The sequence below is a fragment of the Phocoena sinus genome, chromosome 1, assembly GCF_008692025.1.
Source record: "Phocoena sinus isolate mPhoSin1 chromosome 1, mPhoSin1.pri, whole genome shotgun sequence".
Taxonomy (NCBI): Eukaryota; Metazoa; Chordata; class Mammalia; order Artiodactyla; family Phocoenidae; genus Phocoena; species Phocoena sinus.
In genome coordinates this window covers 69,242,122-69,372,030 of record NC_045763.1, presented here as the reverse complement: position 1 = coordinate 69,372,030, position 129,909 = coordinate 69,242,122, and the positions used below count along the sequence as shown (strand labels likewise).

At 38.1% G+C, this 129,909-nt stretch overlaps 1 protein-coding gene across 1 annotated transcript; it reads right to left on the bottom strand.

Annotated features, from left to right (window-relative positions):
• Nucleotides 1–30,816: 30,816 nt before the first annotated feature.
• PTGFR (prostaglandin F receptor) lies at nucleotides 30,817–94,349 on the bottom strand. The gene is made up of 3 exons (XM_032614625.1): nucleotides 94,286–94,349; nucleotides 91,962–92,831; nucleotides 30,817–32,648 (listed from the first exon to the last, which is right to left on the bottom strand). Exons 2-3 carry the CDS (start codon nucleotides 92,757–92,759, stop codon nucleotides 32,358–32,360), a joined length of 1,089 nt encoding a protein of 362 aa, XP_032470516.1. The 5' UTR covers nucleotides 92,760–92,831; nucleotides 94,286–94,349; the 3' UTR covers nucleotides 30,817–32,357.
• Between the last annotated feature and the right edge of the window lie 35,560 nt (nucleotides 94,350–129,909).

Genomic DNA, 129,909 nt, shown 5'->3' with positions numbered 1-129,909 from the left:
TATCATGCACTGAGAAGAACATATAACTTTTATGGTATTCTTGGTAAAATGCATAACTTTCATCTACTCATAAGAAAATATCAGACAAAGTCGTATTGAAGGCCATTTTACAAAAAAAAGCTGAACAGAAATCTTCAAAAATGTCAAGGTCATAAAAGACAAGGAAAGAATTAAGAACAGACTGAAAGAGACTAAGAAGACAACAAAATACGATGTGTGATCTTAGATGGTTCCTGGGACAAAGGCATTAGTGGAAAAACTGACAAAATTTGAATGATGTCTGTAATTTAGTTAATAGTATAGTACCAATGTTAATTTCCTAGTTTTGATAATTGGATTATGGGAAATGTTAATATTAAGGGAAACTGAGTTGAGAGTATGTAGGAACTCTATAGGAACTCTCTGTACTATGTCTGCAACTTTTCTGTAAGTCTAAACTACTGCAAAATAAAAATTAAAAGAAAAATCTCACAAAGAAAACCCCAAACCCAGGTAGTTCTGTTAGTGAAATCTTTTAAATATAAGAAGAATGAATAATACAAACATTATACAAAACTTTCAAGAACACTTCCCAAATCTTGAGATCAGTTAACGTAGATACAAAACTTGAGATCAGAGTAACCTATGTACAAAACTTGACAGGGACATTATAAGACAAGAAAGGAAAACTATAAACCACTATCAACATATATACAAAAATCTTAAACAGTATTTAGGACATTGAATCTATCAGTGAATAAAAAAGATAGTACATCCCAACGACTTCGGTTCATTGCAGTAATGCAGAGTGTTTTTACATTAGAAAAGCAACTAATTTGACGTATTAATAAACAAAAAGTTTTGAAATAATATAAGATCTACACAAAGAGAAAATACTTAATAAAATTTGACACCCACTCATGATTTTAAAATAATAATAAAATCCTTAACAAAATAGGAATAGAAGGAACCTTCCTAATCTAATAGAGTATCTAATGATAAATAACTAGAGCATGCATCACCCTTAATGGTGTAATACTGAATTTTCTTTCCAAGAGAAAGAGTATCTGCTATTACCAGTTCTATTTAACCTCGTATTGAAGGTGTTAAATGTAAACATGCAATAAGTCAAGATACAGAAATAAAAGGCATAAGAATTAGAAGGAAAAAGTAAATTCAGTGATTTGCATAAGTGTTAAATGTGTATGTGGAAAAATACAGAAGACTGTGCAAGCACACTGTTAGCAATAATATGTGAATTTAGCAAGTTCAGTGAATAAAAGGCAAATTGTGAAAAATCAGTTAGATTCCTATATAACAATAACAAAATTTATACTAAATATAAAAGATACCATTTACAATAACATCAATGCATGTTAAAAAAAGTAATAAATCTATCAAATGTTGTACAAGAATAGAACTAACTAAATGGAAAAACCTACCATGTTCAGAGTGGAAGACTTTATTTTAAAGCTATTATGTCAACCTGGATAAAATCAGGAGAAAGAAACCACACTGTAATTTGATCTGGGAAAGTTTAATACAAAGAACTATTTATAGTAACAGAGGGTTGTAACAATGAGAGATTGTCTAGAACTAAAAACTTCATAAATAGTAGATATAAGGAACAGTCATACCCTTAGGACGAGTTAGAACACACAGCCAGAAGTCCCAGTAGGGCAAAGAACCCCAGATCTTAAGTATGGCAGTGGCTTTCTAAATGGCAAAGAAATGGCTGTTGCGTGCATTGGTGGAGATTGCTGGAAATTCACTCTCTGGGGTGCTGGGGAAAGTTGCTCAGACAGCGGTGTCTCACTGGAGTCATGCTGCTACAAAACTACCCGAGATGGGGTATTGGGGAACGCCGCAGGCTGCTGGGTGCTTCTGGCTGCCATGCACTGCAGGAGCCTGGTACTGGAATAGCCAGCTGTGCGTGCTGCAGGAGCTGGACCCTGGAGAAGCCATGCATGCTTCAGCATTTGCAGAACCGGGAAGCAAAACCCTTCTCTTGCAATGTCCCTCCAGTGCCCTCTACTAACAATGCTCGACTTCATACCAACTGACAAAGGGAAAACATTTAAAAGGACAATTTTCATCAGAGACTGGGCAATAAAGAGTGAATTTGGAGCCAGGAGGCAATAAATTGATAACTGGAACAGAAGAAGAACACCACCCAAACTGGAGGACTCACTATTATAAAACTATTATAAAACCATCATTAAGATAGTGTGTGATTGATGAAAGATAGAGAAACTGACCAGTTGAACAGAGTAGAGTCTATAGAGACAGACTCACACATACACAGTCGCCTGATTAATGATAAACACACACTGCAGTACAGTGAAGAAAGGATAGTTCATTCAATAAATGGTTCTGAGTCAATTAGAAGACCAAACAGAAAAAAATTAATTTTGACCCTACTCAAAAATTAATTCTAAATGAATTACAAATCTGAATGTAAAAGGTAAAACAATCACATTTTTAGAAGAAAACTATATGGAACATTTCCAGACTTTGGAGTAGGCAAAGCATTCTTAAATAGGGTGCAAAAAGCAGTAACTGTAAAATCTGATAAAGCAAAAAATATTAAAATTAAGGATTTCTTATCAAAAGACGCACCACTAGGAATGAAAATACATCTCACAAATTTGGAGAGGAGATTTCCAATTCGTATATGCAACAGAGAATTCATATCCAGAATATTTCAAGAACAGGTACAAATCAGGAGAGACAAACCCATAGAAAAATGAGTGCTTCATAAATGGTGAATAGACATAGGCAAAGTATTCAACTTCATCAATCATCAAGAAAGTAAAAATTAAAACCACAATGAGATATCACTATTCACCTATCAGACTGACCAAAATGATAAAGATCAACCAAGTGTTGGCTAGAATGTGGCACAATGGCAATTCTGGTTGTGGAAGTATAAACTGGTAAAACCATTTTAAAAACTAGTGGGCAGGGCTTCCCTGTTGGCGCAGTGGTTGAGAGTCCGCCTGCCGATGCAGGGAACGCGGGTTCGTGCCCCGGTCCGGGAAGATCCCACATGCCGCGGAGCGGCTAGGCCCGTGAACCATGGCCGCTGAGCCTGCACATCCAGAGCCTGTGCTCCGCAACGGGAGAGGCCACAGCAGTGAGAGGCCCGCGTACTGCAAAAAACAAACAAACAAACAAAAAAAAAACTAGTGGGCAATATCAATGAAAGCTGAGTATAAGGGTACCTTATGACTCAGCAATTCTACCACCTATGCATTCTCCTATCCATATTCATCACAGAACACGCACAAGAATGTTCATAGCAGCACTGTTTGTAATAGTCCCAGGCTGAAAACTCCTCAAATGCCCATTAGCAATAGAACAAATAAATATGGTATATTCACAAAATGAAATACTGTACAGCAATGAGAGCAAAAGAATGATATCTTCATATCATGAACCCCACAAACAATGTTAAGTGAAAAATGGGAAATGGATGGGAAAAGAATACATAATGTATGATTTATCAATGTTCAAGTATAGTCAAAACCTACCTATGGTGTTAAAAATCAGAATTGTGGCTGCCCTTGCAGGAGCAGTGACTAGAAGCAGGAACAATGGGAGTGTTCTTGGTGTTAGTAATATTCTTATTCTTGATCTGGGTGCTGGTTACATAGGTATGTTCAATTTATGATAATTTATTGAGCTATACACTTGTGATTTGTATACTTTTCTGTATGTGTTATACTTCTATAAGTTGCTTTTAAAAGAGAGAAAAGGAAACAAAAACAAACAATGACATCAAATTAATGAATATGGTACAATTAACTCATACTTCAAACATTGGGTATAAGATAAGAAAAATCTAACGAATTCTAGTTACAGTCTTCGTTTGGAATAATATTATCCTGCCACAAGGGGGCTCCCTTGCTACACTCCTTTACTTATGACACTACGTATTTTCTAGATTCTTTTGGTGTTCTGATGCATTTTACCTATTTATCTTTGAAGGGTTCAACAAGGCACACTCTTTACTGAAAATCTGTAAATCTACAGAATAGAATAGAGCATGAAGCCTCTCCACAGTTACTCCAAAAATGGTCATCCAATAAGTAGTGGAAGATGTTTCCTCAAACTCTTAATCTGATTACTAGAAAGTGTATCCTAATCTAATATTTAAATCTATCCCCTTGTCATTTCTAACCTTTGTTCTTGCTCTGCCTCTCAGGACTGAATTTCTCTGTTTTGGGCAGAGTGTAAGCTTTCTATTAAGGCAACTGAGGTATGTTTATCAGCTACATCCTATCTCTAACTTTTTAAACTGACAGTTGGGTAGCACCCACAGATTTTTTCTTCTGGGTGTTGTCATGTTTAAATCTTTTGTACAAACATGTTTCAGGACTCTGTTAATCCTTATGTTAATCCTTATTAATTTTCTGTTAAATTTAGACTATTATGTCAACCTATCGTGCTATTTTTAATCTAATTTGGTTTTCAAATTAGATTCCACAAGTCTTGTGTTACACACAAATGTAAATGAATGTCTCCTACCTCATAAGGTGCCTAGCATATGGTAATAACTCAGTAATATTCATTTAAGTCAATTCGGTGAAATAACGTATTCAAGAAGAGAGCAATTTGAACCCAAATAATTATAAACTTAATTTACATTTCTCTATCTTGTCTACATATATTTACATTTCTCTATCTTGTCTACATATATTTGATGTCTACAGCATTACCCAAGTCTTTAGGTTGAGCAAACCTACTTCACAAAGAGAATTAGATTATTCTGCCAAGACCTGGTTTTGACTAAGTTATGATGGTACCTAGTGATCATTACTTCCCTCTATAATTTTGTCTGCTCATGCATTCAGTCATTCATTTGTCGAGTGTATATGGAGTGCCTGCAAGGTGCTCTGCACTTTCTAGGAGCTGGGATGGGGACCTTGAATGTGACAAGTTCCTACCTTCAAGGAGCTTTATGTTCAGTGGGAGAAAAATGGAAAATAAATAATTGAACAAATAAATTAGCAAGTTAGTGTCACATAGCAAAAGTTTTGATAAGCTAATAAAAGCAAACTTACGTAGTAGAGAGTTACAGGGAGATACTTTAGATAGGATGGTCAGGGAAGACCTCTTTGAAGAAGTACCATTTGAGTTAAGACCTGAATTGTGAGGAACCAGCCACAAGAATGACCAAAAAAAAAAGTTTCAAGAACAGAAAATAGCAACCAAAGAAAGACCTGAGGCAGTAACAAGCATGATGAGGAAAAGAAAGAAGGTCAAAGTAATGTATAGGGAGCAACAGCAGAAGAAGTGTGAGATGAGGCGGGTAAGATTGGCAAGGACCAGAGCAAGAGTGGACTGATCGGCCATGTCAGGGAGTTTGTGTTTCATCCCAAGTGTAATAGGGAGCCATTGAAAGTTTCCAGTGGAAGAAAGATATGATCTAGTTGATAGATTGAAAGCATCACTATGTATGCTGAAAAGAAGAGGGATGGCAGGGGAAGGTGGCAAAAGTGGGTGACTATCTAAATGAGTTATGATGGACTGGTCTAGGATGGTGGTGATCAGGATAAAAATAAATTAAGAGGTAGGAAGAATATTTTGGAGGTAAAGCCAGAAGACCTTGCTAATGGACTGTATATGGGACTGGCAGAAAGAGAGAAACAAAGAACAGTTTCTAAATTTTTGGCTTAAGCAATTGACTATACGAAGGTGTCATTTTCTGAGCCAAAGGGAAACTGGAAACTGAGGAAAGATCAGATTTGGCACATGGATCCAAAAGTTCCACTTTGAGTATACAAAGTTAGATGTTAAACAATTATGTAGCATTTTTCAGTTGCCTGTTAGACATACGAGTGTTGAGGAACTCATTAGGTGTTCCTGTCATTTCACCATTTGTTCATCCCTTTATCTTCCCCTCTCTTCTCTCTGTGAGCTGATTTTTGGAAACTCCAGTAGAATGCGTATCCCAGTTTGTATTTAGATAATGTTCAGTGATTCATTCCTCTGCCCCACAGCCTAACATGCCCCCAAACAGCCATTACTGAAGACAGAGAGTAGTTTAACTTCTGCCTTACATATTGGAGAACACTGTTGGGGACCAGGAAACGTTTCTTGTTGTCAGGAATCAGGAACTGGTTTTTGTCCATTTTTGTATTACCTGAACCAGTGCTAGTATTTATATAAAAAAGGTTATTTAAACAAAAGTTATATTATTATTTAACCAAATGTTATAACTTTAAAAACACTTCCTAAGCAAGCTCAAAGATCAAAACTTTGACAATTTTTTAATAAGGCAGATAGCCAACATTTGCCTGACTTAAAAGTTTGTTTTCTCCACTAACCTGATAGGTCAACTCAAATCCCAACAGCCAAACCAGTTTGGCAACATAGATGATTTACTTAAAGTGGAACTGGACACTAGTTAAATATCATTCTCACCAAATGACTTCACTTCTGCTGTAAAGAAAACTGCTTCTAAAAATCCACGTTTTAATTTTAGTCAGAATGTAGCATAATGAGAAGGCTAGGAGGGAGAGGGAGGAAGGAAGAGAGAAGCAGACAGAGAGGCAGAGAGAGAAGAGGAAGAAACAGATTACAGACAAATATATTAATTTGTTTACAAGCATTTAGGACTGCTGGGAACTAGTTTTTAGATCTCAAATGTGTTGTGAATAAAATCTTCAGCTTTACAGTTTGTTCAGTGAAATATAAAAACACTATTCAGTCAAAATAATAAAAGTATATTAATAATGACATTACCACAAGCAATAAGTATACTTTCTTATCTTGGAAACCATCTACAAAATAACAGATGTTAAAAGAATTATAAGTAAATTTCTCTTTTCTTTCTATAAAATAGTTGTGAAATCATTTATTTTTTGAAATTAAATAAAAGCATTTCAGATTCCACCAGATCAGCAAACATAGCTCCCTACAACTATTCAAAAATTTAAAAAGAATGATAATAGAAAATATATGTATATAAATAAACGTTTTTCTTATTATTTGAAGTCTGATTTTCAATTCAGTGGTAAATGGTATATTGTAGAAAACACCATGGTGTACTGAAAATTATTCTTTGCAACTAATAGGACTTGCATTGGAATCTTTAGTTCCATTTGGTTCCAGTCAACAATATTTTTTTTCAGATAATAATCCTATCTCATATTTCTACTGCAGCAAATAATAAAAATTCTACTTACTAAATCTCTTGAAAAACTTCCAAAAAACTTGAATGTTGTGAGAATTATACTGATTAAGCTTAAATTTTCAATGTTCTAGAAAGCAAATTTTAAAGTACCTCTTCATTTGTATTATTCATGTCATCCCTACTATCTTGCATCAGATTCCAATAAATCTAAACCATGCCATTAAGGGTCAAGAAATAAAGAATAAACAGCTGATAAAAATGGCAGGGTTGGAGAATTGGGCAGATAAGTTTTAAAACTATTTTCCGTTATTATTAATGTACCAAATCTTTATGGACCATCTCTTATGTGCCTGATTACTAAGCTAAGCACTGAAGAGAGAGAAGTGTACAGAATAAATATGGTCCCTGCTCTCACAGAGCTTTCCACGCAGTGCAGGACACAGATCTTGAAAATACATTTGCACAAAAATATATAAATTACAGATAATAATTATGACTATTTAAATCACCAATCTTTCCCTCACTCAACAAAATTATTTTTTAAATGCATCAAGATAGCCCCAGAAGAGTAGGGTTGAATCCAGTTAGATGGAAAATTTGCAAGCTGGGATACGGTGGGATTAACTCACACATACTGATGGACAGAAAGAGAAGAGGAGCAACATTGTCAGAATCTTTGGATTGCGGTGACTTCAGACCACATACTAGCCAGTGGTTCTGAGCTATAACTCATAAATCTGTTTCCTAGTGTCCTCTCAAATCTTTGGCACTTGAAAGACATGTGCAGTGATAACATTGAATCTGAGAATCTTTTGCTTTCAATCTCTTTAAGTTTCTCAAATCCTAGTCACTGAGATTATTTCTGACTCACCTTACAATCCTATATCTATGATTGATGAAGCATAGTCTGAAATAATTTATTCTGGAAAATTCAGTTTTGTGTATAGGCCATATATTCAGTACTGAGTAAATATTGTGTTTATTCTTTTTCCCACACAATAGATAATTTATGAAAGCTCAAGATCTTTATAATTTCATTTTATAGGCAGGTATACTCTCCAGCTTCTTAATATCTTTGCTAAGATAATATTAAATGTATTTGATTTGATTTGACATGGCTTCAGATAAAATTTCAAAGTATCCAGAAATCAACTTTTGTATACTCCATAGTTCTTACTATTACAAAATATAAGTATTATATTTTTCCCATTCTATATAAAGTAATTAACCTTGGCGAGAATTCACTAACTTTCAGAATAGTTTCCACTTCATTACTTGTCTTAAATTTAGAGATATTGCTGTCATGATTTCATGAGTGTTTGATTTCACTTTATTGGCTATTTCCTTAAAATCATTGGTTAGAATCTAGCAAGAATGTTCAAAGAATAGTGAATAAAATATGTGTACGTATGTTTGTTTGTGATTCTCTTTGAAAATACAGAGTCAAGTTATTTTAATTAATGAGGATCTAACTGGTAGGATGCATAGGAAAATGAAGAAAGTAAGAATCCTAGGCACATGTTGTCAAGGAAATTCAAGAAAAGCCAAGCACCCAGCCCGAATAGGAAGAAGAGACACCACAGTGCTCTTGGCCCTCATGGCACCAAAACGTCTTTCAGGCAACAGGGCAGCTGTAAAAATCTGGTCAACTTTTAACCCTTCCCACTATGAGAGTCCCTGCATCACTCTAGTTTTTCTGCTACCAACATGGCTCAGTTACTATGTCCATTTCCTCTCGAGCTACCAATTAAGTAATTTTCTCTAAATTTCCCTATTCAAATTCCTGATAATGAGTGAATCTAGTGGGAACTGCTAACTACCATCAACACTTTCCAGGCCATCTTAAAAGTGTTCATCTTGGTACAATCATACATGGCCGATAAGTTTACAAGGCATGGAACATGGACACCCTTGCTTTCCTCAGCCACACCTTGGGGAGAGCAGTTTCCCTTAGGAAGCAAGTAAATGGCCAGAAGCAGAAGAACCATCTTGTACTTATGTAGCAGAAACAAGAAGAAAACTCACATCTAACGGTGGCAGGGCAGAAAGCTAGAATCTTAACAACATGTTGGAGCGGCTATACCAGCTAGAATACCTTCTTCCTACCTTCTCATTACCTAAAGGGGGAAAAAAATCTCGCTGTTTTTAGTTAACCACTGTTAATTAGGTTTTCGCTATGAGGCAGAATATAATTTCTGGCACTGCTGAAATGAAACATTCTCATGAAGCAATAAGATCCAACATTTCATCTGATCCGTAATGTCAGTGTACTACGTCTAATAAATTATTTTCCTCCATTATTTCATTTAAATGAATCACTCTGGTTTCTATTTTATCTTCTGCCTAACTATTAATAACAATGACCCTCAGAACACAGCCTTTGGCATCTCACTTTAAGAAATCTCATCCATTCCCATGGCTTCAATTATGACATACATGTTGAAGTCTGTCATACACCCAACTAAACCCAAGACTCTTGTATGTAGCTGGCAACTGGAAATATGAACTTTATCTGTGGTGAAGATAAGGCACTTTAAACTCACCATTTCCTTCTTAAACCTGATCTTTCTCTGTTCTCTAATTTGGAGAATAACATGAGCCTCCTCCTAGTTTATCTAAATCGGTGTCATTGAAATTAAACTTTATTCTTCCCTTTGCCCTCTAAATACCATTGTCACTGAATCCTGGTAATCTACCTCGTATGTACTAGCCCTCTGTTCTGTCCTTCTCTCTCTTTCTTCACTGTCACTGTCCCTCTTAGAATCGTCAATGGGCTCATCAAGGGCTCATAACACTGCCCTCGACTAGACAAAGGCAACAGTCCCTCCGACACATTCTGCGCACTACTGTAAGAGGACTCTTTCTAAAATGCAAATCTTATGTGATTTGCCATGTAAAACAGTTGGGTGACTCTTCATGGCTTTTAGGATGACATAAAATTCAGTAAGGCCCAGGCTCTACCATACTCTCCAGACTCATCTTTGACTATCTCACCCTAAGTACCAGGGACACAGTATTTCTAACACACCATGATTTTACACATGGTTATATCTTTGAATATACTGTTCCCTAGGCCTGGACTAAGCTTTCATTTTTGTTCATTCTGATCCTCTCCTAGACTAACTGCCAGACAACTGCAAAAATATGTTCTGATATCACCAACAGAAATGATGGACATGTTAATGATGTTCATATATTACATATCATTATTATCTATTAAAACATTAAACAATCCCAGGATATAAATGATATTTCCACTTTACATATGAGAAAAATTGGTTCAAAAGAGTTAACTGATGTGTCTGAGCCAAGAAATCAAAGAAAGATGTATTCATATTATGTTAATCAATGAGCTTCATGTTCTATAAGAAACCACTCCTGGGCATATATCTGGACAAAACTATAATTCAAAAAGATATTGATACATGCATCCTTATACATGGTAGCACTATTTACAATAGCCAAGACAGGGAACCAGCCTAAACGTCCATCAATAGATGAATGGATAAAGAAGATGTGGGGTATATATATACATGAATATATATATGTATGAATACTACTCAGCTGTAAGAAAGAGTGGAATAATGCATTTGCAGCAACATGGATGTACCTAGAGATTATCATACTAAGTGAAGCAAGTCAAAGAAAAATACCATATGATATCACTTATATGTGGAATCTAAATTACGACACAAATGAACTTACCTATGAAACAAACAGACTCACATAGAGAACAGACTTATGGTTACCAAGGGGGAGGAGAGGTGGGGGAGAGATGGATTGGGAGTTTGGGCTTAGCATATGCAAACTATCATATATATGTATAACTGAATCACTTTGCTGTACACCAGAAACTAACACAACATTGTAAATCAACTATAATAAATTATTTTTTTAAAAGAAACCAAGGACAAATTCTTTTATGCTTAAAACTACCAGGTGTTATTAAATTAATAATAGCCAATATAGACTACAAATTCCCATTATGTTTTCTATTCTTATGAAAGGAACATTGACCACTCAGTTGTCACGAACTTAATGATTATTACATAGTTTTAATATATGGCTTTTAAAATTAGGACATATTGAAAGGTGTTTAACAAATATTTGTTAAGAGTGAAAGAAAGATCAGTATTTCCAATGAAGATAATATAATGTTACAATTTACAGAGTTATTAGCACAGGAAAATTAAGCACCTGTTTTGAAGAATACAAAGTTCAGAGATCAGGATCAATAGGTGTTGCTTCTGTTAATATACAAATAGCCTGATTATATTCTAATGCTCTGTTCCACTGCCATGCCTTTATGCCTGATGACTCTTTGGAAATACTAGGAAGGCACAATTTGTCTTTCATTATTTATGACCTTAGGAAAGCTGAGATCAAATGAAGCATGGGCTTCTCATTCTTTATTTTAACCCAGATATCCAGCTGAGACCACTGAAGCATAATGCATTTGGGGGAAGATGTAAGACCACACAAATTTACACTTATACCTACCGGATAAGTGTATATTTTGGTGTTTGCAATAAGACTCCAATTTATCTTCACCTTAGGAGCTAGCAAACTGCTTCCAGGAAGCTTAAAAGAGTTTTGCAAATATTGGAGGGCTTATATGTATAACGTTCTATGAAAGAAGAGATTAAAGATAGATAAACTATCTAATAAGTAGATAAGAAGAGATGTAGTATATAAAATTATTATTAGAGAAAGGGACTGGAGACAAAACAATTAAACAATGTTTTGACAAAAGTAAAACAGTAATAAAGTCAATATTCTGAAATTAATTCAGCCTGTGCCATTATAAGAAATTAGTTGAATACTGTTCTTTTTATTTTTAGCTTTATTGAGGTATAATTTATACACAAAAATACTGTATACATTTCATGTAAACTCATGCAGACCCTTCATGAGTTTGGACATATGCAAAGTTTCTGTTGTCCAGGATGAATAAGTTGTAGAGATCTGCTGTACAACATAATACCTATAGGTAACAAACCAGTATTGTACACTGTAAAATACTATTCATTTTTTACAGTGTATGTTGAGGCAGGAGAAATTGGGATGAATAGAAATAATCAACTTTATCCAGGTTTTTAATATTGTAAGCATGGAATTGTGTGCAGCATTTCTTAATTTTTAAAAATAATTTAGATATGTGTCCCTATATCTAGTTTCTCACTATTGATTTTAGTAGTTCCCTCTTTATTTCAATTTTGTTTGCTAGGCTTTTCAAGAATATTAGATTGTTGGGTTTCCTCCCATCAGACAAGCAACCAATTTTTAGATTTTTATCAGTTTCCTTGTTCTGTTTACTTTCTGAGTTATTAATTTCTTATTTGCTCTGTACTCTCTATCATTTTTGGCGTTGTGCTCATCCTCTGAGTTTTAGGAATGAGATTAGTTTTACCTTTCCTACACATTTCCCTTTAGTTCATAGTGCCTTCAATATATTTTTGTTGTTCATTTTCAAATGTATTTGATAAATGTTTAATTCATTATTTTTAAATTTCAAAATATTTAAAGTTTTGAATTTGCTCTTGAGATCTTTAGATGATGTATTTCATGTTTTAATATGAAAACTTCATTTTTACTTTCTCTAAATAGTATGAAGTTGAGTCTGAATTGTATTTTACATCCAATAGTAATTTAGGTGATTGTGCGTAATTAATTTTTAAATGTATACAAATTTTAAAATGATTCACTTTGTTATTGAAATATCTGGTCTTTGGGTATAATTTCTTTAGCTAGTTGAGCGCTTTATAGTATTCTAAAATTATTGCTTCTATCAAGTTATCTGTATATTTCTAACACCTTCTTACATGACATATTGCAAGGTTATGTATTCTGCTAAAATGGTTCATGACTATTATATGGTCATTGTGAACCATGCTTATTGATATAAAATTATCTTGCTTAATGATTTGTCTTGAATTGTCTTTTCTTTGAAATTTAATATTTCTTCTTTTGCTTTTTGTTTCTACTTGCCTTATTACTTTTATCATCCTTTGTTTTTTAATCACCTGTGTCACTACTTTAGATATGCTTTTACAAGCAGCCTGTTGTTGAAATATCCATTTTATATCAATATGAAATGTTGCTATGTAATAGGGGAAATTAAGCTATTTGTATCCATTTTCATAACTGATATAACAGTTCTCTTATTTCATACTTCCTCTCTAAAAAAATACTCATTTCTTTTGCATTTTATTGCATAGGCTAAACATTCTTAGCTTTTATCTACTCCAGTGATTTAACAATGATATATCCTGCTTTAAAATATGCTGCTAATCACATTAAGATAAAAAAATGAAAATACTATAATTTTCTGATTACCAAAATCAATAGTGAATTTGCCTTAACCCCACTCCAAGTAAAATGGGAATTTACTTATTTTTTTCTCCCCAATCTATATTTGTAAATATAATCTAGGAGTTCAATATATATTAGTCATATCAAATTATCATTTTTAATATTACATGTGTTTTCATTTAAGAATTACTTTTGATATTTACAGTATTTTAAAGCAATATTTTAAAATAATTGCTTACAATTTATTTTATATTGAAATGTTTTTCACACTCACCCCATTCCTCTAACACCACAAATTACTCATTTTGGGGTTATAGACCTTTATTTATTTTTCTGTTGACATATACATGACTTGAAGTATTTCTCAAAAAGTATCCTTTTAGGGTAAATTCTCTTTACTATTGTGTATCTGAGTTTATTTTTTCATTAGCAACTCATGTGACCAACAGCTTGACTGGATATAATTTTCTTTGATCAAAACTTTTCTCTTCAAAATTCTGTAAATATTGGCCCCAACTGATGTCTGATGTTGTTTCCACTTTTTGATGATACATTTGTGTACAAGTTTTTGTTTGAATACCTATTTCAATTCTTCTGGGTATATTCTTAGAAGTGGAGCTGCTGGGTCATATGCTAATTCTATGTTTAACTTTTTGAGAAAACTCCAAACTGTTTTCCATAGCAGTTTCCCCATTTTACATTCCCACCACAAACTTCTCTACATCCCCACCAACACTTATTAATCCTGGTTTATTATTATTATAGCCATCTTAGTGGGTGTGAAATGATATCTTATTGTGGTTCCACAAGGTTTTAATTACTCTAACTTATAATAAATTTAATACTCTCTACTTTAGCAAGTATCTTTCCTATTTTTTTGAAACAATCAGGTTAATTTTGTTTATTTTTAAATGACCTTTATATTAATTTTTTCAGATTGAAAAAAATTGATGTAATTTTCATTAGTATTGCACTAGTTTTAATGGTTAATTTAGGGAAGATTTACATCTTAACAATTTTCAAATGTTCTTTGGTGTCTCTCAATAAGACTTTGTATTTTTCATTTAGATTCTGAACATTTTTATTATGTTTATTCCTACTTACTTGACACCAACTGGTCTGGCTATCTTGCAGGAAAGCCATTTACTGACATTGTAATTTTATTTTATTAACTGCTAATCCAAAGACTTAATCCAGACTAAAAGCAATCCATACTAAGTACAATTATTTTGAATACTTTATTTTGAAAACTTCAATTAGCAATATTCCATGTCCTTTTGAAAAATTAAGAGATCTAACCCATTCCCAGAAATTACAAATAGACTGGAACTAAGTTGCACTGTTCCCTTTGCGTAGGAAATACTTTTTCCAGTTTACTTTCATCTTCACTATTCCTTGTTTTATTCAAAAACTAGGGCTGAGTAGGAAGGGATAAACATCAGTGTTCTTATGCTGTTGTTGATATAGTTTTTCTAATAACAGAGTTAGAAAAGTTGAACATTTCTTGTAAATGTGAGTCTTGGTTGGGTTTCTCAGAGAGCACAGCCTGGGACAGGGACTTGAATGCACAGAGTTTATTTGGGAAGGAATGAAGGAAGCCAGAATGAGGGAGTTAGGAAGACTGAGAAAGTGAAGGAGAGAAAAACAAGGGAATATCCTTTACTGAACTGGCGCTGCAGTAAACAATGGAGGCATAGTCTTCCCCAAGGACCTCTGAGAACTGTGAAGATGCCACCTCAGAATTTTTCCTTCAAATAATGGGAGCTGGTGTATTCATCCACTGCTTCCCCCTCTCTGCATTAGTTGAGGGCTGCAACTAGGGACACTTCATTCCACCACCCCACCACCTGCCCCAACCAAATCTGGGCAGAATTATCTCCCTAAACTTTGGGGAAAGCTCTGAGGCAGAAAAAACTGAGCGATACTGCTGGAACTTGAAGTAGGAATCAGGGAAGTATCCACCACAGTCACTTCCAAAATCAAAGGGTGAAGAGAATATGGCTGGGGAAACCCAGCAGCATCTACAAAGCCATTTTCCTGTCAAAAGTAGGAAAATCAAGATAAAAATCAAATGAATGTATGTTTGAATAAAGTATCTCTGTGTCAGAAAAGACACAACTTAAGACTCCATTGTGAAGAGACCTTCAAGATGGCGGAAGAGTAAGACGTGGAGATCACCTTCCTACGGACAAATATATCAAAAATACATCTACATGTGGAACAACTCCTACAGAACACTGACTGAATGCTGGCAGAAGACCTCAGACTTCCCAAAAGGCAAGAAACTCCCCACATACCTGGCATGTAGTTGACAGGGTTTTGGTGCTCTGGCTGGGTGTCAGGCCTGTGTCTCTGAAGTGGGAGAGCTGAGTTCAGGACATTGGTCCACCAGAGACCTCCCAGCTCCACATAATATCAAACAGTGGAAGTGCTCCCAGATATCTCCATCTCAATGTTAAGACCCAGCACCACTCACCAACCAGCAAGCTAGAGTGCTGGACACCCTATGCCAAACAACTAGCAAGACAGGAACACAACCCCATGCATTAGCAGAGAGGCCACCTAAAATCATAATAAGGTCACAGGCACCCCAAAACACACCACCGAACGTGGTCCTGCCCACCAGAAAGACAAGATCCAGCCTCAGCCACCAGAACACAGGCACCAATCCCCTCCACCAGGAAGCCTACACAACCCACTGAACCAATCTTAGTCACTGGGGACAGACACCAAAAACGATGGGAACTACGAACCTGAAGCCTGCCAAAAGGAGACCCCAAACACAGTAAGTTAAGCAAAATGAGAAGACAGAGAAACAGCAGGTGAAGGAGCAAGGTAAAAACCCACCAGCCCTAACAAACGAAGAGGAAATAGGCAGTCTACCTGAAAAAGAATTCAGAATAATGAGAGTAAAGATGATCTAAAATCTTGGAAATGGAATGGAGAAAATACAAGAAACGTTTAACAAGGACCTAAAAGAACTAAAGAGCAAACAAACAATGATGAACAACATGATAAATGAAATTTAAAATTCTCCAGAAGGAATCAATAGAAGAATAACTGAGGCAGAAGAACGGATAAGTGACCTGGAAGATAAAATAGTGGAAACAACTACTGCAGAGCAGAATAAAGAAAAAAGAGTGAAAAGAATTGAGGACAGTCTCAGAGAACTCTGGGACAACATTAAATGTACCAACATTCGAATTATAGGGGTCCCAGAAGAAGAAGAGAAAAAGAAAGGAACTGAGAAAAAATTTGAAGAGATTATAGTGGAAAACTTCCCTAATATGGGAAAGGAAATAGTTAATCAAGTCCAGGAATCACAGAGAGTCCCATATAGGATAAATCCAAGGAGAAACATGCCAAGACACATATTAATCAAACTATCAAAAATTAAATACAAAGAAAACATATTAAATGCAGCAAGGGAAAAACAACAAATAACATACAAGGGAATCCCCATAAGGTTAATAGTTGATCTTTCAGCAGAAGCTCTGCAAGCCAGAAGGGAATGGCAGGACACATTTAAAGTGATGAAAGGGAAAAACGTACAACCAAGATTACTCTACACAGCAAGGATCTCATTCAGATTTGATGGAGAAATTAAAACCTTTACAGACAAACAAAAGCTAAGGGAATTCAGCACCACCAAACCAGCTCTACAACAAATGCTAAAGGAACTTCTCTAGACAGGAAACACAAGACAAGGAAAAGACTTACAATAATATACCCAAAACAGTTAAGAAAATGGTAATAGGAACATACATATCGATAATTACCTTAAATGTAAACGGATTAAATACTCCAGTCAAAAGACAGACTGGCTGAATGGATACAAAAACAAGACCCGTATATATGCTGTCTACAAGAGACCCACTTCATACCTAGGGACACATACAGACTGAAAGTGAGGGGATAGGAAAAGAGATTCCATGCAAATGGAAATCAAAAGAAAGCTAGAGTAGCAATTCTCACATCAGACAAAATAGACTTTAAAACAAAGACTGTTACAAGAGATCAAGAAGGACACCAAATAATGATCAAGGGATCAATCCAAGAAGAAGATATAATAATTGTAAATATTTATGCACCCAAACATAGGTGCACCTCAGCACATAAGGCAAATGCTAACAGCCATAAAAGGAGAAATTAACAGTAACACAGTCAAAGTAGGGGACTTTAACACTCCACTTTCACCAATGAACAGATCATCCAAAATGAAAATAAATAAGGAAACACAAGCTTTAAATGACACATTAAACAACGTTGACTTAATTGATACTTATTGGACATTCCATCCAAAACAACAGAGTACACATTCTTCTCAAGTGTTCATGGAACATTCCCCAGGCTAGATCATATCTTGGGTCACAAATCAAGCCTTGGTAAATTTACGAAAATAGAAATCGTACCAAGTAACTTTTCTGACCACAACACTATGAGACTAGATATCAATTACAGGAAAATATCTGTAAAAAATACAAACACATGCAGGCTAAATAATACACTACTTAATAACCAAGAGATCACTGAAGAAATCAAAGAGGAAATCAAAAAATACCTAGAAACAAATGACAATGAAAACACAATGACCCAAAACCTATGGGGTGCAGCAAAAGCAATTCTAAAATGGAAGCTTACAGCAATACAATCCCACCTCAAGAAACAAGACACATCCCAAATAAACAACATAACCTTATAGCTAAAGCAATTAGAGAAAGAAGAACCAAAAAAAAAAAAACCAAAGTTAGCAGAAGGAAAGAAATCATAAAAATCAGATCAGAAATAAATGAAAAAGAAATAAAAGAAACAATAGCAAAGATCAATAAAACTGAAAGCTGGTTCTTTGAGAAGATAAACAAAATTGATAAACCATTAGCCAGACTCTTCAAGAAAAAAAGGGAGAACTCAAATCAACAGAATTAGAAATAGAAATGCAAAAGGAGAAGTAACAACTGACACTGCAGAAATACAAAGGATCATGAGAAATTACTACAAGCAACTATATACCATTAAAATGGACAACTGGGAATAAATGAACAAATTCTTAAAAAGACAAACTTCCAATACTGAACCAGGAGGAAATAGAAAATATAAATAGACCAATCACAAGCACTGAAATTGAGACTGTGATTAAAAATCTTCCGACAAAAGCCCAAGATGAGATAGCTTCACAGGCGAATTCTGTCAAACATTTAGAGAAAAGTTAACACCTATCCTTCTCAAACTCTTCCAAAATATATCAGAAGGAGGAACACTCCCAAACTCATTCTACGAGGCCACCATCACCCTCATACCAAACCCAGACAAAGATGTCACAAAGAAAGAAAACTACAGGCCAATATCAATGATGAACATAGATGCAAAAATCCTCAACAAAATACTAGCAAACAGAACCCAAGAGCACATTAAAAGGATCATACACCATGATCAAGTGGGGTTTATCCCGGGAATGCAAGGATTCTTCAGTATACCCATATCAATCAATGTGATACACCATATTAACAAACTGAAGTATAAAAACCATATGATCATCTCAATAGGTGCAGAAAAAGCTTTCAAGAAAATTCAACACCCATTTATGATTAAAAAAAATAAAAACCTCCAGAACGTAGGCATAGAGGGAACTTACCTCAACATAATAATGACCATATGTGAGAAACCCACAGCCAACATCGTTCTCAATGGTGAAAAACTGAAAGCATTTCCTCTAAAATCAGGAACAAGGCAATGTTGCCCACTCTCACCACTGTTATTCAACATAGTTTTGGAAGTTTTAGCCACAGCAATCAGAGAAGAAAAAGAAATAAAAGGAATCCAAATTGGAAAAGAAGAAGTAAAGCTGTCACTGTTTGCAGATCACATGATACTATACATAGAGAACACTAAAGACGCTACCAGAAAACTACTAGATTTAATCGATGAATTTCGTAAAGTAGCAGGATACAAAATTAATGCGCCAAAATCTCTCGCATTCCTATACACTAATGATGAAAAATATGAAAGAGAAATTAAGGAAACACTCCCATTTACCATTGCAACAAAAAGAATAAAATACCTAGGAATAAACCTACCTAAGGAGACAAAAGACCTGTATGCAGAAAACTATAAGACACTGATGAAAGAAATTAAAGATGATACAAACAGATGGAGAGATATACCATGTTCTTGGATCGGAAGAATCATTATTGTGAAAATGGCTATACTACCCAAAGCAACCTACAGATTCAATGCAATCCTTATCAAACTACCAATGGCATTTTTCACAGACTAAAACAAAAAATTACACAATTTGCATAGAAACACAAAAGACCCCGAATAGTCAAAGCAATCTTGAGAAACAAAAACGGAGCCAGAGGAATAAGGCTCCCAGACTTCAGACTATACTACAAAGCTACAGTAATCAAGACAGCATGGTACTGGCATAAAAACAGAAATATAGATCAATGGAACAGTATAGAAAGCCCAGCGATAAACCCACGCACATATGGCCACCTTATTTTTTATAAAGGAGGCAAGAATATACAATGGAGAAAAGACAGCCTTTTCCACAAGTGGTACTGGGAAAACTGGACAGCTACATGTAAAATAATGAAATTAGAACACTTCCTAACGCCATACACAAAAATAAACTCAAAATGGATTAAAGACCTAAGTGTAAGGCCAGATGCTATAAAACTCTTAGAGGAAAACATAGGCAGGTAACCACACAATCCAAAATGGTAGGAAGAGCTTCAGTCATCGTGTCTGAGTTGCAGAAGGAGGAAAGGTATAACGGGAAATAATGGACTCCAACTAACTGTAGTAACTCCTTTCAGTCAATTTTTCTCCTACAAAACAAGTTCTACAAAACACTTCTCCTGATATCCATGGACAAGAATTTAGTTATAGGGCTCCCACTAGTTGAAAGGAATTTGGGGCAGCATACTCTTTTAGTAAGTACTGCGTATCAATTTTGAAGTGATTGGCTAAGAAGCCAATTCATTCCCTTAATGACTCTGATAGCATATTATTCTATTTTACTTAGACCCTTTAGAATACAGCTAATAACATGTTTTAAATCCCACTGAACACTGAGCTTCAACAGCAGAAACACGAGAGAAAACAAAGTAATTATAGATCTGTACTTCATGGCTACTCTTATAAAATTACTGTCTGTAAAAAGATTCTGATGACTGGGGAACTTTTCACTTAATTCATCATTCTTTTTTAGAGCAATATCACATATTTTATGTGCATTTGGAAAAAAAAGCTCAGTAGAAATTTCAGGGTTTTTTCTGGTACATTAATTTTGTAACATGCATATTTTTGTACCACAGTTGTAGTTGGCACTATGGTTTATTTCACAAAGGAGTCTTTTTTTAAAAAACATCTTTATTGGAGTATAATTGCTTTACAATGGTGTGTTAGCTTCTGCTTTATAACAAAGTGAATCAGCTATACATATACATATATCCTCATATCTCCTCCCTCTTGCGTCTCCCTCCCATCCTCCCTATCCCACCCCTCTAGGTGGTCACAAAGCACCGAGCTAATCTCCCTGTGCTTTGTGGCTGCTTCCCACTAGCTATCTATCTTACATTTGGTAGTTTATGTATGTCCATGCCACTCCCTCACTTCATCCCAGCTTACCTTTCCCCCTCCCCATGTCCTCAAGTCGATTCTCTACATCTGCATCTTTATTCCTATCCTGCCCCTAGGTTCTTCAGAACCTTTTTTTTTTTTTAGATTCCATATATATGTGTTAGCATATGGTATTTGTTTTTTTCTTTCTGACTTACTTCACTCTGTATGACAGACTCTAGGTCCATCCACCTCACTACAAATAACTCAATTTTGTTTCTTTTTATGGCTGAGTAATATTCCATTGTATATATGTGCCACATCTTCTTTATGCAGAATCCTTTGATAACTTTTAAATAACATCAGACTAATAGAATTCTTAATAATGGTTTCAATGTCCAGTCCTATAAATTAGGTAATTCTTGTGGCTCTTTAATTATACCACCACATTAAAAATTATTTTTCACAGCAGCAATGTAGCCTCAATTTTAAGACTGGTGTTTTAATTCTCTCTCTGTGCTCTTAAGCAAATGGTTTTACCAACCTATAGATTTTGTCTATTTAAAATGACATAATAATATAATGGAATAATAATACCAAGTAAAGATCAAATTAGATCACTGATAAGCTTATGAATAAAATTTCAGGCAAGATAATCCGATTTTCAGAACTTGATAAAGAGGTGTACTTGTGGTCGGATTCAATTAGTCTCAGAGTACAAGAATAGTTATTGGTAAAAACCTCTGAAAATGATAAAAGGAGACTCAGAAATCTCAGCGAAGGCAGGATGGTTTATAGGATTGCTCCGACTCTCCAGAAAAGATCCACTATAGACAAGATAGTGAAGAGCTTTGTTTGTCATGCTAAGTAATTTGGACCAAATTTGAAGGCAAAGAAGAATGGAAATAATTCAAAAGCAGGTAGGTAAAATAGTCATAGTTATTTTTAGGAAGAAAATTCCACACTCAGTGTAAATGGTCAAAGTGGTGACTCTTTGGGAAACAAAGTGGTTTAAAAAAACAACAGCTAGGCAGCTATAGATCAGGTAAAATGTGATACTTGACTTGCAGTAGTAATTGTAATGAAGAGCAAAATATAAAAGCTTACATGTTGGGACTCAGCAGCCATCTACCCTCTCTTAATCATCAGAGAAAAAATGATTTATATCCATAAAGAAATGTGTCATTGGGCAAGTGAAGTTCGAACCACACAGGCTCAGATGATATTAATAGTTATAAATTTAATAATGACACTCTTACCTACTTGCAAAATTTACTCAGCATTACAAGTGAAATGCTGAATTTCAGGGGGGTGGTCATAATTTTATAAAGAATTACTGGCAATGCTTATGAGAGTTGAATTATTTCCAAGAGCAGTGTTGTAATGTGATGGTGGATCATCTTCCATTCTTGCAGATGTTTTTCTTCTGAAGTTAGAGACATTAAAATCATTCTTTTCCCCTCATGCTTACTCCCCACAAATCAAAATTATGGTAAGTTTCTAAACATGTACAGGTGAATGACTGCAATGCCAGCCCGTAAGCTAAGTGGTTGATGCTGCTTCATTAGGTCAGATTGAATTGCTGAATCAGTTCTGAACTGAATCACAACCGACGATAGGTTCTCTTGACAGGTAAAGGCAAGCTGGTCCAAAATGTATTTCTATTTTAGTTAGACATAAGCTATATTGGGCTTAAATCAGTAGAAGGCCAACAACTTGCCCTCAAAGCCAGTTGATATCTCCTTATTATAGCACGAAACTACAACCACCACACAGATCCAAGCTGCTTTTCACCTCAAGGCCCTGGCACATGGAGTTCTTCTTGGAACACTCTTCCCAAACACAACAAGTTTCTGATTAGTACAATTAATAAGGGCTGGGAGGTGTGTACCACAAACCAGAAAGAGGGTAGGATCCACAAGGGCCTCAGCTAGATCATCTGGCAAATGCTACCTCATGGGAAATGCCATTGTTTCTTAAGGCATTACTGAAAGCATCACTAAATTACAATTTTAACATCTGCCCAACCACAATTTGGAAAGCAAATAGCTATGTAGTGCTTCTAACTTTTTTAGGACATTTTTAAGCTCTCTGTCTTGCTTGAGCATTGCTGTGAGGAAATCACTAATCTTATAAAACCAAAATCATAAAGTGATGACAAATGTCACAGTCTTCAGAAAACTATATCCAATTGCTGTTTTCCACTCTTTTAATAGTCCAAGTTTTATAAATTAGTACATTTGGCACTGAGATTTCAGAATGATATATTTATTTAAAGAAGTAGCTACTTAAAACATTTTTATCTGTGTTTATGTTTGATATTCTTTGTAAGTCTCCCAGTAACCAATGATATATTATTCTTAAGAGGGAGAGGAACTTTCCTAGGTAGAACTGTGTTTTGAAAAAGCACAGCCTGGGCTTTTGCTTCTGTAGCTTTTTTCCCCTTTACCTTAGAAATACCATTTATTTGGAGTTGTATAAAAGACCTTGTATTTTAATGCCTTTAGCATGAGATTTTGTATTCAAGATTTTGTATTCAAGTATTTAGTTTTGGTCCATTTATTGTCTACTGTTATTCTGTTTGTTTTTTAATAAAAACCACTCTAATAATTTACTTGACCCAAAAGTATTAGTGTTATATTTTATTTGGAAACTGAAAAGTCTCAGTACCCCTCTGGGAAGCCAAAAACTGACTGAAGATTTATTTTACCAGAGCAGGGAATTATTTTAAGATCATCTGGACTCAAGCAAGAGTGGAAAACACAAGGATCAAAAAAGATTATAAACACTGAAAGTGTGGGGAGGAAAATATAAAATTTATCCAAACAACCTTGTTAAAAGCTTTTGGTTAGAATTAAAAGGTAAGCAATATTTTTAGACTATGGGAATTTTGCCAGTCTACAACATAACACAAAAATTCCTTTGACACCAGTAAGAAATTTGTAGCCATCTAAACCGTGGCCTCACTTAGGTCTGCTTTGTCTTTTTGTATACAATTTTTACTGTCAATCTGTATTAGCCCATGTTCTTCTAGCCACTTTCTGGATAGTTCTTACATTTTTCAGGTCAAATTTGTTTGGGCTTGGAGCAAAAAATGTGTTTAGGAAAAGAATTAAAATGCCAGTACTAAAACAGTGGTACAGTTTTGCACTGTCAAAAAGCTTCATGGTTCTTTGTATGTTTCATATCATGCCATCTGTGGCTGGTTAGCCTAGTTGATTAGGCCAGTGGTTCTCAAAGTGTGTTCCTCAGACCAGCGTTGCCTAGGGACCCTCCCCTGGGATCTTGTTAAAAATGTAAATTCAGTGGTTCCTCCCAAGACCTACTGAATCAGTCACTGGGATGGGACCTGGCAATCTGATTTAGCAAGACCTCCATGTAAAAGAGATGGATACTAACATTTGAGAACCGCTGGATAATAAACCTGAGGTAACAGACTCAACTCTTGTATGGTCCATCTACCATAACTTTATCTTAATGTCTCAGATTATACTCTTTTTATGAGCTGAATTGTGTCCCTCCAAAATGCATATGTTGAAGTCCTAGTTCCCCAGTCCCTCAGAATGTGGCTGAATTTAGAGACAGGGTGGTTAAAGAAGGTCATTAAGGTTAAATGAGAACTCTAAGGTGGGCCCTAATCTAATATTACAGGTGTCCTCATCAGAAGAGGATATTAGACACAGGCAAAAGACCATGTGAAGCTAAAGGGAAAAGAAAGCCAGCTACAAGGCAGGGAGACAGGCCTTAGTAGAAACCAACCCAACTGACACCTTGAGCTCAGACTTCTACCTTCCAGAAATGTGAAGAAATAAATTTCTGTTGTTTAAGCCACCCAGTCTGTGGTCCTTTGTTATAACAGCCCCAGCAAAATAATACACCTCCTCATTAACCCGCTTAACCTTAAGCTGGAAACTGTTGATGGTCACAGAAAACATATGGCAAACAGGAAAAATGGCAGTACATAAAATTGTATTCTTTTCTGGAAAAACAATTGAAAGGCTGAGTCCTAGTAGTGATAGGTCTTAGTGGTATTGTTGAATACTAAAGGTAGTATTACTTTTGTGTGGTTTAGACAACTGTTTTCCATCCTGAGTTAATAATAGAGGCCAGGTGGGCTGAGTGCAGTATTTCAAAAAGCCTAATAGAAATCTACCCAAGATAAGTCTTCAAGAATATAACTTAAAAAAAAAAAATCTGAAATTGCTAGCATGATGTTGGATCTATTGGTTATACATCTGGGATTTAAAAAGGAAATTTAGATACCCATCTCACATGACATAAAAATATAAATTCCATGAAAACTACACAATTTAAAGATAAAAAACAAAACTTGAATTGTAGAAAATGACATAGGGGGATATATTTATAACCTTTGAGGACAGAAAGACTTTCTAAACAAGAAACAAAAGAAGGAATCCATAAAAGGTTAGTTCTACCTAAGTAAAAATGTAAAATTCTTATATAGTGAAAGATACCTTCAGTGCAGAAGAAAATGGCAGCCTGGTACAAAAGTATTTGTAACATATATCAAAAAGTATTAATACCTGCTATGGACAGAATTGTGTCTGCCCACCCCACCAAATTCCTATGTTTAAGCCCTAACCCCCAATGTAATGGTATTTGGAGATGGGGCCTTTGGGAGGTAATTAGGTTTTGATGAGGTCACGAAGGCAAGGTCTTCATAATGGGATTAGTACCCTTATAAGAAGAGACCAGACAGTTTGTTTTCTCTCTCTCTCTCTCTCTCTCTCTCTCTCTCTCTCTCTCTCTCTCTCTCTCTCTCTCTCTCTCTGCCATGTGAGGATACAGAAAGAAGATGGCTAGGAAGAGAGCCCTCACCAGTTATCTAACTGACTGACACCTTAATCTTGGGCTTCTCAGCCTCCAGAACTGTGAGAAATAAATTTCTGTTGTTTAAGTCATCCAGTCCATGGTACTTCATTAGAGCAGCACAAGCTGACAAAGATAATATCCTTAATATACACAGTCTTCCTGCAAGTCAAGAGGAAACAATGAGTGTATTAAAAATAGATAAAGGTCAGGAACAGGAAATTTATAGAGGAAGCACAAATGACTAATAAATGTATGAAAACATGCTCATCTTCATTAGCAAAGTGAAATGCAAGTAACCTAAAGGATGACTTAAATATGCTTTATTTTTGCCAATAAGATTGGTGACTTTATTGTCATGAAAAGATTGCTGGAGGGCTTCTCTGGTGGCACAGTGGTTGAGAGACCGCCTGCCAATGCAGGGGACTCGGGTTCGTGCCCCAGTCCGGGAAGATCCCACATGCCTTGGAGCGGCTGGGCCCGTGAGCCATGGCCGCTGAACCTGTGCTCTGCAACAGGAGAGGCCACAGCAGTGAGAGGCCCGCGTATCGCAAAAAAAAAAAAAAAAAAAGATTGCTGGAATACATGGTAGGTGATGTGGTGATGTCAGGAATAGGGCATCTTCTCTTAGAAGAGAATGGCTGTACACACTGCACAATTTAGCAATGCATATGAACATTGAAAATGAGCATGTCTTAAGCCAGCAATTCCACAACATACACACAAAGTATAAAGGTATGCATATCAAAATAGCATTATTTAAAAAAGGGAAATAACTGGAAACAAAAACAACTCTCCTTCAATAGGAAAATTGTTTCTTTAAGTTATGGCACATTTATATTATATAATACTATTTAGATTTTAAAGAAGAGTATTCTGAATATATTGACATGGACAATTGAAATTAAGAAGTGCAGAACACAATAGATGTCTCATATGATCTCATTTTTTAAAGCTAAGATGATGTTGGTGTATACTAGTGTTGAATTGCCTCCTTTAACGTGGGAAAGGTAGCACCGTAACGGCAGGATGCACTTTGTTAACCTGGAGTTTACCAATCACACACTAAAAATAATTCAAATGAAATTAAATACAAAACTCTAAGACTGAGTTTACATCCTAAGTAAAATTGTAAAGGGCACTTCAAATCCAAAATATAGTTCCTTTAGATTTCAATAATTCTACCTTTCCTTTTTATGAATAAGATGTATATAAAACAGTATTTTCATTATTCTTTCACAAACTAGATTATTAACTGAAAAGTATACTTTAACAAATATGAGATTTTTGATAATGTAAAAGCCTTCCAACTACTTTTTCATAATTGCGTATCATATCCTTATCATATTACTTTCAGTTGATATTTTTGCAGGGCAGAAAGACAGCTCTGCTGGAAATTCTTTGCAATAACTTCCTACAGAATCTTTGAACAGGACACTTGGTGTATATGAACTTACATCTCAAGATTCCTAAGGTTTAAATTTAGCCAAGTTTCTGATTCATTTCATATACTGTCATGTTTGGGTTCAAAATGAAGAGACTTGGAGAAAAAGAAAAGAAATGTAGTTTAATCTTGTTCTAGTGCTATTATACTACTTTGGGTTTTCTGACAGTTCAATAAAATTCATTGGCAAAGAGTATATCAAGGTATCAAGATATTCAATTATAAGGAGACTGAAAATGCAAAGGCAAAAATAAATTTCAAATATCCTCATTTATTAAAAAAGCAACTATTTCAGACAGTGTTGCAACTAAGCTATTCTTAGGCATTGTACAGAAAGGTCCCACTCCCTGCATTTTTAAGAACCAAGTTTTTCACTTTTTATTCTGTCTTATCTTTATAGATTACAAGATTCTTAGGTGAATGAGACCTAAATGTTTTTAATCCCACGACGTTTCTAAATTAAAAAAAAATTTTTTTTAAACCTGGTTCCAGTTTGAATGCCGTTAGAAAGGCAATAATGAAAAAAAATTACCTAATGTGGAAATCACTAGTGCTATCTACCAATTATTTTCAGTTCTCCTCCTGGACATTTTACAGTATTGCATTTACCTGCCCTGCTTGAAGTTAGTGGGGCCATATTACTTGCTTTGGCCAGAAATGTGTGAGCAAAAGTAATATGTATCACCTCCAGGTGTAAGCTCTAAGAACCAGTGCATGATTCACCAGGCTGTTGTTCCCTTTAGCACTGCAGACAGCAACATATAAGATGATGGCTGCTTTGTCCCCTGAGGTCTCTGAGTGGTTACAGTAAGCAGAGCTCCCCTTCTGAGTGGACAGCATCCACAGGTGAGATACAAACTTTTCTGGGTTTATGGCACTGAGATTTGTGGGTTGTTTGTTATCACAGGTATACTTGGGCCACTCTGTTTTGGAAATGATCAGATTCCCATCAGAATTATGACCTACCTACATAAAATGAGGCACAGGTAAAAGAAAGAAAGCAGATGTCACAGAAGAGTGGACAGGAAAGGGATAGCAAAAGGTAATAATGGAAAACAAGCTGAAATTCTTCCCATCTAATAGCAGGTGAAAATGGAAGTTTAGGTAGGTTCAAGAGTTCCAAGTTTTATATGATCTTCCTAAAAATAACCACTCTTGATAAACACCAGTCCAAGTTTATTTTTTAAAAATCATTTGTTTAAAGTTTTAAAGTAGTCAAAGCACTAAAATTACATGAGTTGCATACTGATGGAAGCCACAAAATACACATATCACTCTTTACTCTCTTATACGATCCAACAAGTATGAAGAGAACAAAATACATTTATTCACGTAACACATTTCATCTACTGTTAAAATATGTCAATAACAAGTTGAAGTCCAACACTATTCTTTACCAGGTGGTAAAATATTCTGACCTCCAGATGAAGAAGCAGGAAAATGTACACTCCCATCCTTTATATTCTCACCTTAGACAATGAATTTAGAGCAATAATGGTGATATAGGTGATGCTAGCAATACGTTTCACAAAAAGTTCACACTTTATTTAACAAATAATCTTATTTGGATTCTAAACTCAGATTAGCACAAAACTAAAGTAAGTTTTTCATTTTAAGACTGACAATGATCAAAGAAGACCATCTGTTTTACAAGACAGATATATCTGTGTATATATGTGTGTGTGTGTGTGTGTGTGTGTGTGTGTAACTTTTAAATATTTTCCACTTCAGCAATACAGATAGTTAGAAGCAACTTTCTGCCTTTAGAAAAAATGTTTAAAGAACATATTTCTATCACCTAGTTAAAATCCATCAGCAAAAAATCTGATGTTTTGGGGATATACTTACAGCTAATTATGAATCAGCGTTATCTGTCTCTGCATTCACAAGCATAAAAACCCATGTGCTGTTGGGGGTTTTTTGGTCTCATTTTTTTTAAAGTTCACTAACATCAGAAAAAAGTCTGGTATTTTCAAGTAATTTGCCTAGAGTAATGTAATTCCCCAGAAATAATTTGATCAAATTGCATGTGAACTTGCCTAGCTACTACTTTATCCAATGAGAAGGGAAATTCAGTTACTCTGATGGTCTAATGATAAATTTTAAAATAGAGTGTAAAACTTCAAAACTGGTAAATGTGCTGAACTCTATTTACTTCTAGTACTTTGAACAAATATATGAAAGTTATTGGTAGATGCTCCATTTATTATTCCTTATACAATAAATTGACAAACGACACTGAAGTACATATAATAACAGAAATAAAATTCTGAAGTCAGATATGCATATTGTTGTGTTCACTTTATTTCATTTTCTGTGGACAAACAAAGCCTAACACAATGTAAACACACATATTCTTTGACTAATTTTTTTTTCAATTTTTGGTGTTTATTTTTTGAGTTTGACAGCATCATAAAACCAATTTAGTTACCCTAAACCTATGCTCAGATAATAGAGATAACCCTTCCAGGTTATGCAGAGAATGACCACCCTGTCACTCCCCAAAATCTTGCATGCTAAGCTCATACTCTCCCACACATGGGCATGTCACAATATCTCCTCAATGCAGACACACATGGCCAGAATGACATAATGGCCAAGGGTCATGATATAGATAAACAATTCTGTCATTTGAATAGAAGCCACAAGGAGAAGAGGCCTAAAACTCTGAATGAGGGTTTCTCCTCCACATCTCTCCCAGATCAGGCTCTATGGGAGTGTTCACTGCAGCATGCTACCCAGCCTGAGGAGAAAGGATGGAGCTTTGGTTCCTTGTGCCTCATCTCACAAAACGCCAATGCTCTCTCAAGCAACTGTAGGAAATACATATCTCCTCTAAACCATCTACAAATTCTTTTAGTCTTTAAGTGCTCCTAAAACACATGAGAACATTTATGTAATACAACAACGATAACAAACTGCAATGGCTTTTTTTTAAGTATATACACTGAAGATATATATATATATCTTAAAATAACCAGTATGTAATTGCCAGTTTAAAAATGCACAAAAACTTTGCACATCCATGCTCATTTGCACCAAGAAATTCTTTCCAGTTTTGGCAAGTATCAAGCACCTACTCAGTACTCTATATATGAGAATGACCTGCATTTGTATGATTCATCATTTACTGGTCATAAACTAAGAATATCATATGCCAGTGTGTATATGTATGTTGCCCTACTTTAAATTCATTGGAAAAAAAGATAGCTGTCTTTAAATCTTCACTGAGGCTATTTGCTTAATTTTTTTCTTTTTAAAAAATATTTATTTTTGGCTGCATTGGATCTTCGTTGCTGTGCACGGGCCTTCTTTAGCTGTGGCGAGCGGGGGCTACTCTTCATTGCGGTGCACGGGCTTCTGATTGCGGTGGCTTCTGTTGTTGTGGAGCACGGGCTCTAAGCGTGCGGGCCTCAGCAGCTGTGGCACGCGGGCTCAGTAGTTGTGGCGCACGGGCTTAGTTGCTCCGCAGCATGTGGGATCTTCCCGGACCAGGGCTTGAACCCATGTCCCCTGCATTGGCAGGAGGATTCTTAACTACTGCACCACCAGGGAAGCCCCAGTTTCTTTTAATGTATTAATTAGAATTTACCAACCTTGACCAAAGTTAACAATAACTTCCAATGTAAATTACCATTCAAAAGCAAAAATTTGTGAAAAGAATAATTTAAGTCTAATTGAACTGCACAGATTTCCTAGAGAATCTAAAATCAGTCTCATGGGGAAGATTAATTTTAAAACAGACCCCAGTTAATGAAGGGACTCTTTCTACAGAAATGCATTTCCCTATTATAAAGCAGAACTAGCTACCCTATGCTGTGATAGACCCACGACATTTTGAATGATTACTAAAATTCTTTGGGTTAAGTTATACAAACAAGCAAAAATAAAGTTTAAATATCACTGAGAAATTTGGGGAAAGATTTCAACCCTTGATCTCTTGGTTAGCCATTATAAGGGTCTCAAAATGCCTGTTAATTGCCAACCCTCTCCTTGGCACTGGTAGCACAGGCTTTAGAAGATGCCACATTACAGATTTAAGGAGCCCTCTTCAACTGAAATTTCTGATGTTCTTTGTGTGTTTGTGAGAGTGTGTGTGTGTGTGTATTGTGTGTGTGTGTAAGTGGAAAGAACCACACTAGCTGCAGATGGTCTTTGAATATTATTCTCTAGAGGTTGTGTTTCTTTTGTTCCCTGACATAGAAATGACACTGTGTCAATGACTCTAAAGGTAAAGAGCATTTGCCAATGTTCTTTGCACCCATCACTTGGGGTTTAAGTTCTACTGGTTTGCATTATCCATGGCAGAGCTTCTTAGGAACTGCTATAATGCATGTCACCTATATACGTGCTCACAGAGCCTTTGTTTCTCTAAAAAGTATTGACTATACACTAGAATTTTCAGAGGAAATGGTGATTACTTGAAAACTATGACTTAACAAGAATATCTTCAAACAACATTTGACCTCCATAATAATAAATGCAAGCAGTCATATCTGTCAAATATAACAAGGATAGGCTCATTCTAAACAGGCTCCCAAGATCAGGCAAACTGACAGCCACACGTCACGTACGTGGAAGTCATTATAAAAAGCCACAACGAATCCACTGTGACATGACAACACACTAATTGAGGCTACATAATCTGGGGTAAAACAGACCAGATCAAAAGAGGGCGCTCCGCTTCACTGTGCCTAGTCTATAAGGAACTGTTATAGAGCAGTGACACCCCCAAATCGCCATTTCACTGCACAGGTAGTAGGCCAAGTAAATGCTACAGCCTTCAAGAGAGTTACTTGTTCCAAAAGCATCAATAACACAGATAAGCCCAAAATTGTTTTCAATTTGACTCCTGTGGCATTAGTTCATCATGTTTACCTCCAGTTGACAAAAACATGTGAAAATGCACAACTATACAGTTAATTTAACAAATTTCAAAAGCCAAATCTGACAAAAGTGCCCCCCAAACTATCTGGCTGAGGGTTGATTTTTCCAGTTAGGCTTTCTATATTCATACATTAACTGAAATATTGCCAAAACTTTCCTTAATTTGGTCCTAGACCTACACTGATTTACCATCCTACTGAACTAGGTGCTTGTTTGCTGAGTCACTTTCTCTGTAACTGGTGACTCAGAAATAGCAGCAACCTTTAAGGAATTTTTAATGGAGCTAAGCTCCCAAACATGTAAGCTGATGATATGTACTCCACAACAGCGTCTGGTAAATGTGTAGAGACTCTTAAGGACAGCTTTCCGTAGAAGAATATACACCCAGGGATCTAAGATTTGATTCCATGTTGCCATTCGAAGAGTAAAAAGGGTTCTTTCACAGGCACCCATAAAATCTTGCCTATTCATTCCAATGCTGGCCATTGTCACCTGCAAAACAAAATACGGAAATCAGCTGAGAGGCATTTTCTCAGTCCTATAGTTTTGTTTTGTTTTTTAACATCTTTATTGGAGTATAATTGCTTTACATTGTTGTTTTAGTTGCTGCTGTATAACAGTGAATCAGCTATACGTATACGTATATTCCCATATCCCCTCCCTCTTGCGTCTCCCTCCCACCTTCCCTATCCCACCCCTCTAGGTGGTCACAAAGCTCAGTCCTATAGTTTTTTAACTGAACAAACTGCTTTATGCTATTCATTTCACTTTCCACAAAGTGATGTTATTTTGCAAAATACTGAGAAAAAGAAATGAACAGTCACAGAAACATTGATGTAGACATCTGAATCCTTTGAATTCAAACTGACATCAGAACTACAAAAATAATAACTTATCTGGCAAGTCAAATGTGCACAAATAGAATGACCCAAGAGAGGACAAACACTGATCCTAGCAACAGACCTTTTCTTACTTCTGGGAAGAGAAAATTCAAAGCCAACACACATTTGTAAATTTCAATGAAAAAACTAAAATTTACTTATGCAAATTAAGTATAGATAAGCTAAAGTTTGGATAAACTATAGAGTTTAAAAAAAATTATTTAGAGCATCTGATACTAATTTGCACATGGTATGTTATATTGTTCTGGAATGTTACTTTTAAAATTTTCTGCTTGGTAACTACAATGATACTAATGTCTTCTCTTTCATATTCCCTTTCCTTCATCTCTTACCCTAGCCTTAACTTGGCTAAAATATTCCAAAATGCAATGAGATTTCCTAAGGGCTTTGAGGAAGTGGGTTCCCCTCTTCATTACCATTGAGACTTAACAATAACAATGTAGATTTTGGTCTCATGTGTCCATTTCCTGACCACTCGTGATGTTAAAGAGATCATTTTGTAGAATAAGTTCCATAAATGATCCCAGCTATAGGTTAGAACTGGTCTAATCACTAAGCCCAGCTTTAACTTCTAAATGAACAACTGCAGAGCAAACAAGATATCTTTGAAAACACCTAGGATATAAAAACAAATAACAAATAAATGAACAAAAGGTAAAACTGAAAACGTAAGGGAGACTTAGATTATTATGCCACCAGGATTAAGAGAAGATGTAAAAGCCTAAAATCCAAATGAAAGGAAAATCAAGTCTTCTTGGTCTTCTTGATGGATCATTATCAAGAAGAAATATCTTATTTTGGCCTGGTGATACTAATGGTTGAAGGAAAAATGTCCCTTACCAAAACCTTCATTATCTACACAACAAAGTAGAAACTCCTTAACTGCCTTCTTGATGATGCATCTGAAATCCTCCTCTAAACCTCATCTCTTCTGCCAACACCCTCTGCTCCAACTGCTGTAAAGGCCTCATCTGTCCCAAATGCACCATTCCCTTCTGAACTTTGGCTTGTGTAAGTCTCTTCATTTTGAACTTCTACTCCCCCTTTCTCTGCCTGACAAACTCCTACCCATCCTTCAAACCCCATGTCAAAATGGGCTCACCTCCATGAAACTTTCCCCGACTTTACTGAGATGAATTAGCAAGTTGTGCTGCCCCAGCACCCTGTCTATACCCAGTTGTATCACTTGCAACACTGCCTGTATTATCCTGTATATCTATGATCATCTCTTCTTTTTATTTTTATTTCTAATATCTGGTACAAAGCTGAGACCTAAGATGTCCTTAGTAAGTGCTGAAATGAATAAAATTGTATTATTTTTTATTCATTGAGGCTATTTCTAGAAGCACAGCAACTAGTCATCAGAGAAACATCTGCTCATCCATCACAGAGGTCTAATATTTTGAGGCTTAGAATGCTTCTAAAAGTTTTAACACAACACCATCCATTAGTAAAGGATTCCAAGGTGGTTTGTTGCCACTAAAAGGAACAAGATCTTGCAGTCCACACAGATCCTTTGGGAAATGGTTCTTTCCTTTATGGGTCCTTTTGTAGGGGAAAAATGTATCAAAGTATCAAAAATGTATCAAACACAGAGAAAATTAGTCCCTATATCCCTACTCCCCAAGTTAGCCAGCAGGATTGAAGAAGTAAGCCTATATGAGCCCTGTTTCTCTCAGAAGAAAGCAGAGCCAAGCCCCAATTGGCTATCGGATTGAGATATTGGGTTGGCCAAATGTTCGTTCAGGTTCTCCATAACATCTTACAAGAAAACCTGAACAAACTTTTTGGCCAACCCAATATTTTCACTTCTTATTTTTTCTTTACCCATCAAATATGTGTTGATTATCTGCTATGTGCCAGGAAATGTGCTAGGCACTGAGGACACAGTGGCAAACAAAGCAGACATTTCCTGCCCTTATAGAACTTAAAGTCTATTTGCTGAGTTTTGGGAGGGTTTTTTTGGTTCAAGAATGAAGGAATCAATCTTCCTCTTGCCTCATGAATATTAAGTGAATGCATTTCCTATTTATGACTAGGTGTGTTCCTGGAGATCTCAGAGCCCAGCCAAGACATGGCTCTGTGTAGTCAGGAACAAAGATGCTTGGTGCAATTGCATGGAACAGCTGGGCCTAGTTTAGAAACAACCTGAAACTAACACAACATTGTTAATCAACTATACTCCAATATAAAATAAAAATTAAAAAAAAAAAAAAACGCCTGAATTACATGACACACACTACTCTGACTTGACTCTCCTCCCTTCCTGCAAGCAGCATTGTGGTCACCAGCCGTGAAAAGCCACTGAGTCCTCTGCTGAGGGCAGCCAGTACCCAGGCTTCTCTCTAGAACACCAGGGCAGTGGCCAGGCACTCCCTCTCTCTCCCTCCCTTGACCCCCAGCCCCAACCTGGAAGAGAGGTTGCTTTAGGGCCTAGCTTGGGAGAAGCACCAACCACTTACCCACCAGTAAAGATGTGGGTGGAGTCTTCATGTAAAAGAAAGATCATAGTATATTGTTGACAATAGTATATTATTGAAAATTCAGGACAACCAAGTATGCAACAAAGGATAAATTATGGTAATTTCATGTAATGGGAAAAAATGAAAGCATTGATGTTTGTGTTTCAGTCTTAATTTTTTTTAAAGCAAGTTACCAAACTTCGCCCTATGGCATGTGCGGCATCTTAGTTCCCCAACCAGAGATCGAACACATGCCCCCTGCAGTGGAAGCAGAGTCTTAACCACTGGACTGCCAGGGAAGTCCCGCAAGTTACCAAACTGTATTCACTGTATGATCCCAATTTTGAAAAAAAAAAATACATAATTTTGTGCACGCATAGAAAAAAAAACCTGGGGTGTATTTCAATATTTTCCTTTGTTAACTCCAGATAGTAGAACTACAGAGGATTTTGATTTTCTCCTTTGGTTTGTCTCTAATTTACTAATTTGTTGGATAGATTGTGCATTGCTTTTGTAATCTGTATCTTTTTTTCCCATGTAATTTGTTGAAATATACGGGCATACCTTGTATTATTGCTCTTTGCTTTATTGCGCTTTACAGATACTGCATTTTTTTCTTACAAATTAAAGGTTTGTGGTAACCTTGTGTTGTCAGATGATGGTCAGTATTTTTTTTCGCAATAAAGTATTTTTAATTAAGGTATGTACATTGTTTTTTTAGACATAATGCTATTGAACAGTTAATAGCCTACCGTATAGTGTAAATATAATTTTGTATGCCTTGGGAAACCATAATTTCATGACTCGTTTTATTGCGATATTCAGCTTATTGCAGTGGTCTGGGACCGAACTCACAAAATCTCCAAGGTAAGCCTGTACTATGGTACTAAAGAATCAGAGCTATTGTTAATCATTTATGAATGTCTGTGTATGTGAGAGAGGTGCTGCAGAATTGCTGGGGAATTTCAGCCCTGATAAGCCTGGTAGAGGGTTGGGAGTTGGGGTAGGAACAGGAATGTCTACCATTTTCCCTAGGCTCCATCAACAGTCACCTCACAAGCCCTGAAAGCATTCTTCTCCAGCCAGCCCACCGGAACTTGGATTCCAGAGAGCTGTGCGCAGATTCTCATCACACACGCAGCCTTTCATCTAGTTTCCAAGAGCTACCTGGCACGTAACTATTATGTGTTATTTTCTAAAATATCTTCCATTGGACCTTGGCAGGTTACAGTTGGTCATCTTTGTTTATGATTAGAATTCTAACTGAGAAGTGGAAAGGCCAAACGTTTGGATACTCTATGAAAAAATAAATGAATTAACCTGATACTTCTCAAGACACTCAACATTAATACAATAGAGAAATAATGAAATCAAAGACGTGTATGGGCCAGAGTGTTTATGTTCATTGCTAGCTGCAAAGAGCAAAACAGGTGTTAAAATAAAATCTCCATTTATTTGGGCCCCATAGTACAATTATATCAACTGTTAAGGTCACCAAATGAATGAATCTACCAGGCTACTTTAATCACAGATAATAGAGCCCATGGTCACTAAAGTTTTATTCTGGAAGTTACTCCATCATCCCCTACCCTAAGTCTGTATATTTGTTGACTGGTATCAGCACTCCAGTGGCTGCTCACAATTAAAAGCAATGGTAAATTCAAGAATTATAATTCTGTTCCTTTGAGTAATCACGAAAGTAAATCAAGCCAGCAGTGAGTAGTTTGAGTGTCTACTATGTCCAGGCCTTGTGGTAGATGCTAGTGATGCAAAGAACAATATTTAGAGAAATCCCAACATATGATATGTTTTGCTTCTTTATCTAGTTTTTACTTCTGTCTCTGCCACTAAAATATCATCTTTTAGGCATGTATTTTTATCTGGCTCTCTGCTGTATCCCCAGCACCTGGCATAGAGTAGGGCAGGTCAACATTTGTTGAATGAATTAGATGAATGAAGTCCCTATGATGAGAGACTGACAAGAAAGCAAACAGTTATAATTTGTAAGTAATATAATAAAGACATAGAAAAGGTACCATAGGCAGAGCTATTTGCTGGTACATGATCACAGATGCAGTAATTAATGAGTTTTTGCAATTTTTCTAGTACATCAAAACTTCATTTACTCAGACTTCACTAATTTTGAATTTGTTTCTGCTAGAGTTTGTATTTCTCCTTGGCACCATTTTTTAAGGAAATGTAAATGAATACATAATCAAAAAAACCATTTCTGATAGAATATCCAACTTCTTAGATACCAAGCCATTTTCTAGCATTTATTAACATCTATTTTCACATGAACAATGTCTATGACAACTATACATGGTTCTCATCTAGTCACTAAAGCAGGTATTTTCACACATAGCGTTCTTTTTTTTTTTTTTTTCTGTACGCAGGCCTCTCACTGTTGTGGCCTCTCCTGTTGCGGAGCACAGGCTCCGGACGCGCAGGCTCAGCGGCCATGGCTCATGGGCCCAGCCGCTCCGTGGCATGTGGGATCTTCCCAGACCGGGGCACGAACCCGTGTCCCCTGCATCGGCAGGTGGACTCTCAACCACTGCGCCACCAGGGAAGCCCCTCACACATAGCTTTCTTATTCCAAGAAGCAGACCATTCCTTTCCTCCTTTCTGTCATCATAAAAGACTTAGTTCAGGGACACTTTCTTTGGGGACTGAAAGCATACACAGAAGTACAGTTCACTGATTTGCAAATTATTGTCCCTTATAGCATGGTCATCCAGAGACTGATCTTTAGGGTTGGCACTTGAATAACCACAGAGATGGGGGCTAACTGTGATTATGCAATTACAATCCAGTCTTACCAGATGATGACAATGGTCCATCTGGAAGCTTTACCAAGGAGCCATTTCATTACACCTCCAAGTTTGAGAAGTTCAATCTATGTGTTAACTTGGAATAACTAGTGAGTAAAGAACCAGATATAGATGAATGATTTTTAAATGGTCACAGTACCTATGAGTATTGCAAATTAGAAATTTCATTTCATTTCATTTCATTTTCACTTAAATTGCCTTAATGCAATTTTGGAAAAGATACATTATATAAATCACTGAATCCATCTCAATACAACATGTAACTTTTAGAGTTGAATATATTTGTGGTGATTTAACTCTAGCATTTATTCTTAAAATAGAATATTTTATCTCTGCATCAGTGACTACAAGAAACCTTGAGAAAAAACTTATTCTAGTGTAACTCCCAAATAATAGATTTTTTTTTTAAGTAACAAATTGAAATGTAGAGGCTCTAACAGGATATATCTTTCAACTATGAACTTTTCCCATACATGAATTTTATAAATTTCTACATTGTTGAATATAGAAGGTAATATTTCACTCATTTCCTATTTATTGAATACTCATTAAAATTAAGACAGTATTTGCACATGGTGAATGATTCAGAGATAAGTAAGACAGAAATATTATAGTGCGGGGAGAAACGGACAAAAACACGTGGTATTTCTTATACCACAACTCTAGAACAGCTGTGAAATGTTGTCTACCCCTAAAGTATACATCAGTGGCTGCAAAATACAAACACTTGTACAATAATTTTTTTTCTGTTTGATTTGTTGATAGAGGATTAACCGATGGTCCGATTGACGGCACATTTTTGTCTCTGCCTAAAGACATTGACAGTTACAAAGAAGTGAGAGAACAGGGCATGCTATATCAAGATAGCTCCCCCTAGAATGGGACTGTCCTAAACCATAATATTTTGTATGCATCTTTGCTGCTTCATGCCGGCTGAGGAAATCAGGTGCAAAATGAAGAGCGGGAAAAATTTTCAACTGAACAGTGCATAGAGAAGAAAAAAAGTATAATACTTGAAAGAACAAAATATTAATCTTTCTAGAGAAGGTTCATTTGTAGAAATCCGTGTATTTTCATTTTCTATTCCGGTATCTTCTCCCAGGCCTGCACTTTTTTGAGTCTGTTTAGAGGGAAAATTTATGCCAGAACTCTTAGGAATAAACGTCCACATAGTCCCCTGCTGCTAGGCCTTACAAAAAAAAAACAAGTTGTATATTTTTTTTCTGACACTTTTCAAAGGAATAAAATACATTTATCCCAGAATACAAAATATAACAAAAATTTTAAATAAATAAAATGTTTATATATATATACACACACACACACACACACACACACACACACATACACACACATACATATATATCACATGTGATTTCTTTAAGGAAAAAAATATAGGAAATGTGAAATGAATACAATCAAAAGATATGTTCTACAATCCAAATAGAGATTGCATTGAGCTACAATGAGAGAAACTTACTCATAAATGAATGAGAACAAACTATACAGTTAAGAGAACATCTTTACTACAACTGCAGACTCTATCATAGAACTGGACCACCATCAAAACACAGGCCAGGGCTTCCCTGGTGGCACAGTGGTTGAGAGTCCGCCTGCTGATGCAGCGGACGCGGGTTCATGGCCCGGTTCCGGGCAAGATTCCACATGCCGTGGAGCAGCTGGGCCCATGAGCCATGGCCACTGAGCCTGCGTGTCCGGAGCCTGTGCTCCGCAACAGGAGAGGCCACAGCAGTGAGAGGCCCACGTACCGCAAAAAAAAAAAAAACAAAACACAAAACACAGGCCAGCATCAGACCATAAGACTGGTCATCCTGGCTGTTATGGGATTCTAAATCATGGGAAAGGCAGAAAGTCTCCTGTAAAACCAGAGCAACATGCTATGCCACCTATGAGTAAGAGATACAGCCACAAATAATAACAACTAAAATTAGAACTGAGTACTGCCCTGTGCTAGGAAAGCTCTTTTTATGTATTAGGTCAAATAAACCTCACAATGACCTTATGACATATGTACTATTGTTATCTACACTTTACAGATAAGGGAACTATGGTTCTATAAGATAAAGGACCAGTCCATGTTAATGTCAGGGCCTGAATGAAAGCATGTCCAGGGCTTGTCCTTCTAATTACTACACCAGACTGCCTAAGGGCCCTGCAATTTACTTGTTCAATATTCTTACCAAACTTCACTCAGGAGAGTAAACAAAGCTTCCTAGGGAGTGGGAGACACTGAGAGAGACACTTGCCTGAGGGAACAGAGCTCTCACCACAACCAGGCCTAGAGAAGGCAGCCAAGGAATCTTCTGCTCCAGCCGACCTCTCCGTCCACCCTGAGGCAGTGGTGGGGATGGAATAAGAAAGCGGGACAGGATTGAAGCCCTGCTCCAGTTGTAAAAATGCCTGAAGAAGCCCTTCTCTTTTTCCCTTCAGATTAACACAGATATATCCAACTTGCCCCTATGAGAGGCCAAGAATAAGGCAGAGGCCATAAAACAAGGTTTAGGATTGATGTCTCTGAGTCAGAGGGGTCTGAGGAACTATGCTAAAGTTTCTCTGCCCAAACCTAGTCATGAGCTACAGTAAAATGATTATGTGATTTTGTGATCGCTGACCACTAAGACCTACGTTCATGTTTCAAAGAAAGCAAAAATATAATTTAATCCTGAGAGAAGGGAAAACAAAATGTGCTTCATTTATTATGTACACATGTACCTGTCTACATCACTTCACCTGAGAAGACAGAATCACAAATCTTAGTGAACACAGGAAAGTTTCCTTTATCTAGTCCAGTCTTCTCCACAAAGCACAAATCCCTTGCAGGTGTCCTTAAGTAACTAATGGGAAAGAACTCAGCAACTACTCATGAAAGAATCTCTGCCATTTTAACTGTGTGAGTTGTTGAACATTCTCTATTATCACAAGCTAAAATTTATTCTATGTATCTTAATTTTCCTTTCCGGAGCATCATGGAATAAGTGCACTTGTTTAATGTCAGCCTTTCACATACTTAAAGATAACGCTGGTCTTATATTTCTTCATTTCTTCAACTGCTTCCCATACAACACAGTTTGCAAACCCTGGCTATCTACCTCTTATACCCTAGTTTCATTCTTCCTTTTAAAATTGCACTGGTCAGAAATAAAATTAACATTCTACAAATGGTCCAGTAAGTACAAAGCTCAACGGAACAGTCATTTCCTGTGATCTGGATAAACTACTTAGCTGTGCTTCCAGGAGTATGTCAGCTAGTTTCTCCTTGGCATGCAGCCTATGAATGGATCCTAACTCCTAGCACATTATAGGAAATAAGCTTCTTATTAATTGTACTCTTAGTGAATATGTAGAGTAAGATAACCTTCACTTTTCCCTGCTTGTTTCCAAATTATTCACACTTAGATGTATGAATGTATAAATATACATCAATATATTCATACATCTAAATATATGCAGAGTTAGAGTCACAGATTTATGACTGTCAGTGATTTACTTCATGGTATAAACATCCAGTTCCAGAGCCTCATATGTCAAACCTGAGGCAGCACCAATGCATATGCTCTTTGATTCACTTTTATGATGTCCCTCAAACCCACATCCTGTTCCCTCTTCAGTGTCTTATCACTTAAAAACCAGAACATTATATTACAGGCTCCTAACTGGTCTTCCAGACTCAACTTTTTTACTTATTCATTTATCTTATTTCAACTTCTTTATTCTTTTATCAAATATTTCATAAATGCCCAAAACATGTCATTTTCCTGTCCTTCCCTCACTGGGAATGACCTATCCTTCTATCCTTCCTACCCCATCTTCTCCAGGAAGCCTTCCCTAAGCTCTCTATAGCTTCGTAATCTCTCATTCTAAATACATTCCCATCATGTTTGGCACAACTTCATGAGCATTGATAGACATAGTATCAGTGTAATACAAAAAATATAATGAGATAATGTCAGTATATGTATAGTAAGTCCTTCAGGTTATATTGTAAGTGTCTTGAGGATAGGAATTATGGTCTTTCACTTTCTCAAATCCTTCTCTCCACCTTACACAGGACAATAGGGAAAAGACTCCCACAGCTTAGGTGAGAAAGACAAGAAGAAATAGGCAATTTCAAGAACAGAAGTTCAGAGATTTAAGCAGAAAGCAGGCCTGACAACCCCAGATCCAAGTCAAGGATTCAAAGTGAAAAAACAACAGACATAAAAGAAAGCTTATGTGGACATGTGTTTCAACAAATGCCTCAGATATTTCAGACCATTAAGTTTTAGTCTGCCCAAAAGTGCTTATTTACTTAAAGAGACCTGGTTAATTACACTGAGTTTTAAATATTTAACTTTTTTAAGGTTAGAAATCAAACATTTCCCCAGAAATCTTTCCTGTCCTTAGGGAAGGGTCATAGTCTCTGGTCAAAACTGAGACTGAGGGGGGACCTTGAAGATGGCGGAAGAGTAAGACGCGGAGATCGCCTTCCTCCCCACGGATACACCAGAAATACATCCACACGTGGAACAACTCCTACAGAACTCCTACTGAAGGCTGGCAGAAGACCTCAGACCTCCCAAAAGGCAAGAAACACCCCACGTAACTGGGTAGGGCAAAAGAAAAAACAGAGACAAAAAGAATAAGGACGGCACCTGCACCAGTGGGAGGGAAGCTGTGAAGGAGGAAAAGTTTCCACACACTAGGAAGCCCCTCCGCGGGCGGAGACTGCGGGAGGCAGAGGGGGGAGTTTCGGGACCGCGGAGTAGTGCATAGCGACGGGTGCGGAGGGCAAAGCGGGGAGATTCCTGCACAGACGATCAGGTGCCGACCAGCACTCACCAACCCGAGAGGCTTGCTGCTCACCCACCGGGGGCGGGCGGGGGCTGCGAGCTGAGGCTCGGGTTTTGGTTTTGGACGGAGCTCAGGGAGAAGACTGGGGTTGGCGGCTTGAAACATAGCCTGAAGGGGTTGGTGCGCCACGACTGGCCGGGAGGGAGTTCGGGGAAAAGCCTGCACCGCCGAAGAGGCAAGAGACTTTTTCTTCCCTCTGTGTTTCCTGGTGCGCGAGGAGAGGGGTTTAAGAGCGCTGCTTAAAGGAACTCCAGAGACGGGCGCGAGCCGCGGCTAAAAGCGCGAACCCAGAGACTGGCGCGAGCCGCGGCTGAGGGCGCAAGCCCCCGAGACGGGCGCGAGCCGCGGCGGGAAGCGCGAGCCCCAGAGACGGGCGCGAGCCGCGGCTGAAAGCGCGAACCCCAGAGACGGGCGGGAGACGCTAAGGCTGCTGCTGCCGCCACCAAGGGGCCTGTGTGCGAGCACAGGTCACTCTCCACACCCCTCTTCCGCGGAGCCTGTGCAGCCCGCCACTGCCAGGTTCCCGGGATCCAGGGACAACTTCCCCGGGAGTACGCACGGCGGGTCTCAGGCTGGTGCAACATCACGCCGGCCTCTGCCGCAACGTCACGCTGCCTCTGCAGCCGCAGGCCCGCCCCGCACGTAGTGCCCCTCCTACCCCCATCCCCCAACCCCCGGCCTGAGTGAGCCGGAGGCCCCGAATCAGCGGCTCCTTTAACCCCGTCCTGTCTGAGCGAAAAAAACAGACGCCCTCCAGCGACCTACACACGCAGAGACAGGGCCAAATCCAAAGCTGAGCTCCTGTGAGCTGTGAGAACAAAGAAGAGAAAGGGAAATCTCTCCCAGCAGCCACAGAAGCAGCGGATTAAAGCTCCACAATCAACTTGATATACCCTGCATCTGTGGAATACCTGAATAGACAAGGAATGATCCAAATTGAAGAGGTGGAATTTAGGAGCGAGATCTATGATTTTTTTCCCTTTTCCTCTTTTTGTGAATGTGTACGTGTATGCTTCTGGTGTGAGATCCTGTCTGTATACTCTTGCTTCCACCATTTGTCCTAGGGCCTCTATCCGTCCATGACTTTTTTTAAAAAATTCTTTTTCTTAATAATTAAGTTTAATTGTAATAACTTTATTATACTTTACCTTCGTTCTTTCTTTCCTTCCTTCTTTCCCTCCTTTAGACAACGAATCACCCCAAATTGAGGAGGTGGTCTCAGGGAGCAGGATTTATGATTTTTCCCCCTTTACCTCTTTTTGTGAAGGTGTATGTGTATGCTTCTGTGTAAGATTTTTTCTGTATAGCTTTGCTTCCAACATTTGTCCTAAGGTTCTATCCGTCCTTTTTTTTTTTTTTTTCTAAATATTTTTTAATTCAATAACTATATTATACTTTATTTTATTTTTACTGTATCATCTTTCTTTCTGTCTTTTTTCCTTCTTTCCCTCCTTCCTTCCTTCCTCCCTCCTCCCTCCCTCCCTCCTTTCTTTCCTTCTTTGCTTCTTTCTTCCTTCTTTCCTTTCCTCCTTTTCTTCTTTCTTTACTCATACTTCTACTAATTCTCCCTACTTTTCTCCCTTTTATTCTGAGCTGTGTGGATGAAAGGCTCTTGGTGCTCCAGCCAGGAGTCAGGGCTCTGCCTCTGAGGTAGGAGAGCCAACTTCAGGACACTGTTCACAAGAGACCTCCCAGCTCCACATAATATTAAAACGGTGGAAATATCCCAGAGACCTCCATCTTAACACCAGCACCCAGCTTCACTCAACGACCAGCAAGCCACAGTGCTGGACAACCTATGCCAAACAACTAGCAAAACAGGAACACAACCCCACCCATTAGCAGAGAGGCTGCCTAAAATCATAATAAGGCCACAGACACCCCAAAACACACCACCAGACGTGAAACCTGCCACTAGAGAGACAAGATCCAGCCTCATCCAGCACAACACAGGCACTAGTCCCCTCCACCAGGAAGCCTACACAACCCACTGAAACAACCTTAGCCACTGAGACAGACATCAAAAACAACGGGAACTACGAAAGTGCAGCCTGCAAAAAGGAGACCCCAAACACAGTAAGATAAGCAAAATGAGAAGACAGAAAAACACACAGCAGATGAAGGAGCAGATAAAAACCCACCAGACCTAACAAATGAAGAGGAAATAGGCAATCTACCTGAAAAAGAATTCAGAATAATGATAGTAAGGGATGATCCGAAATCTTGAAGTAGAATGGACAAAATGCAAGAAACAGTTAACAAGGACCTACAAGAACTAAGATGAAACAAGCAACGATGAACAATGCAATAAATGAAATTAAAATCACTCTAGGATAGGATCAATAGCAGAATAACTGAGGCAGAAGAACGGATAAGTGACCTGGAAGATAAAGTAGTGGAAATAACTACTGCAGAGCAGAATAAAGAAAAAAGAATGAAAAGAACTGAGGACAGTCTCAGAGACCTCTGGGACAACATGAAACGCACCAACATTCGAATTATAGGGGTTCCAGAAGAAGAAGAAAGAAAGAAAGGGACTGAGAAAATATTTGAAGAGATTATAGTTGAAAACTTCCCTAATATGGGAAAGGAAATAGTTAATCAAGTCCAGGAAGCACAGAGGGTCCCATACAGGATAAATACAAGGAGAAACACGCCAAGACACATATTAATCAAACTGTCAAAAATTAAATACAAAGAAAGCATATTAAAAGCAGCAGGGAAAAACAACAAATAACACACAAGGGAATCCCCATAAGGTTAACAGCTGATCTCTCAGCAGAAACCCTACAAGCCAGAAGGGAGTGGCAGGACATACTGAAAGTGATGAAGGAGAATAGCCTGCAACCAAGACTACTCTACCCAGCAAGGATCTCATTCACATTTGATGGAGAAATTAAAACCTTTACAGACAAGCAAAAGCTGAGAGAGTTCAGCACCACCAAACCAGCTTTACAACAAATGCTAAAGGAACTTCTCTAGACACGAAACACAAGAGAAGGAAATGACCTATAGTAGCGAACCCAAAACAATATATAAAATGGAAATAGGAACATACATATCGATAATTACCTTAAATGTAAATGGACTAAATGCTCCCACCAAAAGACACAGCATTGGCTGAATGGATACAAAAACAAGACCCTTATATATGCTGTCTACAAGAGACCCACTTCAGAACTAGAGACACATACAGACTGAAAGTAAGGGGATGGAAAAAGATATTCCATGCAAATGGAAACCAAAAGAAAGCTGGAGTAGCAATTCTCATATCAGACAAAATAGGCTTTAAAATAAGGACTATTAAAAGGGACAAAGAAGGACACTACATAATGATCAAGGGATCGATCCAAGAAGAAGATATAACAATTGTAAATATTTATGCACCCAACATAGGAGCACCTCAATACATAGGCAAATACTAACAACCATAAAAGGGGAGATCAACAGTACACATTCATAGTAGGGGACTTTAACACCCCACTTTCACCCATGGACAGATCATCCAAAATGAAAATAAAATAGGAAACACAAGCTTTAAATGATACATTAAACAAGATGGACTTAATTGATATTTATAGGACACTCCATCCAAAAACAACAGAATACACATTTTTCTCAAGTGCTCATGGAACATTCTCCAGGATAGATCATATCTTGGGTCACAAATCAAGCCTTGGTAAATTTAAGAAACTGAAATTGTATCAAGTATCTTTTCCGACCACAACGCCATGAGACTAGATATCAATTACAGGAAAAGATCTTTAAAAAATACAAACACATGGAGGCTAAACAATACACTACTTAATAATGAAGTGATCACTGAAGAAATCAAAGAGGAAAATAAAAAAATACCTAGAAACAAATGACAATGGAGACACAACGACCCAAAAACCTATGGGATGCAGCAAAAGCAGTTCTAAGGGGGAAAGTTTATAGCAATACAAGCCCACCTTAAGAAGCAGGAAACATCTCGAATAAACAACCTAACCTTGCACCTCAAGCAATTAGAGAAAGAAGAACAAAAAAACCCCAAAGCTAGCAGAAGGAAAGAAATCATAAAAATCAGATCAGAAATAACCTGAAAAAGAAATGAAGGAAACAATAGCAAAGATCAATAAAACTAAAAGCTGGTTCTTTGAGAAGATAAACAAAATAGATAAACCACTAGCCAGAACTCATCAAGAAAAAAAGGGAGAAGACTCAAATCAATAGAATTAGAAATGAAAAAGGAGAAGTAACAACTGACACTGCAGAAATAAAAAAAAATCATGAGAGATTACTACAAGCAACTCTATGCCAATAAAATGGGACAATCTGGAAGAAATGGACAAATTCTTAGAAATGCACAACCTGCCAAGACTGAATCAGGAAGAAATAGAAAATATGAACAGACCAATCACAAGCACTGAAATTGAAACTGTGATTAAAAAACTTTCAACAAACAAAAGCCCAGGACCAGATGGCTTCACAGGTGAATTCTAATCAAACGTTTAGAGAAGAGCTAACACCTATCCTTCTCAAACTCTTCCAAAATATAGCAGAGGAGGAACACTCCCAAATTCCTTCTACGAAGTCCACCATCACCTTGATACCAAAACCAGACAAGGATGTCACAAAGAAAGAAAAACTACAGGCCAATATCACTGATGAACATAGATGCAAAAATCCTCAACAAAATACTAGCAAACAGAATCCAACAGCACATTAAAAGGATCATACACCATGATCAAGTGGGGTTTATTCCAGGAATGCAAGGATTCTTCAATATACGCAAATCTATCAATGTGATAAACCATATTAACAAATTGAAGGAGAAAAACCATATGATCATCTCAATAGATGCAGAGAAAGCTTTCGACAAAATTCAACACCCATTTATGATAAAAACCCTCCAGAATGTAGGCATAGAGGGAACTTTCCTAAACATAATAAAAGCCATATATGACAAGCCCCACAGCAAACATCATCCTCAATGGTGAAAAACTGAAAGCATTCCACTAAGATCAGGAACAAGACAAGGTTGCCCACTCTCACCACTCTTATTCAACATAGTTTTGGAAGTTTTAGGCCACAAGCAATCAGAGAAGAAAAGGAAATAAAAGGAATCCAATCGGAAAAGAAGAAGTAAAGTTGTCACGTTTGCAGATGACATGATACTATACATAGAGAATCTAAAGATGCTACCAGAAAACTACTAGAGCTAATCATGAATTTGGTAAAGTAGCAGGATACAAAATTAATGCACAGAAATCTCTGGCATTCCTATATACTAATGATGCAAAATCTGAAAGTGAAATCAAGAAAAACACTCCCATTTACCATTGCAACAAAAAGAATAAAATATCTAGGAATAAAACCTACCTAAGGATACGAAAGACCTGTATCAGAAAATTATAAGACACTGATGAAAGAAATTAAAGATGATACAAATAGATGGAGAGATATACCATGTTCTTGGATGGGAAGAATCAACATTGTGAAAATGACTCTACTACCCAAAGCAATCTACAGATTCAATGCAATCCCTATCAAACTACCACTGGCATTTTTCACAGAACTAGAACAAAAATTTCGCAATTTGTATGGAAACCACAAAAGACCCCGAATAGCCAAAGCAATCTTGAGAACGAAAAAAGGAGCTGGAGGAATAAGGCTTCCTGACTTCAGACTATATTACAAAGCAACAGTAATCAAGACAGTATGGTACTGGCACAAAAACAGAAAGATAGATCAGTGGAACAGGATAGAAGCCCAGAGATAAACCCACGCACATATGGACACCTTATCTTGATAAAGGAGGCAGGAATGTACAGTGGAGAAAGGACAGCCTCTTCATAAATGGTGCTGGGAAAACTGGACAAGGTACATGTAAAAGTATTGAGATTAGATCACTCCCTAACACCATACACAAAAATAAGCTCAAAATGGATTAAAGACCTAAATGTAAGGCCAGAAACTATCAAACTCTTAGAAGAAAACATAGGAAGAACACTCTATGACATAAATCACAGCAAGATCCTTTCTGACCCACCTACTAGAGTAATGGAAATAAAAACAAAAATAAACAAATGGGACCTAATGAAACTTCAAAGCTTTTGCACAGCAAAGGAAACCATAACCAAGACCAAAAGACAACCCTCAGAATGGGAGAAAACATTTGCAAATGAAGCAACTGACAAAGGATTAATCTCCAAAATTTACAAGCAGCTCATGCAGCTCAATAACAAAAAAACAAACAACCCCATCCAAAAATGGGCAGAAGACCTAAATAGACATTTCTCCAAAGAAGATATACAGAATGCCAACAAACACATGAAAGAATGCTCAACATCATTAATCATTAGAGAAATGCAAATCAAAACTACAATGAGATATCATCTCACACCAGTCAGAATGGCCATCATCAAAAAATCTAGAAACAATAAATGCTGGAGAGGGTGTGGAGAAAAGGGGACACTCTTGCACTGCTGGTGGGAATGTGAATTGGTTCAGCCACTGTGGAGAACAGTATGGAGGTTCCTTAAAAAAACTACAAATAGAATTACCATATGACCCAGCAATCCCACTACTTGGCATATACCCTGAGAAAACCAAAATTCAAAAAGAGTCATGTACCAAAATGTTCATTGCAGCTCTATTTACAATAGCCAGGACATGGAAACAACCTAAGCGCCCATCATCGGATGAATGGATAAAGAAGATGTGGCACATATACACAATGGAATATTACTCAGCCTTAAAAAGAAATGAAATTGAGCTATTTGTAATGAGATGGATAGACCTAGAGTCTGTCATACAGAGTGAAGTAAGTCAGAAAGAAAAAGACAAATACCGTATGCTAACACATATATATGGAATTTAAGGGAAAAAAATGTCATGAAGAACCTAGGGGTAAGATAGGAATAAAGACGCAGACCTACTGGAGAACGGACTTGAGGGTATGGGGAGGGGGAGGGGTGAGTTTTGACAGGGCGAGAGAGAGTCATGGACATATACACACTAACAAACGTAGTAAGGTAGATAGCTGGGGGGAAGCTAGCCGCAAGGCACAGGGATATTAGCTCGGTGCTTTGTGACAGCCTGGAAGGGTGGGATGGGGAGAGTGGGAGGGAGGGAGACGCAAGAGGGAAGACATATGGGAACATGTGTGTATGTATAGCTGATTCACTTTGTTATAAAGCAGAAACTAACACACCATTGTAAAGCAATTATACCCCAATAAAGATGTTTAAAAAAAAAAAAAAAAACTGAGACTGATATTGGGAGGTGAAGAGGACAGATGCAGATACAGAGATTTCCACTGGCCAGATCCCAGAAGGACTTGGGAGCTTGGAAATGGAGGCAGGGGGAATGGGGTGCATCAAGGTGCTACAACAGAGACTTCTCTGTCTTAGAGGTTAAAAAGCTGTGCCGATTATCATACTAAGTGAAGTAAGTCAGACAGAGAAAGACAAATAGCATATGATAGCACTTATATGTATGTAAAAAGATGATACATAATAACTTATTTACAAAGAGAAATAGAATACAGACATAGGAAAACAAACTTACAGTTATTAAAGGGGAAAGGTGGAGAGGGATCAATAGGGAATTTAGGATTAACAGATACACACTACTATACATAAAAGATAAACAACAAGGACCTACTGTATAGCACAAGGAGCTATATTCAATATCTCGTAATAACCTATAATAGAGAAGAATCTGAAAAAAGAATATGTGTAAGAGTATATAACTGAATCCACTTTGCTGTACACCTGAAATATTGTAAATCGACCTATACTTCAATTTAAAATCAATAAATAAACGCCAAAAATGCAAACAAAAAGAAACGTTGTATATCTATACAAGAAAGTACTGTAAGAAAAAAAAAAAGATGCGAGACACTCTTGATATATTTTATAGGGCTGTCTCTATGGCACATTGTTAAGGGTGAAAAAGCAAGGTTCAGGAAAGCACATATTACATTTTGTATGAAGGGGAAAATAATTTATACATATATTTATGTTTACCTGCCTATTCATAAAATGTCTTTGGAAGAATAAATAAGAAACTAATATCAGTGGTTGCCTGTCAGGGATGGGACAAGAGTAAGAGAGACTTACCTTTTTAAGGTTTTTGAATTTGAACCAAATCAAAACATAATGCAAACAGTAATTCCAAAGGAGACAAAACAAAACTGAAAAAGTCAAAATGAAAAACTTTTTGGAACACTGATAAAATAATTTTTACCTTCATTCAGATAAATTGTCTAATCTTTAAAAATCTGTATTGTACACCTGTAACTTACATAATATTGTACATCAAGTATAACTCAAAGAAAAGATTTCAAAAATTGTCTAAAAATTTATCTCATTCTTTGAACAAGAATGTAATGTTTACTACCATTTAAAAAAAAAAAGCGAGCTTGTGCCATTCTCGCACTTTCTACATAATAAGTTGCTAGATTCAACCACTGTTAAATCAAACTCACTGGTAATCAGTTTGATTTAATTTTAGAGAAGCCACCTACTGCTAGCCATTGGATATTCCTTTCAGTGTCTGACACCTCCAGTCACAAGAGTGGTACAGGAAGACTAGGCCCGCCTAAGGTGGCTTGGGCATAGTAGGAATAATGGAATCCCAATCTGTCTTCAATGGAGGGTAGAAAGGGAAAGGAAAAGTCATATTGGCACTAGATATATATTAACAAAACTTCCAACGGTAGTCACTATTTTTCTGATACTGCAGATAAGAAAACTAAATCACAAAGACATTAACTTGCCCAAGTTTGCACTGCTGGTAAATGGCAGAGGCAGGATTTAAATCCAAGTCTATCTGGCTTCAAAGCCTCTGATCTTTACCATTCCCAGTAATGAGACCAGTAGTGCTATGTTACATTCATGAACAAGAAGATAAAAAGAAAATAACAATTAACATTTAGTTGAGTAGTCACTACGTTCCAAGCACTGTTTTAACACTTTATACCTAATATCATTTTTAAACCTGTTACATCTTGAGGAAAGCAGTATTATCCCTATATTAAGATGAAGGAACTGAAGCACTGAGAAGTTAGGCGGTTTGCCCCAGGTCACCCAACTAAAATGTGATGGAGTCAGGATTTGAGGAGTGGGAGATGGTGAATAAAGATTCATGTACTGGTCTCCTGGCATTGGTAGGGTCTCATTTTAAATCTCTAGGTTTCTATTTCTGTCTTCCTATGTCTAATGTGTCTTTCTATCTGATTCTAGCACTCTCTCAACCCGGTATTTCTATTAATATACTTTCACTAGTTAACTTTTTATTTAAATCGGGAACATATGCTTATAAATGTATTGCTCCAAATCCCTTGTGGCCATAACAACAGATGGCAACTGACAGGTAAGTCATATGAGTTGGGTACCAACTTAGGCTCAGAAGGACGGTTGTCAAAAATCTGCAAGGGCAGAGGAGAGCTACTTATCCAGAAGGGAAAGATATTATTTTTTTTATATTAACTAATAGATGTAAAGTGATAGAATAGACAAAGCTCAGCATAATTTTTCTTTTCTTCTTCTTATCTACCCCATGATAAATGGCATGATTATCATTTTTATTAGTCTCTTTCACTCTCATCCTTTGACTGGTCTTCAAATACCCTTTTGAATCTTTTTTTAAAATTACTTTTTAATCCACACTTCTAATTGTTATCTTTAGTCGATCATTTCTGTTCTTAGGCAACATTGAAAATAAAAAATGGGTAGGAAAAAATTTTAGGTCTTAGAAAAAAGAAAACGTGTATGAAAATATGTATGTTTCTTTATATGTCCTACCTTGTTATAAAAATGATTTGAGGCATTTTACTTTGAATTATGCTTTTAGCAGTATTGTAAACTCTGTTTTTTCTAGCTATGATTATCTACCTTAAACCCATAGTTAGGCTAAAGAAATATTGGTTATGCTCTAAACATTAGCAACAAGAGATGCATAAGATATTTTCACCCTAATCAAAAAATGTTTATCTAAAATGTCATGACTAAGATAATTATTAACAACTCACCTATGACTTAAAGAGACAACAAACTGGTTGGAAATCAGTTGTAGTATTGGAGGTACACTGTTTTGGGAATAAAAAACTATTTTGTTTGACTGCTGGTAACACTGTTGTTGTTGTTTTTAACATCTTTATTGGGGTATAATTGCTTCACAATGGTGTGTTAGTTTCTGCTTATAACAAAGGAATCAGCTATACATATACATATATCACCATATCTCCTCCCTCTTGCGTCTCCCTCCCACCCTCCCTATCCCACCCTTCTAGGTGGTCACAAGCACCAATCTCCCTGTGCTATGTGGCTGCTTCCCACTAGCTGTCTATTTTACATTTGGTAGTGTATATATGTCCATGCCACTCTCTCACTTCGTCCCAGATTCCCACTCCCCTTGTCCTCAAATCCATTCTGTACGTCTGTGTCTTTATTCCTAGTCCTAGCCCCTAGGTTCTTCAGAACCTTTTTTTTTTTTAGAGTCCATATATATGGCAGTATATATATATGGAATATATTAGCATATGGTATTTGTTTTTTTAGATTTCATATATATGGAATATATTAGTATACGGTATTTGTTTTTCTCTTTCTGACTTACTTGCTCTGTTTGACAGACTCTAGGTCCATCCACTTCACTACGAATAACTCAATTTCGTTCCCTTTTATGGCTGAGTAATATTCCATTGTGTATATGTGCCACATCTTCTTTATCCATTCATCTGTCAATGGACACTTAGTGGCAACACTGTTTTAATAGCAAAAGCAGACTGTAGCAGTAAGGTGTTTCAGGACAGATGTTAAGGTGTTTCAGTAAAACATCTGCCCTGAAACACATTATGTTTTTCCAAAGAGAAATTTCCAACAGGCAAAGTCGGTTTATTACTACAGAAGTTCAGAAGGATTTTCTAAAGCCTTCTCTAGGCTCTAGCACAATAATTTATTATGTAATGGGAATTTTTAATGAAATGAGTGTCCCTTTAAAGAGAAAAAACATCCACCATTTTTAAGAGAAAATCAGTCATTGAAAAAGGCAACCTAAGCCCACAGACCAAATGCAAAGGCTCTCAGTAACCTTATGGGTAAGTTTGTTACAAACTCTTTACAAATGAACAAATTGAGACACAGAACACATAACTAGGTAGAGTCTGGGTCAGGATTATAACCAATGTCTATTTAAATCTAAAGCATAATATGAGTATAGTTCAAAATGAAATCAACATATACTTCTGGTCAGGAAAAAAAATCAGGCCTCGCAGATTATCCAGTCAATTTAATTAATAATTCCATTTGCTGGCAGCACTTGAGTCAGTCTGGTTGTTTGGCCACCAGGATAAGACAACTTGTTAATCATTGAGATTTCTTTTTTTACATTCTGAACTTAATTCTCTGGAGAGATGTAGTTACACTTTTAATTTTTCTTTGGGGTATCTAAGCAGCAAATTGAAATTCGTCTTCCTTAGTTGTAAATCAGTGTATACATTAGCATTCTCTAGACAACAGTCTACTGGCCTAAATCCAAACAAATTCACTCCCATGTGATTTTCAACACTTAGCCATAAAGCTCTGTTCCAAATCTGTTTCCTCTATGAAACAATCTAGTGCAATCATTATACTCCACATGGTTCTTTCTCGTCACACTTTGTTATGTATTACCCAATTTTCAACTGTTTCAGAAGCACATATCATTCCACTAAACAGTAAATTCTATCAAGAGAAAGACTTTGTCTTGTGGACTCCTTTATCCCAAGTGCCTTGTTCAATGTGCGGTATATAACAGGTGCTCAATAAATACCAAATGAAAGAATGAATGAGAAGAAACTTTATGGTCCATGGAGGTCACAAACCATGACTCTTATTTTACACTGCACTGGGCACATAGTGAGTGCCTAACTGTGAATTGGTATACAGTCTTCTCAGTAATGCAGAAAAACATCCAATTTGCTGCAATGGCCACATCATATCGTAAATAAAGGAATAGCCAACACTCATCAAGTTCATGATACTTTTATGTTCAACATCCAATAGAAGCAGAATTAATGGGTTGTAGGGTTTGGGGAAAGGGGATCTTTTTAAATTTATTATTTTATTTTATTTTATTTTAGGTAAGAGACTCAGTTATTTGAAGTGGTAAATTTAGACCTTAAAAGTTTGGCATAAGCATGGCATTGATGTGTCTCTTTGACATGATTTTGGGAATGCAATTAAAATGACATTTCTGCATTCCATTAATCATCACTTAAGACCTCAGAAAGGCTGTCATTTACTGGTGTATTAGCATCATCATCATCAAAAATTACAATAAATTCTTTTGTTAGTTTAAGATACAGTTAAGACTCAGAGGCCAGCAATCATTGTCTAAAAACTAAACCATTTTACGACAATATGAAAAATTACTGCATTTATACCATTGAAACATTTAATCCCATAGCTTTTTAAAAAGTCATAAGAATTCAACTTTTAAATAAAACCAAAACTCTTCAGTGCAGTATATACAGTTATTAGGTTGAGTTGATGTTCTTTCTGAAATAAAGTACTGACTGGGGGACCTTCAAGACGGCAGAGGAGTAAGACGCGGGGATCACCTTCGTCCCCACAAATACATCAGAAATACATCTACATGTGGAACAGCTCCTACAGAACACCTACTGAACGCTGGCAGAAGACCTCAGACCTCCCCAAAGGCAAGAAGCTCCCCACGTACCTGGGTAGGGCAAAAGAATAAACAGAGACAAAAGAATGGGGACGGGACCTGCACCAGTGGGAGGGAGCTGTGAAGGAAGAAAGGTTTCCACACACTAGGAAGCCCCAACGCGGGCAGAGACTACGGGTGGCGGAGCGGGGAGGCTTTGGAGCTGCGGAGGAGAGCACAGCAATTGGGGTGCGGAGGGCAAAGCGGAGAGATTCCCACACAGAGGATCGGTGCCGACCAGCACTCACCAGCCCAAAAGGCTTGTCTGCTCACTCGCCGGGACGGGCGGGGCTGGGAGCTGAGGCTCCGTTTTCGGTTGGATCCCAGGGAGAGGACTGTGGCTGGCTGGGTGAACACAGCCTGAAGGGCACTAGTGCGTCACAGCTAGCCGGGAGTGTGTCCGGGAAAAAGTCTGGAGCTGCCGAAGAGACAAGAGACGACTTTTTCTTGTCTCTTTGTTTCCTGGTGCGCGAGGAGAGGGGATTCAGTGCACCGCCTAAATGAGCTCCAGAGATGGGTGCGAGCCGCGGCTATCAGTGCGGACCCCAGAGACGGGCATGAGACAATAAGACTGCTACTGCAGCTACCAAGAAGCCTGTGTGCAAGCACAGGTCACTCTCCAAACCTCCCCCCGCAGGAGCCTGTGCAGCCTGCCTGCTGCCAGGGTCCCGCAATCCAGGGACAACTTCCGCAGAGAACACATGGCGCGCCTCAGGCTGGTGCAACGTCACGCTGGCCTCTGCGGCACAGGCTCGCCCAGCATCCGTACCCTCCCTCCCCCCGACCTGAGTGAGCCAGAGCCCCTGAATCAACTACTTTAACCCCGTCCTGTCTGAGCAAGGAATAGACGCCCTCGGGCAACCTACATGCAGAGGATGGGGCTAATCCAAAGCTGAGCTGAGGAGCCGTGCGAGCAAAGAAGAGAAAGGGAAATTTCTCCCAGCAGCCTCAGGAGCAGCGGATTAAATCTCCACAAATCAACTTGATGTACACTGCATCTCTGGAATACCTGAATAGACAACAAAACATCCCAAAAGTGAGACAGTGGACTTTGGGAGCAACGATATATATTTTCCTTTTCCCTTTTTGCGTGTATGTGTATGCTTCTTTGTGTGATTTTGTCTGTATAGCTTCACTTTTAACATTTGTCCTAGGGTTGTGTCTGTCCCTTTTTATTTTTATTTTTAAGTATAGTTTTTAGTGGTTGTTATCATTGCTGGATTTGTTTTCTGGTTTGTTTGTTCTTCTTTTCTTTAATTAATTTTTATTATTTTTAATTTTAATAATTATTTTTATTTTAATTATTTTTTTCCTTCCTTCCTTCCTCTCTTCCTCCCTTCCTTCCTTCCTTCCTTCCTACCTTTCTTCCTTTCTTTCTTTCTTCTCCTTTTTTTTCTGAGACATGTGGCTGACAGTGTCTTGGTGCTCCGACCAGTGTCAGGCCTAAGCCTCTGAGGTGGGAGAGCCGAGTTCAGGACATTGGTCCACCAGAGACCTCCCAGCTCCACATAATATCAAATGGGAAAAGCTCTTCCAGAGATCTCCATCTCAACACTAAGACCCAGCTCCACTCAATGACCAGCAAGCTACAGTGTTGGGCACCCTATGCTGAACAACTAGCGAGAGAGGAACACAACCCCACCCATCAGCAGAGAGGCTGCCTAAAATCATAATAAGATCACAGACACCCCAAAACTCACCACCAGACATGATCCTGCCAACCAGAAAGACAAGATCCAGCCTCATCCACCAGAACACAGGCACCAGTCCCTTCCACCAGGAAGCCTACACAACCCACTGAACCAACCTTAGCCACTAGGGGCAGACACCAAAAACAACAGGAACTATGAACCTGCAGCCTGCAAAATGGAGACCACAAACACAGTAAGTTAAACAAAACGAAAAGACAGAGAGATATGCAGCAGGTGAAGGAGCAAAGTAAAAACCCACCAGACCAAACAAATGAAGAGGAAATAAGCAGTCTACCTGAAAACGAATTCAGAGTAATGAGAGGAAAGATGATCCAAAATCATGGAAATAGAATGGAGAAAACATGAGAAATGTTTAACAAGGACATAGAAGAACTAAACAGCAAACAAACAATGATGAACAACACAATAAATGAAATTTAAAATTCTGTGGAAGGAATCAATAGCAGAATAACTGAGGCAGAAGAATGGATAAGAGACCTGGAAGATAAAATAGTGGAAATAATTACTGCAGAGCAGACTAAAGAAAAAAGAATGAAAAGAATTGAGGACAGTCTCAGAGACCTCTAGGACAACAATAAACACACCAACATTCGAATTATAGGGGTCCCAGAAGAAGAAGAGATAAAGAAAGGGACTGAGAAAATATTTGAAGAGATTATAGTGGAAAACTCCCCTAATATGGGAAAGGAAATAGTTAATCAAGTCCAGGAAGTGCAGAGAGCCTCATTCAGGATAAATCCAAGAAGAAACATGCCAAGACACATAATAATTAAATTACCAAAAATTCAATACAAAGAAAAAGTATTAAAAGCAGTAAGGGAAAAACAACAAATAACATACAAGGGAATCCGCATACGGTTAACAGCTGACCTTTCATCAGAAACTCTGCAAGCCGGAAGGGAGTGGCAGGACATATTTAAAGTGATGAAAGGGAAATACCTACAACCAAGATTACTCTACCCAGGATGTCATTCAGATTCGATGGAGAAATTAAAACCTTTACAGAGAAGCAAAAGATAAGAGAATTCGGCACCACCAAACCAGCTTTACAACAAATGCTAAAGGAACTTCTCTAGGCAGGAAATATAAGAGAAGGAAAAGACCTATAATAACAAACCCAAAACAATTAAGAAAATGGTAATAGGAACATACATATTGATAATTACCTTAAATGTAAATGGATTAAATGCTCCAACCAAAAGACACAGACTGGCTGAATGGATACAAAAACAAGACCCATATATATACTGTCTACAAGAGACCCACTTCAGACCTAGGGAAACATACAGACTGAAAGTGAGGGGATGGAAAAAGATATTACATGCAAATGGCAATCAAAAGAATGCTGGAGTAGAAATTCTCGTATCAGACAAAATAGACTTTAAAACAATGACTATTACAAGAGACAAAGAAGGACACTACATAATGATCAAGGGATCAATCCAAGAAGAACATATAACAACTGTAAATATTTATGCACCCAACATAGGAGCACCTCAATACATAAGGCAAATGTTAACAGCCATAAAAGGGGAAATCGACAGTAACACAATCATAGTGGGGGAATTTAACACCCCACTTTCACCAATGAACAAATCATCCAAAATGAAAATAAATAAGGAAACACAAGCTTTAAATGACACATGAAACAAGATGGACTTAACTGATATTCATAGGACATTCCATCCCCAAACAACAGAATACACTTTCTTCTCAAGTGCTCGTAGAACATTCTCCAGGATAGATAATATATTTGGTCACAAATCAAGCACTGGTAAAATTAAGAAAATTGAAATCGTATCAAGTAACTTTTCCAACAATGCTATGAGACTACATATCAATTACAGGAAAAAAAAACTGTAAAAAAATACAAACAAATGGAGGCTAAACTATACATTACTTACTAACCAAGAGATCACTGAAAATATCAAAGAGGAATTCAAGAAATACCTAGAAAAAAATGACAATGAAAACACTACAACCCAAAACCTATGGGATGCAGCAAAAGCAGTTCTAAGAGGGAAGTTTATAGCAAAACATTCCTACCTCAAGAAACAAGAAACATCTCAAATAAACAGCCTAACCTTACATCTAAAGCAATGGGAGAAAGAAGAACAAAAAATCCCCAAAGTTAGCAGAAGGGAAGAAATCATAAAGATCAGATCAGAAATAAATGAAAAAGAATTGAAGGAAACGATACCAAAGATAAATAAAACTAAAAACTGGTTCTTTGAGAAGATAAACAAAATTTATAAACCATTTGCCAGACTCTTCAAGAAAAATAGGGAGAAGACTCAAATCAACAGAATTAGAAATGCAAAAGAAGTAACAACGGAAACTGCAGAAATACAAAGGATTATGAGAGGTTACTCCAAGCAACAATATGCCAAAAAAATGGACAACCCAGAAGAAATGGACAAATCTTATAAATGCATGACTTTCCAAGACTGAACCAGGAAGAAATAAAAAGTATAAGCAGACCAATCACAAGCACTGAAATTGAGAGTATGATTAAAAATCTCCCAACAAACACAAGCCTAGCACCAGATGGCTTCACAGACGAATTCTGTCACATATTTAGAGAAGAGCTAACACATATCCTTCTGAAAATCTTCCAAAATATAGCAGAGGGAGGAACACTCCCAAACTCATTCTACGAGGCCACCACCACCCTGATACAAAACCCAGACAAAGATGTCACAAAGAAAGAAAACTACAGGCCAATATCACTGATGAACATAGATGCAAATATCCTCAACAAAATGCTAGCAAACAGAATCCAACAGCACATTAAAAGGATCATACACCATGATCAAGTGGGGTTTTTCCCAGGAATGCAAGGGTTCTTCAATATACACAAATCAATCAATGAGATAAACCATATTAACTAATTGTAGGAGAAAAAACGTATGATCATCTCAATAGATGCAAAAAAAGCTTTTGACAAAATTCAACACCCATTTATGAGAAAAATCTTCCAGAAAGTAGGCATAGAGGGAACTTACCTCAACATAATAAAGGCCATAAATGACAAACCCACAGCCAGCATCATGCTCAATGGTGAAAAACTGAAACCATTTCCACTAAGATCAAGAACAAGACAAGGTTGCCCACTCTTACCACTATATTTCAACATAGTTTTGGAAGTTTTAGCCACAGCAATCAGATGAGAAAAATAAATAAAAGGAATCCAAATCGGAAAAGAAGGAGTAAAGCTGTCACTATTTGCAGATGACATGATACTATACATAGAGAATCCTAAAGATGCCACCAGAAAGCTACTAGAGCTAATCAATGAATTTGGTAAACCACCAAGGTACAAAATTAATGCGCTAAAATCTCTTGCATTCCTATACACTAATGATGAAAAATCTGAAAGAGAAATTAAGGAAACACTCCCATTTACCATTTCAACAAAAAGAATAAAATACCTAGGAATAAACCTACCTAAGGAGACAGAAGACCTGTATGCAGAAAGCTATAAGACACTGATGAAAGAAATTAAAGATGACACAAACAGATGGAGAGATATACCATGCTCTTGGATTGGAGGAATCAACATTGTGAAAATGACTATACTACCCAAAGCAATCTACAGATTCAATGCAATCTGTATCAAACTACCAATGGCATTTTTCACAGACTACAACAAAAAATTTCACAATATTTATGGAAACACAAAAGACCCTGAATAGCCAAAGGTATCTTGAGAAAGAAATGCGGAGCTGGAGGAATCAGGCTCCTGTTCTTCAGACTATACTACAAAGCTACAGTAATGAAGACAGTATGGTACTGGCACATAAACAGAAATATAGATCAATGGAACTGGGTAGAAAACCCAGAGATAAACCCACGCACATATGGTCACCTTATCTTTGATAAAGGAGGCAAGAATATACAGTGGAGAAAAGACAGCCTCTTCAATAAGTTGTGCTGGGAAAACTGGACAGCTACATGTAAAAGAATGAAATTAGAACACTCCCTAAAACCATACACAAAAATAAACTCAAAATATATTAAAGACCTAAATATAAGGCCAGACACTATCAAACTCTTAGAGGAAAACATAGGCAGAACACTCTATTACATAAACCACAGCAATATCCTTTTTGACCCACCTCCTAGAGTAATGGAAATAAAAACAAAAATAAACAAATGGGACCTAATGAAACTTCAAAGCTTTTGCACAGCAAAGGAAACTATAAATAAGATGATAAGACAACCCTCAGAATGGGAGAAAATATTTGCTAATGAAGCAACTGACAAAGAATTAATCTCCAAAATTTATAAGCACGTCATCAAGCTCAAAATGAAAAAAACAAACAACCCAATCCAAAAATGGGCAGAAGACCTAAATAGACATTACTCCAGAGGAGATTTACAGATTGCCAACAAACACGTGAAAGAATGCTCAGCATCACAAATCATTAGAGAAATGCAAATCAAAACTACAATGAGGTATCACCTCACACCAATCAGAATGGCCATCATCAAAAAATCTACCAACAATAAATGCTAGAAAAGGTGTGGAGAAAAGGGAACCTTCTTGTACTGTTGGTGTGAATGTAAATTGATATAGCCACTATGGAGAACAGTATGGAGGTTCCCTAAAAAACTAAAAATAACACTACCATACGACCCAGGAATCCCACTCCTGGGCATATACCCTGAGAAAACCATAATTCAAAAAGAGTCATGTACCACCATGTTCTTTGCAGCTCTATTTACAATAGCCAGGACATGGAAGCAACCTAAGTGTCCATCAACAGATGAATGGATAAAGAAGATGTGGCACATATACGCAATGGAATCGTACTCAGCCATAAAAGAAACAAAATTGACTTATTTGTAGTGAGGTGGATGGACCTAGAGTCTGTCATACAGAGTGAAGTAAGTCAGAAAGACAAAAAACAAATATCGTATGCTAACACATATACATGGAATCTAAGAAAAAAATGGTTATTAAGATCCTATGGGCAGGACAGGAATAAGGATGCAAACGTAGAGAATGGACTGAGGACATGGGGAGGGGGAAGGGTAAGCTAGTATGAAGTGCGAGAGTGACATGGATATATATACACTACCAAATATAAAATAGATAGCTAGTGGGAAGCAGCTGCATAGCACAGGGGGATCCTTTTGCTGCTTTGTGACCACCTACAGGGGTGGGATAGGGAGGGTGGGAGGGAGACACAAGAGGGAGGAGATATGAGGATATATGTATAGCTGATTCATTTTGTTATAAAGCAGAAACTAACATACCATTGTAAAGCAATTATACTCTAATAAGATGTAAAAAAAAAAAAAGCACTGACTGCAACATTTCTGTGTTTTATAAAGCATTTTATCTTACCTTAAAATTCATAGTTGATAATGTGAATTATATCAGCTTCCTTTGTGGCTGAAGTGTATGGCTTTTGGTAAAGTATAAGAAGAAGACTTTGAGAATTTGCCAAAGTGTTCTACTAGAAAAGAAACATGAGCCATGCTATCATTAATCCTTAACAAGAGCTACACGGCCTTGTGGGATCTGCCTTTTATGAAGCAGATTGCGTCCTCCACCTATTTTATGGGTAAGTCCTGGTTATCTCTACAATGAGCACAAGTGCATTCTATCCCTATTAATGGGTGACGGCAACCCATCCATGAAACATCTCCTTGACTCACTACTGACCCCAAACTTTTGCTCCACCAAAGACACTTCACTCACATTACTCTCACGAATCACAGTGTTTGTTATGAGCATTTCCTTGCCATGCTACTGACTGAGGTATTGCTTACTGCCTCACTGGTAGCTTGCCAAAGAATGACATAGGTGGTGACCGCATTCTTTCTATTTGTCCCAAATGAGGATCTACATCATAACGAGTATACGAAAATGCTGGTGACCTGGCTTCATTCCCAATAAAATCACTGGTGTTCTTGTCACTGCCCTCAGTGTTCAGGAGGACCTATAGGTGAAACTGTTTGGGACCCTGGATGTCTGTGGCAAACTGGATGTTGGCGCTATCCAGGCTACCTCTACTCTGTCCACTCACACCACACATTTCTATCATTCTTTGCTGACAAATGACGTCAAACAAAGCAAAAGGCAAGAGCACTAAGACATGCCTAGCAGGATTCAGTCACCTCATTTAAGACTCTCTGTAGAAATGAATCATGCCTATAATGGAGGTTCAGAAATGTTCCTGCCTTCTCCACTCTCAGTGTGGTGTTAAACTTGATGCTACGTCAACCCTACACTTAAGCGGCCTCTTGGAAAAATGTATTGGTTGTCTTCAATTGTTTATCACTGAATAGGGCACCACTTTGAAATAAAGATCTAGCAATAAGCTTTTAGTTCCAGTGAATAATTTAAATTGTGTATAGTTCTTGCAGTATGGGGCAGGACCTGGGATTTTTTGTTTGTATGTTTTTGCTTTTAAAGGCATATTGCCAATCTAATATAAATAAGTCTCAGTAATAGACCAAAATCAACAATAGTACTCCTTGGTATGATCATTATGTAGATTTATTACATAAGCCTATCACTAATTTGAGAAGATTGCTTACAATTTATAACTAGCAAATTGAAACAGTTTCTAAGATTTCAAAACAGCAAACAAAATATTGTAATACCACCTTTGGTCCTGTAATATAAAAAAGAATTTGGGTGGCCATTGTCCCCTGGTTCCTAGGCAGGAGCCTCTAAGCCCTTAGAATTTCCCAAATGATAGATTTGTCTTTTTTATTCATGATGGGCCCCTGGAATCAGGCCTGAGTTATGCTAATGAAGTGACTCATGGTGGACCCATAAATAATTTCAGGATGGGGTCAGGCCATGCTGGAAAGACCACTCATGTAATTAGTGGGTTGGAGCTTTGAACCACATGAGATCAGCCTGACCTCCTGGAGACTGACAGGGCCAATGATTCAATCAATTATTACTAAGTAATGAAATCCAATAAAACCTCTGGACATCGAAAGCTTGGATGAGCTTTCCTGGTTGGTGCTGCACCTTGATGTATTGGGAGGGTGAAGCACCCTGAAGACATGTAAACTTGGTGTTTAGGACCCTCCCTGATCCTGCCCTATGGGTCTCTTCCTTTGGCTAGCCTGATTTGTATCCTCTACAGTAAAACATTAAACATAACACTTTCCTGAGTTCTATGAGTCATTCTAGAGAATTATCAAACCTGAGGAGGTAGTTAGGAATGCCTGAATTTATTTCCAGTTGGTCAGAAATGTAGGTGGCCTGAGAATCCCCAAGCTTTCAGTTAGTGTCTGAAGTAAAGGCAGTCTTGCAGGGGACTGTGCCCTTAATCTGTAAAATCTGAACTAACTGGCCAGTCAGCATCAGAATTGCATTGCAGGTCCCTTGTTACATCTTCAAGCACGTAAGTGTGATAAAGGTAAAGTAAGCCTGGAAATATTATAATAGCCATGGACTGCTTCATTTTAGGCACCCTGATATTGATCTTACATGTTGGAACTGGTGATTGGGATACCATTTTCATACCATTAAAAAGCAGTCGGAGGATATACATGAACTTTTCAATTAAGCCATGGTGGATACCCTAGGCATAACTAGTAGCAAAAAAAATTCTTGCATTTGTTCAAAGTATAGAGTTTTAGATAAAGTTATCATGATCCCCTTCTGATTGACATAAGACAAATACTTTATTATAGAAAAGTATAAAAGGTTAGAATTGGAAAGAACCTTAAAAATCATGTAGCTTAAGTTGTTCATTTCACAGGGAAGAAAATAACTGAGGCCAAGGAGATAAGGGATTTGCCCAATAGCTATTTAGTGTCAGAGCTGGGACTAGATCTGCAACATCTCAAATCATACTGTGATTCCCAAGCTCCTTGTGGCAAAATATATTCAGTTACTGAGGCAGATCTATTTTAGTCTAGTTGTCTTGCCAGTGGGAGAGAGAGCAAAAAATAGCATGCAGGATACAATCACATGTTTTGCCTTTCTTCTATTGATCATTAAAGTAGCCCTTTTCATGTCTTCCTTACATTTCTGCTGACTTACCTAACAAAAGAGGTAGCCAATGCAGATATTCACTCATTTCATAAGCATTTATAAAGCATCTATAAAGCATCTATTATAAATCAGTACTAGGTACTTAGAGATATCAAGATTAATTATTAAGCCCCTCTTTTCTAGTGAGAACTTCATCCTTCATTAAAAAATAAACACAGCTGTATAAGTCCTGTGATCAAGGCCTCAGAGAGAGAGCACAGAAAAGAAAGCTGGGGATATCATGGGTGGGTCTTTTCTGGCTGACTAAGGAATTTGGCCATTATTCTGTAGGCATGACAAGCCATTAAAGGGTTTTAAGCAAAACAAAACAAAAAACAGAAAAAAAAAAAAACCTTCCCTAAGGCATACATGGGACATGACCTTGCCAACTTGCTTGAAGATCTCAATAGAAATGCTTCATTATCTTGTTGCTTTTCTTTCTACATGCCTCAGCAACCACAATGGTTTTGTCAAAACTGTGAAGATGGCCAGATACACTCTAACTTAGTATTGTTCAGCCCCTATTATAGAAGTCTTACGATAAAGAAGGTATAACCAATTCCTTGTATGAACAGTTAAAACTCAGTTCTGTAATCCCTGGCTCAAGTGAGGGCCACAAAGAAATTTGAGGCAGATAGTAAAGGAATCAGGCACCCACTTGAGCGTGTAAGCACATCTGAGATCCCTCACAGACCTCCAGCCCACTGAGTCACTGAGGCACTGTCTGAGGGGAAAAACAAGTAAAATATTTCTGGCTGCAGGAGTCCTTCCAGCATGGAGTTCTCCAGTTCTATAAGAAACAGTGGGAGGCATGTTGCCACTTATGTAATCCTTGGGTAGCTTCTCAGGATTCCAGGGATGAAAAGTGATACAGTCCATCAAAACAAACACACAAGTATAAATTAATTATACAAAAAAATGAATTCAATCTTTGTTAAGAGAAATAGCAATTAAGACTATCAGTTTACTATCCAGAGGCAAAGCCAAATTGAGGGGCATCCTAAAAATAAAGACAAGAATACATCAAAAGTGTCAAGGTCAAGAAAGACAAGGAAAGACTAAGAAATTGTCACAGAGACTAAGGAGACATGACTAATGAGTCACAACAATGTAATGCTGGATCTTGGATTGGACCCTGGAACAGAAAAAGGGCATAATAGAAAAACCAGTGATCCAAATAGAGTCTATATTTAAGTTAATTATCTTGTACCAATGTGATTTTCTTAGTTTTGATAATTGTTCTATGGTAAAGCAAGATGTTAACATTAGGGGGAGCTGGGTGAAGGGGATAGATAGATAGATAGATATAAACTCTCCTTAACATCTTTGCAACTATTTAGTAAATCTAAATTAAAAAAAAAAAAAAAGCTTATATAGTTTTTTTTGGTTTGTTTTTGTTGTTGTTGTTTTAAGGAATATAGGTTTTAGAGTCAGAGTCTTGGGTTTAAAACATAGTTCTATTTCTTACTAGCAATGCAGCCTTGGGCAACTTCCTTAATCTCTCTGTGCTTTACTTTCCTCATCAGTAAAATGGGAATAATAAAAGCAAGTTTAGGGCTTCCCTAGTGGCACAGTGGTTGAGAGTCGATCTGCCGATGCAGGGGACACGGGTTCGTGCCCTGGTCCGGAATGATCCCACATGCCGCGGAGCGGCTAGGCCCGTGAGCCATGGTCGCTGAGCCTGCGCGTCCAGAGCCTGTGCTCCGCAACGGGACGGGCCCCAACAGTGAGAGGCCCATGTACCGCAAAAAAAAAAAAAAAAAAACAAGTTTATAAGTGAATAAGGTTAAATAAAATATTTAAACACTTAGTATTACGTCAGGTACATAACAAATTCCTGAAAAAGTACATCTAGTATTTGCTTATGAGCATTAACATAATTACTAAAGATGTCATTATTATTGTTGATATTAGGATTTTCTGGTTCTGAAGTCACTTCAAGAACTAATAAAAATGCAGTAATACTATAGATAGCATGGATTTACTCTCTTCCTCATTCTGTTGGAGTCAGATGGAGTAAACTGGCTCTAATACCTTCTGGGGTAAACTAACTCATCAAGCCTGGGTATGTGCAGTTGCTGAGTGTGCTGAGTGTGGAGGTTGAAGAGGGCAAGTATAGAGATGGAGAAGGTTTCACCAGCCTCTAACAAGTGCCCTCATCAAGTTATATCATTCTTTTTCAATGAATAGATGATTATACTCAATAAGCTACTACACCAGCTGCCTAAAAGGCACCATCAAGATTAAGGAATCCATACACTGTTTTATGCTATCAATTACAACCAGATCTTTGTGTTCCAAAGAGCTGTTGAGATTTTGTTTCCAGAAATCTGGTATTGATATTTTTGCTGAATTGGAGGCCACTGTTATACATGCTAGGAATACAGTTCCCAAGAGTTAGCAGTGTATCAGTACAACATTTGAACTAATGAGTGACCTGAGTACTTTAAAAACCCTCTGGATCACTTCTTTAAACAACGAACCATAGACAGTCCCTGATTTACAAACTTTTGAAATAGCATTCATTTATCAGTTACTTTTTAGAGCACAGAATACAGCTCACATAACAATGTAGAATCTACTTGCTATATAAGCTTGTTTAAAATATTGTGCCATTGACACACAAAAAAATAACTAAAATAAAATTCTGTTGCAATGTTAGTAATCCTCACACACACACAAAAAGAGTTATTTTCTAAATGGAACTTTATGTCATATCTGAAAGCTATGTAGGGTTCTGGCCCCTAGATTGCCAATTTCCTAGGTAGTCCAAAGGTACTTACACTTGTCTTTCACATTCTCCTTTTCCCCAGATGCTATTCTCCAACACAGACTTCTATTCCTGACCACCTCCCCATGAGCTCTGAATTGTACTAATTCTCCTCCTTCCACTGCTTCAAGGTACTGACCACCACTGCTCACTCCCTAAAGATATTATTCCATAATTTTAAGTTTTTTAAAAAGTAAGTCAGACTTCTGGGAGAAAGGAGAGGGAAGTGTACAAACTAGTTCAAGCTTTCTGTAGGACAACTTGGCAAAATACCCCATACATCTTCATAAGATATTTCCCCTTGAAACTATCAATTCCATGTCTATGAATTTATTTTAAGGAAGTAAATAGAATTAGTGTGCAAAAATCCACGGGATGCACACCTCAATGTTGTTTATAAAACAGAAAAGCAGAAGCAGCCTCCAATAAGCAGGGATTTGTAAAATAGGTTATAGGATACTACACAATGGAACAGTTTGTAGCCATTAAAATGATGTTGCCTAAGAATGCTTACAGATAAGATAAAACATTTATATTGTAGTTAAGCAAATAAAGATTACAAAATAGTAGCATTTTAGTTTGATTACTATAATAATTATAATAGCTGAAACTTATTGCATAATTACTACATACCTTCTGAAATAGGTACTACTAATATTCCCATTTTAATTATAAGGAAAAAGAGACAAAATTAATTAACATGCCCAAGGTCAAATGGTTAGTAAAGATAATCTGGCTCCCAAAATCACACCCTTAATACAGCCTCTCTAATACCTGTGTATATGCTTTGAGGAAAGCATGGAAGAATATCAACAGTACTTAAGAGAGGTTGGGTATGTACCTGTCGTAAGCAAAATTTTTACAATAGAATGACTCCCTAAAGATGTCCCAACCCAATCCCTGAATACAATGAGATATGTCTCCCATGATTATATTAAAAGGCACAGTGGACCTTAACACAGTGCAACTATCACAGGTGGACCTAATCTAACCACAGAAGCTCCTCTAAAAGCCGAGAATTTTCTTCAGCAGGTAGCACGAGAAGCCAGTGAAGATTCCAAGTGTAAGGAGGATTCAGTACACCATTTCTGCTTTGTTGATGGAGTGGACCACATGAGAAGGGAGTTCAGCTGCCTCTAGGACCAGAGAGCAGCCCCCAGCTGACAGCCAGCCAGGAAATGGGGACCTCAGATCTATAGCTACAAGGAACTGGATTCCGACAACAACCTAATCAGCTTTGCAGAGAATTCTTCCCCCAAGCCTCTAGGTTGGAGCCCAACCTCACTCTTACCTTGATTTCAATTCCCTGAGCAGAGAACCCAGTTGAACCCACCCAGACTTCTGACCTACAGAACTGTGAGATAATAAAGTGGGCAATTTCACGCTGCTAAGTTTGTAGGACTTTGTTTTCTAGCAATAGAAAACTAATACAGTACTTATGAGGGACTTAGAATTAGGAAACTAAAATTTGTGTATTAAAAACCTACAACAGCATTATACTTGATGGAGAAAATATAGATGCATTTTAAGATCTGGAATAAAATAAGAACATCTATTATTACTACCATTGCCTAACTTAGTATTATAATTCCTGGCCAATGCTATTTTAAAAATGAGGTATATAAGAATTAGAAAAAAAGGGATCAACCTTTGTTGTCTAGAAATGATTGGAATCAATAAGTGACTGAAACCAATAAAAGAGTTCAGCAAGTTGCTGAATACATGACCAACTCAGAAAAATTAAAAACACTTCTCCTCACTAACATTAGCAACCACAGAATATAAGAAAACCAAAAAAGACATTCAAAATAGCATAGAAATTATAAACTATCTAGGAATTTACTTAATCAAGAAATAAACAAGCCCTTTAAAGGGGCTTACATTTTTCTTTTTACTTATTTATTTTTTTATTTTTTGCGGTGCGTGGGCCTCTCACTGTTGTGGCCTCTCCCGTTGCAGAGCACAGGCTCCGGACGCGCAGGCTCAGCGGCCATGGCTCACGGGGCCCAGCCGCTCCGCGGCATGTGGGATCTTCCCGGACCGGGGCACGAACCCGTGTCCTCTGCATCGGCAGGCGGACTCTCAACCACTGCGCCACCAGGGGCTTACATTTTTCAATTCTCCTTTTTCTGTATTTTCCAAACCATAATTAATGAACACATATTACTTTGTTAATAAAAATATACCATATCAATATGGTATTCAAAATGTTTAGAACATTGCTACCAATCAATTAGAATGGCACGGGCAATAAAGAAGTAGTTCAGCCATACAGGTATATGCCAGGTGAAGAAGAGCTTCACGACTTATAATTATTAATTAAGTAATCATTATATTTCTCTCCCTGAATTGGCTGGGAAGAACAAACTTCAGCCTTCCACTTTCTTTGAAGAATTTCTGTCAATTAACTATTTTTTCCTGTACTTACAAAGAAAGGTAAGAGAGTGCAATTAGATCAACAAGGCAAGCTGGCTTACTTAAAAAATGCATGAAGCAAAAAACAGAACTGGTATAGAAGGGAGAAAGACATGTCTACAGGGATGGCGAATGGGAAAGTAAGAAAACAAAACCAGGAAATTCCCTGGCGGTCCGGTGATTAGCACTCAGCGCTTTCATTGCGGTGGCCCAGGTTCAATCACTGGTTGGGGAACTAAGATCCACAAGCTGCACAGCTCAGCCAAAAAACAAAAAAGAAATCAAAATCAACCCATGTGGCCTGCGCGTGACCAGCAGGCTGACCATCCTATCCTGCCTGAGGGGACAGAGTAAAAACGTGTAGCTCAAATTACATCTCCCCACATGAACTCAGTCTTCAGAGAATGCAAATGCTGGGGACCTTGCCATTACCTGCCTTCAAATTATGAAATGACTAGGGTAATAATCCTTGGAGCTTGATTTTCAGACCCCAGGGGCAATCAAAAATAGTAATTAAAGCATGTCAACATACTAAATAAGTACTTTTACAAAATCCACCAGATTGGTAAGTAAATTTAACATAAAAAGCAGCTTAAGAGGTCAAATTGGTGGGGTTTTTTTTTTTAATCACAATCCTGGTCTTCCCAACAGATAATTTGTTTCTCCTCTTAACATAGAATTGTTTTAGAAATGTCAAGAAATGACTTCTAAAAAATACTATCTCAGAATTTTGCACTTATTCCTTTCCATCTTTGGATAATTTTTGAAATATTATTTGTGCAGCTCGTTCACTATCACAACATCAATGGTGCCTAACTAACAATAGTTGGCATTGCACAAAGCCATAAAATATTTAAAACTGAGGAAATGGAAAGATCCACTTTACAAAACAGAAACAGACTCACAGACATAGGGAATGGACTTATGCTTACTTGGGGGGCAGGGTAGGGGGATTGATAGATTGGGAGTTTGGGATTGACATGTACACACTACTATATTTAAAACAGATAACCAAAGAGGTCAAGTTGTTTTCACTTTATAAACACATTCAAGGAAGGCAATAGAGACACCCTCTGTATATGTTAATCATGATTGATCCCAAACTGAAGGCAGTTTGTTGCCAGATTGCACTAATGATTCATTCATATCACTAAGAAAGGTCTAGTAGGTCTGAAAATGACCATCAAAGGTATCAAGACTGTTCTTCCCTTAGGAGACTCTCAGAAAATGCTCAGGAAATTTCATCCTTGCAGTACTGTCAAACTGGTTCCAATGCCACTCCATTCTTTCCAGTATATAAATTCTCTGTTATTTTTTCCATCAAGCTACCAAGTTTTGTGGTATTATTTGCAATACCAGAAAGCCAAGCCCTTCTTCTGTGATAATATAGAAGACACTGGATTCCTAAGCGGTTTTGCAAATAATACCACAAAAATGGCCTTGCTTAAAAGAACATGATTTTTCCCAGAAGTAAACAAGAGGAGATAAACATATGTAATCAACAAGAAGTTAGGCTTTGCATTCAGGTAAGTGTTTTGATAAAGAAGAGCTGAACTAGCCTCCAGATTTCCCTGGTTGGGTTAACCAGTGAAAGATACAAGATCCAAAACCCTGAATTGCAAAGGTCCAAAATCCCAAAAGGTGAAACGATGTCAGGTTGGCATCTTCGAGAAGAATTGACTTTATTAAATACATTCGTATTAAGAAGCACATCATGAAAAGAAAGGAGGCGGTACAAACCGAAAATGGTGCTTACTACAAGTTTATGGAAAAGAAATCAGTGTAAAGAAAAGATGAGACCATTTAATGCAAGGAAGAAAAGAAAACAGAAAGTTTATAAATCAATGATTGAATCAAAAGACAAGAATTGCAATTCTAGAAGAGAACTCTGTCTCATGATTGGTAGTTAAGCGCCTATTTCACTAAACCCAAAGACCACCAGAGACCACATAAGCCTGAAGTCAAGGGGCTTTGGTCAAGAACTCTCTACCCTCCATTGTTTGGTGTAGACTAAACATAGATGAAGTTTCCAGCAAAGCTGCTCCTTGGAAGGTCATGGGCACTTGCTCACAGGGTTCTCTTGTAATAGAGCCAGTTCTGCTCCTGCCTCCCCAGATAAACTACAAATTCCTTTGAAGTTAGGATCTCATTTTATTCATGTTTATATACCCATGTAGCACATGTGCAAATAAATGTCCATGGACGGCACTTAGTGAATGTTTTTCAAATTACCACTGAGTTTTACTAGAGTATCATTTGGAATAATGGTCATAATAATAATCAAAACAATCACACAGCACCTTTCGCTGGGTGCTTACCAGATGTCATGGGAAAATTCACAGGTTACTTGATTAAATCAGTATATAGATATAATCAGTACTGTTAACCATATTTTACAGAAGTTAAAATTTAAGCCTACAAAAATCCTTAATAATTTGTCAAAGGAGATGTGGCTAGCATATCCAAACTTGGGTAGTGAGAAATTTCTGCAAAAGAACGTATATATATATATATGTATGTATAACTGAATCATTTTGCTGTACAGCAGAAATTAACACAACATTGTAAATCAACTATACTTCAATAAAATTTAAAAATTTTTGAAAAAGAAATTTCTGCACACTACAATAGGCTATGGGAACTCACCTAATTAGAAGTAGAGATTCAAGAATAGGCTACAGAGACTCAGCATAGTCATTACGTTGTGGAGTCAACGCTGATGAAGATGCTCATTGATGTAGACAACATAAAAAATCAAGACATCTTTGACTATAGTAGGTGCCTGCTAAATATTTGGTAAGTGAATGCAGAACTAAAGTGGGAAACAACAATTTTTCCAAGTCAAAGAATTGTACTGAGGTCCTAACTATGCCATTCAACAGGGAATGAATACTGATCCTTTCTTCCCAGCAACAGAAGCTAGAGAATAGTTAAGCACCTTGACTCAGAAAACACAGCCTCTTCTCAAGTCAATTTGCTGAGGCTTGTTATGGTGGGGCTTGCTCTCTTTCTCTGCCCTTAAATACTTTAAGGCCCTGTAGAAAAGCTCTGTAAAATAAAAGGATATGCCCCATTCCTGCTTTATACAGTTTAAACAATGGGAACTATAGTATTAAAATCAATAGTAAAAAAAAAAAAATGTTTTTAATTCCAGAGTCAAAACCCAAAAACCCCAAACAAGGGATATGTAAACTCCTGGCCCATGGTCCATCTGACGTGTAAAACACACTCTCCTAGAAATGCATGTACATGTGTGTCCTTCATACTGTTATCATAGACACAATAATGGTTGAACATTTTTCTTTTGTTGTAAAATAATTATTAGGGCATTTCAAAGCTGATTTCTCTAGAGCAGCGGTTCCCAACCTTTTTGGAACCAGCGACTGGTTTCGTGGAAGACAATTTTTCCATAGATGCCAGGGGGGATGGTTCAGGCAGTAATACAAGCAATGGGGAGCGCTGGGGAGTGGCAGATGAAGCTTCACTCCTGTGTGTGGCCCAGTTCCTAAAATGCCGCGGACTGGTACTGGTCCCCAGCCCAAGGGTTGGGGACCCCTGTTCTAGGGTCAAGAAACAGAAAATCATTTGTAACTAAAGCATGGACTTATCAAATTTGTGAGTGTGAGTGTGTGTGTGTGTGGCTGTGCAAAACCAAAACCAAAAAGGATTACAATAATAAAGAGAAGTAGGGCTTCCCTGGTGACGCAGTGGTTGAGAGTCCGCCTGCCTATGCAGGGGACACGGGTTCGTGCCCCGGTCCGGGAAGATCCCACATGTCGTGGAGCGGCTGGGCGCGTGAGCCATGGCCACTGTGCCTGCGCGTCCGGAGCCTGTGCTCTGCAACGGGAGAGGCCACAACAGTGAGAGGCCCGCGTACCGCAAAAAAAAAAAAAAAAAAAAGAGAATTAAAAGAGAGCCAAATAACCTCATCTCAAAAGCAAAATAGGATGGATAATTGCATATTTCAACCAAATGAATGTTCATCAAAATGCCCTTTGCTAAGGCAGCAAAGAAGATGTACTGAGATTATAAACCAAGTAGAATAGATAAGATGAAACTAAATGTTTCCTTTAAAACTTTTGCCACACAATATAATTGTATTTTAAGCCTTAAGGAGAATTGTTTTGAAAGTGTTTCCTTTGTTACTCACAAGCTAATCTTTATTTAACAGTGATTTATTATTTGCCTTACTTCCCAATATAAGTTCTAGAAAAGCAATGTATACATTACTTATATTTCAAATGAAATTTTTCAAACAACTTTCTGCCATATTCCTGCTCTGCTGTAATCCATTCTCTATGTAGAAGCCAAAATGATCTTTTAAAGCCATACGTCAGATCATATCTTTCTCTTGTTAAGAAAGCATTTCAACCTAATTTAATCCAAACTCACAGTGACCTAAAACGTCCTCGAAAATCTGACCCTTGCCTTCCTCTCCATCCTCAAATCCTACCACCCTTACCTGTGGTTAGGTAAACCAAAACAAATGGTTTTGCTTCTCATTACAAGAAGCTTATACCCACCACTGAGTTTTTTGTGCTGGTTGCTCCCTCTACCCGACCACCCCGCCCATATATCTTCCTGTGGCTGACTCCTTTTTGTCATCCAGGGCTAACCTCATCATGAAGCCTTCCCTGACCATCCAATCTAAAAGAGCCCCAGCCCACCCTCTGTCATAGCACATACAGCTATACGAAGTCATTCTGTTAATTTCTTTGTTTACTTCTTCTTCCTCTCTCTCTCTCTCTCTCTCTCTCTCTCTCGCTCTCTCTCTCTCCCACCAAATAGTCTCTACCCCTGGCTACCACCACCCTCCATAAAAGAGGGAATATTGCCTGTCTTATCCAGCACCATGCTCCTAGAACACAGAACAGTCTCTGACACATGAAAGGCTCTAAGAAAAATATTTATTGAATAAATGAACATTTCTAAACATATTATATTTATAGATGCATTTTAGGTTTTTTTTTAGAGTGAATTTTCACTAAGGCCATATCTTCAGCTCTCTCTAAAAATCAAGGACGATGGCTTCTTCCAGCTGCAAACATGCCTGGTTATGACTGCAAGACATTTGGAACAAAGAGGCTGTTCACTGAGAGATAAACACATTTTCAGGATAAAAGTTTGTTTTGCTGTAATCAAAATTCTGAAACTGGCTCTTCATGGCACGCTATTCTTGATATTCAATAGCAACTAACAGAGCTGCTATTATCATTTTTGTAATTTACCCAGATAAATTAGGACCCATTTAGCTTGGGGACAGCAGGAAAAGGTAGGAGACTAAGGATGTTATCAATAGGAAGAAGAGAAGCAAATTTTTTTTTAAATTTATTGAAGGCAGACTTTTTAAGCAAATTTGTTCAAGGACTTACTCCCAGTCAGGCCTATGTCAGAAAAATAGTATAGTACAAAAATAATCCTCCTTTTAATCCTGTTCATCTTTCTTCACAAATTACAACCATCTCAATGTCTTTGAGCTATCTTCATGTCAGAGCTCTTCTCTGTGAATCTTGACTGAAATCTGAAGGTATCTTAATTTTAACTACATAAAATTTGCATTGTAACACATGGCCAGTGATGTTACAACTGCTTAGGATGCTAAATGCAAATAATGTCCAGCTAAATGCAAATAATGTCCAAGAATACGATTGTATTCTTTGGGTAAACCTTCTGAACATACAGAATCGTAAATAGTTTCCATGTCTGAAGAAATATACAATTGAAAAGGTAATAGGGATTCAGTGAGTTAACATCTGTAAAGTGCTGAGAGCATTGTCTGGCATATGGCAGGAGCTATATAGATGAGGGGTTTTAATTAATTCTCACACTACAAAATGAAATTTCTAGGCAAAAACTTTACGCTTAAAATGATCACCACAGTTATAGTTTCTAGTTACATTTCAAAAACTTTACTGCTTTTTTCCAAAACTAACATTTAAAAATAAAATCCTTATGTGACATCATATGCATTTAATAACCATCATTATAAGGATGTTGCTTCATTCACTAATTTCTTTTGTAATGAAAGGATTCTAATGGATGAGCTGCATTTTCCTTGAACCTCTCCAAGTAGTGTACCACGCACCACAAGAAATAGAGTAGAAACATATGGCCTTGACTCTGTCATTAGGGGCTCCCTGTCCATTTGAGATATTAGACAGTCACAAGACAAGTAGTGCAAATTTATGACTATATAGAATTTGATGCTATACTTTATCCATAGAAAGAGAGATAAATGTGGGTTAGAATAATCAGAACAGGTTTCATGAAGAAAATCATTAGCTATAAATAAAAACAAATCAAGACTTCCAGAACTGTAATTTCTCTAATAAAAAGAAAATCAGATTTGCATCAGTGTAACATGCCATAGCGACATATTCTCCTAGAGAGATGATCTTTAGCCACCAGCCGTATATACATTTGACTATACTTCATGCTAAACCATGCAATTTTGGCATTTCATTTATGAAACGTTAGACTTTCTTCAAGAAATTTTGGAAGGAAAAATACTTAAGTTACTTAAGCAACATTCATATATGAGTGTTCTGATTTTAATTATAAAAGCATTATTTAAGGAACTGTATTCACCTGTACTTAAAGTCATGCTAGCACATTAATTCCTCCATCCCCTCCTCAGGCTGAGTGGTAATCTGTCACTGAATAGGGAGGCCAAACTTCTCCCTCTACCTACCACAAAGAAGGCTCCTGTTTCCCACAGATGCCAGTGGCATTCAGTGGACAGGAAAAATGAGCTTAATTCCAGAATACACACCTTCATCCTTCAAGCTGAAATGTTTTGGTTTTGGCTGTTGGAGAAGGGTGGGTAGTGGGGTGGAGGTAACAAAGAAACTCCTCAGGACTCACGAGGCTTTGTTACTCTGCTCAGTACCTGAATATACAGGGCATCCTTCAGAAATCACTGTGATGTGTGATTTTTAACTGACTTCTTACTTGTCTCACTATCCTGTTTAGCAAATAAATAAACTCTGGGCGAGTTGAATTGACATGAACTTGAGCTTTCAGCGACCACGTAAAACAAACCAAGAAGTCCAAGAGAAAGGTGACTCCAATGCTGTGGTTATAGATTAAGTCAATTCATACTCAAAGCAGGTATTCGAGACAAGGGCACCGATATATGTAAAGCTGGTTATTCATTCATCGTAACAGCCAAATATAAAATGGCTTGCCAAATCAACCGTGAAATCCACGTCAATCTAAAACCCTCGGAATAAGCAGGCTAGCTTTTGTATTACTACCATTTATCTTAGACAGACAAACCTAAAGTGCGCAATCAGGAGGTCAATAGCACACAATGGAAATTACTCTGAGACATACTGTTGTCTTCTCCATCATCCAGGAATGCTTTTAGCAAGCTGGCCCTGGCATCTGTATCCACAGATGAGCCTGATACAAGCTTAGAGAGATGAACTAGAAAGGCAAAGAAGTCCTCTAAATGTCATGCATTTAGAACTGCTTAGTATTTTCTTTTTCTTGATTGAAAACAGCAATCCTTTATATTCCCTTGAAATAAGAAACAGTCTGCCTTAGCTGTCTTTGAACTTTCAATGGAAAAAACAATCACCACACATCCTATAATAGCTTCAAAACCACCTCATGCTAGCAAAGATTATAAAGACTGAGAAATTTCTTTTTTAGCTCTTTTGTATGTCAGGTCGTTTTTTGATTCAGAAATAGTATATGAGAGAAACACTGAAATGGTCAGTCACAAAAATGTCATTATAGTAGCATATAAATATTAAACTGTATCAGAAACTAATTTTCTGTTCACTGCACTGAACACAAGCATAATGATAGAGATATGTGTTGTTACTTCTGTGTTGCAATTTGGAAATAAGCTTCCATATTAGGAAATGAGGAGAAAGAAGGCATTCACACAGTTTTTTCTTCCTATATGCAATTCTAATCTGGCTTTTCCCCAAAAAGACTGCATTTCTAATTTAAGCCTATCCACGGGATATGCTGGGTTGGAGAAATATTCTCAGAAGTTTCTTCCTAGTGCATAGGTCTTGGGCAATTCCAAACTACAACCTGGATCAGGGACAGGCCAGTTACAGGTGCTGAGGTCCACTGTGGTCTGTAACAAATTCGTGGGAACAGGTAGAACTGACCTACTTTCTAAACTGGAAATTAGCCATGCTCATCCCTTCACTGACCCCCTTTCTGATTCAACTTCATGCTTCCCAAATTAGCAGAACTAAAGCATCCACCAGAGTACATACTACAGAATATCAGAAAATTTACTCCCCATGTTGTATTTTCTTCAATGTCAGAATTCTAGAGCTCAGCCAAGAGGTATTGGGGGCATGACAGAGAGGGAGAGAAAAGCTCTTCTTGTTCTGTTTGAATGTTATGATGATGCTGTATTCCATTAATAAGAATGGCACAAACAGATTCTTAGACTATCCCAATAATAGTAAACGCACAAACAAAATGCAAAATACCCGAAAAGTCTACTGCTTTCATTGCACTAATAATGCTCACCTTCAGTATAAGATAAAGAAGAATTTAAAGCAAACTATTTTAAAAGTGAGAGGGAAGGTTGCTTTATGTTTATAAAAGGAATAATTTACAACAAAGATATAACAGACATGAATTAACCCCGATGACATTATGTTGAAATCTAAATCATCGAAATCCAATGAAAACCATTAGAAATACAAATATAAACTAACAAAACACAAATATAATAAAATTCCAAGTTCTCATACACTTTTTTTTTTTTTTTTTGGCGGTACGTGGGTCTCTCACTGCTGTGGCCTCTCCCGTTGCGGAGCACAGGTTCCGGACGCGCAGGCTCAGCGGCCATGGCTCACGGGCCTAGCCGCTGCGTGGCATGTGGGATCTTCCCGGACCGGGGCATGAACCCGTGTCCCCTGCATCGGCAGGCGGACTCTCAACCACTGCGCCACCAGGGAAGCCCTCATACACATTATTTGACAGAACAATTAGAAAGAATAATAAGAAAATAATATTCTATTACCAATAATCTTGATTTAATACCTATGTATTGAACTTTGTAACTTAAAAAAGAGTGTAAATTCTTTTCAAATGCCCATGGGATATTTACAAAATCTGATAATAAGAAGTTAACTAAAAAAAAGAAAGAAAGAAAAAAAACCAAGAAGTTAACTAACTTGTAAACAGTAAGATTTGTAATTTGATGTAAGGCTTTTTTTTTTTTTAACATCTTCATTGGAGTATAATTGCTTTACAGTGGTGAAGCAACTGACAAAGGATATAAGGCACTTTTAAACTGTTAAACTAAACAGCCCTCTGGAAAGACTAATTTTAAAAGAAAAATTTCAAATTTTGTGTTATGACAAAACTACAAAATTATTATTCAAAATATGCTTATGATCATGAAAGGGGACACTCTATATTGTAATTGATAAACTGAACACAAGTCTAAATAAAATGTGAAGAAAATGGTAGTTGTACGTAAAGTTAAATTTAAATCAATAGGATGAAATAAAGAGTGTAGAGAGATCCAAACACATTTAAGAATTTCATATATAATAAAGGTAGGAATTTAGAACAGCTGCAGAAAGACCACTTAATAAAAGATTTGGGATAACTAGCTAACCATTCAAAAGAAAATTCATGTTATTAACTTGCAAATTAAACCAACATAAACTATGAATGTATTAAAAACATAAATACAAAAAAATGAAAAAGCAAAAGTGCTAGAAGAAAAAAGAAATGAATACCAATGTCATCTTAGCCTGAAAAAGTATTTCTTAACATGAAACAGAAAGCAGTAACTACAAAAGAAATTATTGATTCATTCACTACTTGTATAATTAAAATACTAAGTTAAAAGGCGAACAATGAATATGGAAAAACAATTGCTTTTATAACAATTGATTTTATAATTATTTTTATATATTAGCAGTATCTGGTCTTTGTTATCCAAAAAGTTCTTGAAAATCATTTACAGATACCCACACATTCACAAAAGAAAGGAGATAATGCCCAATAATATAAGAAAAAAATTTCACTCCGTTAATCAAAGAAATTAAACTAATATGTATTCTGTATCAGATGAGTAAAAGGATGCACCCAATATGTTAATAGTGTTTATCTCTGGGTAGTCAGATTTGGAAGATTTTTTAAAATTTTAATTTGTAGCTTGCTGTACTTTCTTACAATAAAATTTTATAGTTAAAGAAAACATTGCAAGTAGCTTGAGGGAATATAACACATGAAATTTAATATTCCTTAATAAGGATAAGATGCCCGTGGAAATAAAGCGAGGTCTTTCCTTTCCAACGGAGTTCCTATAACATGACAGCGCCTCTCCACTCTCACATCTATATATGCCAGCTCTCTGCTGCCTTCACTGCTTCATCCCTGCTTCGCTCCCCATCCTGCATTCTGTCTCTCTGTCTGTTGTGTGGTTTTTATTTTCCTTGTTTTCTGGTCCTCTGCCGTGAACAAAAATGCAAGAAGCAAAATAGGGGAAGATGTAATCAAAGTAATAACAACAATGACTGCTGCTGCTGCTGCTACAGCAATGCTATTATTTATTATTTAATACTAATATACCTTTGGGTCCAGAGGTTCCTCCACTATTACTAAAGCAATTAACCCTCTACCCTGCTCCCAGGCAAGGTCAGAAAAATACAAATAGTTTTATTTATGTCATACTAAAAGAAGAAAGAAAAGGAAAAGGAGGACGCAGATAAGAGAGATTGGAGGAGTGTGCACAAAGGTTGTGGGTAAATTGAAGGAGCTAGAAAATATGATTCCTAGAATTTGGCTCAGGAAAATTTTCCCAGGTCATGTCTCTGTTTCTATGCTTTACTCTCCACCTGGAGAGACACCCAGCCTTTTGTTCAGTAAAAACCTGCTCAAAGAATATATCAGTGAGTAAATTAACAAGTAGATAAAGAATAAATGATTTTTTAATTTTCTTAATTTATATTATTAATGTTCATAGCAACTTGTTTTTCTTTATCTTCAGTCCTTGCTAACACTTTCTTAACCTAAATTCTTGGAAGGAATTATTGGGTTTTGTGATGCTTCATTTCACCAACATTTATTTCTCTTCTATATCCTGAGTCACTTCACTTGTCAAAAGATAGTATAAAATACTACTTTGAATTATGAAATTTTTATTATCTGATTTAATTTTTCTACTACTCATATTTCATTACTTAAAAAATCTAGCTTTTAATATTAATTTATTACAACCTGCTGTATTCTAATCTTGTTCAAGCCTGTCGCAAATACTAAAGAGTTTATTATTCTTATACTTTTATATCTCTAGAAATTATATACATTATTATCTCTTTTCTCCTTGTTTTACCTTACAATTTACATTACTTGACTTTGGATCACAATTTTTTCCAGTAATATTTCATTCTAAATGATATGCTATAGATATTTATAAGTTATCAAAAATAATCTCATCCACTACATTCATAACAGTATGCCTGCTACTCTTTTTTTTTGCCATAGCTATTTTATTGTATTTTTGGCAAGCAAAAGCATTTATTTGGTTATCCATTTTAAACATAGCAGAGGGATAGTTGGGGAGTTTGGGATTGACATGTACCTGCTATTTTATTCTAACATAAATTATAATCAAATAACTTCATATTTCAATTTTCTATATATGTCTTCCTTTTTCCTTTTCTATAAATACTGTTAACTAAGGCCATAGATATAGTGACCAATTAAATCACAGAGATTGTTATTCTGCATTAGAACACTGCCTGGCACCTGGCAGGTGCTCAATAAACGTTTGTCAAATAAGTAGACAAATAATTCCTTGTGGACCACCAAATTGGAAGTAACGGCTTCCTACTGTAGCACCCTTATTCATTTAATAACTAATTAAAGAGTGCGTTTGATCAGCCTGTTGACAGATGATCTTTTGTTGGCTTTTATTGGTCGACAGCATTAATATTTGCCAGTAATAGCAACATAACGATAATAGTATAATAACTGAAGCATATGGTACTATGTCAGGCACTATTTTAACTTACATCTATTCATTTATTTAGTCCTCACAACAACTCAATGAAGCGATACTATTACTCTACCTATTTTACATGTGAGGAAATTGAAGCACAGAGTGGTTAGGGACACACAGGAACCAGAAGAAACAGGACGTGAACCCAGGCTCTTAACTACTACATGACACTGAGCTAATATTTTAGCTCCTCGAATATATCTTTTACTCCAACTAAGTTGTCAGCTCTTCGAGGAAAAAGCTTTATCTTTTAACTCCTGGAATGGGCACAGCCCCAATAGTAGTACTTTATACATAACAGTCTCAATAGTTTTTTGCTAATTTTAGCTTGGTTCAATAATGTATAAGTTAATATCTAATACATTATTATAATTATAATACTACATTATTAGATTATTTGAATTCAAATAAGATGTGAAAGATTAGCACGGAACATCTTTACTTCTGGTGAAACAGTGAAATGAGGCACAATAATCTGAACCTTCGAGGGACATTGTTCAGGAACGTTTTCTGATCCCAGCGTGACCAAACCTTCTCAAGAGAGGAGAAATGGAAAACATCTGGACTAAACACAGATGACTATTTCTAATTGAGATGGCAGGTGGCAATAACAGCAATAGATGCTTGAGGATCTGGGGATTGTGTTGAGCGTTTACTGTATGCCAATCACTATGTTATGAGATTGTAAGGAGGACAAATCATATTTTCCAGTGGTACTTTTAAGTAAGATCCAGTTTTATAATCAGTTCACGGATGTACAAAATTGGCTTAGAGTAACTCCAGGTCACAGCTAAGAGATGGTGGGGCTGGGACCCTGCCCCCACCCCACCACCACCTGTGCTTAAATAACTAGAGCATTCTAAAAGAAATGCTTGACTTGGGACCGTGCACTAAAAGCTAAAGGGAATCTTTTACACAATCCAGTTGTCTCTGTCTCCTTTGCCATCACACCGCAGCCATACTCTGTTTTGGCATTTCACAATCTGAATTTAATTTGGGGATTCAGTAGCTTAGAAGGAGTGAGAAAAACCATCTCCCTGTCTGTATAAAGCCACAACTGTACCCACTCCTCTGTGGCATTACCATCCTGACGCCCAGGATGGAGGACTGACAGAATGACAAATTTACACAAGCTTTGAAAGCTAATATTTGCAAATATCAAAAGACAAAATTCTCCTATTGAATGAAATCCTCTCTAAATACAGATAAATGGCATTGAAATAACAGTTAAAATCTGGTGTGGCTGTAAATGATTTCCGAAGCAAACATAAATGCAAATGCATTTTATATACCTCCTATAAGGATGAGACTAAGCAAATAAAGTTAAAACTGGCAACCCAGAGAGATTTGGGGCAAATCAACATCTTGAATTGTTCTTGAAATGTTTGGGGGCTTAATTTAAAACCCCAAAACACATTAAGCCAGAAGAGTTTTAGAGCCATGAGGGTATAAACTTAATCCACATGTTTCTGATTCATTTACACTTGAATCATTCAAGTAATGTTTTGTAAGTGCCGTCTCAATGTCTGACATCTTTGGGCGTTTTTATGTCTCTCTCCTTAAAAACAGGAAGCCATATTTTGCCAAGAGTAAATAAACTTAAAATACCTAAGTATTCCAGACAACCATGCACAACTAACTCAACAGACTTTTGTGTAAATTCACAACCTAGCAGTGTCTTTTTTTAATTGATTGACTTTTGGTCCAATTTTGCACCATACTTTTCCATGAAGAGAGATCATATACTCAAATGAGTTCAATTCCAAAGGCCTATGCGTAACTCAATATATTTACCAAATCACACTGTAAACCTATGTGTAATATACTTTATATTTCGATAATGTGTGAACAAATGGACTTCTAGAAAATGGTCCTAAACCAGATTCTGCAGGAAGCAGACAGAGATCTACATGCAGGCATTTTTCTGAGCACAGTGAGGTGATGAGGAAAGCAGGACTTGGCACAGGGAGAAGCAGAGCTGGAATGGAGCTACAAGCTCTGAAGCACATATGATCCTTCAGAAATGTCCCAAATGAGGCAAGGGGGTAAGTGCTTTGGATCCCCACACCCACCTGTCACTGTACACAGAATGACCAAAGAGAGGGGGGCACAACCACGGGCAAGGCAGCTCCCTTGGCTGAGGGTACTTTCTCCAGGGGCAAAACTCACCGCAAAGGGGATCTGGGTGGGGCACCATGTCTACTAAGCAGGTCTGTTGGAGTTCTCTGAGAATTAATCCTCCATGAATAAAAGACCTACTCAATCTTTTAGTCTGATTAGCAATACAAATTGAGCCATGTAGTCACTCAATCAGCTGGCAAAGGCTTGAGGTAAGCAAGCCCATTTTGTAGAGAAATTTCAACAATTACTCTGGAGATTTTATTTATGACAATGTACAGTATCTGCAGGTCTTTACTCAAAGAAAGTTTTTCCTTCTGTCTCCTGAAGTGACCCCTTCAAAGATAAAACACCAATAAAAAATACATACATTTTGGGAGAAAAAAATGTGTGCATGTAGAGAAAAAGGTGGTGCTAAAGATAATAATGGTGCAAAAATAACTATGAATAAGTTATATCACCTAATTGTTTCCTTTGCCTTCAATACTTTGTATTTAATACTTGGTTCCCTAGTTCATTCATTCAATAAACATTGGTTTATGACCTACTACTTGTAGAAACTAAAGCACAAACCAGTAATATAGCTCCTAGCTACCAAGGACCATTGAGACTAACAGAGGAAACGGGCATGTAAACATCATCACAAAATAATATCATTCCTAGTTTATCCATGATGCTGACAAAATTCCTAAATTCTGGCACCAGATGCAATTTGTAGAATGTTCAGGATCCTCCAGGACACCATTTCTAACTAATACTCCTGGGGAACCTCTGAGCACACGTTCCCCTCTTGGACTTCTCCAATCCAATTCCAATTCGAAGTATTCCCGAGGCCGACCAATTAAGAACTGACCTCATCAGCAGACTGGGTCCAAAGTGGAAATGAGAGCCATGACCCACTGAGCCCTCCTTTATGTGAGATTCATTTAGCAAATACTTACTGAGCTCAACTGTGTGCCAGGCACTGGTCTCAGAACTGAGGACGCAGCAATAATCGAGGTCCCTTCCTTCAAGGAGCTTACATGCTAGAGGCAGAAGCCAAAAAACAACCAAATAAACAGAGAAATGTACCCCATGTTATCCGATGCTGCTAAGTGCTATGAGAGTAAATAAGGCAGAGCAATGGAGGAGAGAAGAGAAAGGGTACTTTTTACGATAGACTACCTAGACAACATGATATTTAAGAGAGGAGTCGGGGGAGAGCCACATGGATGTCAGGAGGACAGTAGTCCAGGCGAGAGAACACCAAGGCTTCAGGGACAGGAATATGTTCCCAAATCTCTCAGAACTGCTCCTCTGCCAGCTCCTGTCACTGACCTCACACCACGTACTCCACGTCCACCCAAACACAAGAGCAGCCTGAATTCCCATCATAGAAACTACATTTAATGTATCTCTAAAACATACCTTTTCATCTGGATATGAATTTTAAGCTGTATGAGTCTGCGTTGTTTACGAATTTCCTAAAAGTAGAACCTAAGTCTTACCAGTCCTCTCTCCAGACATCATGATTGCTGCTTCCACATTCCAAACCGGGGAGCACTCCCACTTCACAAAGGAAACCAGCTAAAACAATTTCCGACAAATCACCTCTAAGATCAGCAGCAATGCAAGAATAACCAAAAAGATCTGACATAAAACTATATGAGAGTGAGAGTCCATTTTTTTTTTTTTTTTTTTTTTTTTGTGCTGTGCACGGGCCTCTCACTGTTGTGGCCTCTCCCGTTGTGGAGCACAGGCTCCGGACGCACAAGCTCAGCGGCCATAGCTCATGGGCCCAGCCGCTCCGCGGCATGTGGGATCCTCCCGGACCGGGGCACGAACCCGTGTCCCCTGCATCGGCAGGCGGACTCTCAACCACTGCGCCACCAGGGAAGCCCCCATTTTGTTTTTAATTTTAGAATGAAACCCATTCAAAGCCCTTTTTATTTGGTACAATTAGATCCAATGATGGATTAGTTATTTTTTTAGGTTGGGAAATAATTCAAACATGTACACATTATGTATATACATATTTATACATTTTCCGTATTTTTCTTTCCACTTGAAGCATGTAACTATACATCTGTTCACCATCCTTTCAGTGTAGAGGCAGGTGCACAAGACACATACACAGATTTCCATTACACAGGTCTTACACACGATAATGAGAGCCAGCCTCTCAAAGAAAGCAATCTTCACTAGTAGTCAAAGTGTCCTATTCTGTTGTGTTGTTCCATCATTTGCCACTAGCCCTGTAAGACCTGGTCATTATGATGCCAATACCTTTAGTAATTCAGTAGAATTCAATTAACCATTCATTTTTTGATTTATATCTGACAAGCATCTTGGTGACCAAATGTTTAACTATATGACTAGAAATACTAGCAGAAGAGTAACAACCTTAGAAAAATCAAATTCAAACTCTACCTACACAAGAAAACACATTTCTTGGGTAAACTCACCTACATAAGATATCATTTTCTCTTCATATACTTTATACTTCTTTTCCCAATTCAAAATGAACCTCTACCCTTGAAGAGAAGGTAAACAAACTAAACAGCCTTCCAGAAAAGATCCCTGAAGTTTAATTGTGTCATAACTCGACAGCTGCTGACTTAAGGAACAGATTAAAAATTACCATTTGGTTTCAATATTTGCTTAATTAACGCTCACCTACAGAACTCAGAATCCACATTCTGGTCAATCATTTCCAATCTCTTGACATTCATACTACTTAAGTTACAGTCAAGCAGTCAACAAGTATTTAATGCTCTGCCAAACTAGTGAACTAAGCATAGCAATAATAATAAATTCCTTTTAGGACTACATATTCTAGAAATGGAACATTAAAAAGAATCAGTACCTGTAGAAAGACAGAAGCAAAGACTATTAAGGAAATGTTACTTAGAAGTGCTGTTAAATGTCTTCTTTTTCCCCGTCACTCTAGAAACATCAGAAAAAATCTTCAAGATTTATTTGGAAAAAGTGATTTACCTAGAATGCACGCAAGACAATTTTGTAATTGCCATTTGACTCTCAAAGATTTTTGTATTAACTTGTTGCTAAATGGAAATGTAATCTAATAAGTATCTATTGAATTTTCCTAGATTTTTCAGTTGGGATTGTAATTAAATGAATTTATATGAGTTAACCATGTTTAAAACTATAAAATTCAGATATTGAAATTTTTTTAAGTCATTAACAAGTTATATTTTAAACTAATATTACAATTGTACTACATTTCTAAACTTCAGTTCCTGAAAATACACACACACACACACACACACACACACACACACACACACACACACATTTTCCCCTTTGTGGGAAAAAAAGAACAAACATTAAATTTTAAAAAAAAGCCATAGGGGATTTTTAGGGTGGTGAAACTATTCTATATGATACTACAGTGGTGGACACATGTCAATATACATTTGCCAAAACCCACACACTGTACAACATAAGGAGAACCCTAATGTAAACTACAGACTTTAGTCAATAATAATGTACAAGTATTGGCTCATCGATTGTAATGAATGTACTACATCAGTGCAAGATGTTAATAAGAAGGATGACTGTGGGGTGGAGGGGTGGAGACATGAGAAGCTATATGTGAACTCTGTGTTTTTCACTCATTTTTCTGTAAACCTAAAACTACTCAAGAAAAATTAAGTCTATTAAAAGAGAGATTTCTAACAAACATCATGATCATCTTACCTTTGTATTAAAGTCAATCATCAAACTTAATAAAGTATCCCCCTTTTCATCAGCTACAAATTTTAAAAGTTTTAGAAATTATGCCACTATTGATGTTTTGATGCAGTAAATCCTGCCAAACCCAGACACCATCATCCGCATTACTCACTTCCTCCTTTTAGTGTATGCACCTGTACCCCATTCCAGTTTGAGGCTTGAAAATGACAGTGAACACAGGTCAAAGAGTGTCTTCAGATGTTCATTCAAATGACAAATCCAACATTTCATCCTCATCAATCATAGAGAGAAGGCACATGGTGTAAAGTAGGCCATTGACATGGAAGATGTCACAACTATAGTGCATCTATGGGAACTTAGAAGCTTGGTTTCAGAGATATTTTTTAAACTAAGAAGCTTTTAAAACATAGGGTGGAGAATAATGGCTCAGTCATTAATACCTATGCAGTTCCACCTGGGCACTTACGTAGTAAAGGAGAAATGGTTCAACAGAGGAATCAGTGTTAGGTGTTATTTTGGCATTCCCAAGCCTGGGTTTTTCACTCAGGTTCCATTTAGAGCTGTCTGGTGGTCTTAATGTAATGTGCAAGGCACTTATGTCCAGGCCACAAGTTATAAATCCTTCAGACAGAACTTGCCATGAAGACCCAAGACTCCACAAGAAAAACTGAAAATAATGCTTGAAACAACTTAAAACATCAATCCAGCAAGGGGTATCTGTGGTAGACCTACTACACATCTAATGCAGAAATAATTTTCCACACTAAAAAGCATTTTAGAAGTATTGATACATTGGTGTCATATGTGTAGCAATAATTCACAGTTAAATAGAACACAGACCTCAAAAGATGTTTCACAAAAATAAAATTATATTCCACTAGGAAATATGTTCAAAATATGAATTAAATTGTAATATCTATCTTAACAGTAAAGAAAACCAAAAATTCAGGAAAAGAAATTAGAGAAAAACATAAATTCAAAATATCCATGGTGAGGATGAAATTTTGTTACTTTCCATTCCCTTACAGTAGTTAACCTATAACTCCTATTTCTCAAAGTCAAAAGCCAGAACTAAGTAGAATTTTAAAGGTGACTCAGAACAAGCAAAAACCAAAACACCAGTGATTAGCCCAGTTATCCAGATTATCTGTCTCTCATTAAGTTCACTATTTCATGATTTTCAGGTTTTCTCCAGAGCTAGGACCTTCATTTTTACATTTTCTTTAAATATTTTTAGCTACCTCTTTTCTCCCTTTCTTATTATTCCCTTTCCAACCCTCAAATTAATTTCGTTTTTGCTCAGGCTCACTGTTTATTTTAAAAAGCTACTCTATTTAAAAGTTTAAGAAGAAGAGGAGCATTACTCTAAGGGAATTTCCTTTGTCAAGTAGCATAAATTAAACTCTCTAAGAATGAACACTGAAATGACTCGATGTGTTGATAGAACTCATCTCTGCTATTCAGATTCAAACAACTGAACTATGAGCTCAGATGAGACCCCTAACTGGGGTCACCCAAGGCCTCCTAAACTGACAATAAGCCAGCCTCAAAACGTTGACTTGCCATTGACAGATGTAGCCTATCCTCTCCTCGGTTGGGCCCCTAGGACAGTTCTGGAATATCACGAAAAAAATATTTAAATGATACAAAAATTTCAGAAGCCAAATTCAAATTGTGAGGAAATAACAGAGATAGAAACAAAGAATTTTTTTTTTTTTTTTTTTTTTTTTTTGTGCGGTACGCAGGCCCAAAACGTTGACTTGCCATTGACAGATGTAGCCTATCCTCTCCTCGGTTGGGCCCCTAGGACAGTTCTGGAATATCACGAAAAAAATATTTAAATGATACAAAAATTTCAGAAGCCAAATTCAAATTGTGAGGAAATAACAGAGATAGAAACAAAGAATTTTTTTTTTTTTTTTTTTTTTTTTGCGGTACGCAGGCCCCTCACTGCTGTGGCCTCTCCCGTTGCGGAGCACAGGCTCTGGATGCGCAGGCTCAGCGGCCATGGCTCACGGGCCTAGCCGCCCCGCGGCATGTGGGATCCTCCCGGATCGGGGCACAAACCCGCGTCCCCTGCATCGGCAGGCGGACTCTCAACCACCAGGGAAGCCCAAGAAATATTTTAAAAGTAGAAATCTTTTTGCAGAATAAAGTCAACTACCATAGGATCTGTCTGCAGCAACAGCTCTCAAAGACTTTTCTGTTCACCAGGACCATCAGGATTGTTTATTAAAACCCTACTGGCAACAGTTCTTGGACAATGGACCTAAGGGGGCCTAGAAGAACTGCATTATTAACAAGCACCTGCATAACACGATGCAAGGTATGACCATGACCTGTGTGTTATGTCTACCTTTGTCTCACCCTTTTGCTTTACCTCTACCTGGGTATCACCTGTATTACTATCTTTGGATATCAATCTGTTTCTCCACTGGTACAAAAAAAGGGATCAAAATAATCTTTACTGCCATCAGGAGCTACATACAGAAGGATGTTTTCTCTTTCGTTGTACGTTATCGCTTTTTCCATCATAAAGTAAACTGTTGGAGACAGTTATGGTCATACTTATCAATCATAAGTATTTTGTCTCCTACCTAGAAAGTCATATAAATGATTTATGTTTGTTGCTAATTCTTTAAACTTAGCCGTCATTTCCAAATAAAAATACCAAGATGTTAAATATAGCTGCTGGCTAAATTGAAAAAGAGGAGGGAATGAAATGATAAGAGAAGAATCCCTGGCTCTCCTGCCAATCATACCCCTCCCTGCATTACTATCATCCTGGGTTAGTGAACTAGTGATTCTTTACCTTATCTACCCATCTAGTTCACCTACACTATCCAACTATCTCAACCCATCACCTCCCTTTGCAAGCTGAGACCTGGTCATTGTGTGCTGAGAAGCAGCCAGTCTATAAATTACAAGTCCATGTGGTTTTCTATCAAGACTTACTGGAGTCCATTCTACTATTGTTTTATAGCCTTTTTTTTTCACATTTTAGAAACTAATCATATTCAGTATATTAAAACTATGTTACTTTTGTGAAAATTACTTTATACCACACTGCAACAGGTAACACTATGGTTAGAATGGTTTAGGGAGATATTTCTTTTAATTCTGGGCTTGTGGGGAAATAACCATCTATGCCATAAATATCTTAATTCTAAGCCAGAGCTGAGAACTAAAGGAAGTTCTGAGTAGAAGTAAGTTCCAGCATTTAAAAGATGAAACAGCATTGCCCATCAAGACTATCAACTTTGAAAAGACAAGAAACCTTGTATTGGATATCGATTAACTGAACAAAGCAAAAATTGTCAAAACCATAGGTCCTTACCAGAAACGGACTCCAGCAAACGCAGGAGACACACATTATACCCAGGAGCTGGATGACCATTTCAAAATGATGAGACCTGCCTTGTCTGTGCTGCTGACTTTTAAATTTAACTCTTAAAAGTGAAATTCCTGTGACGGCATTGCAAAAAAATGAAATACCAAGGGCTAGGAGCCCCAGAAATGAAAAAAGTAAAAGATAAAACCTATCTTCCCAGTCTTTGATGTGATCTGTTTTGTAGAAACACCAGGTCTTCGACGCTTGAATTTTATAGTCACGATGCCCAAGGATGGGCAGCAAAGCTACGAAAACAGCAAAAAAGCACACTCCACTCAACATCATTTTAACATGTTTGGATGTAATTTTCGTAGAGTGAAATATTGGTTGGGTGACTCCAATACATCGCTCAATGGCCATCACACTGCCTAGAAAAAGTGGGCACAGACCAGAGAATACCATGCAGATACCAAAAATACTGCAAAGGACGTTTGATTTGTCAAAATGGATCCAGTCTTTATCAGAAGCATATACAAAGACTGCTATAGCTCCATTGATGAGGTGCCCAAAGAAATCTGTGATTACCAGAGCACTAGCTAAAAGCAAAAACGATGACTTGTACTTCTGTCTAAATCTCTGGTATGCCTTCATGAGAATAGCAATAGCAAGGCTGTTTGATAAGATTCCCACTGTCATGAAGGTTATCGAAAAAGATATTGAAAGCTCTTCTTCCATTTGGCAAGTTGTATTTGAAAGGAGCCCGGCTGCAGGGGACACTGGCTGTTTAGAATTGTTCGTGGACATTGTTGTGGAGATAAGAGCTGGCCACTCAAGTCATCTCCCTCTCAAAACAGTGCAGGCTTGCGGTCCAGAGATCTGTAGCATAAAGACAGAGAAATTATGAGCCCTGGATAACTGTTCATCTGACATTGAAGGCCAAAGCACCCCAGCACCCTGTGGTGGGAATGAGATTTATCTGGTCTGTCATGAGCAAGGTTGCATCATACTGAAAACAGCACACATCTGCCTGCAGTTCCACATTTCATTTTCAAGGTAAAGAAGCTACCAGAATTGAGACCCCTTGGTTAACCTCTATGGCTACTCTGCCACTGGGAACCTCCTAAACTGCCTCCTGACAATTCACTGACACCTTAAAACTCCTAAGGTTTACGAAGTCGCTTAACAAGGCTAGATTTAAACCCAGTTGAGTTTTTAAAGTATAATAGTCTATTTTAATAACTAGGAGACTTTCTAAAGTTTCTGCTTTTTTCTCTGATGAGCTTTGTCCCCAAAGTGCAGATTATTTCTTTGAGACCTATGACTGTCAGGCAGACAAAATCATCTTCTCCAAACTTTGGGAGCGTGCAAAGTGGAGCCACAAGCTCACTGACGCTGCATGGGGCTTCTCTGAATAAGTTCGAAAACTATTTGATTTAGGTCAAATACAGCAAACCACACACATCAGTGACCCCTGGAAGGCTCAGTGTTGAGTGTCTAGGAAGATTTTCTGGTCCAGCTACCACCTGTGCAGAAATGTTGGCTGATGAGAGCATAGAAGGCGGGCCGCCCTCACTGTGGGCGCATCTGCCTAGATGCTATTGATCTAAGTTATAGCTTCAGGGTAGCTACATCCCAGGCGAATTATTTATTTATCGCTCTTTCTCTAGTGAGTTGAGGCCTGAGTCACAGACCCTCTATAACCGCCACCACTGCCACCCCTCCCCGAGCTATTTCCACCGGCGTTTCCCCAGCAGCTTTCTGGGAGGCTAGGAATTCCAGAGCCAGCCTCTCCTGGGACCTGCCCAAGTGGGGCCGCCCGGGACTGCCCGGAGGGCGGCCGCCTCCTCCGGTCTTACTCACAGCTCGACTTTCGATCACTACTACCCCACCGCCCCCAGGCCTCTGCTTGCAACATCCTTCCCAAACCTCTTAACTGCCTGAAACTTTCTGCGATTGCTCAAACGCCAGAGGCCGATTTCCCTCCCACCCCGGGGGGCGCCAAAGGCCTGCGCTGGCCAGGATGCCGGAGTCAAAGTGTCGCGGGCGGGGAAGCAAGGAGAGGGAAGGGGATCTTTTCCTTTACCCGTTTCCCTCCTCTGAGATCCGTTCTACCCGGTCCCCAGGCGCGCACCTCAGGCTCCAGACGGATCAGACATTGCTCTGCGGGTCTCCCCAGCTTGGGACATCTGGTCCAAACTTGTTGGCCAGCTCAGGCTAAGGTGCCCTCCGGTGCCGCCGGCTGCTGCTGCCGCCGGGCATCCGAGGTGGGGTGGCTAAACCTCAGTCGGGTGGCCAACGCGTGGGAATCCAGCCGCTGAAGGGGTGTTTACCTTGGCATCCCGGGCCGCGGGCAGGGCTCTAGGTGGAGCAGTAGAGCGCGCGGGTCCGTGGGCCATCCCGCGCCCGGCTTCGCTCCGTCGCTGCCGCCGGTTCCTGGGGCTCTGCGCCGCGCTCTCGCTCCAGCTCCGGCCCGGGCTCCGACTCTGTCTCGCCGCGCGTGCTTCTGCGCGCTCTCCCAGCGCGAAACCTGCCGGGTGCGCTGGGCTCCTCCGATCCTTTAGCACCTAGCGGCGCTCACCGCCTGGGCGGGGTGGAGGGCGCGGTTGACCTCCGCCCCTTCCTCTCCGCCCCTTTTGCTTGGAGTCCAGAGCCGGACCCGGAGGGACTTGAGAACCGCGCTCGGATGCTACGTCCCCCTCCTCAGCATCAGAGCGGCCCCCTCAGCTGCCCGACCACTTAAGGAAAAGTTTTGTTTTAAACTCATTCTCCAGCTAAAGGCGCCATCTCTACGGCTGTAAAATAGGAACCAGGAGAGCTGAGGAAAGCCTGCAGAAAGCTGTCGTGACAGCGTCTTGAACTGTCAGATTGCAGATTGCAGACAGTTCATCCCAAATCCAGCTCAAAAAGGATAAAGAAACCAGGTAGAAGGAAAGAGATGGTGTATTTGGGCTTAGGGACCGACATCCCCAGGAAGTTAAAAACGGGTATTCGGGCCACGTGTTGTCAATGGAAAGTCACTGCCTTAGGATTCACTGTCACTTAGAGGACTGGACTGTTCCTAGCTTTCTAAAGAACGTGAGAAGGGAAAGGGATAAGCAGTATTCTCACAGGACACATGCAGATAAAGCATTAGTAACATTTTAATGATCAAAAAAGCCCAATGGTGAGAGAATTTCTAGTGGTATGTTTACCCAAAGAGATGTGACTCTTAAATTTTGTGGAGAGTATTTTTATGATCAAGTAAAGAAAAATCCACTACTTCATTAGGAATTATAATTTGAGCCATTTTAATGCTGTAACCACTTTTTGCTAATATTGTTTTGATCTGTACCTATTAACTATCTCATTTTTATAGCTAATCACTTATGGAAATCTATTACTGACCTTTGCTCTTTTATCAGTAAAATATTGCCACGGCTTTTGTGAAAAACCAATGCCACATGGAAATAAACTCTCTTTTCTCCATTCTAAAATCAGAAAGGGCCTCTAAATTCCTGGAAATTGGAAAGGATCATAAAGTGCTACAGTGAGATAAAATAAATTAGCCATTAACTATAGAAAAGAATGATTGCACAGCTTTCCCCTGTGGTAAACATTGAGGGTTTTTTTAATGATATGATCATAACTTGTAAAATAAACTGTTACTCAGGTATGGTCAGGGAATTGAAAAATTTGGTTAACCAAATATTCTGGTTAGTAGAGAAATATTACATCTGATGACCAGTGTCCAAAAAACAACTATGTAATAAACCACATGGAAAATGTGCATGACACAGAGAACTATTCTTTCCTTTAGTGATTAACAGCACTTAATCACATTAGATGCAATTACCTATTTACTTATGTCTCTCCCACTGAATTGAATTCCTGCAGAAGTCTCATTCATCTCTCCATCCTCACCCAGGACTATGCCTGGTCACTTATCCAACGCTGTCTGAATTCATCAATGTTATAACCGACATTTCCAGTATCATACTTCAAAATCTTGAACAGTCCCCATCTCTCACTGGCACATCTCACTAACAACAGCTGCTCAATCTACTGGGTAAAAAAAGAGAAAATTCTCGTTAATGCAATTTCAAGTCATAATATTTATTATGTAATATATTCAAAACATTATTAATTTAGTTTTCAAAGTACTAGATAAATCCTATTAAAAAAAAACTTTCCAATACAGAAACAGGAAGAAATAGAAAACAGAAATAGAAATAGAAAATGTAAGTAGACCAATCACAAGCACTGAAGTGGAGACTGTGATTAAAAATCTTCCAACAGGGCTTCCCTGGTGGCACAGTGGTTGAGAGTCCGCCTGGCGATGCAGGGGACATGGGTTCGTGCCCCGGTCCGAGAAGATCCCACATGCCGCAGAGAGGCTGGGCCCGTAAGCCATGGCCGCTGAGCCTGCGCGTCCGGAGCCTGTGCTCCGCAACGGAAGAGGCCACAACAATGAGAGGCCCGCAAAAAAAAAGCATCCACTTCACATGTATTCTTGGAGTTCCTTTTTTAGAATCCATTCCTTAATCGACACATTTCACCTGAGTCTCAATAAAAGATTCTAAAGCATCTACATCTCTTCTCAAGATAGAAAGAATATATTAGTATCAGTAGAGAAGGTTACTAATTTATATGGAAGATTAAACAGCTAACTAACTACTCTTAAAAGAAAAAAATATATGTCTGGCCTTATCACACCCAAATCTGATCCCCTATTCCAAGTTCCCAATGGCAGCCTCTGACTGCTTATATAAGGAAGACTAGCTGGCCAATCAGCAGATGAGAGAAACAAACAGATCAAAAATTGTGTGTGGGGGGAGGAGATGGCTGATAAACTTCTGAAAAGTGGTAGTTGGTATTGCTACTGCTAAGTGGACGCACATAAAACTCTTAATTTATACATTCATTCAACAAATTTCTTGAGCACCTACTTTGTGTCAGGCACTGTTTCTAAGAGGCAGAGGTACAGCTGTGTGGACAAAGAATCCAAGCCCCTGCTCTGGTATGGCTTCTAGGCTCGGGGAGGGTACTTACTTTTGTGGAGCATGTGTCCAAAACCCTGATGTGACTTGGTGGCTTCCCTTTAATGGAGGCAAAGCTGATGTCAGCCTGTCTGCCAAGAGGTAACATACCATGACAGGTGTGTACCTGGCAATCATCTTCATTCAGGATTAGATGCAGATCACTTTGCTCAGAAGAGTGTGCACATTATAATTAAAGTCAGAGAAACTGGGACTCAGTGACACTGAGGCTGAAATTAAAACTCCATAAAAATCAAAGGAAGTGTTGGGAGTTTATTTTTATAGTTTTAATAAAACTGTCTAGGAAAACTTTTCTGGAACTTGCCATTGACATTAATACTAGAAACTACGCCCAGTTTGGTAGTAATGAAACTAATAACAACTTCTTTTGTCTTTTTATTTTTATTATGTAACTCTTTGAAACACGAAAAGTAACATACATAATGCATTTGTAAGTTGTGAATTATAAAATAAACACCCATGCACCTACTATCTAATTTAAGGACGGCATTAATTTCCTAGGACTGCTGTTACAAAGTACCACAAACTGAGTGGCTTAAACAACAGAAATGTATTGTCTTATAGTTTGGAGGTTAGAGTCCAAAATCAAGGTGTTGGTTAGTTCCTTCTGAGGGCTGTGAGGGAGAATCTGTTCCATAACCCTGGCCTAGCTTCTGATGAATTTCTGGCAATCTTTATTGTTGCTTGGCTTGTAGATGCCTCACTCCAATCTCTGCCCTTCATCTTCTCGTGCCATTCTCTCTCTTTGTCCTCACATGGCCATCTTCTTGTAAGGAGCCCAGTCATATTGGATTCGGGATCCACCCTACTCCAGTATGACCTGATCTTAATTGATTTCATCTGCAACAACCCTATTTCCTAATACAGTCACACTCTGAGATACCCGGGGTTGGGACTTCAACATATTTGAGGGGAGGGCGGGGAGTAATTCCATCCATAACAAGGGCTAGACTAGAACATTACTAATATCGTTACATCTATCTGCATATTTCTGCCTCCATTTCATTCCTCTGTATCCATCCCCCAGAGATAACCCCTATCTGGAACTGTTTGTCATCATTCCCTTGCCTTTTATTGTTTTATCACATAAATAACCAGATGAACCAATATGTAATTTAATTTTCCTTGTTTTGTAACTTAACCTTCTGTAACTTGTTTCTTTAGTGCAAGATTTATAAGATTCACACATATTTTATACAGTAATAGTTACTCATTTACAAAATTCTATAGTCAATGTTTGGATATCCAAATTTTTAGAATATCATCCTATTAATAACCATCGGGGTTATTTCCAGTTTTTTGTTCTTAGGAAATAATCTACTATGAATAATCTTGTATTTATCACTTTGTGTAGGAGTTTCTCTAGGATATATACCTAGAGTGAAATTACTGGGTCATAGCATATGAAAATGTCTAACTTGCCAAGATAAGGCTGTGCCTAAGAGATTTCCTTTACATTTGTGATAACACTTGCAATTGTCTATCTCTTTAATTATTACCAACCAGATGGTTGTAAGGTGATATCACATTGGGAAACTAAATTATATGTCTCTTTGCATTCCTGTTTCTTCTTCTGTGAAATATCTGTTTGTCTCTTTTGTCCAGATTTTTACTGGGTTATTTATCTTCTTATTAATTCTTTATGTGTTCCAGATACTAATCCTCTATCAGTTGTAGAGAAAACATCTTTTTCCAAATCACAGCTTGCCTTTTCATTTTCTTTACTATCATTTCTTTGCTATCATTTTTTTTACAAGCAGTGCTTAATTTAATGGTGTCAAATTTAAATATTTTTAATCTCACATTTTATGCTGTACTCTAACATTTTTTGTGTCACATTTTAAAACGCCTTCCAGAACCTGGATTATAAAGATATTCTACTATATGTTTTCTAAATGTTCTAACATTTTTGCCTTCCACATTTGAGTCTTTAATCTTTCAGATAATTATTTTTGAGTATTTGTAAAGTAGGAATCCAGGGTTTTTCTCCATATGGATAACCAACATTTGTGATGCCATTATTAAATGATCCCACTATTATGGGTTGAATTGTGTCCCCCAAAATGCAAATATTGAAGTCCTAACCCCCAGCACCTCAGAAAGTGACCTTATTTGGAGATAAGATCTTTACACAGGTAATCAAGTTAAAATGAGGCCATCAGAGTGGGCCCTAATTCAATCTGATTGGTGTCTTTATAAAAAGGGGAAATTTGGAGACAGACACACAAGGAGAACACCATGTGAACATGAAGATGACCCAATTACATGCCATGGAAAGAGGCCTGGAAGAGAATCATAGCCCTCATAACGCTCAGAATGAACCAATGCTGCCAACACCTTGATTTTGGACTTCTAGCCTCCAGAGCTGTGAGACAATACATTTCAGTTGTTTAAGTCACCCAGTTTGTGGTACTTTGTTGTGGCAGCCCTATCAAATTTGTACATCCTCCCTTCCCCACTAATCTGAAACATATATCTCTCACGGACCGAGTTTCCATATATGCATAGGGAAATTATTATTCATTGACAGACCTACCATGCTCAGTGGTTCCCACTGGACTCTGATCCCCCTCGGAAGTACTATTTGGGAAGTGCTATTGTCATCCTTAGGATAAACTCTGAATTCTTTAAGGGTGGTTTTCAAGGCTCTTCCTAATCTATCCCCCTACTTCTGCCCCGAGGTTTAACTCTCATTCCTCACTGCTCGAACTCTTTGCCTCAGCAACACTGACATCCTCAACTCCTACAACCTGTCCCTTGGCCTTCTGCCATCTCTATCTTTAGCAATCTTCCTCCAACCCCTCACACATTGCCAGATCCCTATTCAGGCTTCAGTGCTCAAAAGTTATTGTGGTTTCTGTACATCATGCTAATTGCATGTCTATCATTGCCATTGTATTTCCAGCACCTTGCACATGCTGTGGAAGTGCTCATGAATGAGTGAATGAGTGAATGAATGAAGTAGACATACTACAGAAGTGGAAACCCAAGCACAAAGAAGTAACTTCCCTGATTAGAGTGGCAAGTACATGTGACAAAACCAAGTCTATCTGACCACAAAACCCATACTCTTACCAACTCTTCGTATTGCCTCTGGGTTTAATAAAACATAAAGTGCTGTCATTTATGCACAGGGTTTGTTGCTGCTAAGCCTACCACAAGAAGGACAAATGCCTGTATTGTTTTTCTTTTGGTGCAAGAAGTTTTTCAATAATCCATCTACATCCTTTCACAAGATCCAAGACCCACAATGCCACTTTTTTAGCACTGATGTTTTTGTTAACTCTTCAAGACAGGCAGAATGGAAAGCCTATGAGATGAAAAGAGGGAAAGGTTGGAAGGAAGCAGAATAGCAAGATAATATTTATTGACTTCCTGCCCTGTGCCCAGCACTGTGACAGGCTCTTTAAATGCACACATCAACACCATCAGATGGTCATTTTATCCTCATTACACAGAGGAGAAAGGAAGAAACCGAAGCCCAAAAAACATAAATTCTTTGTCCAAGATCACACAGCTATGATGAAAGTGAGATGCAACCCAAACCATGAGGTGCTCAGCAATTTCTGCTTATTCAGGGACAGGGGGCCATGCAGATCCTCTTAAAACTCCTGTCTATTCCCACACCTTCCCATCAGCCTGGACCCTGTCCCTGGCTAGTCCCTCTGGAGCCCTGGATGCCTATCACCATTCACTATTTATTCGACAAGTTTATTAGACTCAAAGTGAGCAAGGTGTTATGCTAAGGACTTTTCAGATGCAGGGATCATGTAGCCCCAGCTTCTGCCTTCAAGAAACTTAAAATCTAGACTAGTATGCTAGTTCTTGTTAATGACCGATTTTTTACTTTTCTTTCCATTTCACCTTCATCCTTTTCCCGGCTCCCATTTGCCCTTTTGATACTTTTCTTCCTGATTTATTTGACTTCAATATTTCATATAGATAGCTAGGATCCAACTAAGAAGCAAATTTAATCTACCCAGTAAACTATCATTTTTAAGTGGCCCTGAGGCAGGCGAGACACAGACATACAGTGTTTGACAAAGTGAAAGTGGCAAGCAAGAGTTTGCATCAGGGTGAGAGAATGGACCAGATGCAGCATCACAGAAATGCCTGAAGGCACTGGGGACCCCACAGGGGCCAAAAAGGAAGACAGTATTATGCAAAGAAACTTTGTCTCCTTCACTATTTTTTGCGTGCTTGCATATGAAAAGATATAGAATTTACATCTGTTGAGAATTGGCTGTGTCTCCATGCTAAACACTTTACATATATATTCAATTAACTTACCCTAGAACTCTATTAAAAAAGGCAAAATCACAATCTTCGCTTTGCACAGAGGCAACTGAGGCACAGAAAGATTAAGGGGTTAAATTGCTTAACGGTAGAGGAGGAACTCAGTACCAGGTCTGTTCAACTCCTTGACCCTAACCCCTGCCCCAACCGCCTCCCTGAAAATGATAAGTAGTCAGAACGCCCCCGCACGCTGTGGTTGGACACGCAAGGTTTTCCCAGTATTGGCAGCTGTCACGGAATGTCCTTTTGTGGCTAAGTAGTTATCAGGGGTCATCTTGATTCCTCATCTGCATTCAGTGTTTGTCCAGGGTTTTCACGTGAATGCTGCTTCAGTGAAGTTTCAAAACACCCGCACCCAAATCCAGAACAAATATGAAACCACCATGAAGATGATGAGACCATCCTTGCTAAAGTCAAGAAAACCTCCCCTTAAAAAACACTAAAAATGAGTCCCTTGAACTGCAATTTAAGTAAAGAGAGCTTGAAGAAGAAAATAGTGATAGGTTCACTGCTCCTCCAGCTCAGCACAAAAGGGAAACTGCTTTTCTTGAAAGATGGAGCCATCTCAGCTGTGGAAACAATAGCCACAAGCGAACTCCAGAGTAGGACTGCCTTCTTGGGCAGGCAGCCAGTGCCACCTTGAAATTTCTTAATCATTTTATCTTTGAACTGGTGTATTTAAGTGAAGTGCAGTGGGACAATGGAGCCTGCACCAAGGGCTTAGACCTCCAACTCCTGCACAATCCCACCTCCCTGGGATGGGCCTCCCTGGGATGGGTTCTTGGCCACCCATTCCCCTGTCCCAGACCTCAGCCAGTCTCCTCTGACACCCCCAGCAGGTGACTGCTGCCACTCTTTACCTGGGAAGGGGCCTGGCCACGAGCTTTGGTAGGGTGGAGATCAGGCACACACTCTGGTATCTCTGGGCCAAACATGGCTGCTGCCAGTCCCACTCCGGGTGAGACTTGTCTGGGCCAGGACAGGACAAGCCTCTCACCCCCTCAACCAGGTACTGAGCACATCCTGGCACAGAGGTTTAAGATCTTGAGGGGTTTCCCATCTACCGTGGGTTGGGGCAGTGGGCCCGTGGAAACAGGGAGCCACCTGGCTAGACTCCCTTGGCCCAAGTCCCCTACCGGGACACTGCACATGAGTCCCTTGTTTGAGGGGAGGAGGAACCCAGTAGCCATCAGGCCCCAGCAAATGCATACACACCTCAAATCACAGAACGGGACCCTTGGGTATCTGTGAGGGTTTTGCACTGGCCCCTATGCCCCGAGGGCTCCCTCAGCCAGCTCCAGGCTGCCGGATTTTCTCTTCTTCCTTCCAACCTTCCTCATTCAGTCTTGAGTTTGTCTCTGACCAGCTAGAGGCACCCTTGAAGGACAAGCCACAAAATACAAATTGTGTAATTTCGGTGACTCCACCCCAAAGTGAAATGTGATATTTGTATTTGAATTGGTATTGCGCCATATAGAGAACAATAAAATTCATGCTAGTAATGTATTATTTTAGTTTCTATTTTCTTAGAACATCAACTAGCAAATAAACAACACCAAGACAAGGCCAGAGACAGACCACAAAGGAAGGAAAAGCTTTATATTTTAGTACCTTTGCCCTTTTTTCTGCTTTTTGCATTTCTTTCTCAGCTTACACACATTGAACACTGGATCCTAGTCATCTGGGAACCTCTAGGCTATAACATACAATCAATAAACATTTGGTAAGTGAATTAATAAATTCCTGTAACAACTTTTCCCTTACGGCACTAAAAGCTTTCTACCTGCTAAACTGACAGAGAGGCTGTGACATCTATATTTTTGTATCTTCCCTAAAACTTAGCACATTTCCTTTGTTGATGATCGTTAGAGTGTATTGAATCACCACATACATTTGTGTTTTCCCTTGTCTCAGTAACCATATCTCTCTAGACAATGTGAAGTGGAGATCAAAATTATAGGCTGAATAAATTAAAAACAAAAAATACTCTCGTTATCCAACACACAAGGCAGAAAAAAAAATTGAGAGGAAAAGTCGTTCTCAGACTGAATTGTGCAACTTATTAGCCACGTTCTCCACAACACGTTTCCTACCCAGGCAGAGCTGAGGCATCACATCTCATTTTCAAAAAGGCCAGTTAGAACTTATTCTAATGTGGTTGACATTGTTTCTTCTTCTATCGTAAAAAAATTTTTTAATCAAATTGAAAGTTGAAAGCTCTGTATGGTCATGACTTTTTTTTTAATTCAAAAAAAATTTGGCTTTCAGAGCGTGACTTTTCTGACTGTAAGAGGCTCTCATCTTGTGAAAGTGTCAGCCAGAGGCATTTTTCACTAATCAGAGGGAACAATGCTGCTGTTAGAATGCTGCAGCCTTGACAAATAGAAACTTGGCTCTTTTCACACATGCTGAGAGTTTGTTCTTTCACATCATCATAACCGAGAGTAAATCTCTATTCTCAACAGGACAATCATCAGACAGAGATGTCTCCCTTTCCAGAACACCTCTCTTGCCCATTGACTACCTTCTGCGTCTCTGCCACAGCTGATGGTTTAAACACAATTGAACGAGGGTCAAACTTTGTCTCAAAATGTGAACACTCTCCTGACATCTCTGTTCCTTTAGACAATCCCAGGTATCCAGCAGGTCAATATATTAGTCATCTTTGATGCCCCCTCTCTCCCTACCCCACCGATAGCTCAACATACCAACTCAGTCACTAATTAGCTGATCATCTTGGACAAGTCACTGGACTCCTCTGATCTTCAGACGTCTCATCTACACACTGGAGAACAGCAGGCAATGGAACAGAAAAGAGAAATGACTAGGCTAGAATGCTCTTTAGGATTCTGTATTAGTTCTCCAGAAAAACAGAATCAATAAGGTGTGTGTGTGTGTGTGTGTGTGCTTGTGTATGCCTGTGTGTGTGCATATATACACTACATATATATATTACACATATTATATATATAAATTATATATAAAGTATATATTATATACATATATATGTAATATACTACATGAGTGTTCAGCCCACAGGCAGAGACCCAGAAGGACCATGCTCCAGTTCCAGTCTAAGGCAGACCCACTGGAGAATTCCCTCTCACTTGGGGACGCCTGCCTTTTTGTTCTAATCAGGTGTTCAGTGTATATACATATACACACACAACTTAGTGGCTCTGTTTCTCTGGAGAACCCTGATACAAAATCCTAATCCTACTGCTTGGCCTCTACATGAAAACGACCCTCCCATACATCATGCGGGTGGTCAGGGCACCAGCAGTTAGATAGCATTCCATACAGAGAACCAGTCACACAAGGAACTAGAGGACAGAATAAAAAACCAAGGGAAAAGCCTGTTTGTAAAGAGTGGGTGAATGAAGTGGAATGAGTGTAAGTCAGCCCACCGGACATGCAAGTGCCTAGGACTCTTCCCACGTACCCCATGGGCAAAGTCCACTCCAGTTCCCCTTTGCTTGTGGTCCGAGTCCACTGACTGCTCCATCAGAACAAGCCCAGGAATCTGCTAGAGAAGATTCTAACAAAGACAGGCACTCCCTGCTAATTCTACCACTGGTTTACTAATTTATTCAACAAATGTTTATGGGTTTAGCTTGAACAAAATTCTGGATACAATGATTCCAGACTTTCTGGAGTAAGTTTGCCATCAAGTTATACAGCTAAAATTTAAGTGGGCAAGAGGCCTTTGATAGAATTGGCATGGTAGACATCACCCAAATATAACATGTGAAGAAGAAAGAGGAGTTGAGCTCATAATCACACCACATCTACAGGTGATTTTAGAACTTAACCACATCAGGGTGTGGTATGGAAAATACTTTGGGTAAACCAGGCTGCCTCTGAAAGCCTGAAGGTACTTGGAATATGAAATGAACCACTGGGCCAGGATTAGGTTGGCAATCACTGTGTCATTGTGCCTTCAATTTACCAAGATATCTGCTCAAATTGGTCAGTCCAGGCTGTTCGGCCATGAGGGCCTGAGGCTGACCCATCCAACTAAAATGTATTGATAGTTACCCCTGCCTCACATGTGGAATCTGTCAGTTTCAGGTACATTAAATCCAGATATAGACTATATCAAAACTGCACACTGTAATCCAAAACCATATGCTAGAAGAAGAAAAAAATTAAGAAGAAATTATTTCATCAGAATTGTGAAGTTTGACCTTAAAATAATCAATCAAAACTTTATAAAACAAAAACAGGCAGTGATATCCACTGAAATTCAGTTTAAGTACAGTCCTCATGTATTTACACTCAAAAGCAATGGAAAACTATTGTCTCACACACATCATCAGTTAATTGATTTCACTCTTCCAAACTGGTGTTTTGAAACTAATTTAGAAGATGTCTCTGGGTCTAGGCTTATCCCCTAGTTCACCCTATCAATAATTTTTTTCAATTGAAGCCTATTTAACTTAACTGACCAGATATTTATTATCTTCTAGAAAAGACCTTCTAGCAAATCTGTAAAATGGTTTCATTTTCCTAACAGTAGACTTTACGGTGGCTTCCACGATCAGCTTGCAACTACCTCTCTGATCATCCTTCTCTACCTCGTCATCTTAATCACACTGGCTTTTTTTTCCTACCTTAGGGCATGTGTACTGTTGTTCTCTCTGACTAGAATAATTTTCCCACAGATATCCGCTTAGCCAACTCCTTTACCAACTTCATGTCTTTGTTGAAATCTCCCCTTCCCAATGAGTTCTATTCCTAGTTATACTGTAAATGGTTCCCCCCATGCCTCACCAGCACCCCTGCATGGATCAGACCCTCTCCATCCCTCTTACCATGCACTATTTTCCCTCTTTTCCATAGTACTTATTAACTTCTAACATAATATGATTTCTTTCTTTATTGTAACTATTATTTGCTCTCTCCCCCTCTAGGATGACATCTCTGTGAATGCCTTAGTATCCCATGGCTGCAATAACAAACTACTTCAGACTCGGTGGCTTAAACAACATAAATGTGTTCTCTTATGGTTCTGGAGCTCAGAAGTCCAAAGCCAGTTTCACTGGGCTAACACCAAGATATCAGGAGGGAGGCTCTGATAAGAGGATCCATCTCTTTCTCTTTTTCAACTTTTAGAAGCCACCCTCATTTCGTGGCTTGTGGGCCCTTCCTATACCTTCATAGCACATCACTCCAATCTCCACCTTCCCCTCTCCTGAAGGAAAATCTCTCTCTGCCTCCCTCTTGTAAAGACACTTGTAATCACATTTAGGGCTCACAGGGATAATCCAGGCTAACCTCTTGTCTCAAGGTCCTTAACCTAATCCTACCAGCAAAGTCCCTTTGCCACAGAAATTAACATAGTCACAGCTTCCTGGGACTACCTCAACTTCTTTGGTGGGCATTTCTCAGCCTATCCCAACGAGGATAGGAATTCTGTCTGTTTTGTTCCCTCAGGTTATCTCAACCCAAACCTAGAACACAGTAAGGACTCAATAAATACCAGTTGCATTAATAAAGTTAAACTGTATAAGGTGAAATCATACAAGTAGTTTAAAATATTTAGTTGAGGATTTGACTGTATCATATGTGATCTTGAGAAGCATTCACAGAGAATTTCACAATGTGGTAAAGGCATCCAAAGAAGCCGTGCTGCCTAGCGTTATTCACACAATTACTTTACCTCTGCCACATCTTAGAACATTTCTTTCTGTGAAAGAAATGAAGTCTCTATTGAATTGAATCACCCCTGAATGATTAGATTGAAATATGACCCCCTTTTGTTTCCTTTCTTTAAAATTATTCCACCTTTTCATTTTGTCTATGTGCTGTACAATCTCTGTGAAGGACTACTTCTCGGGGTACATACATTCAGAGTTACTAATTCAGAATGTTTAACTAACCAGTCAACAGTTATTGAATGACACATTAGTCTTGGCATGCTTTTAAAATGTTTATTACCTCACAGAATTCCAGCTCCAGATAAAAACCCACACTATTGACTCTCAAAAATGTATATTTTACAGGTGATTATTTGAGATTCATAAACCTTGTGGAAACAACCAGGAGCAGTGGTCACTCTCAGTTAATAACTATTGTATCTTTAATCCACCCTGTTAAGCAATTTATCAAGCTATGGATATAGGCTTTATTTATTCATTCATTCATCTTGCTCCACAAAAGATCTGACTGTAGCCTAAAGGGGGTTGTTTTAATAAACAGATGGCTAATAAAAAGGCAAGTTTATTTTTTAACTTATTTTTTATTGAAGTATAGTTGATGTACAATATTAAATAAGTTACAGGTGTACAATATAGTGATTCACAATTTTTAAAGATTATATTCTATTTATAGTTATTATAAAATATTGGCTATATTCCCCGAGTTGTACAATGTATCCTTGTAGTTTATTTTATATCTAATAGTTTGTTAAATAAAAAATGCAAGCTTATAGTGGGAAGCAGCTGCATAGCACAGGGAGATCAGCTCAGTACTTAGTGACCACCTGGAGGGGTAGAATAGGGAGGGTGGGAGGGAGGCTCAAGAGGGAGGGGATATGGGGATGTATGTATACATATAGCTGATTCACTTTGTTATGCAGCAGAAACTAACACAACCTTGTAAAGCAATTATACTCCAATAAAGTTGTAAAAAAAAAAAAAAGACAAGCTTAGAATTAAAAATCAGGGCTGGGCAAAATACAAATAAGAGAGTAGGATAGCAGGGAAACTTATCAGCGTTATAATGCAAGTTGTCAGCATTATAGAGTTACTGTATTTGAGTCTCATATTTGGATCTAAGCTTCTTAGTAGGTCTCTTGTAAAGGAAGAAAGAGTCATATAGTTGTTTCAGACAAAGAAGGGAGGGAGAAATGCCAGTTCTTTAAGGTGGGGGGCGAGGACTGTTCCTAGCACGTGAATGAGAGATACCATGATGGGAGATGTATAACATGATGTGACATGTAATGTGCAAAGGTGAATAAGCACACTAGAGTCATAAAGATCTGGGTTTGAATACTGGCCCCACTACTTAACCTCTGTAAGCCTCAGTTTCCTCACCTGTTAACAGAGGTTTGTTTTTTTTTTTTTAAAGTCCCTACCTAAGGGTATTATTGTAAAGAGTAAATTATGTCTTACATGCAAAGCAATTGAACATGGATAGCAATATCTACCTTAAAGGATTGCTGTACAGACTAAGTGATGCAAGTGTGTCAGGCACAGCGATAGACACTGCACCAAAAGATTCAAGCAATCTTGGCTATCATTAACATCTACTAGCATTTTATGTCTAAGATAAATGTCCTACCTGGGAACCTAACTGGAAGCTTAAAGTTAAATGTGAGGTTCTAGTGTACTGTTTTGTATTAATAACAATGGGCTGGAATTAATTTGACAATTTCTAAATATATTACCAACTTTGCTATAAATAACGGTAATATCTAATAGTATTGAGTGTCTGCCATACAGCCAGACATTGTTCCCAGTAATTCACACATACCGTATCACTGAATCTTCACTACAACGCCTATAAGGAAAATATTATTCTGTTCCTCATTGTACAGTTAAAGAAACTGAAGTTCGAGGAGTCTAAATAGCTTGCCTAACCAAGCCCAGCAAGGAAGTAACTGGTAACTCTAGTTCTCTCCATATTTGATTGAACAAATTGTCACAACCTTATAATAATAGCAGACTGGAAAGTTCAATGAGAGAACATCTAATGTAACTCCTCATTTTAAAGATGGAGAAAGAAGTCCCAGAAGACACTGGGGACTTGTCCAAGATCCTCAGGTAATTATGGCAAAACTAACATAAGCAGGTCTTCACTCTGTGGGGGAGAGTGTGTGAGTGGGGAGGTAGCCAATAACTCTCCATGGCTGGGAGAGTTGTGGTCGGTGGATGCATTCAAATGTATGAGGAGAATGGCTCCAGTACTGCACTGCTGCAGCATACGCTTGACCTTCAAAAACAATTCAGTGAAAAGAATTAATTAATTAATTAATTAAACTTAATGTTTGACTAAATGTGATGCTTCCGTTCTAGTGGCTCATTTGATCTTCTTATTAGGCAGAGCCATTGTCTTATTATCTGCACGAACTTAGTAATGAAGCACAGTCTTAATCATCAGGAGCACAGTAAGCCGGGCCCCCTGTTTTGCCACTTTGTCTTGATCTCCTGCTCTGCGATTAACAAGATGGCTAGATCTCATTCAATTAGAGCAGTCTCTTTATTTCTCTTAGTCATTCATCAGACATCTAATAATGGTTCTCATCGAGTATCGCACACTTTGCAAATTCTTAACATTGCCTGTTTTCATAAGTAAACTTTAGGTGGTCATCTGCCTGCTTGGACTTTCAGAAGTAATCAACATTTTTGAGCCTTTTCTATGGTCCCAAGAACTTTCTTAAGTACTTTACTTATATTAACTCGCTAACATATTTTATTCTCAGGACTGTACTATGAGGCAAGTGCTATTATTATCCCAATTTTGCAGATGAGGAAATTACCAAGAGGATAAGTAATGTGTCCAGGGTCTCAAAGTTGGTAGGTGGTGGATTGAGAGACAAATTCAGGCAGTAATATCCAGAGCTTGCATTCTGAATCAACTTCTGCTAACTAACCCCACAGCAAATATGCCAAAAGAAACTGGAATATATTATTACTGTCATTTTGTTCTAACAAAACTGAAGTGATCAAAAGAGAAAAAGGCAATATGTAAGAATGGATTTCTTCTCACTGAAGAAATTGTACATTGTGCCCTGAAAGGTTAGCTCATCTGCCTCTGTGTTCATCCCCAATTTTAAAACATTTGTACTTGGAACTAGTATTTATAGAGCACCCATCAGCTAGGCGCTGTGCTAGACATGGGACATGATAATGTCCTCTTGTAACTAATGAGTCCACAAGCTAGGACATTGCTTGGTGCTCACTCAGAGCTTAACCTCACACACAGCAGTTGTGCTCTCATTCTCTCTAATAAATCCAAAATGGGATCAAGGATGAAACAATATATGGTCAGGAGGAGTAAGAATTAAAGGATCTAGCAAAACTTAGAGCACAATCAATGCACGTTGTTACCCATTTTATGATATACAACACTTTACGAATTCATAATATTTCCTCACATTAAAGTTTTAATGATGTAATGTATATTTTTATATTTATATTTTATATATTCATAACATTTCTCACATTACAATTTCATTGAAAACTTTAATAACATTTTCTCACTTTTTTTAACATCTTTATTGGAGTATAATTGTTTAACAATGGTGTGTTACTTTCTGTTTTATAACAAAGTGAATCAGTTATACATATACATATGTTCCCATATCTCTTCCCTCTTGAATCTCCCTCCCTCCCACCCTCACTATCCCACCCATCTAGGTGGTCACAAAGCACCCAGATGATCACCCTGTGCTATACAGCTGCTTCCCACTATGTATTTTATGTTTGTTAGTGTATATATGGCCATGCCACTCTCTCACTTTGTCACAGCTTACCCTTCCCCCTCCCCATATCCTCAAGTCCATTCTCTAGTAGGTCTGTGTCTTTATTCCTGTCTTACCCCTAGGTTCTTCATGACATTTTTTTTTCTTAAATTCCATATATATGTGTTAGCATACGGTATTTGTCTTTCTCTTTCTGACTTACTTCACTCTGTATGACAGACTCTAGGTCTATCCACCTCATTACAAATAGCTCAATTTCGTTTCTTTTTATGGCTGAGTAATATTCCATTGTATATATGTGCCACATCTTCTTTATCCATTCATCCAATGATGGACACTTAGGTTGTTTCCATGTCCGGGCTATTGTAAATAGAGCTGGAATGAACATTTTGGTACATGACTCTTTTTGAATTATGGTTTTCTCAGGGTATATGCCAAATAGTGGGATTGCTGGGTCATATGGTAGTTCTATTTGTAGTTTTTAAGGCACCTCCATACTGTTCTCCACAGTGGCTGTATCAATTTACATTCCCACCAACAGTGTAAGAGGGTTCCCTTTTCTCCACAACCTCTCCAGCATTTATTGTTTCTAGATTTTTTGATGATGGCCATTCTGACTGGTGTGAGATGATATCTCATTGTAGTTTTGATTTGCATTTCTCTAATGATTAATGATGTTGAGCATTCTTTCATGTGTTTCTTGGCAATCTGTATATCTCTTTTGGAGTAATATCATTTTAGCTCTTCTGCCCATTTTTGGATTGCGTTGTTTGTTTTTTTGATATTGAGCTGCATGTGCTGCTTGTAAATTTTGGAGATTAATCCTTTGTCAGGCGCTGCATTTGCAAATATTCTCTCCCATTCGGAAAGTTCTCTTTTCATGTTGTTTATGGTTTCCTTTGCCGTGCAAAAGATTTTAAGTTTCATTAGGTCTCATTTGTTTATTTTTATTTCCATTTCTCTAGGAGGTGGGTCCAAAAGGATTTTGCTGTGATTCATGTCATAGAGTATTCTGCCTAGGTTTCCCTCTAAGAGTTTGATAGTGTCTGGCCTTACATTTAGGTCTTTAATCCATTTTGAGTTTATTTTTGTGTATGTTAGGGAGTGTTCTAATTTCATACTTTTACATGTACCTGTCCAGTTTTCCCAGCACCATTAATTTAAGAGGCTGTCTTTTCTCCATTGTATATTCTTGCCTCCTTTATCAAAGAAAAGGTGACCATATGTGTGTGGGTTTATCTCTGGGTTTTCTATCCTGTTCCATTGATCTATATTTCTGTTTTTGTGCCAGTACCATATTGTCTTGATTACTATAGCTTTGTAGTATAGTCTGAAGTCAGGGAGCCTGATTCCTCCAGCTCCGTTTTTCTTTCTCAAGATTGCTTTGGCTATTCGGGATCTTTTGTGTTTCCATACAAATTGTGAAATTTTTTGTTCTAGTTCTGTGAAAAATGCCAGTGGTAGTTTGATAGGGATTGCATTGAATCTGTAGATTGCTTTGGGTAGTATAGTCATTTTCACAACGTTGATTTTTCCAAATCAAGAACATGGCATATATCTCCATCTATTTGTGTCATCTTTAATTTCTTTCATCAGTGTCTTATAATTTTCTGCACACAGGTCTTTTGTCTGCTTAGGTAGGTTTATTCCTAGATATTTTATTCTTTTTGTTGCAGTGGTAAATGGGAGTGTTTTCTTCTGCTTTCAGAGTTTTCATCATTAGTGTATAGGAATGCTAGAGATTTCTGTGCATTAATTTTGTATCCTGCTACTTTACCAAATTCATTGATTAGCTCTAGGAGTTTTCTGATAGCATCTTTAGGATACTCTATGTATAGTATCATGCCATCTGCAAACAGTGACAGCTTTACTTCTTTTCCAACTTGGATTATTTTTATTTCTTTTTCTTCTCTGATTGCTGTGGCTAAAATTTCCAAAACTATGTTGAATAACAGTGGTGAGAGTGGGCAACCTTGTCTTGTTCCTGATCTAAGTGGAAATGGTTTCAGTTTTTCACCATTGAGGACGATGCTGGCTGTGGGTTTGTCATATATGACCTTTATTATGTTGAGGAAACTTCTCTCTATGCCTACCTTCTGCAGGGTTTTTATATAAATGGCTGTTGAATTTGGTCGAAAGCTTTCTCTGAATTGATTGAGATGATCATATGGTTTTTATCCTTCAATTTGTTAATATGGTTTAACACATTAATTGATTTGCGTATATTGAAGAATCCTTGCATTCCTGGGATAAACCCCACTTGATCATGGTGTATGATCCTTTTAATGTACTGTTAGATTCTGTTTGCTAGTATTTTGTTGAAGATTTTTGCATCTATGTTCACCAGTGATATTGGCCTATGGTTTTCTTTCTTTGAGACATCTTTGTCGGATCTTGGTATCAGGGTGATGGTGGCCTCGTAGAATGAGTTTGGGAGTGTTCCTCCCTCTGCTATATTTTGGAAGAGTTTCAGAAGGATAGGTCTTAGCTCTTCTCTAAATGTTTGATAGAATTCACCTGTGAAGCTGTCTGGTCCTGGGCTTCTGTTTGTTGGAAGATTTTTAATCACAGTTTCAATTTCAGTGCTTGTGATTGGTCTGTTCATATTTTCTATTTCTTCATGGTTCAGTCTCAGGAAGTTGTGCATTTCTAAGCATTTGTCCATTTCTTCCAGGTTGTCCATTTTTTTGGCATAGAGTTGCTTCTAGTAATCTGTCATGATCCTTTGTATATCTGCACTGTCAGTTGTTACTTCTCCATTTTCATTTCTAATTCTATTGATTTGAGTCTTCTCCCTTTTTTTCTTGATGAGTCTGGCTAATGGTTTATCAATTTTGTTTATCTTCTCAAAGAACCAGCTATTAGTTTTACTGATCTTTGCTATCGTTTCCTTCATTTCTTTTTCAATTATTTCTGATCTGATCTTTATGATTTCTTTCCTTCTGCTAACTTTGGGGTTTTTTTTGTTCTTCTTTCTGTAATTGCTTTAGGTTGTTTACTTGAGATTTTTCTTGTTTCTTGAGGTAGGATTGTATTGCTATAAACTTCCCTCTTAAAACTGCTTTTGCTGCATCCCATAGGTTTTGGGTCACGTGTTTTCATTGTCATTTGTTTCTAGGTATTTTTTGATTTCATCTTTGATTTGTTCAGTGATCTCTTGGTTATTAAGTAGTGTATTATTTAGCCTCAATGTGTTTGTATTTTTTACAGATTTTTTCCTGTAATTGATAACTAGTCTCATAGTGTTGTGGTCAGAAAAGATACTTGATTCAATTTCAATTTTCTTAAATTTACCAAGTCTTGATTTGTGACCCAAGATATGAGCTATCCTAGAGAATGTTCCATGAGCACTTAAGAAGAATGTGTATTCTGGTTTGTTTTGGATGGAATGTCCTATAAATATCAATTAAGTCCATCTTGTTTAATGTATCATTTAAAGCTTGTGTTTCCTCCTTTATTTTCATTTTGGATGACCTGTCAATTGGTGAAAGTGGGGTGTTAAAGTCTCCTACTATGATTGTGTTACTGTCGATTTCCCCTTTTATGGCTGTTAGTATTTATCTTATGTATTGGGGTACTCCTATGTTGGGTGAATAAATATTTATAATTGTTGTATCTTCTTCTTGGATCAATCCTTTGATCACTATGTAGTGTCCTTTTTTTCTCTTCTAATAGTCTTTATTTTAAGGTCTATTTTGTCTGATATGAGAATTGCTACTCCAGCTTTCTTTTGATTTCCATTTGCATGGAATATCTTTTTCCATCCCCTCACTTTCATTCTGTATGTGTCCCAAGGCCTGAAGTGGGTCTCTTGTAGACAGCATATATATGGGTCTTCTTTTTGTATCCATTCAGCCAGTCTATGTTTTTTGGTTGGAGCATTTAATCCATTTACATTTAAGGTAATTATCGATATGTATGTTTCTATTACCATTTTCTTAATTGTTTTGGGTTTGTTATTGTAGTTCTTTTCCTTCTCTTGTGTTTTCTGCCTAGAGAAATTCCTTTAGCATTTGTTGTAAAGCTGGTTTGGTGGTGCTGAATTCTCTCAGATTTGCTTGTCTGTAAAGGTTTTAATTTCTCCATCGAATCTGAATGAGATCCTTGCTGGGTAGAGTAATCTTGGTTGTAGGTTTTCCCTTTCATCACTTTAAATATGTGCTGCCACTCCCTTCTGGCTTGCAGAGTTTCTGCTGAAAGATCAGCTGTTAACCTTATGGGGATTCCGTTGTGTGTTATTTGTTGTTTTTCCCTTGCTGCTTTTAATATTTTTTCTTTGCATTTAATTTTTGATAGTTTGATTAATATGTGTCTTGGCGTGTTTCTCCTTGGATTTATCCTGTATGGGACTCTCTGTGCTTCCTCGACTTGATTAATTATTTCCTTTCCCATATTAGGGAAGTTTTCAATGATAATGTCTTCAAATATTTTCATAGTCGCTTTCTTTTTCTCTTCTTCTTCTGCGACCCCTATAATTTGAATGTTGGTGCATTTAATGTTGTTCCAGAGGTCTCTGAGACTGTCCTCCTTTCTTTTCATTCTTTTTTCTTTATTCTGCTCTGCAGTAGTTATTTCCACTATTTTATCTTCCAGGTCACTTATCCGTTCTTCTTCCTCAGTTTTTCTGCTATTGATCCCTTCTAGAGAATTTTTAATTTCATTTATTGTGTTGTTCATCACTGTTTTTTTTTGCCCTTTAGTTCTTCTAGGTCCTTGTTAAATGTTTCTTGTATTTTCTCTATTCTATTTCCAAGATCTTTACTATCATTATTCTGAATTCTTTTTCAGGTAGACTGCCTATTTCCTCTTCATTTGTTAGGTTGGTGAGTTTTTGCCTTGCTACTTCATATGTGGTGTGTTTTTCTGTCTTCTCATTTTGCTTAACTTACTGTGTTTGGGGACTCCTTTTCATGGGCTGCAGGTTCATAGTTCCCTCTGTTTTTGCTGTCTGTCCCTAGTGGCTAATGTTGGTTCAGTGGGTTAATAGGCTTCCTGGTGGAGGGGACTAGTGACTGTCTTCTGGTAGATGAGGCTGGATCTTGTCTTTCTGGTGGGCAGGTCCATGTCTGGTGGTGTGTTTTGGGGTGTCTGTGGCCTTATTATGATTTTAGGCAGCCTCTGTGCTAATGGATGTGGTTGTGTTCCTGTCTTGATAGTTGTTTGGCATAGGGTGTCCTGCACTGTAGCTTGCTGGTCGTTGAGTGAAGCTGGGTCTTGCTGTTGAGATGGAGATCTCTGGGAGATTTTTGCCATTTGATATTAGGTGGAGCTGGGAGGTCTCTTGTGGACCAGTGTCCTGAACTTGGCTCTCCCACCTCAGAGGCATAGCCCTGATGCTTGGCTGGAGCACCAAGAGCCTTTCATCCACACTGCTAGAATAAAAGGGAGAAAAAAAAAATAGAAAGAAAGAAGGAAAGAAGATAAACTAAAATAAAATATAGTTATTAAAATAATTATTAAGAAAAGAATTTTTAAGGTTAAAAAAAAAAAAAAAACGACAGACAGAACCCTAGGAAAGTTGGTAAAAGCAAAGCTGTACAGCCAAAATCACACACAGAAGCATACACATACACACTCACAAAAAGAGAAAAAGGGAAAAAAAAAATATATATATATCGTTGCTCCCTAATTCTACCTCTTCAATTTGGGATGTTTTGTTGTCTATCCAGGTATTCCACACATGCAGGGTACATCAAGTTTATTGCAGAGATTTAATCCGCTGCTCCTGTGGCTGCTGGGAGAGATTTCCCTTTCTCTTTGTTCGCACAGCTCCCGAGGTTCAGCTTTGGATTTGGACCCGCCTCTGCGTGTAGGTCGCCTGAGGCCATCTGTTCTTCGCTCAGACAGGGCGGGGTTAAAGGAGCAACTGATTCGGGGGCTCTGGCTCACTCAGGCCGGGAGGAGGGAGGGGTACGGAGTGCAGGGCGAGCCTGCAGAGGCAGAGGCCGGCGTGACATTGCACCAGCCTGAGGCGCGCCGTGTGCTCTCCCGGGGAAGTTGTCCCTGGATCACGGGACCCTGGTAGTGGCGGGCTGCACAGGCTCCCAGGAGGGGAGGTGTGGATAGTGACCTATGCAGCACACAGGCTTCTTGGTGGTGGCAGCAGCAGCCTTAGCATCTCATGCCCATCTCTGGGGTCCGCACTGAGAGCCGTGGCTCACGCCCGTCTCTGGAGCTCCTTTAAGCGGTGCTCTTAATCCCCTCTCCTCGCGCACCAGGAAACAAAGGGGCACGGCAAAGTCTCTTGCCTCTTCAGCAGTTCCAGACTTTCTCCCGGACTCCCTCCCGGCCAGCCGTGGCGCACTAACCCCCTGCAGGCTGTGTTCATGCCGCCAACCCCAGTCCTCTCCCGGCGCTCCGACCGAAGCCCGAGCCTCAGCTCCCAGTCCCCACTCGTCCCGGTGGGTGAGCAGACAAGCCTCTCGGGCTGGTGAGTGCCGGTCGGCACCGATCCTCTGTGCGGGAATCTCTCCGCTTTGCCCTCCGCACCCCTGTGGCTGCGCTCTCCTCTGTGGCTCCGAAGCTTCCACCCTCCACCACCCGCAGCCTCCGCCCGCAAAGGGGCTTCCTAGTGTGTGGAAACCTTTCCGCCTTCACAGCTCCCTCCCACTGGTGCAGGTCCCGTCCCTATTCTTTGGTCTCTGTTTTTTCTTTTTCTTTTGCCCTACCCGGGTACGTGGGCAGTTTCTTGCCTTTTGGGAAGTCTGAGGTCTTCTTCCAGTGTTCAGTATGTGTTTTGTAGGAGTTGTTCCACATGTAGGTGTATTTCTGACGTATTTATGGAGAGGAAGGTGATCTCCGCGTTTTACTCTTTCGCCATCTTGAAGCTCCTCCCTTCTCACTTCTTTTTAAATCAACCTGCTTCCGTATGAAATATGGACTTATATAAATAGTCTTCCAGGGCTTCCCTGGTGGTGCAGTGGTTGAGAGTCCGCCTGCCGATGCAGGAGACACAGGCTCATGCCCCAGTCCGGAAGGATCCCACATGCCCCGGAACAGCTGGGCCCGTAAGCCATGGCCGCTGGGCCTGTGCATCCGGAGCCTGTGCTCCGCAACAGCAGAGGCCAAGCAGTGAGAGGTCCGCGTACCGCAAAGAAATAAAAAATAAAAAAATAGTCTTCCATACTTTCGCAAATGAAAAAAGTATATACCAGACATCATTCTATTGCAATTTTCTCCTTCTTGGTTTCCAAAAGTCATTTCACAACTGAATTTCTTATGGATATCGTTTGGGGTAAAGAATCAAGAAGCGTGATGTCCATTTTAGAGTCCATTGGGCTCCCTTCCACTCAATCCCTGCACTGTTTATTCAAGCTTAAAATAAGCATGGGACTCTCCTGGTGGTGCAGTCGTTAAGAATCCGCCTGCGAATTCAGGGGACACAGGTTCGAGCCCTGGTCCGGGAAGATCCCACATGCCGCGGAGCAGCTGAGCCTGTGTGTCACAACTACTGAGCCTGTGCTCTAGAGCCCGCATGCCACAACTACTGAAGGCTGCGTGCCTAGAGCCTGTGCTCTGCAACAAGAGAAGCCACCATCACAATGAGAATCCTGCGCGCCATAATGAAGAGTAATCCCCACTTGCCGCAACTAGAGGAAAGCCCACGTGCAGCAACTAACACCCAACACAGTCAAAAAATAAATAAATTTATTTAAAAAAGAGAAGCATAACGCTAATTATTAGATAAATGCAAATCAAAACTACAGCAAAGTATCACCTCATATCATTCAGAAAGGCCACCAACAAAAAGTCTACAAATAAATGCTGGAGAGGGTGTGGAGAAAAGGGAACCCTCCTACATTGTTGGTGGGAATGTACATTGGTGCAGCCACTATGGAAAACAGTATGAAGGTTCCTTAAAAAGCTAAAGATAGAGTTACCATATGCTCCAGTAATCCCACTCCTGTGCAAATATCCGGAAAAGATAAAAACTCAAATTCAGAAAGTTGGATGCACCCCAGTGTCATAGCAACACTACTTACAATAGCTAAGACATGGAAGCAAACTAAATGTCCATCGACAGATGAATGGATAAAGAAGATGGGGTATATACATTCAATGGAATATTGCTCAATCATAAAAAAGAATGAAATAATGCCATTTGTAGCAATATGGATGGACCTAGAGATTATCATACTAAGTGAAATAAGCCAGACAGAGGAAGACAAATATCATATGATATCACTTATATGTAGAATCTAAAAAATTATACAAATGATCTTATTTACAAAACAAAAACAGACTCAGAAACATAGGAAACAAACTTGTGGTTACCAAAAGGAAAAGAGGGTGGGGGAAGGATAAATTAGGAGTTTGGGATTAGCAGATACAAACAACTATATACAAAATAGATTAAAAAAACAAGGTCCTACTGTATAGCCCAGAGAACTATATTCTATACCTTTTAATAACCCATAATGGAAAAGAATCTGAAAAAGAATGTAGATATAAATATATATAAAATATATATAGAAATATATATCTGAATCACTTTGCTGTACACCTGAAACTAACACAACATTGTAAATCAACTATACTTCAATTTAAAAAATAAATAAAGCAAAATTTTAAACTGAAAAAGAAAAAAAAAAAGGATAAGCAGCACACATTTCTCTGAAGCTGTATTACACACTAAGAGCACAGGTCCTGGCACCAACATTCCTGTTTCAACTCCAGCTTCATCATGTATTACTTGTGACCTTCAGCAAGGTACTTGATCTCTCTGTGCCTTGATTTCCTTAACTGCAAATGGGGGATAATAACAGAGCTACCACTAGTATTAATACTCTTCAATATGCACCAGAATGGGAGATCTGGCTTTTAAAATATTGAAATACTTTCATGCCAATAAATAACTAGGTGCCAACTCAAGCATTGCAGTGCCCATGCACACAGCCTCCACCCAGGCCACACCCCCTGGGTCGCCTCTATATCGGAAACGTCGAATTTAAACATTGAAAAGCTAACGCTTTAAATAGCAGAAACCTGGCTACCCTGCTCCAGCTCAGTGCCCTGAATCCATTCCAATGGGCCAGAACCCATACATAGCATCAATTCTTCTGGCTATTTGAAAGACAAAGCAAGTGCTTCTCAGACTAGTGAAAGTCAAGCAGTGAGAAGAATCCCTCTGAGAAAAGCTCACTTGTAAATATGTGAGCTTATTAATATTAATAATACAAAACAAATAGCTTTTCTTAGAATTACAAATATGAAAGGGTTAAGAGTACATCCAATAACAAGTGATGCTGCTATGTGTAGATATAGTTATATTTCTCAGAGTGTAAAATATGACCTTTTCTAACATAATAAATGCTTATTTAAAGTGTCTTTTCTCTAGAGTCCAATAAGAAATTAATTAAGTAGTAAGAGCTCTTTAACACCAATAAAAAGTAAAAATAAAGTTTTAAAATAATAGTTCAGAGAGGGTTTTTTTTTAAGTATTAGATTGAATATTTGAGGAAAAAAAGTTGTATGACTCAATCTTTAAAAACATTTCATTTTAAAATTATTCAAAAAACTGTATTTATGGGCTTCCCTGGTGGCGCAGTGGTTGAGAGTCCGCCTGCCGATGCAGGGAACACGGGTTCGTGCCCCGGTCCGGGAAGATCCCACGTGCCGCGGAGCGGCTGGGCCCGTGAGCCACGGCCGAGCCTGTGCATCCGGAGCCTGTGCTCCGCAACAGGAGAGGCCACAGCAGTGAGAGGCCCACGTACCGCAAAAGAAAAAAACTGTATTTATAACGTGACAGCATTTTCTGTCTCCTAATGGTTCCCAGGGTTCTAAGTTCAAAAAGAGAATTTGCATACCTTTGTGTGTGCAGTGTGGAGGGTGAGGTAAGCTGAAACTGGTACAGGCTAAAATAACCAGCTACAAATAAGAAGTAACAACCAATGGCTCAAATGAATTCACTTTCTTTTAAAACCAAATAACAATTAAGGAAACGATTTTTAATTACTGAAGCAGTAACAATCTTAACTGTGAAACTATTACTATGCCCACCAGCATTTTCTGTCTATAAGCACTGAAGACAGATTTTATGATTCATAGCTCTCAAAATTCTTTCTTGGTATTTTTATGAGGTTTGAGATGATAATTTTATAAAAACTAAAGCCTAGATTCTCTGGACATCTTCCAGAAAAGAAAGGTTTAGGGATAATATGAAAAATAATGTTAGCCATTCACCAGCATCTGTAGAAAACTCAGGAATGTAGACCGAGTGATTCAGAGGGACAGAAAGCAGAAGTCCAAAGACTCTGGGAGGATCCCCCCCAATTCGGGCTGTTCCCAGCAGCTGCAGGCAGCTGACCTGGCAGGGCAGAAGTTTGGCACTGAGCAGTCTCATTCTCCCAACCCACAGGGCCTATGGGGATAAGTGAGTATTAAACGTCTCTGAACTGACTGTGCAAAAGGTTCCAAACAAATGCTTGGGTCTTACTCTCATTTCCCCGATTAAAAAAAGGAAGAGATGAAAAAGTTCCATTTGAAAAATAGCCATTTTTCACTGTTCATCAAAGGAAAACCTGAAAATATGTATGATTCTAATTAGATTTTCTTTTTTGCTGTTTAAAAAACAGTTTACCAATGGCTAATGGAAACTTAGGAATTTTAGCTAATAGCAATATGTTTTACTTATTATTTTTTAAGTAGAAGTTCAAAAATTTCAAAATAAAAATATATATTATGATTAGATTGAAAATATTTCCCAAGAAATGACAAGATAAATGTTCATGAAGATAAATTGTTTTAACTTTTTCTATTGTTTTAATGAATATTACAAATCTTAATATTCACACTTAAGAATAAAATATCAAGTTGCAAAAAAATTGGATCACAAAATATCACTCCCCTACTTCTCTCGCCTTCCCTTTTTGGAGTAAAAGAATAGTTTGTGGAAAGATCATTGAAATATAAAGCATACTAGAAGGTAGAATTAAAAAGAATAAGATAGTCAAGGCAGAGAGAAGTAACACTGACAAAAATAATTATATGCAAAATTTTCATAACTGTATAAGAAATTGTACAACTGAAATCCATAGGTTCCCTGTCATAAGATATCATTAAAAGTGAAAATTTATTTACTTAACAAATAATTTTTGAGGCATTGCTATGGCATTGGGTAACACTCTGAGAATATAGCAGTGAACAAAACACCAAAATCCCTTCCCTTGGGGAGCTTTCATTCTAAGGGAGGAGACCTGGGTCCTGGAACTAGCTGTTCCCTCTGGCATAACTGCTCTTTTCGTGTTTTATGTCAACTCCCTCTCGTACTTCAGGTCTCCAGTTTGGAGGTAACCAGACTAGCTCAGGAAGGATATGATGGTAGCTTGGAACCAGGTGGTGGAAATGTGAGAAGTGGTTGAACATATTATGAAGGTAGAGTCAGTAAGATTTACCGATGGATTTGACACGGAGTGGAAAGAAGAGCCAAAATGCCTCCAAGGGCTTCCCTGGTGGCGCAGTGGTTGAGGGTCCGCCTGCCGATGCAGGGGACGCGGGTTCGTGCCCCGGTCTGGGAGGATCCCACATGCCGCGGAGCGGCTGCGCCTGTGAGCCATGGCCGCTGAGCCTGCGCGTCCGGAGCCTGTGCTCCGCAACGGGAGAGGCCACAACAGTGAGGGGCCCGCGTACCGCAAAAAAAAAAAAAAACAAACAAAATGCCTCCAAGATCTTGGCCAAAGCAACTAAAGGATGGAGTTTCTATTAGCTGAGAAAAGTAAGACTAGGGGTAGAGAAGGTTTGGTGAGGGAGGCAGGAATTCAGTTGCAGATATGTTAAGTTTTAGATGCCTGTTAGAACTACAGGTAAAAGTGTTGATCAGGCAATTGCATACATAAGCCTGGAGATCCGACTGAAGACGTAAATATGGGGAATGTCTACCTATAGATTATACTTAAAACTAGGGAACCAAATGTGATCACCAAAGGAGTAATAAGTATAGACAGAGGTAAGAAGAAGGGCTTTTATACTGAGTTCAGGTTGATGACAAGGGAACAGAAAAAAAAAAAAAACAACTAAGAAGCAGCAGATACGTAGAAGGCAAACCAGACAGACGTGATATTCTGCGGGGCGGCGGGGGGGAGGGGGGGGAGTAAAGAAAAAGAAGTAAAGGTAAAGGACAAAAAAGTAATCAACTATGACAGATGCTACCAGGAGGTCATATAAAGTTCTAAGAATTGATGTTTAGGAAAGTGGAAATATCTGGTGACTTAGACAACAACAACTAAATACTATATTAAACTAAATATTATACTAATACTATGTATATTAGTATACATACTATAATAAGTACTGTATATTATGAACTACATACTATATATAAATCAATATATATTAAATACTGTAATTTGTTCTTTGTGCCGTATTATGAGAAAGTCTGGAAAGTGAGTTATGAAGTCAGGTCCCAAACCCAGGTCTTCAGACCTCAAATTTTGTTTATACAATTTATATAATCTTAGTATGTATAGATAAGCACCAATGATATTTTGATCTGCAGGGCATTCGTATGTGGCTGTTTAGGTGCCCAGCAAAGGGAACAAGTGGGCCCCTAAGTGTGTGAATTTGCAAAGCTGTGTACTATCGTGTAGGCTACTTTTCTCTTGTACCACATTGCAAACATTTCTCATGAGATCACATTTGGAGACTGTTGGCATGTAGACAGTTTTTAAAATTGTAGCTGAGAGTGAAATAACCTTAGAAGAAATAAAGATAAGTAAAAGAGGAAGGCTACTAAGATGTTGAGCATAAGAGAAAGGAAGAAAAATCAACATAATATGGAGGTCATTAGTGAAGTTTACAAAAGAAATTTCAATAGGTGATGGGGCTAGAAGCCAGATTGGAAGAGGTTTAAGAGTAAATGGAGGTGAGGAGGAAGAACAACATGTGTAAAAATCTCTTTCAAAGAGTGCTGTTTTAGGGCTTCCCTGGTGGCGCGCAGTGGTTGAGAGTCCTCCTGCCGATGCAGGGGACACGGGTTCGTGCCCTGGTCCGGGAAGATCCCACATGCCGCACAGCAGCTGGGCCCATGAGCCATGGCCGTTGAGCCTGCGCGTCCGGAGCCTGTGCTCCGCAATGGGAGAGACCACAACACTGAGAGGCCCGCGTACCACAAAAAAAAAAAAAAAAAAAAAGGTGCTGTTTTACATGCATTAACTCATTTTATTCTCTCAACAACCTTGTGAAATAGGTACTCTTATTATCCTCATTTTACACATGAAGTAATTTGTCCAAGGTCACACAGCTATTAAGTGCTAGAGTTGGAATTTAAAACCCGGTCACTCTAACTCTTAAGCCCATTCTCTTAACTATTATTCAATATAGCAAGCTACATAGCACAAGATAAAATACAGATTTTGATATACAGTGATTCATTTGTTTAATGTACAAGAGATAAATCAGATTATAAATTCTTAGATGTTTACCTAACACAGAAGCAATTCTGAATATCTGAAAAACTAGATTTGGTATTCAAAAACTGATATTTATAATAGGGGACTGAAATGTTAATAAATTCGTGAAATATTCACTCATCACTTCCTGTGTACTTAATACAATGGTGAGATAACACCAAGCATAAGACTTGTCTGTTCTCAACTACCTGAACCCACTTGGCTACAGCATTGCTAAAATGATGAGCCAAAGCATCAACACTGTGTTTAATCTAGGTAGAATTTCTTATATTTCTATGTGGGACAGTGGAAAGATATTTGCAAGGCTATTATAAACTCATTTTGAAATACTCAAGTCTAGTTTATTTTCCAGGCACTTTTAAAACTGTGAAATGTTAATGTTTCAACACTCTTTATCCATTTTTCTCCTTTATCATCTGATGACTTCAAAATCATATATATTAGGTATATACTCACAGTTTACAGGTGATGTGATTATAAAATATGTAGTACCACATTGTTAAATGATTCTTATGTCCTGACTTTCTAGCTTGGATTTCAAGAGGTATACAATTGAGTGTTTTATTTCCATTCCTATGTTCTTGAGAAGAATTTCCTTCAGTGTTAAGTTCTTCCAGCAATTATCACACCACAATGTGTCCATTCTACTACACCAATCAAAACCACAAAGTTCTTTTATTAAATAAATCTGTAAATTTTTATATTCTTCCTTGCATTGCCCTAATGTTTCTCCAGACCTTTTAATTTTATCACAGGATTTTTCCATGAGTTAACTTCAGCCAAATTCTTAACATTCATGTTTGGTTTTTATGCAGCATTGCTTCCCAAATTCTCCACAAGTGATTTACTACTGGACTGACAAACTAGAAAATTCTCTAGGAATTTATGTGTACTTACAAATAGTCTCTGCAATATATGGTGTGTGTATATTCAACTCCACTAACAATTAGTAATATATATATACATATATATCAGTATATATGAATAATAATATTTTTGTTATTATTAATAGTGCCATGTTCTCTGACACATATTTGGAAATAACAAATATTCTCAGAAAATAATTCAATATAAAATTGATAAGAATCTAAATTCTAAATCAAGGTAGAACAATTCAATTGCTCTATTCCACTTATGTATATATGGAATATGCTAAATTATATATAGTTATATTTATTTATTTTAAAATTAATTTATTTAAATTATATTAATAAATTTAAATTAAATGAATATATATTGATTTAATCTATAATTATATTATATATTTATGTATATACTGTTAGTGAACTAGAGCAATTGTATTGTTCCACCTTAATTTAGATTTCTGACTGTTGTCAATTCAACAAGTTGGATTATTTTCCAAGGATACTTGTTATTTCCAAATAGCTGTCAGAGAATATCGTGCCTCTATATAAACAGAATGTTGCTGAGCAGCCACAGTTTGGTATCTTTCTTGACTGGGAGATGCTGCCAGACTTTATCAATCAGTTGAATAGCAACTGAGCTTCTGCTGATGCTGGAGATCCACTCCCAACAAAAGCTCCCAACACAGCTCCATTGTCATGCTCATATCATTTAAGGAACAGCATGCCCCTGAGATTATGCTCACCAGATCAAGGATAATTCTGGGACTTAGTTGAGAATTGGAAAAGGATTGCAGTCCTCTTTGCAACCCCAGTTATTGGCACACAAAATACGCCACAAATGTTTGCAGAATGAATGAGGATAATGCATAAGAAGGCAGGGTTAATTTAACAGTGTCTCTAATACTCCATTATAATTCTGTACCTCCTTTCCACCAACAGAATAATTTGAAACTGTCTCAGTTTCCTTAATTCTTCAACTCCCCAATCCCTTTTATCGAATCCATTGGTAAATTTAGTTGGTCCCACTTCTACTATAAACCCTGACTCCATCTATTCCTCCCACTTCTCTGCCCCACAACATAGCTCAAGCCGCACTCTAAGTCTCACCTGGAATACTACAATAACCTTCTTGCTAGTCTCCTGCTTCCACTTTTGTCTACCTCCAATGTTCCGTACAACTCCCAGAACAGGTTTTTAAAATATAAATCTAAATAATGCCACTGACTTGCGTGACATGCACCAACATCTTCCCAATATGCTTAAATGAAAGCCAACCTCTCTCCCCCAAAAGTTCGGCATGATCTAGGTCCTGTCTACCTCTCAACTACATCTTTTGCCATTCTTCCCTGAGCTCACACATCTCCAAGCACACAAGCCCAGTTATAGTTTTCCAGATACACAAAGATCTTCAAGATTTGCACACATACTCTTTCCTTTGCCAGTTTGAAAACATAAGAGAAAACCCTTCCCCAACAAGGGCTTGATTCTTTAATGTCAGGGAGGATACCTAGACATTTTCTGATGAGATTTTTTTGATTCCATAGCTGTAAAGAAAACGCTACATACTTACAAAAATATTTTTTAAAATTATCCCCAAATGAAAGAGAATCAAATAAGTGTTAGATTTCTATTCTATATTATTAAGTATAAGAATTTAAAACATAGATCCCTTAGCAGCTACTAGAAAAAAATAGAATTCTGAGAAAAAGAACTGTGACCTCAGAAATACTTGTTAGATCCAGGAGAGAAAAATTAAATAAGGTAACAGAGGATTAGAATAACTCGATAAGCTTGATTTATTAGTATGTAGAATTTTGTACCCAATAAAATACTCATTCTTTTCAGATATCATGGAATTATCTTAAAACTTAATGATATAGCAAACCATAAAAGCAATCGTAATAAATTCCAAAATGTATAATTATTACAATGTGCTTCACTAACCACACTGCGATAAAATCAATTCTTACTAGCAGTTGTCTTCCACACCCCCACCATCCAGCTAACCATCTGCAACTTTAAAAATCTTCCTCCAAATAATTTGGGTTAAATAGAAATTGATTCTGAAATTATAGAATTTTTAAAGTGAAAGGCAACGATAACACATTGAAACAGTAAGATGAAATCGAGAAGCGTGGGATAAAAATAATACAACCCCAAACGTATTTATTAGAAAATAAGAAATGGGCTTCCCTGGTGGCGCAGTGGTTGGGAGTCCGCCTGCCGATGCAGGGGACGTGGGTTCGTGCCCCGGTCCAGGAGGATCCCACATGCCGCAGAGCAGCTGGGCCCGGGAGCCATGGCCGCTGAGCCTGCGCATCCGGAGCCTGCGCATCTGGAGCCTGTGCTCCGCAACGGGAGAAGCCACAACAGTGAGAGGCCCACGTACCGCAAAATTAAAAAAAAAAAAAAAAAAAAAAAGAAAATAAGAAATATCAAACAAGTTAATTCACCATTCTTCTAAAGGAGCTAATGAAGGAATAAGTAAGTAAGCCAAAAGGGAGTCAGAAGAAAGAATTCGTAGAGATAGAAGCAGAAATTAATAAACTAGAAATGTAATATTTCTAGAAATTGCAAAATGAAATCTTTTCTAGCATGAATAAGGCAGACAAACATCTAGCAAGTCTGAAGAAAAGCAAAAAAGAGAAAGAACAAATAATATGCAAAATTAGCAATAAGAAAGCCAATATAGTCATAAATACAGATGAAATTGAAAATCTAGATAAAATGGGTGATATTCTAGAGAAAAATAAATTATCAAAATTGACCCAAGAGGGATTGGCTCAAGATGGCGGAGTAGGACATGAGCTCACTCCCTCTTGCAAGAGCACTGGAATCACAACTAACTGCTGAACAATCTTCCACAAGAAGACACTGGAACTCACAAAAAATGATACCCTACATCCAAAGACAAAGGAGAAGCCACAGTGCGACAGTAGGAGGGGCTCAATCACGATAAAATCAAATCCCATAATCACTGGGTGGGTGACTCACAAACTGGAGAACAATTATACCATAGAAGTTCACCCAATGGAGTGAAGGTACTGAGCCCCACATCAGGCTTCCCAACCTGGGGTTCTGGAACCGGGAGGAGGAATTCCCAGAGAATCAGACTTTGAAGCCTAGCGGGATTTGATTGCAGGAATTCAACAAGACAGGGCAAAACAGAGACTCCACTCTTGGAGGGCACACACAAAGTAGTGTGCACATAAGGACCCAGGGGAAGGAGCAGTGACCCCACAGAAGACTGAACCAGACCTACCTGCTAGTGTTGGAGGGTCTCCTAAAGAGACAGGGGTGGCTGTGGCTCACCACGGGGACAAGGACACTGGCAGCAGAAGTTCTGGGGAGTAATCCTTAGTGTGAACCCTCCCGGAGCCCACCATTAACCCCACCAAAAAGCCTGTAGCCTCCAGTGCTGGGTCGCCTCAGACCAAACAACCAACAGGGAGAGAACGCAGCCCCATCCATCAGCAGACAAATGGGTTAAAGTTTTACTGAGCTCTGCCCACCAGAGCAACACCCAGCTGTACCCACCACCAGTCCCTCCCATCAGCAAGCTTGCACAAGCCTCTTACATAGTCTCATCCACCAGAAGGAAGACAGCAGAAGCAAGAAGAATTACACTTCTGCAGCCTGTGGAACAGAAACCACATTCAAAGATAGACAAAATGAAGAGGCAGAGGACTATGTACCAGATGAAGGAACAAGATAACTGAGGGAATCTGTAAAATTACTAACAAAATAAGAATTCCCACTGACAGCTACTATTCACCATTACTCTACATGACCTAGCCAAGCATAAAAGGAAAAGAATAAGAGGTAAGTATTGGAAAGAAAGAAAAAATAGTATTTGCAAATGATATAATTGCCTACATAGAAAATTCAAGATCAAGATTGTCCATTAAATTATGTGTGTAAACTGGTCTCTACACTCAGTGAACTCACAATTTATCCAAGCCGATGTATATGTAGTCAGAAAGAGGTGAGAAATAAGGATAAGAGAAGGAAAAAGATCACTGAACATAAATAAATCAGTTAATAATTTCCCCATTTTATCTCAAGAGTAGCAACAAGACTAGAGGAAAAACACATATCCCTTGATTTGAATTTTGTATTCATGGAAAATTATATCAATCCACATGATAGTGGATAATACAATTAGAAGTCAATCTGCTTATAATTAGCTGTGTGACCTTTGACGTGGTAACTTACCTAGGTGCAAGATTTGGTTGAATCTCAGAATTAAGAAGAAAATTACAAATCACCTAATATGAACCAAAAGCCTTATAAATATTAACATTGCTGTAACATATCCACTTCAGAGAATGTCTCATTAGAAAGAAGTCAAAAATATGCACAATGATGCTCACATCAGATTTTAAGAGTGCAACATTGCAAACTTCAATGCACACAAAAGGCTATTTGCTTAAAGAAATTACAGTACATCCACACTGTGTACCTAAACTGTGTTTACTAAACTGACCTTAAAAATACCATGACCACATGAGAAATGTTTGCTAAGTGGTACAAGAGAAAAGTAACCTACAAAAGAGTGTACTGTGTGATTGTAGCTTTGCAAATTCACACACTTAGGGCCCCACTTGTTCCCTTTTCTGGGCACCTTTGAGCAGAAATAATCTAAACAGCCACATAGGGATGCCCTATGGATCAAAATATTACTGGTGCTTATTTTCACATACTAAGATTATATAAAGATGACTTGTATTTTCCTCTTAGGCTTCCCATGTCTGCAAAATCTACACAATTCTTTGTAACCAAAAAAAAATTTAATAAATGGTATTTAACTTACGTAGGTTAACCACAAAACCTGTTTTTAGTCCTCCTGAATAATACTCCTGGTGCCTTCTTCCCTTCCATTTTCAAAGGTCTCCAATGAGGTGACCTAAGGATCCCCAGGAA

What these genes read in the sequence shown, in the direction of transcription:
- PTGFR (XM_032614625.1), bottom strand. Translation starts at nt 92,759, where the DNA reads ATGTCCACGAACAATTCTAAACAGCCAGTGTCCCCTGCAGCCGGGCTC. An exon ending in TTTGCTGGAGTCCGTTTCTG is followed by an intron (nt 32,649 to 91,961) that starts GTAAGGACCTAT and finishes TTTGTTTTGCAG; the next exon opens with GTGACAATGGCCAGCATTGG.